The 144,179-nt window shown below is 40.8% G+C and overlaps 4 protein-coding genes across 5 annotated transcripts; all 4 read left to right on the forward strand.

The window, feature by feature from the left end:
• Nucleotides 1-501: 501 nt before the first annotated feature.
• On the forward strand, nucleotides 502-6,290 carry CFL2 (cofilin 2). The gene is made up of 4 exons (XM_085061908.1): nucleotides 502-659; nucleotides 2,124-2,431; nucleotides 2,531-2,607; nucleotides 2,699-6,290. The coding sequence occupies exons 1-4, from the start codon at nucleotides 657-659 to the stop codon at nucleotides 2,809-2,811; spliced, it is 501 nt and encodes a 166-aa protein (XP_084918034.1). The 5' UTR covers nucleotides 502-656; the 3' UTR covers nucleotides 2,812-6,290.
• Nucleotides 6,291-28,168: 21,878 nt separating this feature from the next.
• Nucleotides 28,169-58,082, forward strand: SNX6 (sorting nexin 6). Of its 2 annotated transcripts, none has more exons than XM_085061910.1 (14): nucleotides 28,169-28,242; nucleotides 28,403-28,450; nucleotides 33,982-34,086; nucleotides 35,868-35,978; nucleotides 37,530-37,651; nucleotides 39,585-39,708; nucleotides 40,955-41,050; nucleotides 42,332-42,437; nucleotides 44,856-44,931; nucleotides 46,217-46,256; nucleotides 47,417-47,503; nucleotides 48,390-48,549; nucleotides 49,595-49,680; nucleotides 56,251-58,082. In XM_085061910.1, the coding sequence occupies exons 1-14, from the start codon at nucleotides 28,237-28,239 to the stop codon at nucleotides 56,302-56,304; spliced, it is 1,221 nt and encodes a 406-aa protein (XP_084918036.1). In that variant the 5' UTR covers nucleotides 28,169-28,236; the 3' UTR covers nucleotides 56,305-58,082. The 2 variants fall into 2 exon arrangements, with proteins under 2 accessions (XP_084918036.1, XP_084918035.1); XM_085061909.1 differs by having other exon boundaries at nucleotides 28,202-28,242; nucleotides 28,400-28,450.
• Nucleotides 58,083-58,396: 314 nt separating this feature from the next.
• Nucleotides 58,397-63,763, forward strand: EAPP (E2F associated phosphoprotein). The gene is made up of 6 exons (XM_085061911.1): nucleotides 58,397-58,593; nucleotides 59,060-59,241; nucleotides 59,880-59,978; nucleotides 60,297-60,420; nucleotides 61,523-61,642; nucleotides 63,146-63,763. Exons 1-6 carry the CDS (start codon nucleotides 58,520-58,522, stop codon nucleotides 63,408-63,410), a joined length of 864 nt encoding a protein of 287 aa, XP_084918037.1. The 5' UTR covers nucleotides 58,397-58,519; the 3' UTR covers nucleotides 63,411-63,763.
• Nucleotides 63,764-68,508: 4,745 nt separating this feature from the next.
• SPTSSA (serine palmitoyltransferase small subunit A) lies at nucleotides 68,509-72,840 on the forward strand. The gene is made up of 2 exons (XM_085061912.1): nucleotides 68,509-68,761; nucleotides 71,579-72,840. Exons 1-2 carry the CDS (start codon nucleotides 68,659-68,661, stop codon nucleotides 71,680-71,682), a joined length of 207 nt encoding a protein of 68 aa, XP_084918038.1. The 5' UTR covers nucleotides 68,509-68,658; the 3' UTR covers nucleotides 71,683-72,840.
• The last annotated feature ends 71,339 nt before the right edge of the window (nucleotides 72,841-144,179 follow it).

The following is a 144,179-nucleotide window of genomic DNA, read 5'->3' on the forward strand; positions in this document are numbered from 1 at the left end:
ACGACAGAAAGGGCAGTCTTTGCGCCAGGCCCCCGGGCCTTTCCCTACAGAGCCCGGGGCAGCCGCGGCGGCAGCAGAGCTGCTCTCAGAGCGGGGACAGGGCGTCGTGGCACACGGCAGAGACACAATGCCGCCTGTGCCGGCTCGTGGGGCGGGAGCGGGCAGCCTGGCCCGGCCACGACCCGCGAACAGGGGGCAAGCCCTTCAGAGCAGCGGAAAGCTCCTTGGCCAGGCGGAGCGGGGCAGGGCGAGCGGCGGTGGCTGGCTCCGAGCCTCCATGGCGCTCCAAGCCCAGCGGAGGGGCCGCATCGCCCCCCTCAGCAGCCAGAGCGCCGAGGGCCCCGCCCGAGGCTGCGGGGCGCAGGCCAGACGATCCCCGGGCCGGCGGTAACGCTGCCCCCGCCGTGCGGAGCGCCGGGCCCCGCCGCCCGCGGCCCCTGCCCGGCCCTGCCCTGCCCCGCGGAGGCCGGCCCAGCGCGGCCCGGCGGCGGCACGTGGTGGCGGCGCGGCCCATGTGACCGGCCCTCCCCGGCCGCCGCGGCTCATCCCCCGCCCGGCCGAGTCCCCGCCCGCCTCGCCCCCAGCGCAGCGCAGCGCTCTCTGCGTGCAGCAGCCCCGCACCGCAGGCAGCCGCCGCCGCCCCGGGACCCGGCGCCATGGTAAGGGCGGCACGGCGCGGCGCGGTGCGGCGCGGCCGGGCGGGGAGGGCGGTGCGGGCGGCCGGCGAGGCCCGGCGGAGCCGAGCGGGGCTGAGCGGAGCAGGCCCGGCCCGGCGCGGCCCCGCGGCCTCCGGCGGCCATTTTAGTCTAATTTTAGCCGGGTGCGGGGGGAAGGGGCCGCGGGAGCGGCCGCGGGGCAGCTGCGGGCGGCGGGGCCGGGGCCGGGGGCCGGCGGGCGGGCGGGCGGGCGGCGCAGCGCTCCCTGCGGCACCGCCCGGGCGTGCGAGTGCCCGACGGTGCGGCGAGGGGCGGCGGCGCGGGGAGAGGGGTCCCGCACTCCTCCCGGGCAGCCGCCGCCGCGCCGCCCGGTGCCCGGGCCCGAGGGGCGGCCGGGAGCGGCCGGGTGGGAGCGCCAGGGCCGGGCGGGGTGTCGGAGCGCAGGGCCGGAGGGCGCGGGGCGGCGGGTTTCCCTCCGTGCCCGGGAACAAAGCGGGAGAGGGGCCGGCGGCGCAGCCGGGGACAAAGCCGGCGGCTGCCTGCGAGCCGCGCACCTGCCTTCCCTCCCCGGGCAGCCTGCGCTGGCAGCGCCCGCCTCGGCAGATGTAATTGCTGGACCGAGAGCAAGGGCGCTGCAGATGGGCTGAGCTCGCTCGCTCACTCGCGGTGGGGTTTGCTAAATTATTTTCCTTTTGCCTTGAGCTCCCCGTTTGCCCTGCCGGTGTTTTGTTTCCTTGCTGCTTTAGGCTCGTGTTCTGAACAGCTTGCGAGCCTTTTGTGGAGCTGTACAGTTGTAATTGGTATTTTTGTATGAACGAAGAACAGTCAAACAATACTCCTGCAGCAGTATGAAGTAAAATTCGGGAGTTCTTAAGGCGCGGTGTTGAAGCTGACACAATGCAGAAAACATTTCTGCTGCTCGTAGAGCCTTACCTCACCCAGCAAAATGAGCGTCATGACAGTGCTGGATGTGAGCTGCTGCTGTAGCGTTTGTTATACTAAAAAAAAGAAAAAAAAAAAACCAACAAAGCAAGTGCCAACAAAAAACAACCCACCAAAACCCCACCCCCTCCCATCCCAACTGAAAATTACAAACTCCTCTCCTATGCTCAGTTCCTACTCCCTCATCACTCCCTCTCCCCTCCCCCCAAATAAGCCAAGTGCATGATAAGGTAAAGGAAAACTATTTGAGTAGTACAGTTGTGTGACTAGTTGTACGAAACTGCTATCCAGAATTGCAGCTGAAGTTGCTGAGATATGCAACAAGAAACTACTGAATTTACGCTTCCTTTATGTCTTCTGCTCCAGTCCCACAAATATTACTAAATTCATAATGTGTTCAGGTTGAGTATAGTATTTTTATTCTTATGGGGGCAGACTTCTTTATGTAGCACTGTGGGCTATCATCTTTTTCTAGTGAGTGTTAATTTTTACTGTTTAAATTATTCCTTTGATCTCATTTTACAGGCTTCTGGAGTAACAGTGAATGATGAAGTCATAAAGGTTTTTAATGACATGAAAGTAAGGAAATCTTCAACCCCAGAAGAGATTAAAAAAAGAAAGAAAGCTGTTCTCTTCTGCTTAAGTGATGACAAAAAACAAATAATTGTAGAGGAGTCAAAGCAGATATTGGTTGGTGACATTGGTGATACTGTGGAGGACCCCTACACAGCCTTTGTGAAGTTGCTACCTTTGAATGATTGCCGATACGCTTTGTATGATGCCACATATGAGACAAAGGAATCTAAGAAAGAAGACCTGGTATTTATATTCTGGTGTGTGAAAGCAAAGCTTGCTGTTAAAATTGAATATTCTCAAGCTACCACTGGATCACTTAATAACTGTGTTGTTGTGGCTTTCTTCTTTCTTTAAAGGGCTCCTGAAAGTGCACCTTTAAAAAGCAAGATGATCTACGCAAGCTCTAAAGATGCCATTAAAAAGAAATTTACAGGTATGGACCTAGAAATGCTTTTCTCATTAACTGCAATGCCATTTAGATATTGAGGTTCTCACAAGTACATTGTTGTCCATCTGTCTTTCAGGTATTAAACATGAGTGGCAAGTAAATGGTTTGGATGATATTAAGGACCGTTCAACACTTGGAGAGAAATTGGGAGGCAACGTGGTAGTTTCACTTGAAGGAAAACCCTTATAAAAAGACAGACAAGTGCCATCTGGATCTAAGGAGCTTCCATTTCTGCAGCTCGTTCAATTGGAATAGTATTAGTCTCCCCATCCCCTTCCCTCCTCAAAAAATAAGTCCCTTCCCCACCGCCCTGAAGGAGATGTCATTGTTAAGCAGTCTACCAGTGATTGCCATTAGACTGTTTAATCCTGGTAGTTCTATGTAGGATTCAAGGAATGCTTTCACGTCATGCTCTTGGCCAAAACTGACGTTGCAGGCATTCCTTGCAACATGTACAATGAATGTGATAGTTAATGTAAATAGTCTAGCAGACAGCAAAGGGTAAGCTAATTGAATGCCTTGAAAGTATTGTCCACTGGTCGGATGGTAGACTCTCTACAGTATTACTTACAGTTGCACTTGATTGCAGTTCCATGAGGCTCTTGTGCATTCATACACCTCACCTGCCTTGACAAGCCTATTTTTGTGACATGGCAGCACACAACACTATGCATTTAAAGCACTTTTTTGTAATATGTTTGACCTGCCCCCCCCAAGGAATGCCAATTAAGTTGCTGTAACTGTGTCATCAAATTATTGTAGTACCTCAGTTTCATTCCTGTTACATGCATATCTTTATAAATGAAGTAGCTGTTACGATGCCTTTCGTTTTCCATTGAATGTACACTACTGAACAGGAGTAGAAGTTATCTGTTTACCATATGAGTCTTGAAACACTAAGGTTTTGTAAAACATCAGTCATGGTGGCAATTTCTGTATTAAAAAGAGCCTTAAATGGAACATTGTTTTTTGAGATCAAAAACTGGCCACGTTGCAATAAAACTTGTGGCTTATTACAGAATGTTGCCTTGTTTTCATTGGAAAATATAGTTTTTAAGTGTTTAAGCATATTTCAAATAACTTCTGTGGAAAGTATTGTAAAGGTAAACAATCATTAATCTCAAATAATGCAACTTTTTCATACTGATTTAGGCACTGCTTTACAATACTTTGTGGCCCTGTTCTGACCGTTCGATAAAGGACCTGCTCCTAGTTTACCGTAAAGTAAAGAAGCTACCACTACTGGAGACCATTAGTTCCATGAAACACTTGTGTCAGAAACTTAAAAATATGAAATAATTAACCATGCAGTATGTTTTATACCTGAATGTTCTTAAAGTTCTACACGCCAGAGTAAAACCTTGCACGAGTTTTTACAGCTCGGTGTCTTCCTTGGTAAGATGATGTGTAATTATAGTTACATGCAGAATACGAAGCTGGGAAATAATTTTTGTTTCTCAAGTGTTGCAGTTAGACCGACTCAGTACAAGAATTAGCCTAAATGAACTGTTCTACTTGTTAGCTTCTATGTAAATAGAACTGGAAAGTGTTTGCCACTACTGAGGCTTGCATAGGGGACGTGTTTTGGCTGGGAGCCAAATAATGCTCTCCTTATAGAGAATTTGATCTGCTCTGTGTGAGCAATCCTCCGTTAGCCAGAGCTATTTATGGCAAACACATGCTTTTGTATCTTGTCATCGTTATCCACAAATGGCAAAACTGGACATGATTCTCCTGGTATGCATAAAGGAGCGCTGTTAGGCAGCCACTGGCAGCTGAACTGTACATGCTGCTAGAAGGAATGCTCTTTTATCATTAACCTTATTTTAAAAAGTTGGTAGAGTGGAACTGTGGAGCTTTTAAGTATGGGTTCTTTATGTTCAGTCCATAGCCTGTTCTCAACAAAGAAGCAGATAATAATCCAAATACTTTTTCTTTCTCTCTCTTCCCCCTTGCCCCCCCCCCCCCCCAACATACTTTAAGTAAGCTAGTGGTACTTTGTTTAGGCTCTCTTGTCCTGTAGAACTTTAAGACTTTATTTCAGGCTTCTGGCTATCCCTATGACTTGCACACCTCATTGTGTTAGCTGTTCTATGTAGACTAAACTTTACTAGATTTTAACTAAAAAGGCATGATGACCACTGACTTACTAAGTGTATTAATGAGTCTTGGTTTTGTTCTACAAAACTCTCCTTTCAGGTACCTTTTAAGGTTGCAAAATAACTGATGGTATGCATGTTGTCTGGATAAAAAAAAAAACCCACAACTTTTTATTCCTCAAAATAGTCTATTTCAGATCATTCATGTTGTATGCAAAGCCCAGTTTAATGTAAAAATCTTTGTGCTTTATGTTTGACTTGAGTTCAGTACAGTAAAATGAAATTATCTTTTAACTGATTTTTCACAAGGAATGAATTGTTTCTTTAGAAAAAGCCAAAATGGAAAATGTTAAATTATAATAAACCATTTGAATTTTCATTTTAGACAGTAAACTTTTTTTAAGGAGTACTGTGTTTAAATTTATTGTTTGTCTCTGCTGCAGTCTGGAAAAATGTCTGTGGCTTCTTAGTTGCATATTATAGGTTTTTGGGTTTTTTTAACTAGCTTAGGTGTATATTCACTCAGTCCAACTAGCTATGAAATTGAAGCACAAACTGTATTTATGTAAGATTCCTACCAAATTAAAGTTTTGGATCCAAAAGGATCAGCCTGCCTTCAGTTTGTTCTTGAAATGACTGACTGACTGACTGACTGACTGATGCGAGGTCCAATTCAGATGGCTTGCTTTAAAAAAAACAAAAACAAAAAAACAAAAACCAATAAAGTGCTACAGAACTGTTACTGTTTGAATTATAAAACAAATGAGAGACAGCTGGCATCTGTTCCAAAATGGTTTGTCAGCTGTTGTTTTCTGTCATTATGCAAAGTGATGAGGGCCTCATTGTGATTGAGAAGTGGAGGAAAATCCTCTCAAGTTGAATATTTTCTGTGTATCTCCATGTAGACATGACTTTTGGATATCTTGGCTTCAGTTATTGATAAAAAAAATGTTAGATAAATTTTTCATGAGAGTAGCTTGTGCAGAAATGGCATTTTTCTTCTAAAAAAAATAATTCAAAGCCAGCAGTTGTTTTGTTTGATTTGGTAAATCCTGGAAGAGGTATAGATAGATGGGTTTGATTTCTCTGAAAAGGGAAATCAAGACTTGAATATGTAAGTGAGGTTTATGTTTGTGGCGATTTTAGAAATGCAAAGCTTAAATTTGTATGGACTTGAGTGTGTAAGAATCACTCCTAGTCAGATCATGAAATGGAGTTTGAGGATGCTCTGTTAAAACCCAAAGTGTTTCTCTAAGTGGAAGAATCTTTTCCTGCTCTACCATTCCCTCAGCACAAGTGATGGAATACAGTAATTGCCACAATTTGGTAATAAGCTTTACTCTGTTATGCCAATTCCAGTATAAACCAAATTTTCATGTCTGCCTATTTTTTATAAACTTCTGTAAGTTCCCTTTAGTTTGTGGTGGTGAGTTAATGATTGTAGAGTGAAAACACGGCACTAATGATGGATCAAAGATCATCAATGTAGCACCTGTCTATGAGTACTGAATTTCTTTGAAATATTTCTGATTTTGAAAACCTGGTATAAATAAAATTAATTTAAATGTCTTCAGTTGTTGAGTTTGTTTGTGTGCTAGACAGCACCTACACTAATCACTTTCTTCTTGTCTTTGGATTGGGAGCACCCCAGATACTGGGAAGGAGAAGTTGTGGAATACCTGGATCTTTGTAACAGGTTTCACCTGCTGCTCATTCAATTGTAGGAAAAGCCAGCACCAGTGGCTCTGGAGATGGCTATGGTTCTAGACTTTTTTCTTTTGTTAGACCCCAGCTCATGTATTCAGAAAATTAGTTGGCTTTTATGTAGCAAATGCAGCAAAAAAGTATGTTAACACTGGCAAGTCATTTCTAATACAGGGAAGAAAGTGAACTGATGCAGTGTGAAAAAGTTGACTCCATGAAGAAAGATCAAATTATTATAGTTTTGGTAGCAGTTGTATCTCTCTTGTTAATATAAAATTTCTTAAATTTAGGAATATGTGATCTGGAAGAGTTAATTTTGTGAACAATGCTGTCAAGAAACAGCTTCACTGGATTATCTGGAGAAGGCAGACTTAAAATGCACATTTTACTGCTAACCTAACAAATTGTGGCTGTGGGGAACATACATGCGCATATGCATTAAAAAAAAAGAATGAAAGGTCTTACTCTGAAGTTTTAAATAAAAATTACTGTTTAGTTTAAAAATGTTCTATTCTTACTAAATGCATATCCAGTGCTTGACACTATTGAATTTGGACATTTCCCTGCCTCACCTCCCATGCTGTTGAATCTGCAATAATCTCCATAGCATCTTACTCTTCCTTGCATTAGTTATCTATGCATTCTACTACTAACATCTGAAAAATAAATATAACACTAAAAATTAGATCCTTTAATAGGAAGTTCAAACAGGTGACATAATTTATGTTTGTTTGATGATTTAATAGAATTGTCTTGCAGAAAAAAAATGTGCTAATTGGAGGCACTGAAAGTAATTTTAACATTCCTAAGTTTCTGTGATTGTCTTTAATATCTCATTGTAGGTTAATGTTTCTGGTTAATGTTGTCAGCTTTACTTCATAGTTACTTAGAAAACTAATGATTGAAAAAGAAACTTGAAGGTGCTGCTGATAATTTTAGAAGTTTCTAAATGTCAATTCAGATTATAAAATCATATACAAATTTCAATTTCCCACTGCTAGCCTAATTTTTATTCTTGTGTGTACAGGCTTAGAAATGTATGTGTAACTGTAATCATGCCTCTCCTCTTCCACCTCTTTATTTTTAAAAACAGCTGTGTCACTGCAAATCCCTACCATCTGCCTACTATCTTCTGTAAAGGTTTACGGACAATCTCCACTTGTACCTTTTAGTATCTATTTTCCCTCTCTTTTGTTTGTGATTGTAGAAGTTTGATTTAGAAAAACTAACCACTGTAATATTGTGCTCCTCGAAAGCTTTTCTATTATGCAGAAGGTTAAAAGCATCAGTTAGTCTCTGGTGAGCACAGCTGCAGGGTATACATTGGCTTGAAAAAAGAGATGTGATTTCAAGAACCAGTTTAGAGAGCCTTATTTGTGTCTTCTTCCTCTTAATGGCTGCATTGCTTTCATCTGTGACTTTCTATTAAGGCTGATGTGAGAGCTAAGCTTTTCTTCCATTTTGGCTGTTTCAACAGAAAATGGAAAGTGCATGTAGCAAACAAGGTGCAGAGAAGCAGAGAAGGTTTAGTAGCAGCAGTTTTTCATGGAGACCTGTACATCTGGTGGCAGGGAAAGGGTTACAGCAGAGGATTTGTTTCTTTTAATTTCAGTAGGAGCTTGCAGCTGTAATGACTGGGCTTATGTTATCTTTTGCTCTGCCTGAACATACTGATTCCACAGTCTCAACTGTGTCAATGCTTTCATGCAATGAAATGTGAACACACAGCTCTATCAGTGAAATGGGGTTTACTCCTACAAAAGTGAAGCCCTGCTACAACAGTGCTCTTAGTTAGCCATGTCATATGGAGCGAGGTACCTAAGCTGCATTTGAACAATCGTTAAAAATGTGTGGGTTTTGATTACACCAAATACAGTAATTAAGCTATTACACGAGGAGTGAGGATGAATGGGTGTAGTTCTTAATTAGGTGACTGCAAGTGACAAATATAATTCATGGTCATATTTTTGAATCTCTGCCTTGTTATTTAAGCGTGACTTAAAGATGAAGCACTTTCCGGTCCACAGAATTCATTGCCTGCATAAATTCTTTTAAGAAGAAGTAGCATAATTTTAGCTCTTCACTAAATATACTGATGCAGAATCTGTCACCTGAGGGTTTTCAGTTGTCTGCATTGACAAATTCTTTTTGTAGTGCTGCGTTATTTCCCTGCATCCACACTTCAAAATCAGTTCCCAGAACTCTCCTTCCAAGTAACCAGAATTCCTAAACAATATTTATTCTGTGTGACTAAAGTAGAAAGGCATCTTGTAGAATACCCATAGGAAACAAATGCATGGTATTAGCCTGCGTGGCCACTGAACATGTTTGGCCCTGCATGCCATCTCTGACTGTTGGGTTATTCTGATGAAAGGTCAGCTCATTCAGGTTTCTGTGGAATAGCCCAACACAGAAAATCTGTGGACATGGGAAAGAATGTTTTCATTTTGTACATATAAAGACTTTACAAGCTGGGTGTGATAACCAGTTTTTTTTATTTTTACCTGTCCTGACAAAAACACCTGGCTTTGATTCTAGCCAGTTTTATCAATTTAGTTCAACAGGTGCAATGGTTGGAAGTATCTTCAGGACAAGCTATATTTAGATATATAACCTTTTGATAATTCTGGCAGTTGCTTTGATCTCATGATTTTAATTCAGTCACTTCAACTCCATTACAATTTTAGCAGCCTAGAATGCAGCATCGCCAATGTAATTTCACAAAACAGCTTGAACAACATTTAAAAGTAGACATCATCAAAATTAGTAGTAATAAAAACCAATTTTATTTCTATAGCTGGTCTCAGTTTTGCGAGGACGATGACAACTTTCTTAAGAGTTAGGTGGTCTTCCAGGGAGTTCCTAACTGAACACCTGCCATAGACCTTTGTGAGAAGATTGAAGAAGTGTTGGAGTATTCATATCAAAGCAGTTTTCTTTGCTTTCTTGCATAGCTGGATGGATTTCCTCTCCTGGAAGATGTTTAGGTCACTGTGGTATTGATGTTTAAAGTATTTCACCTTCTATTTCGTTCTGAATAGAATGGACAGACTGCAATTACAGCTTTTCCTTAGGGTAATACAGTCAACGATCTCAGCTATGAATTTCTTTTGTTTTCCTGATTACCAGAAGGGAGAAAAAATGTCTCTCATCCCACTGTGTAGCATGAGGCCAAAATACAGCACTGCAATTACATGCAGGCATCATAATTGTTTTCAGCTCTTGTACCTGCTTTCAGCTATTGTACATTCAGGTACAAAATGTGATCCTGTCAAATGAGTTGTGCACAGTTTGGAAAACTCCAGAAAAGAGCTGTGGTGAGAGAAAATACAATGTTTAGATACTTTCAGTAATTGCTTTGTGCACATCAGATTTAAGAAGCATGTGACTGGCTCTGTGTTTATCTGCAGTTATTTTGTGCACAATGTAATAATGATACGTAAATATATATTTAACACTATTAGTAATTCAGAATCTTACATTAGTTTAACAGCTGTTTTCTATGGAAAATAGTGAAGGTAAGATTTTACCTGGGTTTTCTCTTTGTTTGGTTGGTTTTTTTAGCAATGGTGTTAATAACCAGTTTTTCTGCTGTAATAGCAAACTGTGGAAAGATGAGAAGAGTTATTTCTCTTTGCATCAGCATCTTACATTGTGTGCAAATACAGATCTCTCAATTTCTTCTTAAAATAGTGTTTGGATCACCTTCAGTGGTTAACGGACAAGAATATAGGATTTTTGTTAGTCACATTTTACAGTATTAATGTGAACATGCACATGTTTTTTGAGGTATGAGATAAAAAATTTTAATTACAAAAGGGCATATTTGGAGGGAATAATTAGTACCTTTTTAAAGCTTATATTTTCCTCTGCTAACACTTTACTTTTTATTCCTTAAGTTTCCCATTAGGATCTGGTTTTTCTTTTTTGTTAGTTTCTTGGTTTTGGTGTTCTCATTTTCCCCACACTGCATCATATTTCAGGCTAATACAGACTGGATTAAATAGTTGTCAAAGGAAGAAGGTATTATGTATATAACATATACAGTCTCTGTAGGAAAGAGTAAACTGTTTGCTTGACCCAGTTTTATGGAGCTATTTATTTCTACAGAGATGGGATCACAGTTAAGGAAGAGGGACAAATGGGTTTGCTGAGAGTATTTAGGAGCACTCAGTGGGAATGAGATTATTATTGTAGTGCTTAATCCTGAAATAATCATAGACCATCTCATCAACCTTGCACCAGCATTTGAGAGAGATAAATATTCTAGCTACTTTGTAATATTAGTCTGAGATAATTTTCTATTATTATAAACTTGGAGCTCTCCAGAAAAATACAGAATATTTCTATCTGTTTTGATGTTTTCACACGTGTCTTTAAAAATATGATTTCCAGCTAGTGGGAATGTATTCCTAAAGAAATACATCTTTTACAGTCTGAAAATTAAAGTGAAGGTTATAGAAGCAACTACTTCACTTAATCTATTTTGGGGAATTCCTATAATGTTATCAGGCTTGCTTTTCCAAATATAGGGCACAGTATGAAAGAAAGGCTGTTGTGGTAACACAGTATCTGTCATCACTGACATTAAGTTCATTTAATGGTAGTGAAGTTACAAGTAACACTGCATGCAAAAGGAATAAAAATATTCTCAGATTCGAATTCATCATTTTCATAGACAGTAACATTTAGTTCCCTTTGAACAGGTGTAAGTGGCCTGCTGTGTCTCTTTCCTTAAAGATGAAAATTACAAACTCAAGCCTTTCCCCTGCCTTTGATTTGCTCTAAGTGTCCCATCTCCTCCAAAGCATTTCCCCCCTTCTGCCCTTCATGCAGAAATTGCTCACTTGCTTCCTCTAATCCTATTATTTACCTCAGTTACCTCAGTTTCACTTCCTTTCATCACCTTTTTTGCTCACTGCTAGTTCTGATTTTCCTCTGGTCCTATTCGTTCGTATTAGAAGTGTGCTTTAGTCCTTATCATAAACAGAGAGCAAACAAGAAAAAAAACCCACAAACCAAACCACTTTTGATCAATTTACTGTTTTCTCTTATTAAAAATATGAATCCTTATGAAGAAATTATTCAAGGAGTGAACCTGACTATAGTTTACCAAAGTGTCAAACAGTTTGAAATACTCTCTTGAGATGTTTGTACAGTTCCATTCTGTCCATAGGATTTAACTCAGAAATCCAGACTCCACCATTTAGATGAGAAATTGCCGTATTGGGTTATTTTATGCTCTCCTCAGTGCCAGAAGCACGAACTCTCCTTTTTTTGCAATCATTAAAGCATCTGATTTCAGCTGTTAGCTTCCACGAAAGTGGTTAAGAACTTACTGTGCGAGGAACTGCTATGGATGCATGAATTCATGATATATTGAAAACCAAAGCTGTAGAAATAGTGTGAGATAAACTGTGTATCAGCACAGAAGCTCAAAGTTAATTGCACAGCTCACTGGTTCATCGCCAAATGCGCTGCTTCCTAGTGAAATCAAGAAAATCTCAGTATTATAAAATGTATAGAAAACTGCCACAAGAATTAGAGGCCATATAACAATCTTACATGTTAAAAAAGTTAGATTCAATAAATCTTGAAGTAAGCTTTTGTATAATCAGAAATTATATTAATACAATACCATTTAAGAGTTTTCATCTGCTTCCTTTTCTGGAATCTTGTATTAGACTTATTAATCTCCCTGGGCTTTTCTCTGCAGTCAGAAAGAAGCACTAGAAATTGTCAGCATTGCAGTAAGGATCTATTTCCTTTTCTTGATCTTAAAAGGAAAAGAAAAAAAATGTCTGATGAAGAGATATATGAAGCAGAGCCATCTGAGGGTGCTATTTGACAACGTAATGAAGGCACTCTAATGACACGAGTGGGATAAGAGGGTGATTCCTGCAGACACTGGGATGAATGCCCCCCATCTTTTCTGCTGGTGCTTATATCTGCCTGATCAGGCAGTCAGTTTAGGAATTTACACTTCTCACTTATTTTGGAAAAGTTTTTTTTTGCTTGTTTAGGGAGGCACAATGCCTGAAATGTTTCAGATGTTTCTGAGAATTGGCTTGGTCAGCATCTGGTATGCAGGGTGTCCATCGAGGAGCTAAACTTAGTGTTCATTGAGGTGCTGGAGAAAGTCCAGAGAAGGGCAGTGGAGCTAGTGAAGGGTCCTGAGCACAAATCTGATGAGTAGCTGAGGGAGCTGCAAGTGTTCAGCCTGGAGAAAAGGAGGCTCAGGGGAGACCTTATAACTCTCTACAATTCCCTGAAAGAAGGGTGTAGCCAGGTGGAGTCTGTCTCTTCTCCCAAGTAACAGGACAAGAGGAAGTTACCTCAGGTTGCACCAGGGCAGGTTTACATGGGGTATTACGAAAGCTTTCCTCATCAAAAGCATTGTCAAGCATTTAAACACGCTGCCCAGGGAAGTGGTGGAGTCACCATCCCTGGAGGTATTTGAAAGATGTGTAGATTTGGTACTTGGGGATGTGGTTTAATGTTTTAGTTGTGGACTTGACATTGCTGTGTTAACGGCTGTAATAAATTATTTTAATCCCTTCCCACTCGGCATATTCTATGAGTCCATGATTTTAGAAATGCTTTTATGCTTCATGACAGCCACCATACTCCTGCATGTTGCTCAGTGTATTTCCAGGTAATGCTGGGTTCCTGACTTACCTCTTGTATAGTAAGTCCAGCTCTTCCAGGAAGAATTGCACATTCTCTGTCTACATATCACACAGCTGATGTGTACACTCACAATGTATTTAACAAAGATCAGAAGTGTCAGGTGCTTGGGTTTCTGGTAGGCAGTGAGTGATTCTGACATCATCACATTGTGTCTTTGCTGGCAAACCTAGGGGGAAAACCTGGGATGCCCAATGATCACCTGCACCTCAGCTTTTTGTTATGCACATACTTTAAACTGTATTCTTCAGCACTCTGACTGCTGTAGGGCTGTGGTGAAATCCATTCCATCAAATCTCAGCTGCTGGTCATGCAGCCCAAGACATGTACAGGCATTTCAGTGTTTAATTTAAGGTGAAATTCAGAGTTACACTACATCAGACATGCCCATGCCTGACTCCAGCTCTTGCTTCCTCCCCTCACTCCTTTTAACAGTGGTCTGACCACCCTTCCCCCATGAAGATGCTAGATATGAATTAACTGAATTCCTCAGATTCTGAAGTTCTGACTATAAGCTTCCAGAGGCTGGGAATCTTGCCATGCCATGGTATTCTGAAGGGTGTAGGCAAAGCATGCTCACTGTAGAGCACAGTCACTGAGCTTTGAACATCTAAGGGCCAGCACTTCTAGACAGTTTGGATTTTGCTTTGTTCATTTAATTAACGAAAAAACTTTGTTCAGCTTTCTGTTAGCATTCCAGGTGAATTGTATCTAGTGGTGTTTTAAGTGGAAAAGTAAGTTATGAATTTGCTATAGACTAGTTAGAAAACAAAAATAATAGGCAAAATAGCTCACCTGATATGTATTTGGAATTCAACCAGTACATATATATGCCAAATATATACAAAGTTGGAGGGTTTTTTGGTCAGGATTTATGTAATCCAGGCATAATTAGGTGTAGCTCCATTAAAACCAGCAGAAGTTAAAAATGCTTAATAGGAGTTCATTAGGAGTTCCTAACTTTAATGTCTGGAATTATTAGAACAGTATGGTGTGATGTTAATGGCAGCAGGGAAATCGCTGGGTGTGCAGTAGATGAAGCCAAATATTTTACCACCTTTATGAATATTTCAGAGCATGTATCACAGATTTGCAGTTTTAGATAACTAAGATTAAGAGTTTAACCTAATAGCACTCTATCTTTAAATGTATCCAATGCAATGATAAATGCTGTTGTTTTCTCATGTGGCCATTTATATCTGTTATGGCCTTTTTTGGATCAGCACCTATGTATTGTCTCTTTGTGTTCTTTGTATGCCCACAGAAGCACTCCTCATTTTTGTGACTTTAAGTTCAGAAAACAGTACTAACATCAGGGGCCATTTGTAAGGCAGAATCTGGACTCTCCTGCCCCAGTCTTCCCAGCAGCCCAGTGTAGTAAGGATAGTTTAAATGTGACTGGCACAAACTGACAGCACTAAATTCAGCAGAAACAATGCACAGGCCAGTCTTATTGCCATATATAGTTTTTATACAAAACTACAAGAAAAACATGAGAAAATCTACCCATTATGGAAGAAACCTGAATTCCTCTCACTTGTGACTAGTTATGATTCTAATCCACATGCTAGTGCCCTAACTAGGTCTGAGGACTCCAGTCACTGTTTGGACTGCAGGTTAGAGATTTCACTGCTGTTCCTGTGTGACAGCCTGGTCTGATGGCCAAGACTTACCCTTTGATACTGCCAAGGTACAAATCAGTGTTTTAACACACCCCCACATTGAATGCAGCATAACTTCATGTTTTGAAGGACACTGGCTACTGGTCAGAATCTTGTCTGCCTGGTTTCTGCCTCCAGAACTGTATGAATGTTGTACATTAGTTATTGATTAGGGAGCAGACATCCAGAAATCACACTGATGTCTGTATCATTGTGGTGATGATATATCATCATATCCAGCTCACTTTGCACTTTGTTAAGATGCAGCTCTTAGAGATCAAAATATGAACATCTCCACATCTAACACATGCCTTACTCGTGTTATTTGTCTCTTTAATAAGCCAGGTGGGTTTTTAAAAAGAATCATACTGAGTTGTCAGAACAATTCTGTATTTGTTTTCATGGCTTCACATCACTGTGAGTTTAATTTAATTACTTCAGGAATCATGTCCCAATCACTGTCTTTGATCAGAGGTAAACGTGTTTTTCTCAGTCTGAGCTCCAGTGATGAGGTGCCAAGAAATATTTCCGTGCACTCACAACCTGGGAAGTGAGACAGGTATCCCTGTAAGTTATTGCTATAAAAATTACTTACCACTGCAAATACAGCACTCCCCAAATACCAACTTCCCCATGTTGCCAGGACTTGCAGAGTGGACTCACTGAACAGGTCAAAGCTGCTTGTTTCAGTTCTTCTCGCATGGGAATTGCTTGGTCTTGTGCATTGCTGAAGGATATGAAGGATAGGGCTGCCACAGCCAAAGGTACACAGGTTCACAGAGGTACCCATGTTCCAGCCCTATGGTGTTTCCCACCTCCCAAAATGTCTGCAACTCTGACCACAGAGCTCCTTACCTGCAGGTGTGCTACAGGTCAGGACTCCATGCTGTGCATGTGAAAGTTTGCACATTGTTTTTCTATGCCTGGCAAGGAATAGAGAACCTGACCCCACACAATGGGGCTTTCATTCCAGTCACTGGTTATTGCCTGCAATCAAGCCATCTTGCCCCTCTTCACCACCCTCCCCTAAATTTTAAGTTGCATTTGTTATATTTTTCTTTCTACTACTACAAGGGAGATGATGTTCCAGAATCCTGCTTTGATGCCTTGAGGCCTTATTTTAATACCAGTCTAAATGTATTCTTGGGCATTTTATTTTGTACCTAAATTGTTCTTTATTCAGAATAGCCTTCCCTTCCCCCATTTTTTTTATCCTCTGATGTTATATTTCCTTCTTTTATATGTTCACACCAAGATATTTCCAGTAAGATAGCCTTCTTCATCCCCTTCATTGTTCTAGCAGCACCTCTTGGCACCTGGTCCAGTCTGAATCTATCTTTTCTGAACACACTTGTATTAGTTTGAAAACAAACCAGTGGGAGATCGCAAGTCAGGGTTATAATTTAATAGTAAAATTAAAAATAAGTGAAATAATACAAGAAAAAACACTGACAAAGTCAGATACAACTTGACACCCTGTTAGGGTGGTGGCAGCAGTCCAAGTGAAGTAGTTCAGTTGAAGCAGTGATCCTGTGGAAGATCTGGTCTCCTCCTGAAGGTCCAGTGGTAGCTCTTGTCCTCTAGGAACCCAGTAGACAGGGCTGACTTGAGCACGTCCAAAGCCAGGTTATATCCAGGTGGGAATGCTTGGCTCCTCCCTCCTGGGTGGAGCATCTCACAATAGGATGAGATAATCCCATGAGTCATGCGGTGGGTTCTTGATGGCCCATTGATTGTTATCAGGGGTGAGTCATTAGCAGGAGATAACAACCAGTGCCCCACAGCTTGTGGAGCTGGTAATATAATAATAAACACATCTATATTGCAACTTAGGACAACACTTGACCAGGCCTTAATGCTACAGTTATGTTATAAAGACATGAATGCATTGCTTTCTCTGCATCACAGAATCCTCTGCCTTCTTCCATAGAACTGTGATGATATCACATGACTGGTGATATATATCACCAGTTTTTCTGGTGAAATAATAATACTGAATTCTTTTTTTCTCCTCTGCTCTTACAGAAATTTCTTTTGGCCCATTAAGACCATCACTTTGCATTATTCACTAAAAAATCCATCCTATTTCTGTTACTGCTGTTCTGAAGGTCATGAAGGTCTTCCTATACAATACTCCAATCCTATTCTGTATCAAAGGTACCCTCCAGTTTTTTGTTTTGGCATTTGGAGGTTCATTTACCTCCTATTTTTTGTGCCAAGGTCATTAATGAGAAGATTAAATAAGATTGTTCCCAAAGTGAATCTAGGAAGCTCCATTAATAATCCCCCTTTCTCCTGACAGAAGACTCGTCTTCAGTCAGTTTCTTATATGTTTTACAGTTTATATGTTAGTCTTGAACTTCATCTTAATTAACATTATACATAATACCTTTAGGAGTATAGCAAGATTAGGTCTAGAGTCTGTCTCTGTAAAGAACACACAATCATTTTATCAAATAAATATATCAAACAAGTCTAGAAGAATTTATCCATAAGTGGGTACTTTTATCCTACTTCTGATCCCTCTTTATCTTTTATTATGTTTCCCTTCCAAATGTGTCATAAATTCCTGATCATTATTCAGCTCAGAGATACATGCTTTGGCAGCTGCCTTGTTAATTTATTCTCTTTCTTGGTTAAATCTAATAACTAATATTAAGAGATTGATATCTTGCTTTTATTGTTAATAAATTAAGTCCCAAATGTTTGGTACTTCATTAAAAATTAAAATGCTAAAATTAGAACAAATTAACTTATTTTCTAATATTTTGTTAATAATTGTTAAACAATGTCTCAGAAATGTACAAAAAGGGGAAATGTGAAAACAATGAAACAGCTATAAAAGTTATTGTGGATGGCATTCACAAATTCTATAAACATAATATAGCCAGATTTCAATTAAGGAGCATGCTGTTGTCTCACTGTGGACTCCCACATAACAGCCCTGTCGCCCAATATGAATCAACCAGACTCAGCTGTGACATTGCACATCCTTAAAACAAATTTCAGCATTGATGTGTTTTAGATTCAGAACCAGATGTCAGCTGCAGGTGACCAAAACGGGTTAGAAGAATTGGTAAAATGCTAGGATGGAACTTAAGCTGAAAATGTGTAGATTTAACAAAGAGCCTTACTGAAATTGATTGAACCTTACATGCCCTTGCAATTTGATTTAGCTCATCACAAAGTTTATGCATCACACACAATGACATCTCAAAAGCAGCCAAAACATTTTATGATTCATGGGGAAATCAGAGACCTGTGTACCTTAGGGCATTGGTTCAGAGGCATTGCAGAGGGAAGAGTGTCACCTAATGAATCACCAGTATGGCACCTTTGGCTATTCTCTCCTGTAAGCTGGTCCCACAGGTACTGACTTGGTGTAACTCAATTTTGGTTTGTTTGAAGGATTTGATACAACATTGTATCACTACAGAACACTGGTGTGTTTTATGGATCAGAAATTCATGTACACAGTAAGATGGAGTAGTCACGATTAAGCAAAATTCTTCGTTGTTGGTGGGTCAGAGCTGATTTTGTGACTATATGCCTGGGACACAGGATTACATGAAGTCCAGAGCTAAGAAAAATCAGCCCAGACTGGAGGGGGAATCCATTGCCAGGACGTACTGCCGAACTCCTCAATCTTCAGTGTTGAGACGTAAAATAAGAAATACAGCAAATAAAATGTTTCTGTGAGAAGTGAAAGGCAGAATTTAATCAAAAGTTTTATTTGGCGCATTTGCAATTGAATTTTACACTGGTTTGTAAAGGCCTACCTTTTGTCCTAAGAACTGATTCTCTAGGTGGGGAGATTTCAAAGTTTGAATTCCAAGAATAGCATTGCCTTAAATGCTGGGCAATAAGCTGCATTGCAGGTTTGGTAAATCTGAAGGTTTTGTTCAGCCACTTAGTCATAGCTTCCCCCTCAAGCAAGAGATAACAAAAGGATATTTTTTTGAGAAGGTGGGACTAGAACAAATACAATGACCTGAAACTGTATGGGTCCTTTGTGTTTTATAAAATAAGCAGAGGTAAAAGATTTCCTGTTGTAGAGTATTATAAAGTGACTGGAGCTAATAAACTGTATATAATGATTTTGACTTCATGTAATCAGCAAAGCTCCATTGACTTTAATGGAAAAACATTGATTTGCACTAGCAGAAGAGCTGAGTGGAAGGAGGTGCATTACTGATTGTCTTGTTAATGTGGGTAATATTCCTGAAATAATTCTCAAAAATAGAGATTATTAAGGGTTTGTGTTTCTTTTGTAGCTCCATTCTGCAGGTCCTTACAATTTCAGTGCCAAAGCTGTAACAGTACTACTGCACAAAGTGCCAGGAACACATTCCAGAGAGGAGGTCTGAATGTATTGCCTTTTTTCCCCTCACCAGTCCTGAGGCACAGCTCCCCTCTCCAGCTGCTGGTATGTATTCCTTTGTGCATTTGTACAGTGTCTACCACAGGGGCAGAGGGGTAGCAGGTGTACCTGAGAATTCAGCAGCAATGAACAGGACACTGAACTCCCTGCCTTTTGCATGGAGTCAAACATTGCCCTGATAGAAGATTTTTTTGGAATCCATGTTATTCCATGTATCAGCAGGATTTGGCCCTACATGTTGCTATGGTAATTGTGGACAGATCTGAACATAGTAGTTAGGATAACACAGATGACCTTCCCAAACCCAAAGCAATGTTCTGGATTTGGTTTTGTAGCTTGGGAAAGAGAGACCTTCATGCCAGTGGGAGAACTGGCAGCATTTCCTAGGCTGGTTCAGTTTCTATTTGCAGAGCCACCCATGTGGCTTTGGCCACATGTAAAATTCTCAGTGAGGCTGGTTCACCTGTTCACCATCAAATCCACCCACTCAGATGCAAAAATCCATAAATCAAAAGGCATGAATGTGGGAAAAGAACAAAAACTCAAAGCACCAGTGCTTTCCTTCCTTCCCTCCAACACACATTGTCCAGCTGGGAAAAAAGCATCTGTAACACTGCTCGATTCTTCTGAAGAGCTGATCCTGGACCTGCTCATGAACGTTACAAGTATCTCTCTGTCTGACCACACGCAGTACAGGTCAGACATCAAATACCAAACATTTCAATTCCCCACATTGCAACACAAGGCTTGTTTGTGCTCAAATACACAGAGTTCTGATTTCTACCTATGAATATATAACCTCTCATATTATCTTTCCCTTGACTGTGGGACTATTGCAACTCAATAAAGTGCTAATTGAAACCCAAGTGTTATTTCATTAACTTTCAGTCCAGATTATAGCCTGGTCTGGACAACATCATAAAGTTGTGCCGGCTAGAGGCTGATGGACAAGTGCTTGTGTTATCTTTAGCCATGCATGCTTTGTGCAGACCTTCCTTGTCATGCAAGCTATCCCAGCTGAATTTGTGCTGAGATGGGCTCAGTGTGTTTGCCTGATGGCATGCCCTGTCCATCAGTGAAAACCACTGCACTACTCTGAATCACCAGAGCAGGAGCCATGCGGATTTTTCCTGGTGTGCCCACTGGATTTTCACAGTAGGGTGCTTTATTGTAACATAGCTGAAGCATGGGTTAAAATAAAGTATTAGCAATGCCACAAGGGGTTTCCTGATTGGTTTGAACCAACCTAAAACTGCACTGCTGCTAAAAAGCATGGTGCTACCCTCAATACTCTCTCTACGTTCCTATTATGCTGGCTCAAGTGAAACTGATCCTGCAAGAAAAACAGGTAAATTGGGTCAGCTCCCTCATCTCTTTGTCTCTGGGGCTGCATTGAGGGAGCACTGGGACAGCAGAGGGGGTAGGGGCATGACAGGGAGAGACATGACTGCCCCTTCAGCAGCAGCATGGCCTTTGATGTGTATCCTGGTTTCAGCTGAGATAAATTTTCTTCCTAGTAGCTAGTACACTGCTGTGTTTCAGATTCACTATGAGAATAATGTTGATAACACACTGATATTTTAGATGTTGCTAAGTGGTGCTTGCCCTGAGTCAAGGACTTTCGATGTCTCATGCTCTGCCAGTGAGGAGGTACACAGAAAGGTGGCAGGGAGCATGGTGAGGACAGCTGACTGAACTGACCAAAGGGATGTTTCATGCCACAGAACACCCAGTATGTAAGGTGGAGGAGTTATTTGGAAGGGCACCGAGTGCTGCTTGGTGATGGGTTGGGCAGCGGGTGGAGAGTGCTTATATTGGGCATCACTGCTTTTTAAATTTGAGTTCTATTTCTCTTGTGCTTTTTGTTATCTACCTTTTCATTGCAATTACTACTATTATATTTTACTGTATTTCAAGTATAAAACTGCTCTTATCTCAACCTAGTGGTTTTACCTTTTCCTCCTCATCCCACTGGGGTGGGGAGGAGGAGCTGAGTGAGCAGCTGTATGGTACTTAGTTGCCAGCTGGAGTTAAGTGATGACAATGAGCTTATTCCAAACTGCACTCTGTGGTTGTTTTACACTCAGCATCTCCAGATCGAGAGAACTGGCCTGTCTGGATGCATGGGCTGCAGCTCAAGTGCTGGTGGCCACACTGTGGGAATCAGTCAGTGCAGCTATTATGATCGACCTGCACATCTTGGCTGTTTGCAGTGAGCACCATCAGTCAAGTCAAGCTGTCTCAGGAGATATTTACTCAAAAGCAGACAGCTGGGAGTAAAACTGCAGTGAAGCTAAACAGTGAGTGCTTTCTGTGGCTGGACTTTAACCCATGCCTCTTTTTGCAACTGGCTCTCCAACACAATTTAAAGTTAACAAGCACCTGCATCTCCATAGGTGTTAAGTCAGAAAAGAGAACTAAGAAGGTGATATGCTTGGCCAGGCAATGTCTATGTGTCCCAATGTTTTCTTTTCTGACTACCCCTCAAGTCAGTCCTAATGCCTCTGGCTCTGCACATACTACATGGAAAGGAACACATTTGGATGCTGCACAGAATTTTTTTTTGACTGGACCTCTGAGCAAGCAGGAGTTTGAGAAATAATGAAACATAGAATGTGTCTCAGGATGGCTGCTCCCATGCAGCTGTGCTGTAATATGAATGTCACAACAGATTTACCAGGAGATGAAAGCAGCTTTGGTTTTGAGTCAGCTATCATCATATTTGAAGAGCTGCTCCTGGCCATTAAATAAAGACTCAGCTGATTATTGGATTAATGCTGCTTGATGGCACCTATCAAACTCAGCTTTTTCTCTGGTAAACATGTCAGAAATAACATGTTTGGGGTTTTTTCTTGACTTATCTTTGATCATTTTGAATGAGACCACTTTGGTCAGAAAATCTTTAGAGTGCTGATAGGGTAAGGCTCACCTGATACGTGCAGGAAGACAAAGAACACACAGTGTTTGGTCAGCTTGTGAATGTTGCCTCAAGCAGAGCATGTTAGTGGTCATCACAGCCTCTCAGAATCCAAGTGATGCCCCACTACTATCGGCATTCACAGGAAGCACTGGGAGACAGCCAAGGTTTTCAGAGAACTCAGAAGACTGTCTCTTTCAAGAGTGCAACAGTAAAAACCAGTGACCAAGAAGCCAGTGAGGAGCAGAACAGGAGAACAGCAGACTGAATCTAAGACTGACAGTAAGAAGCAACAAAAATGGAATGAGCTGATTACAGGGAGGACCTAAAGGTTTGTGACTGAGGCAAAGTAGTAGTTTTTCAATAAGGTGGGGAGTACAGAGCGCTGCCCGCAGTCAAGACCAAAGGAAATTGGGGCATGGAATGGGGTGGTCCAACAAAGAGAAAGGAAGAAACAGAGGAGGACAAGATATTAGGAAAGAAAAAAATGCTAAATATTAAAAAAGAGGGGGAAATAAAAAGGAAATCAAAAAGTATTAGGATAAAAGGAAATAAGGTAATAGGGAGCAAAAGACAAAAAATAATGACTAATAGTCCCCAACAATACTGATATATACTGAATTAGGCAGAAAGTGTAATTCAGTCTATTCCGACAAAGTAAGCAGCACTGTGCAGTCCTTCCTGATACACACTATTGTACCAGTGACAAGACATGACAAGAGCTGCTTTGTCTTCCCTGCCTGGTGCTGCCCTGCTGCGGCAGAGCTGGCCTTTGAGGAATGACGTGCATGAGGTCAGTGTTAGCAAATCTGCTTTTTATCCTTCTTGGTCACACTTTCATCAACAAGGCCTTATTTATACCGAGGGGGGGTTTTTTTTCTATTTTACTATTCCCTAGTTGTGACAAGCACTACTGTAAATGGTCTTCTGGTATTTTTACCTCAGACTCATCTCAACATCTGACATGAAAAGAGTAATAAAACTGCTTTGGAGAAGTCTCCCATAATGCTCTCATCATTGCAGTTACTGATTTTCAGAATAAAGACTACTGTGAGGCTGATATCCCAAAACATTCTTACTGCCCTCCACAGTGCACGGATTAAACCAGGCAGCTCTAAAATGAAAAACATGAGGATCAACATGAGGGGACAAGAATCTCCCTCGTTTCAGCTCTGATGTCACCAAATAGTTTTTCTTTTTCTGTTCTAATAAGGAATTCTGATACAATAAAGAATTAAAGACTTTTGTGCTAATACTTAGTCTGGAGCAAAGGTGAGGCAGGAAATTCTGGCTTTCGCTTTAAAAAAAAGACATATTAAGAATTGGGAAGAATGATCAAAAAGGATTCTCTCAGCATATTCTCTGAAGTATTCCATGTTTCAACTGGTTTATAAAGAAGGGACTGGGGTTTAGGAAAATAAATTAGTTCAATTGCTTTAAATTCAGAGTTGGCAGCTGAAATGCTGATTGGTCTCTGACTTGTTAATAAACATTTCTATGCATCCCTGTGAACCAGGGAGAACTTTTTATAGGCTCTTTCCGAGACAGTCGTATAGGAGCTATGGGAGATGCAGTCTCCTTTTGCATCCATTTGTAATGAAGAATTTGTGGAGAGCAGTGATCACCTACAATCTGTTACAGAAATATGATCATTGGGTTAATAACAGTATGCAATCCAAAGAAGAAAAAAACTGTTAAAAGGTTCAGAGCTCATAATAAGTGGATTTTACCTGTGTGCACTGCATAATATATTCTTCCCCTTACAGCTTCTTGGTGTTAGTTCATGGCACTGGTGAAAAATGAGCGTTTAGATAGTTCAACTTTCTGCATCAGTGTAGCTGTATATGAACATTAAGTCATTCATGGCAGACAAAGACAGTGTCTATAATGCCATATAAATTAATTTTAAACAGAAAGAATTTGATTCTTTCCTAGGGAAGAAGTGAGATGAATTGCATTATAATATATATGCATACATATAGTCAGCATCTTGCACAAGGAGGCCAGGATTTTTAAAACTGCAGAGAGAGCCTTTTCTGGGTCCCTGCAGTCTGACTAGAAACCCACACATCCTTATTATTTGCATACGTCCCCATTATGCTTTGGAATTCACAGAAGACTATTGCACACTGAGAAACAGATATTTTTTTTCTTTTCTTATGGAAATTACTGTTTCTCAGAGTGTCTAGAAGTTACTGAGCTGTACTAAGCTATGTTTCTCCTTCTTCTCTATAATATTATACAATTCTCCCTGTCTGTTCTTTTAATCCTACCTATCACATCCTCTTTGTGTTTCTAAGGAAATATGAACAGTTTGATAGTAATTTTTTGCTGTAAAGTGATCTATCTCCATAACAGGTAAAAAGCCTCTATTGCTAACAGAGCTTTTCAGACAGGTTTTATAATAAGGTTTTGAAGCCTTTTCCTCATTTAGCCTTAATCTTGTGAAAACAATACTTAAAACTCTAGTTTTCCACAGAAATAAAAGGTAAATATTGATTAATCTTTTTTAAAAATGTAATTATCTGCTCTGTCACAAAAGAGGAAAAAGCACCACCATAACTTTTTTACAATATGGTTCCTTAATACAGTTTCAGTTAGCATCAGCAGAGAAAATTTAAATTAAGTATGGAAGGGAATAAAGTGTTTTCATCTCAAAGACAAAAAGAAAGGAGGAATCAATCTGTTACTGAGATACAGGAAAGCTGGTCCTTAATACCACAGTCTGGCTGCAAGATGCTGTATTTGAGCCTCACATGAACAATACCTGAAGTAGTTTGAAGTAAACCTTGATTAGGTTTAGCGAGGGAAGTCGAGAAACTTTTCAAACAGAAAAAAGTGCATGAAGTTACTCACACTTAAAAAAACCCAAAACGTATCAGCTAATGAAATACCAGAACTACATTTCCTGCCTACATCAAACGCTTGCATCCATTGAATCACTCCATGATGAGTCATCCAGTACAGACAGTACTATGTGACATGAGGCCATGGAGTGGGAAACCTTTGGATCTCCCCAGTGATTCTCTGATAAAAGCCAAATATTTCTTAAATTGCATGGCTTCTGATTTTTCAGGGATAACACGCTCAAACACAAAGGAAGTTTGTTGGCTGTACAAACCTCGGCGGAAAAGAATTCTGAAAAATATGTATATAGCACCATCTACTGACACTATGGGTCTTTGCAGGTGGATTTTTTTTTAAAAATCGGAAGACCTGCGGGTTACAGGAGCGCAGCAGCGTTCCCCTAACAGGAGCGGGATCGGTTCCTCTTTCTATTTACAGCTCTGTAAACTCAAAATAATGCTGATCCTTGCCTCAAGGGTTTAGCAGCTGAAAATAAGACTAAGAAAACACGGCATCTGAATAGAAAAAATGAGGAAAAAAAGGGAGGAAAAATTAGATAAAAAATGAGTAGCTGAGTGAGCCAAAGTGTGTCCTGGAGCAAAAGTAGGATGCTGCTAGTAAAGGGGATAGTTTCTCAAGATGTCGTTGGAAAACCCCAAGACTTTCTTTTGGTTTTGAACTCCTGCCTTCTCCTTTGGGCTATCCATACAGTTTATCAGAGTCAGTGCAACTCACTGTTAAAAGAGTTTCCCCCTCCTTTGTTCCATGTAATTTCTCTGCTGGTGAGACAGGCTGACAGGAGTAAGGGCTTGCTCGAATAGCAGAGCTGGTGTAGACAGCCAGGTGTGTGGAGGAGGGTAGGAATGCGGTCATACCAAAGGGCTGTCAGATTGCCTCAGTTACAACTTGTAATTTCATTCTTCCTGGGTTACATTTAGTTCACTGACTTGATTTATTACTCTTACGTAGACATAGAAAAGAGTGTGCAAACAGCCGAGATGGAAACTCCGCAGGTAGGGTGAGCTCAGCTCTCAAAGGAAACTGACCCTGGAGCTGCACAGCAGGTTTATTGAGTTGAGTCTTGACAGGAGAGCAGTGAGAAGAGGTAGAGCTCTTCTCCCACCTACTAGCCATGGTGTCCCCATGGCATATAAGATCTGTCTCAGCTGCTGAAGCAGAAACAGCACACACTATGCATTGCTCTGCTAGGGAGGAGCATGGGGAGAAAAGTAGGGCAAGACATGGAGCTGGGATAAGTTGATCACGGCAGGACAAAAGATTAATATCTTGGAGAATGTTGCTGCTTAGCAGTTTTCAGATCAACTTTTGGTATCAACTTTTAGAGCCATAGCACTGCTGCTGTTTTGGAATATCACAGAATCATAGGATAGCCTAGGTTGGAACTGACCTTAAAGATCACCTAGTTTGAATGTCCCTGCTGTGGGCAAGGACACTTTTCACTAGACTAGGTCCCTCATGAGCCTCTGTGCCATCCAAAACATGACAGACTGCTCCCAGAGCCACACTGGAAAGCTATATAACCTTATTTTTTTGTAGATGCAACTGAGATGGTCATCCTGCTAGATTCATACCAGCCAGCTGATGTACTTAGCTCTCCCCTGTAAGAAAAAATTGTGTAATTATTCCTTGTGAAGCCTTTCCTCAACTTTTTGACCTGGGTTTTTTGATCTCAATAAAATGTATCAGCAGTAAATAATAAATATTAAAAAAGCAAACTCAATCTGTCATCAATTTTTTTTCTTCCCCCGTAAAAATAGATGTTTGCTGGGTGGAATGGTATAAAATACTGAACCCAGACTGTGCACAGAACAGGATGCTAATGCAGGTGAACCCCCAGAAATCATCTTCCTATGTGACTTTGTCTTTACCCCTTCAGCATGACAAAGTTGGTGTTTAACCAACTTTGCTTTCTCAGATCACATATGCTTTCTCAGTACCTTGTAAAATATTTTTACTTCTCTCAACCCCAGTAGTAAGACAGTATTTTGGACAATGTTCTACATGTCTGTATCAAGACAGAAGCAGGCTGCATACATGAAAATTGTTTAAAGAGCAGCTTTAAAAATGCATACTCAAACACCATTTTCGTACTAAGAGCAATTTCCAAGAGACAATTTCCATTTCTGAATTCAAAGCACACTTCTAAGCAGTACAAAGTTCAGAAGGCTTTATCTTCACTTATCTTGAGGTTACAGAAACGTACTAATATCTCAGTGTGTAGTTTCCTGATGGGCTTAATTCCACCTAAATACACGGTGCTGGTGTGGTGAGCAATGCTCCTGCCCCACTAGTGCTTAGCTGTGGATTCAGCTAGGGAGCCAGCTAGGATGGACACCAGGAATTTGTTGCAGGATTAGTTCGCAGGTGGGCTGGTGCCCTCCTGTGCGTGAGTGCAGGGGCACGGGAGTGCTGATGGGCACAGCTGCCCGCATCTCGGCAACACCCGCATGGAGCCCCGCCCTGAGCCTGTTTCTTGGCCGTTCTAGCTCTGATTCACACAAAACCGCAGCCTCAGGCATGGATTCCCTCCACGCTGACATCCGGTTCAGTGCGCGGATGCTGACCCTTCCCACTGTCATTGGACAAAGGGGCGTTTAAAGGCTCCACTCCTTAGTGTGAAATAGGCAGATGCCAACCTTAAACCACGCAACTGCCCATAAATCAAAGCCCTATTGTAAGCCACCTAATGTCTCGCGCTGCCACTGCACAGTTTCACGCCCAGGCTCGTACAAACGCGCCAAGCCCGTGTCCCGCACGAACGCCGGGCAGCAGCGCAGTGCGGAGGCCCCGGGCTGCGGCCGGAGCGGCGGGGCAGCGGCACTAGCACCACCGGGCGCTCGGCGCGCTGCTCCCGCCGCGTTCCACCGAGCAAAGCCGCTCCCCCGCGCCGCTGCGCACGGGGCACGCCCAGCGCCCCCAACACCCTCGTCCCGCTGCTCGCCAGCCCCAGCAGCGCACGGGAGCTCCGTGCCGCTGCGACACACGCAATCCCGCCCTGCCCGCGGCCGGCCACGCTCCCCGCTCCCCTCCCTCGCCCGCAGCCGCCGCCGAAGCGCCGCCCGCGCCCTGCCCTCCCTCGCTCGCTCGCTCTCCCCCCCTCCCTCCCTCCCTCTCTCCCTCTCTCCCTCCCTCTCTCCCTCCCTCCCTCTCTCTCTCGCTCTCCCTCCCGTCAGCGGCCGCTCCCTCGCGAGAGGCGCCGCTCGCCGCCCGCCCCGCCCCGCCCCGCCCCGCCCCGCCCCGCGCGCCGCAGCCCCGCCCGGCCGCGGCTCCGGCGGGCGCAGAGCGCCGCGAGCAGCCATGATGGTGGGTCCGGGGCGGCCGCGGAGCCGGGCCGGGGCGGGGCGGGGCGGGCGGCGCGGCCGGGCACTGTCTAACCTGTGCGCTTTGTCTCCCCTCACCCTCCCTGCCGCCGGCCGTGCCCCTCCGCGCTCCCCGTCCGCGCCGCCGCCGCGCCTCCAAGCAGGAAGGCTCGGACGACGGCCCAGATTTCCTCTCGGAGGAGGACCGAGGTGTAAGTGCCGCGGGAGGCGTCGGGACCCTGGGGCTGGGCGCGGGGGGAAAGGATCGGCCCCTCTTCGGGGGCCTCCGGGCGCTGCTGGCCCGAGCCTGCCGCGTGGGTGCCGGAGGGAGGCGGGATGCCGGGCGGCGAGCGGCCGGGCTGTCTGTCTGTCTGTCTGTCTGCTTGCCCGTCCGTCCGCCCGCCGGGATCTGCTCCTGGCACATCCTCCCGCTGATAGCAGCGGCGTGTGCGCTGCCGTGCGCTCTTCATTGTTCTGTCACCCAAGTTTTGGAAGGACAGTTCTTCCGTGCTGTCGTTGGAATGGCTCGGGAGGGGGCTGTGCCCGGAGATGGATGGTCTCTCCCCGCGGCCCCTCCCGCCGCACTCACCCGGCCGGGCCGCTCCTGCCCAGGCTGACCAGCCCTGGGAGCACCAGGGTCCATCGCCAGAGCCATCCAGGGCCTGGGTGATGCAGTCCTGCCCTCCCTTCTCCCTTCAGGCCCGAGGGGCTCTCCCGTGGATAACAATGTGACATTTACATTGCAGACACATGCTGCATAATAAACTCTTTATTGAAAAGAAGTTCTGTTGTTGGGACAGGATGCCACAATTACGTTTGTTACAGAGAAAACATTTTTCCTTACCCTCCTCTTTCTGGCCTTAGTTTGTCTTCTTACTGCTGCATCCATCTTTCTTTAACTTGCCTCCCTCACTTAAGCAATAAATCAGCAAATCTAGTGTAATTTAGTCAGACTGATTGCCCCGTCACTTAGTATCTTGGGAAGGACCGACTGAGCAAGGTAGGAGAGCAGCTTCAGGGTCGCTTAGGTTCCCTTGGCTGGTGGTGGTTATTGATGTGACTGTATACAGTGTATTACTAAAAATACAAAAATCTGAGGAACACTGTGTTGGTATAATGTTTTATCATGCACGCCATAGTCAGGTGTCAAATTCAATGCATTTTATGTTCCAATTTATGACCAGAAATTTAAAAAGGCGTTCTTGTACTGTATCAGGCCAATTCTGGCCACTATAAAGCTTTTGTTTTTAGGTATACAGATACTTTGCTAAGAATATTAGATGAAAGAGAGAGAAAGTAGAAGTTGTTGTTGTTCTCTGAATGTCTTTGGAACAAGGACCAAAGAACTTACTAACTGTGGGATTTTATTTACATAGGTATTTTACATAGGTTGTCCGTGGTACTTAGGAACAGCCTTTGATGCTTGCAGTTAAGTTGCCTTTATCTGAAGGTGAAGGTAGAACATAACAATGCAGATCTGACCTAATGTGAAACTTGTTTGTTTGGCTGGTTATTAGTTTTCCCTCTAAGGCTACAGGTCGTTTAGAGTTCACAAGGTAATTTGAAAACCTTAAGAAATCTCTTAGCAGTCTTGTTTGTACTGTTATACAGCTTACCATCTCAGTTGGCCCACTGCAGTCTTTTTTTTCCCCTCTTCATCTTCATTCAGCACTGAGGAGTTAAACTAGAACCGTGTACTTCTCATTTCCCTAATTTTTTTTAGGGTTTTATTTTCAGTCGCTGGTCACTGTGGGAGTTTAGTTTTTTCTCTTCTGTGTAAAACCCTGGGGTTAAAACACAGGTTGTTATCTGCATAATTTTGTTTGTGATACAGGAAATTAATCAAAAGCAATATGGCAGTCTGTTCATGAACGGATTTGCTATGCTTTAATCTTCAAAATTATTACATATTTTTATTAGTACAAGTAGTAAAAATAAACGTCTTTTTGTAAAGTCGTTCCTTAGTTTTGATTTGTTGCCTTCCTCTCTTTGCAATTAAAAAACAAGTAAGTCAAGCCTTTATTTGAAAGTGTGGATGGCTAGTTCTGGCTAGAGTAATTGAGCTTTTAGTTTTGAAAATCGATACTCTTGCCTCTGTTGAATTCAGATATTGCTGTGACAACTTTACTTTTAATGCAGCAGGAGAGCATGTTTGTCAGCTACAGTTGTGTTATGTTTAACCTTGGGGTGATAGGATGAAAGAGGGCTGGAATTTATGCTGATGCCACATAGAAGAGTAACTCTCAAACAATTGTGTTACACCATATGGAGCCTTTTCTGGAGAACTGTAAAAAAGAGCACTGAGAATCATCTTTGAGGAAGTAGCAGTGGGTGGTCTGTAGAAGGAACTTATTATAAATGGTCTGCATAAAATGAACTTGTGGGAATTGCTTTTTTGAATTTCACTTAGGAAGATAGGATTGAGTTTTCTCAGTGTAACTTGGGTCCTGTGGGGATTTTTGTGCTCTCTCTAACATATACAATACGTGCTTTGAAAGGTGGTGTAGTATTGCTCCATTACTTACTGTCTTGTGTATTTTATAGCTATATAATCTTTAGCTGTCTTGGCTAACATTCAGGGGAAGTGAGCTATCCTTTAGAACAGGTCTGCTGGAAACATAATGCTATGAAAACACTTCGAAAGCTTTTGTTATAAAGGTATTCTTTGTCCCCTTGCTCTGTGTATTTATCTGCCTGTAAAGAACCAGCTGAAGAAAGGGTCCTTTTACTCTAACATTTTTGAAAGAGCTTAGAGCATGGAAGTTACTGTTAATGGATGACATTACCTAGGAATGTAACGCTTGGTGGTTTCTGTTGTCTCTACCAGATTCCTTCCATTACCATTTGAAGTATAATTGATCCTTAAGGAAGAGCTTAGATGTTAAATCCTCTCCTTGCATTGTGTTCTCTTGTAGTGTTGTAACATTGCTTGGCCTGGGTTTTGGCTTCTGGTGTTTTCTATACCCTTTGAATAGAACAGGGACTTTGTTGGTACAGCATAGGAAATGGTAAAGTAACTAAATTAAATCAGTTTTTGTTTTGCAAGTCGCTCAGCATGGATGTAGATGACATATCTAAGCTTAAAATTACTATGCAATATTGTATGTATTAGACTTGGAGGGGGCAAGATAAAAAGGGACTATCCTATTTATTTTTTCCATACTTTAAGGGACTATGTCAGTTTTCATCTGTTTCTCTCTTATTTTATTTTTTCATTTTCTACTCTTTGTGACTAGAAAACCATCCACTGGTGGTAGTTTTATTTTGGAAGTAGTGATGCAGAGTTTGTGTAAGTTTGTTGTGTGATGGTGTTTGTGAATTCAATTTCCAGTAATGCGATGTGAATCGTTGTGTCATATGAATACATTTAAAGTCCTTCAACTTTCTGATTGTCTTTGACACCTTTCATAAATGCTTCATTACCATTGCAGATGAAAACATTCCCCGTTGGCAGTCAGTCTACACAGCATAATTTAACATATGATTAAACTCTTCAAAACTGTTACAAACTTAACTCCGTATAAATCAGACAAATAGTCCTTTAGAGTTGTATGTCATGGGTGAAGCTGTCATGTTTAGTTCTTAATTTTCTCAGCACAGATAGTACTTTTGTATCTGAAGTTGTGAATAGTGCATATGATCAGGCTGTACTGCACTGGACATGCGCTAATGACAAACTTAATCAGCTGTTATACTGAATTTCAGAATTTTGTATAGTACCACTTCAGAATAAAAAAAAAGGAGGTGGAAAAGTATTTTGGTAGAAATATTTGTGATCTGTGAAAAGCTACAAAAATACCATTTAGATAATCCAGATTATTTACTGAGATTACTCAATCTGTTAATGTATTCTGGGGGACCAGAGAAAAACAAACAGCACCGCAGACAGTGTAACCACAAAAACCTTTTTACACGCTGAAAAATGTGGTGTCATGACATAAGGGAGACATTGGTATGTCATTATATTTTTCTTTCCTAAATTAGATAGTAAGCACATTGGAAACTCAGTAGGAGCTAGGAGATTGTGCCTCCAAGTAGTGATCTGCAAGGAGCCACTGCATGATAATATGCCTTTGTGTGAGGCAGTGACCCCCTAAACCTTGGGAAAAGAATACAGAAGGCAATGCCTGGATCACGTGTGGGAATATGTTACTGTGCAGTCATTTTAATGATTTCCAACTTTGCTGTAAGGAAAAGTAACTACTACTAGTGTAAGAGCTATTGAGCTGCTATATTTTGCTAACCTTAGCAGAATATGCTAGACTGCATGATTTTGGTTTACTTTAATGCTCTAATTCTAAGATACATGAGTCTGGTTGCAGCTACACAGGCAGGAGTTGTCCGTGCAGGTTAACAAGGTTAACAGCAAGGCTACAGTGGGATCTGACCACTGTGATTTCAAATAAAGGTAATTTAGGGAAAGCAAGATATGGCAGCTGATGCTTCTGTCTTACTGTTTTACCAGTGCCTCACAGCATTACCTTCCAAGTCTGCTCATATGTAACCTCTGTAGTATGTGTTGAGGATTCTTAAAGCATTTTTGTACTTAAGTATGGACTTAAAAACAAAATCCTGAAAAAAAATTGCGGGGAAAATGTCCCAATCTCTGTATGGTAAAGCATTTTTTATACTGTAGAATGGGATATTTCTAGAAAAAATGCAGCATCAGAGAAAACACAGTATCTCAGTAAAAAGTATGCCTCGTGAGCATGATGTTGAAATGTTTTTGACAATGTGATTGGAAAAGATTTCAGAGTTAGCCTTAGTACTTGTAAAATCATTCCAAATGTGTGTTGGTCATGATGATGAAATTGTCATGGGACAAATTCCTCTAGAACAACAAGGGTGCAAGGTGAGGGGACTTGAATTTCCAGTTGGGGTCTAGATTAGGTTAATTGCCCCAAGTACTGTTGAATGAAGCCTTTGGTCCAGTTGCTGTCAAATATTATGGTGCTCAGATAATATTTCAGTTTTGCTATATTTGATCATTACCTCTTTTTTTTAAACGTGACTTCGGAATTATTTTGTGAAGGAGTTCAGGTTTCATGTCTTGTAGAAAAAATATGTGTATTCCTTGCACTTTTGCCATTTCTCATGCTCATTTTGAAGACATCAAAGTCTTGGGTTTGAGTTTTTTGCTTTGGGGTTTTTCAGAAAAATACTTCCAAGAAGATTTAGCTCTGTGAAGTTCAGGGTATTCTTTTAAAGCTTTTTCATTATATGATGAGACATGTTGACCAGAAGAATAGTGCAAGACAATGTGAATAAATCAGGTCTGTAACAGCTCTTGCTTCTTTGAAATATCAAACCACTTTTCTCCTTAGAGGTACCTTTTCAATGCTTAATATCTTTACAATTACCTTTACAAGTACATTTCCTTAGAGCAGATTGTCAGTTTAGAGGAGTGGGGGGAATAAAGAGAAAAACCTACCAAACTTGTTGTTGTCTGTAAATGTACTTTGTCTTGAGCATCTTAATTACTAGCAAGTTAACAATCTACAGAAATGAAAATACTGCACTAACAAGGAGTACTGTAGAGGAGATTATTATTTGTATGGTCATTTATGCAATAAGGAGTGTTACTGGAATTTCTTTTTCTGCCGGAAATAATCTTTTAATGTTGGGGGTTTTTGTGAGCTGTCTTCAGCATTGCAGGATCAGGGTTCATTTCAAAAGAAGGATAATGGAAATATAGTTTACCATTTAAAAAAAATTTAAGCTAAATGTATTTTTCTTTCTTTAGCTTAGAGCAATAAATGTAGATCTCCAGACTGATGCTGCTCTGCAAGTGGATATCTCAGATGCACTCAGTGAGAGAGACAAAGTGAAATTCACTGTCCATACAAAGGTAAAAAAACTGGGTTTGTACTTGCAGCAGTTCTTCATTATATACAAAGGAGAGTTTATTTAAACTGTTTATTGAAACAAAGTGTAACACAATCCAGAAGAAATGAGAAAGTAGAATTATCTCATGTTTAAGAGACTTTGTAGCTACAGTGCATAAGAAAAAGATGACTAAGAGTTGAGGTTAAAAAGATATTTAGAAGAAAGTGATGTTTGTTTTTTTGTATTGATGCACTGTCATGCCATTCCCATGCTTATTAATCAGCCTATTTGCAGATAGAATCTTTAATATACCTGAATATACTTCAATATAGTTTTTAAAATTGGATTTGATTTTATTATAGTGTCAGATTCTAAAAACATACTTTGTAATTGTATTACATTCAGGTATCATTTTTAATTACTGTTGTTTATGGTTTTTTTTTTAGATTTGAATGTTTATTGATTGCAGTGTGGCAGAATAATTAAAGTTGAATAAAATATCTGGACATCATTAATCCTATCTCCTCCCTCATTCTCGCCATTAAATTAGAGTGCATGAGAGCACATTGCTCAGAATTTGTCCATTTGGGTTTTTATTACAGAATCATTGAGGTTGGAAAATACCTCTTAGATTGAGTCCAACCATTAATCCAGCACTGCTGAGTCCACCATTAAGCCATGTCCCTGAGTGCCACATCTACATATGTTTTAAATACCTCCAGGGATGGTCACTCAACCATTTCCCTGGGCAGCCCCTTCTAAAACTTGTCAACTGTTTTGGTGAAGAAATTTTTTTAATATCTAATCTAAACCTCCTGTGGCACAGCTTGAGGCCGTTTCTTCTTGTCCTGTCGCCTATTACTTAAGAGATGAAACCAACCTCCACCTGGCTACAGCCTCATATCAGATACTTGAAAGGGGTGATAAGGTCACCCCTGATTTTTCTCCGGACTAAACGTCACCAGCTCCCTCAGCTGCTCCTCATCAGATTTGTACTCCAGAGCCTTCACCAACTCCTTTGTCCCTCTCTGGATGTGCTCCAGCACCTCAATGTCTTTCCTGTCACAAGGGGCCCAGAACTGGACACAGGACTGGAGGTGTAGCCTGGACTCACCAGTGTCCTGTGCAGAGGAGCAGTCACTTCCTTGGTCCTGCTGGCCATACTATTGCTGATACAAGTCAGAATCCCATTGGCCTTCTCGACTACCTGGGCACATGCTGCATTATGTCCAGCCACTGTTGAACAGCACCCCCAGGTTCTTTTCCTCTGGGCAGCTTTCCAGCCACTCCGCCCCCAGTCTGTAGCACTGTCTGGGGTCGTTGTGACCCAAGTGCAGGACCCAGCTCTTCACCTTGTTGAACCTCCTACCACTGGCCTCAGCCCATGGATCCAGCTGGTCCAGATCCCTCTGCAGAACCTGCCTGCGCTCCAGCAGATCAACACCTTCACCCAAGCTGGTGTCATCTGCAAACTGACTAGGAGGCACTTGATTCCCTCATCCATCGATAAAGATACTAAACAAAACTCCGTGATTAAATTGATAAAGATATTAGACATGTCTATGGGAGCAGACACTCCACAGGCAACCTGTGCCAGTTGATTGCTGCACTAATTAAGCTGAGGGTAGTTACTGCAGTATGAACTTTTGGGGACATTTTTGTTGTTCCTTCAAGGGTTTTTTTTGTTGTTTTTTTTTAATAAATCTTATATAGTAATGAAAAATATTGTGGGGTTTTGGTTTTGGTTTTCTTCCTCCCTACCTCCTTCCCCTCCCATAATTTTACCTCCTTTTACCCTTCTAGAGTTCCTTACCAAATTTCAAACAAAACGAATTTTCTGTTGTCCGGCAACATGAAGAGTTTATTTGGCTTCATGATTCTTTTGTTGAGAATGAGGACTATGCTGGCTATATTGTAAGTACTGGTATTCTTTTGGTTTATATGCACTTTTTTCTGTGGGCTATGTCAAAACTACTTGTGACTGCTTTTAAATGCAGTAGAAACAGCAGGTGTTCATTCCTTATAAAATCAGATCAACCTCTCTAATACCTAATTTTATGCAATTACGCAAAATTAATGGTTGAAGCAAGCTTGGAAGAAAGCTACAGTAGCTGTCATACTTTCTGGCCTTTTACTCCTAAGGAATGAGTAGTTTAATCTGTTTCCAAGTGTATTTTTAGTGCCACCATGTTAAAAGTGTGGGAGAGAGTTAACTGTGTGACTTGGTTGTATTGTTTTTGCAAGCTAATGTTTAACTTAGTTACAAGTTTCATATTGCCTTTGTTTTAGCTGGAATGGCAGAGTAAAGTAATTAGACTTTTCCAGTTCTCATAAAGATCAGAATCATTTTTCCTTAAATAAGAGGAAGGAAAAAAGAATCTAAATACCATGTAGAACTACAGGGAACCTCAATATATAATAACTTATTGTTTGAAGTTTATTTCAGGGCTTCAGGGAACAGAGGTCTCAAAACAGGCACCCTATGATGCTGCATATTAAAAATGGGTGCTGCTCTTCATACATTAATTGAAAATGGGAATATTTGTCATCTTGGTATGAAAGTTAGGTATTTGTTTTGTGTTTGGGAGGGGTGTTTGCTGATTCAGAAAGTAAACAGATATTTCTAATTGATTAGTGGTTACATTATAGTGAATGTAATCTGTGATGTGTCATACGATTCTTGAGCTAGTCTTTTCTTAGAAAAGCTTTTTGAAGTGACTAGACCTTCAGTGTGGTAATATCTAGTTTCAGATGGTTGACTGTCTAGATGCTGGATTTTTCGTAATATGTTAATGTAATGGGCCAATATCAGTATACTAAAATTTAAACATAATTTAGCATTGTTCTACCTTCCTGTCCTGACAGCAATTCAGGATCAATTTGACTGTGGTGTTTTCTCTTTCAATGTTAATATATTGTATTATAAGGTTAACCTAGAAACTTGTTGACTGAGGGCTTTGTTATTTCAACACATATATCTTTAATGTCAACATTGCTGCACAAAAGAGCTAGTGCCTGCAAACAATAGGGAATGGTTTTCTAGGTTTAAAGTTTTGGGGAGTTACAAATGGATGGTATGAAAACAATTGTGGAAATCTGTTTCTTTTTCTTTAAACAAGAAATAGTCCTTACCAAATAAGCTAAGCCAAAACTAATTAAAAAATAATAGTTTCAAGTTTTAATTCGTTGCCATGGGAAATGAAGTATTATTTGGTTTCTGTTGTAATTAAACTGAAGCCATTAGTTAAATCTTTAGTATTCTTCAAGGACACTTGACCAAAATTGGTATAGTAATGCAGCACATATAACTCATGAATGAGAGACTTTATCCTGTAATGAATGCTGTAATGAATGACGAAAGAGAGAAACGTGTATTAAAAAGCTGCAGGCAGTCTACAATTCCTGTCCTGTGAATGGGTGTTGTTTGACTGAGAAAATGAGAAATTAAATTGGATTCAATTCCAGATTCCACCAGCACCACCCAGGCCTGACTTTGATGCCTCCAGGGAGAAACTGCAGAAACTTGGAGAAGGGGAAGGATCAATGACTAAAGAAGAATTCACCAAGATGAAACAAGAACTGGAAGCGTATGTGGACTTGATTACTTTATTTATTTGTTTATATTCCAAAACTTTTAGTGCTGTTTGCTGTCCCCTGTTTCCGATTTCACTGTAATGGTTCTCTGTGAAATACAGACTTGAGAATCCAATTACTATATAACCAGGGTTAATCTCAGTGATCATGATCAGTGCCATTAGGAAAATTGTAGAAATAATTTCTTGGAAGATCTTCTGAAACAGGAAATAAATCAGCTTGTTCTTGAGCATTCTTTTATAAGAAAGAAAGTACTTAGATCCTTTTCTTCACAGAACATCTGCAAAGAGAGGAAGTAACCTCTATCTTTTTTAGTTCTGGTGTTCCACATTTTATAAGCATGACGAGACTAAGGTTGTACATGTAGTGATTGGGAGTAGGCAGTTGTGCATGTGGTTGGTACTGTAAAACATAGATGCCAACCTTCCTTTTTTGATACTCCTTTTATTTTTATTTTTTTTTGCACAAGGAGAATATACTTCCTGAAAATATTATTTTCCCTTACTATGAATTTAATTTATATTGAAATATCTGCTCTGAAGCTTCTTGTTCCATATTGAGTTACACAGTGAAGTTTCTCCTTGCTTCGTCCATTTTCTTTATCATGCATTCACTTCTTTGATCTTTTTCCTGTCATTGGTTTCAGTTTTCAAGTGTATATTTATGCTGCTTCTAGACTGCTTCTATCAAGAGCTCTGAATTGGCAAGAAAAGTACATAGAACTCTTAGAACTGCTGCTTTCTCTCCGAACTTCAGCTGCTGTGAGCGATTGTCTTAAAAAGCTCTGTATTAGTGATATGTACAACATAATTTATAGCAGAGTAGATATACACTTCATATGCAGAAAACTGGAAATTAGCAAAACACTATAGATTTTAAAGAATCTGGTTTTCCAGCGGCCCTGATCATGATTCTCTTGTGGTCTGGTTAGGGGTTGGATAACACAGAAAACTTTGGGTTTCTTCTACTGCCACCTCCATCCTCTGCATCCTCCTTTTTTGTCTTCACTGAATGACTACTACTCTCACTGAGATCAAACATCTCCCAACACTGGCCCTGCTGGTTTGCTGGTATGTAAATCTTAACCTCCTTGCACATAGTGGAAGGAAAAGTGTTGATTATAATTTTACTGTTTGACCTCAGAACGGGAAAAAGAGCCCTTTCCTCATTTTTAGATGAGTTGAATCTTACTCATTGAATTTGCAAAGCAAAATGAATTCTAGCAAACTTGTATTGATAAGAATGCCTTCCTCTTAATTAAATTGCAAGTGAGTAATTGCTTTGAAGTTGAGTTGGCTGAACTGGACAACTACGTGATTGTTACGGTTAAATATGATTTTTTGGTTGTACCTACCAAATGCAGCTCTTCATTTCACTTTTAGAACCACTTGGAAGTGAGACATCAATGTAAGCTTTGGCTCAAAAAGTCTGGGTGCTTTAACATGAAATAAAATACTGTCTAAACAGCTAACAAAACTACATGAACATATAAATAAGTAAGGAGGGTGCAAATGGGCAAGGGGATGGAGATGGGGAGGAAGGAATTTGCACATCAATACACAGTGCCTAGGGACTGTAGTCTGTACCTCAGTTTCTTGACTTCTGGGGTGCTGGGGAAAGGACAATGAAATGAGGTTACACTTTCAGCAAACCAATGTCTCTTAGGTAACCATAAAATTAGAGTGTATTTGTTGACTCTTTGTTAAAAGTCTCTCTGTAATGTGTTTGGGCTTCAAATTTCTCCCTAGTATTAACATTGCACTATTTATGTATGTCTACCTCAAACACTGGAGTGAAAAACTCCATTATATCAGCTTGTAATTTTGTACCCTTACTGAGGATCTGTTAAAGCTGCCCACTAGATTTATCTCCAACTTAATTGCTTCACATGAAATTCTTAATGTCTGTCTTATTTTTTGTTTTTAGTGAGTATTTGGCAATATTCAAGAAGACAGTTGCAATGCATGAAGTGTTTTTGTGTCGTGTGGCAGCACATCCTATTTTGAGAAAGGACTTAAATTTCCATGTATTCTTGGAATATAATCAGGATGTGAGTATTGAAAACTGAATTGCTGGCAAGAGAAATCAAGATGTACTTCTGTGGTAGGATGGAAAATTGATTAAGAGGGCATTACCTCCTGGAGCAAATTACATAAATTCCTTCATGCCAGACATATTTGTATTGTAAAAGTTAGAAATTTCATTTAGTCTGTAGGAGGTCATTTTCTGCCACCCAGGGAACAAAATGCACTATATGCTCTAACCTCAGCATCAAAAATATTACTGGAAATCCAGTATATTTTGGATTAAAAAGATGAGCTTTTGGTGGTGATTTCACATGACAGTATACTTTTCTACTCTTTGAATTTTTTACTTCTTTTTACTGTAGGGAAGAATGATGCAACAAAACAGAACACTAGTTTTTAGGATTTGGAACTGTGGTATAAATTCTGTTGCTAACAAAACTAGAGAGAATTTCTAATGAAATGTTCTGATAAGTAAAACCTTTTTGTTAATGATGTAAGTGAAAATGTGGTTAATTTTTTCCCAACTATTGGACTAGTGTGGCTATTCTTATGTAACATACTGAATTGAGATAATGGAGAGTACTTTTGGATTCATAACTCCTTGGTGGTGGAGTTAGTGGTTGCTCATATTCTGCAAAGTTTCAGTTACTTTTTAAAATTGCAGGAATTAACATTGAATGGAAGAAATTATTACAAACACTGGCTCAACTGCATACATACTTAATTCAAAATACGTTACAGAGGTTCCTCTGTTGCTTGATGTAGAAATGCTTAACAGGTTCAGGCACTCAGTTTACCCAAACTGGGTGAAGTTAGATAGACAGGAAGAGTGAGAAGACTTGAATCAGTATTATCCTCTGGAAGTCAAAGATCTGTCATTCACTGAAGAGGGAAACATGGTTATATTAACTCAGCTATAGTTACATCAACTCAGCTATACTGTGCATGATAAGTACTGTGTTATAGATAACTGAAATGTACAATGTACACTCTGTACATTTGGTATTATCTGTAGGTGCTAGAATGTTGCTGATATTTTGTTTTTGTAGAATAGTATTTTAGGTGATGAACAATCTAGTAAATGAGTTAGTCTTCATTCTGGGTGCAAAGTGTCCTGTCCCCATTAGGGCAGAGTATAAGAGTAAACAGAGAACAGGAAAACAGGTTTAGATATAGCAAGTAGTAGTATGTAGTTCTACTTAATTTTTTTTAAAAGCTTGTATTGCCTCCAGCAAATGAATGAACTTGATAAATTAATTTGTTTTTCAGTTGAGTGTTCGTGGGAAAAATAAGAAAGAGAAACTTGAAGACTTCTTCAAAAATATGGTTAAATCAGCAGATGGTGTCATTGTTTCAGGAGTAAAGGTGATTGCTGCTTAACATAGCAAGATTTAAAATGTATTAACATTGTTGTTGCCTTTTTTTTAATGAAGCGGAATTTTATATGGGTACAAAAATGGGACTTTTATAGTGATATCTAACTTAAGAATTAGTGGCAGACCATGGGAGAGAACTTGTGGCCTGGATGCAAAATAATTGAGAGCTTTCTTGTGGGCTTTCAGTACTCTTTCCCCTGTTTTATGAAATTAAGCTTTTTTTTAAAATACATAGATAATTGATAATCTGGTTGAGTTTTTTTGTTCAGGCTTGCCATTTTAGATAGTGGAAAGGAGAACTAGGTCTGACAACTGCTTCAGTTCAGGAGTTACTAAGAGATTGAATTTTCCCAGTCTTGTAGAATCCTTCTACTGTTTCAAGGCTGAGAGCAGCAGTAGAGGTTATATGATTTTTCCCAGTAGATATAGGAATGTAACTGAGGGGAAAAAAAAAAGTAATGAAAATTCAATTTAATTTTGACTTTTCTGTAAGCTACAAGATCACTTTTATAACAAACATAAATTCTGTAGAGGATGATTTTTAATCTCCTTTCTTTCTAGTGGTAACCTTCCGTTTGCTAGCAATTTTTACAAGAGTTAAAAGTTTCTAGGTTCGAAATCTTGATTTTTGAAATTGCTGGAAAGTGGATATAACCAGGGATTAATTATGACTTGGAGAAAAATATCAAGTCCAAATAACTACCAGTTTTGGAAGAACATTGTTCAAAACCCATGTTGTGGGCAATTCCATGGTATTGAGCATCTGTTATTTTGGAGGGTTTTTAAAAATAAGTATAAACCAATTATCTCAAATTGTAATACAGAAAATATTAACATTTACCTGTGTTTACCAAATTGAAAGAAGTCTGTCATTAAGATCAATGCTCTGAGCTAGGAGTTCAAATCATCTCATCTGTGACCACAGCCTCTGTGTTACTGGGTAACTTTTATTTATTCTACGCAGATATCCTTTTATTAAGTACTTGACATGTATGCTGTTTTTATGTCACCCTTGCTGACTCTTTGGTATTCCTTCATGTTTAATTATATGGACCTTTAAGATGCTTGTTGCAAATTCTTAATTCTTACTAAATTCTTAGTGAGACTTAACATCATGGTATAAGTGGAGAAGAAATCAGTTTACATAAATGGTGTTTTAGACAATAGATGCATTTCCTGTCACAGCAACAGTCAAATGTGCAAATTTACCCTGCAATTGCTCTGTAAAGGGAGTGAAATCCTGTTTTTAATTGTTCTCTATTTTTTGTAGGACGTGGATGACTTCTTTGAACATGAGAGAACATTCCTTGTAGAATATCACAACCGAGTCAAAGATGCCTCTGCCAAATCTGATAAAATGACAAGATCACATAAAAGTGAGTTTTTTTTCCAGAGTGAAAATAGTACTGGTTAAAGTGTACAGAGGTTGTTAGTGAGGAGAAGTAATTTTTAGTTTTCTTTTTGCATGTGAAAAGTGAATTTATTTCTCCAAGTGTAACCTTCAGAGTCTAAAGAAGTTCAATCTGACTTTCTAAGTTTAGGCTTTGTTGCAGTAGACTAGATGGAGTAAGAATAGCCTGGTGCAACAGTGAGGATACCTCGATTTTTCACTCTGTCTGCTTGAAAAGAAATACACTTGATGTATTAATATATCTTTAAGTCTGACTTAGTCATTTTGGTGTAGAGGTGGGTAATAGGGCAGTACGTGTGATTTTATACCTAGTGAAATTGTTCTTGATTGGATGTGGTTGGTTCCACTGAGTGCAGTTTCTTGGCACATTAGGCACTGCATTACCTTGCTAACAAAGTTACCTTTGCTCATAGCAAACCCCTGTTTGGGCCATTTGTTCTAGACTAGGTTTCCATTTTTTAGCTGTTTAGAATGGAGACTGGAATGTGTACATTCAGTAGCCTGGTTTGCAGGACCCCTTTTCTTACTGAGACAAGATTTTCTACTTGACTATTGATTTGTCTTCCTGAGCTGAGTGCTAGCTAATGTGAAAGCTCTAGGTGGTCTTCGCAAGTGCCGTTCATTTATTTGAGAAAATGAAAAATCTTTGGGTTAGGACTACGGTGTTTGATCTAGGATTACTGTGTTTTGAGAAGCTTGGAAAAATTGACCTATGTTGCCCTTGATTTTAAGTTTTTGTTAAAACAAAATGGATCTACCAGATTCTGTCTGCCTCCTTGAAGTTTGGGTCTGATTTACAGATACTGTCTTTCCTGTCTACAGTAATACAGTTTGCATAAAACCATGTCACAAAATTTTTATGAATCTCTATTGGTAAGATCTCTAAAGTCGATATTGAATGAGACATTAAACCAAGAATTTTCTGAGTTTTTCAGATGCTTCTCTTGCTGTTGGATGAAGACTGAGTCTTTTGTAGTTTTAGTATCGATGCTAGGAGATGGAGAGAGTGAGTTATGGCTCAGTGAACTTATTAAGGGGCCCTGTGTCTGCATTCAGTTCCCACCTGAAGTGGTTTCTGGTGGTTTTCGGTGCTTTCTTTAAAATGAGATCTGAACTTCATAGTAACAGTGCCAAGATTTATTTGCAGAATGAGAAAGACTACTAAGTTGGTTGTAGAACCAGGACAACCCTTTGAAATGAGGTTGTAGAGGATCTGATGGGAAAGCATTGATCAAGCTCATGAGAAAGCTTCACTGGCTTCCAGGCTCAAATCACATTGAATATTTATTGACAACTTTCACCAACCTGTGAATTGGGACAAATGGCACCTTTTGAAGTTCTGGCTAGAGGAGTAGAGCAATGACCTGGGAAGCCTCTTTTGGAAATGGGCAAGCTGTAGTTTATAGATGATGTGATCAACAGAGAGCTGCAGGGCTTGCAGACACTGGCTTGCGATTTCCCTGAGAAAATCAATTTTTGTGTTGAAATGGGAGGAACAGAAGGGGAGATTAATAGGCTCCTAATACCATTCTTTGCTATAACCAGCTGCACTGATGATGTATGGAGTAGTGAATTGCGTGGAAGTTGACCAACTCAATCTCTTAAGGTTGTGTTCTTAAAAAAAAGTAATTCAGCTTAAAGGCATATAAACTTCAGAAATAACAAGGAAGTGTATTTTCCTGTTCATTGCTTGGATCTTTTAGTTTTCATCATTCATTAATACTTGAAGCTCTTTGAAAAAGCTATTTGTGCAAAGATTTTATTTTTATGATGATTATATAGCAGTACCTCAGTCAAATTATGCAGCTTTCTTACAAATACTGCTTATAATTTCATTGTTTAAAGTGATTTAACACTAATGCTACTTCAATTAGTGACTGCTTGTTGAAGAGGTAAGGGTTTCCTGAAAACTAGGCATGTGCTAGAAAATGTGTTGTGCAATTAGTGCTGTATTTTTGGTAGCTTGGGGTTTGTTGTCAATTAATTGACTGCTCTCAAGACTTTTTGTTATTGTTAAACTGTGATTTTATTTTTTCCAGATGGCTTTAAAATAAAATTTAAATTCAGACTTTAACCATTGACTTTGTACATCTTCCACCAAAGTGAAACCTAACAAAATTGCACAATAAATTTACCTAGCAGGTTTTACTTGCATAAAATACTCCTAGGTAAATTACAGGCTGCGCAATTTGGTGAAAGCACCATTTTTATTGTGTGAAGCTGTCCTTCCTAAAAAGTGATATGATAGCAGTTTTATTTCTGCTTTTGTGTTAAAGCATGTCCTTTTAGAAAAACACCTATTTTTGAAGAAAGAGAGGAACTTCCAAATTTTCAGAAAGAAGAGGAATGGAATAATAAAACAAGTGCTTGTTTGTTTTTCCAGATGTGGCGGATGACTACAATAGAATTGGTTCTTCATTATATGCATTAGGAACACAGGACTCTACAGATATATGCAAGTAAGATACTGTTAATAACCTATGGGGTAATTTGCTATGTGGCAGTCTTAATAGTGACCTGCTGAGATTGGTAGCTGTTGTTAGGAGAAAATCAGAATTTATTACACTTGTATCACATTAAGATAATTTCTTCTCTAGTATTTCCTTTCTTTAGCAGGCTGCATTTAATACTTTTGCTTTGATATTTGTCTGTGAAAACATGCTGTTTTCTACAGTCTGTAGAAAATGACGCTTGAGGTGGAAAAATCCTCATAAAAATAAGAAAAACCCCACTATTCTTTCACCTTTTTTTTTTAACATTATAAATGCTTCAACATGTGCAGCAAGCACAGGTCTCAGTCTGAGTGTATGGATTTTTTTGAGTGTACCAACATCTTGAAAAATAATTGTGCTGTTCTGGCAAGTTTACTGCCCTTAGGAAAAGAAAGGAATCTACAGAGATCCCCAGCCAGAGCTTTGAAAATAGAAGGGGGTCTCTGTGTACAAATGTTGGTTCTTTAATCTTTCAGAGAATTTCTTAAAGCTTGGTGTATCTGAAAATAAAACCTAGTTAACTAGCTTAAAGATGTCAGTGCCTGTCAGCATACACACGTAGTTTGTTAATGTGATGTTGGTGTCAGTGTTAAGACAGGTAGGACATAAATATGAAAGTTAACTTATTAATTTACCTGTATTACAGTGATACACTTCCAGATGTGGGGATAGCTTGTATATCAGATACTTTGATAATAGTATTGATTTTCATTGTAGTCCGTTAGGGTCTGTGAAAAAATCACGTGTCCTCTGTCAAAATAGTATAATTTGACTATATTTCAGTCTGCTCTAAGACTGAAGCCTTGTATTGTCTCCTTGCAATGGAGATGTTGCCACACTGTCACTCAGTATCTCTGAATTCCAAGTAGAATGTATGTCATGGTTGCTGTATGAAGAAAAGTACATTCAGATTTGCATAAAGGACACTTGATAATAGTGTAAGACCATTGACTGGGGTGCTGGTGTTTCAGGTTTAATTCACAGAAGCATAAAGAGTCCTTGAGGAGCTGAGCAATTATTCTTTACTTAAAAATATGTCTGTTATGCTTTGTTTGTCCTTTGCCTTTCTTCCATTACAAAGTTCCCAGATGTTTGAAGTTTGAAACTGGTATGTTCTCTGAATTTTGTGAATTATAATTCTAAGCAGTGCCTTTGCAGTCTTTATTGCCAGATGCAGATTATTGTGTGAGTTCTAGAAAGTAATTAGACTGTTCAAAACAATGTTGTAATATGAACTGTTTCCTTTGCACAGGTTTTTTCTGAAGGTGTCAGAGTTATTTGACAAAACAAGGGTATGTACTATGAAATGGACATAGTGTGTCAACAGGGCATTAATATGTGAATTAATATGGGTGCTTCTAGATGGAGCATTTAAGCAGTGTAGTATGGAATGAGAAAGCATAACATTTCAGTCATCTGTTTTGTAAAATGATGGAACCTTAGGACTCTTCAGTCTACTAAATGTTTCTAGGCAACCTCCTGCAATGCACTAGTAAAGGTGCTAAATGCATAGAGATCTTCCACATGTGTTACTGGGAATCACAGAACTTGTTATGGATAAAAGGAGGAAATGCAATCCTTAAAAAGAAAATGGTGGCCACGCTGCTTTTTTTTTCTGAACCCAGGATCTGTTTCTGCAGTTATTTGGCTCAGAAATACTATTGCTTATGCTTGTAACCAGTTTTTCAAGTATCTTCTCTTTTACGTTACTTGTTTGGCTCGATACAGAGAAGATGTATGTCATGTATCAGGAAAACTTCCAAATTAAAAATGTGTGCATTTCCTAAACAGACAATTGTATCTGCATAAACACAGACTTTAAAGGAAATTAACAGAATTACTTGCTTTGACTCAATATGTTGAATTTTAAATTTTTTTTTTTTAAATTGGGGTTTAAAAAATGCCCTTGCAGATTCTATTTCTAATCTGTTCCAAATACAAGCAAATTAGTTTACTGGTTTTTTAGTTTACTCACTGCATGCAGTTACACAATTAGTCTGCAAAGGTGACTTAAAAATTTGGATTTTTTTAAAATTTCAACTACATAAAACTTCTTGTGCAACTCTTAATGTAAGTTTGTTTCTCTGCATTTTTAATAGCATATGATAAATATAATTGTTATTGGGGGAAAAAAAAGTTTAATATAGAAAGCCAGTTGTCAATCACTGCTTGCTCAGTAGCTTATTGCTTTCATTTTAATACAAAATCCTAACACTGCTTCTCATTTTGCATCCTAAAGTACCCTGTCATTAATGCTTGATCTTTGAATCAAGTGTTTGAAAAGTGAGAAAAGTGAAGTGTTTGAAAAAGACCATCTGTCATGTACTATATATTTTACGTTGAATTTGTATCATGCAAATGAATACCAAAAGTCTGGATGTTTTTAAGTTGATCCTTTTACTTACTGGTTTTTTGTTTGGTGGTGGTTTTTTGTTCCATTTTGTTTTTCCAGAAAATAGAGGCTCGAGTGTCTGCTGATGAAGATCTTAAACTTTCTGATCTTCTGAAATACTACCTTAGGGAATCTCAAGCTGCTAAGGTGAATTTATGGGGTTTTGGTCAGTGAAATTGTGTCTAACATTAAAAACAAAGGGAGAGAAAGTGGTAAGGGATCATCAACGCACAGTATAGATAGTTTAAAATGCTGCCACCTCTAGCCTGCAGTTTCTCTTTTAGCTGTAAAACCTGTGCCTCTGTTTAATACAAGGAGTAACAAAGCAGTTGCTGATGTGGGACTGACTGTATGGATCTGAGTGAGCCACTTGTCGAGGCCAAATTATGCAGTAATGAAAAACAGTGGAAGGGCTGTTCGTGTGTTTGCAGTGTGTTTGGTGCTTGTAATTGCAAGCAATTCTGCTTTTTTTTTAATATTAAAATTGGGTATTCCATATAATCTTCTAGTGCTGATTAAAAAAACCACATGGGCTGAATTTGATATTCTGTGCTTAAAGAAAATTTCATTCTTTCTGTTGTTTGATGTGAGATGATTAAATAACACCACAGAACGAGCAAGAAAATGTCTGTAGTTAGAAGATCACAAACTTGTGCAAAAAAATGTTACTACTGTTTCTTGAGCTCTGTGTGTATTTGAAATACGTAATCTAAATGTAGTTTATTTCTAATCTAAGAAGCTGTGAAATTTCCTGTGATTTGCCTTCTTTGGCTTTTTGGAGTTTGGTCTAAGCCATCTGTTGCTAGCCTCTGTCAGACAAGATGGAGACCAAACAGTAGTATGTTGTGGATCTGATCTGGTGTGGGCATTCCTGTGACTTGCAGGATGAAGTAAAGTGAATGCAAATAATTTAGTAAGAACTGAAATACAGTAAGAAGGACTAAAATTAATTTGATTTTTTTAATTTCTTGGAATATTAAAAAATCCTTGGGTAGAGTCTTTTAAACTCTGTACAACCTTTGTTTTTTAATAGGATCTCCTATATAGAAGATCTAGGTCACTAGTGGATTATGAAAATGCTAATAAGGCATTGGATAAAGCAAGAGCAAAAAATAAAGATGTGCTGCAAGCTGAAACTACTCAGCAAATATGCTGTCAGAAATTTGAGAAAATTTCTGAATCGGCAAAACAAGGTATTTGGGTGGTCCTTGATCCTATGCTATTACTTGAAAATTAACATATTTTAATATGTTATTAATGAGAATTAAGGTAGTTAATGAGAATAGATTTTTGTACTGTTTCCTAAGCAGGAATATTATCTTTTAATTATTATTTACTTATTTTAGAAAGTTCAAATTCTATTTTTCTTTGTCTCCTTATAGCTCGGATAGGAAGAGCAAAGTCTAAATGCAAATTACTTGTTAAGCTTTTGGTTTTTCACATATGTAAAATAAGATACAAAATGATAACTGTTATCACTAATAGCAAACAAATATTTAAAGTTATTGTTAAAACTGCCCCTTTGGTTTTATGCTTTCTTCTCTGAAGGCACCAGTCTGTCACAGATATGATACTACATTAGAGAAGGGAGAAATTATCAAATAAGATTTCACTGTATTACATAGCTAATAGAGAAACGGAACCTTATTTATATGTTACTTTTCTTCTGGAAACTTTGTCTTTTTTAGGTTAGTACTTCAGAGAGTTAGTGTTATATGGCTCATAATTTGGGGCAGGTTTGTTCAAGGTTTAAACACCAATCTCTTCTGTTTTTATCATTTAAGAGTTGTTTGAGCTTGTAAGTCTGGTTAATGATTGCTATAAATTAGTGGAGAATGAGTGATCCTGTTAGCCATACAGGTATATGCAGAAAGCATGTTGTTGTTCATCCTAGTTTTAGCTTAGTGTATTCCCTAGAGATTTTTCATGTATCAGCCTTGAAAGAACAGGGCAGATGGAATAAGGGAAATAAATGTTAAAAGCATCCACTTGGCAGTCATTTTTCAAAGGGCTTTGTGTCCCCAAAAGGTTACCTTGAGGTGAGGATCTACAGTGATGGTTTGCCTTCTTCCAGCTGTGTACCAGTATTTTTGAACGCAAAATGTGCTGAGATTACACTTGAGGTTTTTCTTTTTTCCTTCTCTCACCTTTTACCTCTTCCATCCTGAAGGAATGTCTGTTAACAGCTGAGGTCACTAGCAGGGATACTGTTAATGAGTCCATTTTTATTTTCCATAGAACTGATAGACTTTAAGACAAGAAGAGTTGCAGCATTCAGAAAAAATCTGGTGGAACTAGCAGAACTGGAATTAAAGCACGCTAAGGTAATTGTGATCCTTTTTGGCCTATATTTCAAATGATTTTGAGTATTATATGCTTGATTAACCAAAATGGCTATATTTGTTGTGTGATACACAGTTCAGCTTTCAGGAAGGTGAATTTTAAGTTAAGCATTGCCCAGAAAGGTGAACTTATTTTAATGACAGAGAAAACAAAAAAAGTATAGGTAAAGTATTTCTGAGAGACTGGTAAGCTGGAGGTGCCTTTGGAAAACTCATCTCCTGGAAGACAATTTTGCCTTCAGTTTTATGTTTGTTTGGCTGTTTGACATTTACAGCTACAGAGTTTGAAAACTTGCCTATTTTTAGAACTTCATCTCACCATTTCACTATGAGATAGGAAGCAGTTCGTCCTGTTACCCGTATTTTGGGACTTGATGTGTAGTATATTGAGCATGAAATCACACTGGCCTGTCTGGTATGATGAATGTGCTTTTTGAACCTTTTTGCCTTTAAACTCTAAGCTGTTAAAAAAGAGGCATGTAGCAGATAGCCTTTTCAGGAAAATAAATTTTTGTAGGAAAAGAACTTTAAGGGGCCTGTACTGTCCTTAAATTTTACAATGTATTTGATTTCATGGACAAGTGCAACAGTCTCTTATTTGAACAGTCTTATACCAGGAGGCATCTCTCATTCTTGTCTCAAATCTGAAACTGTGTTGGTTAGGAAGCTGTGAATTAACAGTGAATATATCTGTTGAAAGGATTTGTTAAGAGGTGTATTGCTGCTTTACACTCTTTTTGGTAGTGTTGACAGCGTAATTCTTTATTCTGCAAAACCTATTACTTGTAACACTAATGCACTATAAAAAGGATTGTTTGGGGGACTTTTTAAAAAAATCTTTTTAGGTATAAATTCAGCTTAACAAGATTTATATTTTGCTGGTAAAGCAATCAATAATGTGTGGAACACGTGACTCCTTTTTCAGATGAACCTTGAAATAGTCTTAACAGTCTTATTTGCAAAGGTTTTTATTGATTTGCCACATTGTGCTTTAGTAAGGGAATGAATCCACACTGCTTCTGTCCTGCTTCAGTCATTGACTCTTCATCATCTCTGGTAACTGACCCTTGTTGAAGTCTCCACATACCTTGAAATGAAATGTTTACACAATGTCTCTGTCTGCTTAAGTATCCTTAAAGAATCACTTCTTTTAACTATGCAAGTCACAATCTCGGTGTAATATTCTCTTGAATTTTGACAGCTAATAACTGCAGAATGCAGGGGGAAGATGCTTAATTTTTGTAGCTTTCAACTTGATATGTTGTGTGTCCTTAGTTCCCTGTGTCCTCAGTTTACCTGGAAGTGTTTGAAGTTTTTTAGCTTAGTTTGTTGCCACAGCTTCTGTTTAATACGCAGTTCTTTGGATAGTCTGTCTGTGACTTACCTTGTCTTAGTAAATTTACCAACAAGGAGTACATAAAGCTGTAATAGAAGCTTTGAATTGTAGTTCTGTTTTAGGAAGTAATTTTTTTTTTGCTGACCCTTTTTGCCTACTTCATTATGGAGCACTACATTCACTAGACAGTTTTGAATATTTGAAGCTTTACAATAATGAAAGGTCATTTTGATTAAGAGTGACAAATCTTGAAATGTTAACAAATATTGTAACCTGTTGAATGAAAGGGTATTCTGTTTCTCACTAAGTTTGAAAGTTCTCTTTCTTTCAATGCCACTGTTGCATATTTAAAACAAGCTAAGCTACTGCAGATGGATCAGTTTGGTTGTGTTTTTCTTTCTGTGAATTCTGAGTTGGATTATAGCTGAATTTACAAGTGCAATAGATTGTATTTTTTAAGATTATATAATGGGGAATGTTCTTATTAATGCTATAAGCAAGGTATTTAAAGAGAGTCTTATGGGTAGGTTTCTATTAGTCTGTACAGAGTTTTGAAGGATGAAATGGTTTGGTGGACACTTTCTGAGCTAGTTCCATAAAAGGGAGAAAGAATATATTAAAAGACTTATTTGTTGGGGTTTTTTTTTTTGAGGTAATATTGTGCCCTGATGTGTGGAGAGCAGTGTTAAGGGAATATGAATGAAATGCAGATCATGAACAATGCTCCCATTTCAAGGATTAGGTAGCCCTGTTTTTGACTGGGCTAAGCTGGGCTGTTTCTAGACACCTAATTCTTCTTGAAGTACAGACAGAAGAGGACTAGTAGAAGCAGAAAAGAAAGCTTTTTATTTTTTGTGTGGGCAATCAATTAAGTCAGATCAAAAGTCCCCTGCTTTTAGGTTCTGGACAAAATGCTTGAAGCTGTGGCAGTCCCTCCTGTATCTGTGCTGTTGCACCTGCTGGAGGCAAGCAGGTGAAGTTTTAGTAGTACCAAAAGTGCAATTGCTTGGTCAATAGTGTGTGGAGCACAGCAGTGACAAAGTTTGCAACATGATCTGTTTTCTAAGTCTAAGGGTTTGCTTCCAGCAAAAATGCTAAGTGGGGAAGAGGTCTGGGGGACAAGAGATACCCACTGCTGCAGGCTTTTGGGGGAAGCCTTCTATTGTGGGCTTTCTTTTCCTGTAATGAGTGCCTCCAGACTAGATGCCATGCAGATGCGTCTGTCTCTAAATCAATCTAGCCATGTGTCTTCTGGACTTGGAGCTCCCTTGCACAAAAAACATGGAGGTGGAATACAATGTAGCAGTGGGTGCTGGAACTCACCTGAGAGGCTGGCTGTTGGAGGAATTCAGACACAATGAACAGCTTGACTTGCTGTTTCAGGTTACTTGCTCTGTGTGTAAAGAAAAACTCAAACACCAAAATACAGAGGTTGCTGCACAGAAGAAGTCAGAGTGACCAAAGAATCAAGAGAAGGTTCTAAGGCACAGCTCACATTTTGTGAGCTATACCTGCCTGTGTAACTCTAGAAGACTTGAGTGTGATAGGGAAATAAACTTTTAGTAAATCAGGGACACTGTATATACAAATTCTAAGTAGCCCTTCTCGGTCCAGTTATGTTTATACTACTTCCCTATAAAATACTTCTTGGAAGTATTGCTAATATCCTCTTATCCTTTTAGATTGCAACTCAAGACTTTTGAGAAAAGCTAAAAATCAGACTGTGGGCTGAGTTTGCTTTAAGTTGATGAAAGGGAAGACTGCTGCCAGGAAGGATGATGGTGCATGACTCTTCCTTTCCCTTATGTTGGCACAATTATGTGTGCAGCTGCATAGTAAGAAGGAGCTTAAAGTTGCTCTGGGTTTTCTTAAGCTTTACTTTGTCTTGCTTTCACAACATCCTTTGTACCAAAACACACAGTTTTGGCTGGGAGGGTCTGGCAATAAAAGAGAGCTGCCTTCTTAGCAGCAGCATGTACCCTAGACTTACTTAGAATAGCTGCCAAACTGAAGCTTTAGACTGTTGTTGGTTGCTGACCTATACTAAACATATTGATGTTTCTTTTTCTATGGCCATTCTGGCTGATTATTCCCCTAGGTATTGCTTAGCTTCTGTTTTGCTAGCTCTGTGTTTCTTCATTACTTCACGCAGCTGTAGCTTAGAATAAGTGTTTGGCCTGTTTGGCACAAAAGCTGCATTTGGTGTACCATTCAGTGGTTTAAATGGTTGGATTTTGAGGTATTCCTGCGTTAGACTTCACATTCAAGAAGGGAGGTTTGATAGCTGGTGAAACTGCTAAGGTTATAATCATATACTTGGAGCATTCATAGCCTTGGCTGTAATTTTAGAGTCTTTTAACATATGAATTATAACTGAGTAAGACAGTCTCTTCCTTCATGTAAATAAACAGAAACATATATTTTCCACAAATATTAATATATATACTCTTGCCTCTGTGGTTTTTTTGGAAAAGAATTTCTTGTGTTACAAGCAACAGATGTCTGTTTGGAGCTGACAGAAGAAGGAAGTAGGCAAAATGCAGTGCTAAGAGATTTGATGAAAAGTTTTGTCAGTAATTCTTTCTTTCCTGAAAAGGATGTTTCTGTCACTGTGGTTCTGCCAATAATTTCAATATCTACAACTTAGGAGTCTGAGCTGGCAAGAAACACTTTTCTGAATCTGAATGTATAGGACTTTCTCAACCTGTGCTGATGTAAGTCAAGTATGTCAGGTAGTGCAGCCACAAAGAATAATGACTCACAGCCTCTATTGTCCTTGATTTATTATAATTTAAATAAGGTGGTTCTTGTGAACTTTGTAAATTCGATTTAATGAAAATGAATGATGTGCCTATTTGGAAAATTGTAGCAGACTGTCTGGCTGAGTCTGGAAATGACTGAGGTGTAAAGGATGTTGTGATGGTTTAACCTCAGCTGGAAAGTAGAAATCAGGAAAGTGAGAAAAGTTGTGGATTGAGTTAAAGACAGTTTAGCAGGGAAAGCAAAAGCCGTGCACACAAGCAAAGCTAAACAAGGACTTTATTCAGTGCTTCCCTTGGGCAGGCAGGTGTTCAGCCATCTCTGAGACAGCAGGGCCCCATTATGTGTAATAGTGACTTGAGAGGGCAACGCTCTGAATGCCCCCCTCTTCCTTCTTATTTCCCCACCTCATATACTGAGCAGGATCACATATGGTCTGGAATATCCCTTTGGTCACTTGGGGTCAGCTGTCCTGGCTGTGTCTTCTCCCAGCTCCCATGCACCCCAGCCACCTTTCCAGTGTGCCAGTACAAGAAGCAGAAAAGGCGGAGTAAGAACTGCTTGCAATGATGTCATCTCTATATTATCAACACCATTTCCAGCCCAAATCCAAAACACATCCCCATAATAGCCACTGAGAAGAAAATTAACTCTACCCCAGCCAAAACCAGCACAGGTATCTTGGTAACTTTTTTTTTTAAGAGTGCTACATAATGGCCTGTAAATTACAAATATACTTCATGCTTCTGTAATAAGATTAGTGTCACACTTTAGTTACTGGTAACAGGTGCAGTCCTCAAGTATCTTCAGATGGAAGTATTCCATTTGAAGACTGAAGACTTCAGACTGAAGTATTTCTTTCAATTCATTAGTTCATTACAGTCAATAATCAGCTTTTCAGTAACAGAGACCTTAGATTTATGAACACTGTACACTACAAAGATGGCCCACCAAGTCCTCATGTATCTTGCTTATACAGAACTTCTTCATGTCACAGAACTACAAGCCTTCTAAAAATAGGTTGTCACTGTTCTCTGCCAGTATAGACATAAAAAGACAAAAAAGCTGTTGAAGCTGTAACTAAAATTGCTGCCTTCTGGATAAGACTGAGATGGATTTAGTAGGCGTAACTGGGAATCTGCTTTCAAGCCTTTAAATCAGTTAATTGCTTAATCTGGATTAGAAGAACCTGAATGGGCCATAGAATTATGATTTCTTACCTTTTTGGGGCTGGAGGATGAATATTCTGCTTATGTATATAGGTCACTTGGAATGCTTTTAACTGAAAAAATAATTACAAATTCTTTAGTACTTCTGTGTACTGTTTATGAAAGGCATGGAAATCACAGGTACTTACATGCTTTAGTGTGTCGGAAGTTTTCTTTCTATTTTTTTTCTGATCCTAATATTTTTTTAGAAGTAAGCAGTTTCTTCTATGTTCATAACTGGGCATTGACTGCTTTGTTCCTGCATTTTATCTAAATCTGATAAGAATTATTCTTAACACTGTCAACAGCCTAACATGTTTTTCTTACACAGAGATTTCAGATTTGGGAACAAATCTAATACAGTTATTTTGTAGCAGATAGCTAGCAGTTTAAAGTGATGTAATCATAAATGCACATATGAATATCAGGTTGTTTTGGTGGGTTTTTTTTACTGCAAAGTAAATTCTGACTTGTCAATCACATTTGCTTTATTCACAAGGATATCCATTCTGTAAATTCATTCAGATACCTGAAAATCAATCTGTGTATTTTTATGGCAGAGTCAGTATGCTTTAAATAAGATTAAAAACTGTGTTTGGAAAGAATTGCAGAGCTTGGCTTAGAGTTAAAATGCGTTAATGTTCTGATAATCACTTCTGTAGCTCCAGCTGTAATGGCTAAACTCGACTTTGATGGCTAAATCACCTGGCTAAGCATGTAAATCAGTCGGTTGTCTTTCTAACAAGGCCCATCCTTGAACAAAGCTGTAAGCTTGGATGGCTGCTATAAGCGAGGAGATCCCAAGTGCTATGAATTGTTTCATATTTGTTGATTAATACAGTATTCAGTGTAACACATGAATACTTATGCTTTGGGAATCTCATTCTAGAGACAGAGTAATGGTACTGCTATATAAAAAATTTAAAACTTTGCAACATGGAATTTCATTGCTGAGAGAATACTCTGCTGTGAATAGGTTTTGTGGCCACAGTAGACCTCAAGGAAGAAACATGAAAGGGTATTATGTGCTTATTTTTGAATCTCAGATTGGCTCTGTTTATTTCCATGGCACCATGTTTGTATATTCAAAAAACCTCTTTCAATATAAAAGTTTGCACATATTTTTCCCTAAGTTTAAAACGTGTCTATTCTTCTTTAGTGGCATCATTGCTATTTAAAAAACATTGTTCTGTCACAAGCATGAAAGAAATAAGAGAAATGTGGTGATATTTTTCTTTATTTTTACAGGGTAACTTACAGCTTCTGCAGAGCTGCCTGGCAGTGTTAAATGGTGACACATAAGCTACGTTCCGTCCTCCCACTAACAAGGGCTGCCCTTCTCTGGATTTTGTTTTCATGACTTTAAATAGGCATTTACAGTTCCCTGGAGAAAACATTCAACAAAGGGCACATAAGCAAGCTTCTTCTTTCAAAAGAATTAAACACCTGAAAATAGCTTCAGACTATATGAACAGCATACTTGTTATACATACATATTCATGTTTATTTAATCATTATATGCTTTCATTGTTCAGAAACCAAATGCTCGGGTTTTGTGAAAATAGCCAATATAATAATGTTCATGTTACGAATACTATGATACGGCTGCAATCTTATTTACCTTTGTAAGTAATTTCTGAAGTTCACCATTTGAAGTACATTGTTCAAATGGCCTAAATATTATCATTAGATATTTGAATATTGTTACTATAATGACATTGTATACACTGTCTTAGTTTTTTTTCCATGTACTTATATCAAAAAACTTATCTTTTTTTCAATTGTGAACATTTCTTAGAAATTTTGGAGAACTTTGTGTAACCTTTGTAACTATGATTTAAAAAGAAAAGCAGATGCATTAGTATGTTTGCCTTAACTTGTAGACTAATCCAACTATTGTAAAATAAACCATGAAATCAGTGATTTTTCTAAAATTATGCAGACACTGTATCATATATGAGCTTAATATTTTCTAGTAAATTAGATTAATTTGTTTTTTTCTTTATTCATCATGTAAAAACCATTGACTAAGCATTGGATTGGTTTGACACTACTCGCCCAGTACTTTCTCACTTGCATTCTCAGGTTTTATCTGTTTGTCTGTGACTTTCCTATCCAGTGTACTTAAATTGGTTTGAGCTTGGTGGCTGACTCTGCAATTTCTTTGGCAGAAATATATTTCAGAGAACTTCCTGGGTTCCTTCCCAGAAAGGGGAAATACAGTAGCAGAAGGGAGTTCAGAAGGTGCATAAAATATCAGTGAAAAGTCATACTGCCCCACCGTGATCCAGATAAAACATTTTGCTTCAGGAAAAAAGTGAAGGTATCCCCTGTAAATGAAAGTGTGAAATGTATCTCATTCTGCTAACTGGACGTAAGACTTTAGAGCTATGAATCCAGTATTTTTAGTTGTATTGATTGGTCTCTCTTACTTGAACCATGAACCTTTTCCAAGAGGTGCTGTTAGCTTGTGTAATTTCAAAATCTCATAAGATTAGGCTTTACTTGATGAATTGCTCTTCACAGTGGGATTGCTGCTTTATAAGGGTTTGTAGGCCTTCAGTGTAGCAGCAAATTGTGGGTGAATGGAATGCTTGGAAATGCAGATCAGTGTAAGTCAATGTCTCTGTGATTACAGATGCCCTGCACTGCCTCACAGAGGTGTGTGGTTTGTTTTGTTTCTCTCAAATAGGGTGACTCGCACAGTGTAGTGTACTTTTCCTGCAGCCTTGCACGTACAAACATTGCAGAGGCAGAGGAGTTTGCATTGTGCATTGACTCTGTAGTCATCACCTCAGCCTTCCATGCCCAGTGCCCAGTGGCTCTTGGCAGCTCACCTAGTACAGAGAGTATTCCCAGCAATGCCTACTACACTAGTACTGTGCTGTTCATCTTCTCAATGTAACAGGTGTAATTCCTAAGGAACTCGTCTATAAATAGACTACAAGGGACAAAGATGACAATGTATATACAGCGAACACTATTGTAAATATTTTAAGTAGGATGTGGGAACAGTTTTTAGATTAGTCCTCGCTGTTGAGTGTTACTAGCTCATTAAATTTTTTCCAAGCCTCTTGGTATTGGGTGTGTCTCTTAAAGCTCTGACCCTGGCTCGGGAACTCTGGAAAAAAGTGCTTAAAACGTGACCCGAGAACTTGCAATTCCAAGGAGGAGAGGGAGAAGCCCCGCCAGCCCGCTCCTCGCTGCGGGGCGGCCTGTCCCGGGCCTTGGCGGCCGTTTGTTTCCCGGCGGAGCGCCGTTTGTTTCCCGGCGGGGCGGTGTTTGTTTCCCGGCGGAGCGCCGTTTGTTTCCCGGCGGGGCGGTGTTTGTTTCCCGGCGGGGCGGTGTTTGTTTCCCGGCGGAGCGCCGTTTGTTTCCCGGGGGAGCGCCGTTTGTTTCCCGGCGGGGCGGTGTTTGTTTCCCGGCGGGGCGGGGCTCGGCCGCCGGAAGCCGCCGGGGCGCCCGGAAGGGGCCGGGCCGGGCCTGGCTGCTGCAGCGGGCGAGCGGCGGCGGCGCCATGAGCGGCCTGCGGGAGGAGGACGATCCCTACGTGGTGGAGGAGCCCAGCGACGAGGAGCGAGCGCTCAGCAGGTGCCTGGAGCTGCCGGCCGCGGGGTGGGCTCGGGCCGGCGGCGGCGGGCCCCGGTCCCCGCCTGGCGTCTCGTGGCCCGGGAGCGGAGCGATGCTGGCGGTGCCAAGCCGTGAGCGCCGGGGCTCTCGCCCGGCCCTTGGTGCTGGCCCCGGGCTGCTCGGGAGTGGAAGAGAACCGGCCTCGCATCAGCCGCGGCCATTTCCTTGAAACCGGCGTATTTGTATTTGTGAGAGCACAGCTCCCCGCGCGGAGCCAGAGCTGCGGGGCCGTCGTGGCTGAAGCTCCTTTGCGTTTTAACCAGTTTTAATATCACTAAGCTAATAAAGTGTTTTAATACGTACGTTGCCCAAAAAATAAGTGCTTCCCAGTGCACCCACACAATTCAGATGTTCGTTCTCCAAGTGACTATGTCCATGTTTTCAGCTGTTTGTAATAATTAAGTGTGTAACACTTCAATGTTTGTAGCTCAGAGGATGAGGTGGATGTGCTCCTCCATGGCACTCCTGACCAGAAGCGGAAGCTGATACGGGAGTGCCTGACTGGGGAGAGCGAGTCCTCCAGTGATGATGAGTTCCAAAAGGAAATGGAAGCAGAACTGAACACCACCATGAAGACTATGGAAGGCACATGGAAATCAGCGGAAATGGGTAAATCACGCTTATCATCTGCTTGCGTGTGAAGTGATGAATTATATGTTAGTGGCCAAATCATCTTTAGGTTTTAGCTGTGCAGTTAAGAATATGTAGCAGTATTTACACCACCACATCCATACAGCATAGAGTAAGAATTTTGATGCAGAGTGGCTGTGACTGCTTGGCAGCTCATCTAGGTCTTTTCTGAACTTTGGTGGCCCTGAAATTTTGGGGGGCTTTTTAAAGTGAATTTTGTTATAATCAAAATTTGTGAAACAATGTGCCACACATACATTTCTTTCACCTGACTAAAGATGTCTTAAATGTTGTATGTAGGGCAGAGAGAGGCATATTTGATGTGGTGTCCTCTGTGTCTAACGGGAGTGTTGGGAGAAACTTTCCTTCAAACTCTGCCTGAGCTTCATCTTCAAGAGACAGGGAGCAGCTTTACTCTGAGAATGCCTGTAAATGAAATAACACAAGTGATGTGAATGATAAGGGTTTGGGAGTAAGTTGGGAGAGCTGTTGCTTAACACACCCAGGTAGAACAGAGTACTCTGGACAGAGTAACTTAAACGTAAAGGTTTGTTCTGGGCTGTATATTTGCTGTCCTTTTAGTGGGGTGTTCTTACCATTTCTAATCTCACCTCTAGGTACTTCCTCAGGTACTGGGCTGACTGGACCTGCCAGCACTTCAAAATACTATGATGACATTTACTTTGATTCTGATTCAGAGGATGAAGATAAAATAGGTAAATGACAGAGATGAGAGGAGGGCATCTGTATAGTACCATTCACTCTCAGATCCTGTAAAATTTTCTTGGGGGGTCAAGAGGCTGTTCTTTAAGGCAGCCTTTTTGAGAGGAATTACCAGCCTGTATCATGTCAGTGTAGTTCCTGCAATATTATGATGTCTCCCAGTGTAGTGCTTTGGGGTCATGCATTTGGAGGAGAAATGAGCCAGATCTTTAAATTTGTTTAGATTTATTGCAAGGATGGAAAATGAAAATTGGAAATTGCATATTTTAATAATGGATGGACACAACACGTTCTTGCACAAATTTTTCCAGATACACAGGATGTCCGCAAAAACAGAAAACATCAGCAACGTCGAATTCTCTCCAATGATGAGCTGCTGTATGACCCAGAACAAGACAGTAGAGACCAAGAATGGGTAGACTCACAGAGGAGAGGGTAAGTATCCGTAAATATTTGAATTATAAGATGCTTAACATCAACTGAAAATTTCAAATGGTAAATGTAGAGAAAAAGCCAATGTTGTCAAGTCCGTGCGATGAAACAATTTTTTATATATAACTGTGGCTAGCACAGGTCTTTCCCATGAGAATTTTCTCCTGTGTTTTATAAACAAAGATAAAGTTGGGATGTTATTAAAACAGATGTTATTAAAATCCTCGAGATTTGGACAGTTCAGGCTTGGCCAATCAGACCTAGGGGGAGGTTTCTGACTGACCAATCTGGGTGACCTCTGAAAAGTCTATATAAGTTGGAATCAAAATAATAAATCTCTCTTTTCTATGCCACGCTGAGAATCCGGGTCTTTTTCTCTGCTAGCGGCTCAACAGCGACATATAACTTACAGCATAGGAAACTAATAGCCTGTAAAATCTTTTATGTGTATGTAATGGAGGTTGAGTTTTTAAAACTACACAAAACTTCAAAATTTTTAAAATCAAGACTTCCAAATTCTATAAGCCAGATTCTTCTGAAGATTTCATCTAAACAGCCATGCTGTGAATTAAAATGTTGCAAGATAATTTGATTGCTGATTAATGTCTGTTCCTGATAATTATTGTATTTCTAGTTTTGGAAAACTTTGAATTTAGCAAGCCACAAAATGTTCAGAGAACACAGGAACAATACAAAGCTACTTTAATCTGAGTTTTTGAAGGTTGAATTAAAAAAGGTTGTTGAAGCAGAAGTAAAATTCTCCACATAAATCTGTTGATTAAGATAATGTATGCTGTCTGCAGAGATCGCACTTGAGATACCTGTCTCATCAGAGGAAAGGGTTCTTAGGCACAAATTCTCATGCCAGATGTACTTGTCTCACCAAGTGAAAATACTCTGTAAATAAAAAGGTACTGGTATGTGTTTTCCCCCCACCTTATTTATTTATGTTCCTTGGGTTAATGAAAAATACGTCGAGAAGGACTCAAGTATTAATGGATGTATTTTAATGCAAAAAAGGCTTGACAGCTGAATTGATGTGACCAACAGCAAGGGCATGTAATTCCACTTTTTGTCTCCCTTTCCTCCTCTCTCAAATTGGTAGGTACCGTAACCAGAGAAGAGCACCGCAGCAGCGGCAGGCAAAACCTGCAGCCGTTCCAAATAGTGATGCTGTTCTGAACTGCCCTGCCTGCATGACAACATTATGCCTGGACTGCCAGAGGTAACAATAGCGAACAATAAGTCTTTTTTGTAATATCTTTTCCTCAGTCAGTAGTAGTATAAGTGTATTCAATTCGATCTATGGATTTTTATCAGTGATGTGTTGCTAGGTGGTCTTACAACACATCACTGATAAAAGAGATGGCAGGTAGATGTCAGTCAGATTTAGGGTTGGATGCTGGTTTGTAAGAATGATGATGTCTTTAACCTGCAGTGTGGAGATGTGGAAGAACAGGGTAGAACTTTAGCATAGTGGAGAAGGTAAAGTTTTCAAAAAAGTAATAATCATGGAGACTCAACAGCCATTTCAGGCAGACTGGGGTTTTTTAGAGATACCTATTTTAGCTTGATGTTTGGAGGCATAAATCTATTCCAGGTTATTTTCATCTAAAAGTGCCTTGTTAAATGAGGATTAAGCAAAATCAAGATACTGTATTCTTACTTGGTTTGAGTCTTAGCAGTTACAGTTTTAAATATAGTTACATTTAAAAGTGCCAGGAAGGTATTTAGGTGAGAATCCACTGTTTTGCCTCTCTTCAGTACATGACTGCATTGCAGGCCTAGTTAGTTCTGCTAACCTGGGCTAAGGAAAGGACTCTAGAACGGGGAGTAAAAGAGAAAGAAATAATCTGAAATGAGGAATAAACTACCTGTCATTTATTGAGTATTTTTGATGATTAAAGACAAAATTCCACAGCAGCCTAAATCATCTAAGTATGGGTCCTGTTTTTCTCTGTCTTTGCTTTGCTGGCTCTGGTACTCCTTGACCCTGTTCTATACCTAAGTATTTCAGTTTGCTAAGCTGACAGAAAACTCTTCTATTTTTATTGTCAGACTGGCCTTTCCTGAGTTTAATCAACTGAAATAGCTCAGCACATGTCATACAAGCAGTAAGCCAGCAGAATTTGAGATTGGACTTCTGCAGCCACTGTTATGGTTTAGGCTGCTGTAAAATTGCAGCCCGAGGGACATTGTATTAAATTGAACTGCAGCACTAAATTTTGCTACATACTCCAGATATAGTTGTTAAGACTGGTGACAACTGAAAATTTGTTTTATGTTCTATTATAGACATGCTTCTTCTAGTGTGATATGCCAAAGATGTTATTTATAAATAAGGAATTTCAGACTTGAAAGACATTTTAGGGTGTCAATGCCAGTAGTTGAGTCATTTGCACTCACAGCTTCCTGATCTTTTGCCTGTTACCAGCTATATGTAGCAATGCATAATTCTACAGTACCAATACCGTTACAGTCCAGGGTATTTCTTTCAGCAACAGCCAATGTTTTTTAAAATGTCTTAAAAACACAACAGATGGCTGCAATTCTGTGTTTGTGTTATTTTTGTAGTTGTGACTTCTGTTTATAAAACTCGTATTTATTTGGCTTTCAGCCTTTTGCATGGTACTTTCTATCTTTAATCCCATTTTCAGTGATGATAACAGGTTTCTGGAAGCAGAGTTATATGAATGGTATGACTTGAATTTTCTCCCCTTCTCTATAGACATGAATCTTACAAAACACAGTATAGAGCAATGTTTGTGATGAACTGCACTGTTAACAAAGAGGAAATACTGAAATACAGAAAGAAGGTAAAGAGAAGAAGTAAGAAAATGAAGCACAGCAAAGAAATTGGCTCCACAGAATCAAATCAAGAAGAAGAGGAAGTATATCATCCAGTGTTATGTACTGAATGCTCAACTGAAGTAGCAGTAATGGATAAAGATGAAGTTTTTCACTTCTTCAATGTTCTGGCCAGCCACTCTTAATGTGCAAATGCAGGGGGAAAAAATCCTGCGCTGTTTTAAGAGAGTGGGAAGTGTTAGAAATGCAGGCACACTAGCCTTGTCAAAATGCTGTCTTGTAAATGTACATTTTCTTCTGACACCTTTATAATGGTTGGACTTTTTGCAAAGTTTATAAAAGGCATACAGTTAACTGTGTGTATTTGAGAGCAATATTCTTTCCCACCGTCAGGCGGTTGCATCATATGGGATTGAAAATTTTGTAAATACCATGTAAGATCTGTATATTTTGATCATTCCCTGTGTATATACTATCCATTCATTATTTCAGTGTGTATTAGAACTGCTCCTTGGAATAAATACTTTATAGTAACTGATTTTCCATAGCTGCATTGGTTATATTTATAGCACGGGATAAACTGCTCTAAGTCTGGGATGTTTGGTGTCCTTAGGCTGTTCTTGGTAGATTTGCACATATGTAGGTCTGTGTTGTTGTTTCATCCCAGCTGGCAACTAAGTCACACAACTGCTTGCTCACTCCCACTGCCCCCTCCCCCAGTGGGGAGGAAAATTTGGACCTGCAGACCCATGGAGAGAGGAGCCCACACTACTAGAGCAGGTGTCCTAGTAGAACTTGTGACCCTCTGGCAGACTTACCTTTGGAGCAGGCTGTGCCTGAAGGACTGCACTCTGTGGAAAAATGACCCACACAGGAGCAGTTTGGGAAGAACTGTTGCCTGTGGGATAGACTCATGTTAGAGAAGTTTGTGGAGTACTGTCTCTTGTGGGAGATACTCCACACTGGAGCAGAGGAAGGACTTCTCCTTGAGCAGTGGCAGGAACAACATGTGATGAATGAACAACGTGAACTGACTCTAAGCCCCATTCCTTGTCTTCCTGTACTGCTGGTGGGGGAGGAAGTAGAACCCAAGCAGGGGGGAGGTGTGGAAGTGTTTCTAAGATTTACTGTATGTCTCATTGTCCTGCTTTGATTTTGCTAGTGATAAATCAATTAATATCCCCAAGTTCAATGTGTTTTGCCCATGATTGTATTCAGTGAGTGAGCTCTCCCAGTCCTTTACTCAGGAACCTTTCACTGTGTTTTCTCTCCCCTCTTTATTTGCAGAGGGGAGTGATAGAGCAGCTTTGGTGGGTGCCTGGTGTCCACCCACCACAACAACACATCTGCTCACCACCTGCTGACTGATAGCCAGTTTGTCCCTGAGCCACGATCATCCGCCTTCCAGGGACCTCCCCAAATTACATACTGGACATTATATTCTAGGGTATGGAATATCCCTTCAGCCAATTCAGTCACTTGTTCTGGCCACGCTCCCTCCCAATTTTTTGTAGAGCTCCTCACTGGCAGAGCATGAGGCAATGAAAAGTCCTTGACTTATCGGAAGTGCCACTTCAGTGTTTTGCCAGTGGGTAGGGTGAGAGACACAGACACCTATTTAAGGAATAGTTAGTACAATGCAAAACTGCAGAGAATCACAAAAGGATAATCAATGCACATAATCATTACTACAAAAGAATGCCTATAGTGGTAAGAAAGATACATCAACAGTTAACCTAATACTTGACCATCATCCATGTCCTCAAAACAGACTGTGGGGGGAAGCTGCCACAGCAAAAGACTGGAGAACCATGTCCAGTAACTGGGGACTCCAGCAGTGTGTCCACCTTGCAGGCCACGGGGCTCCCCTGACTTTGCTGTGACAATAGCCTGGATTTTATACTGTTAAACAAGCAAGCTGACATAATTTCTAATTGCAGTCTTCTGTTGGCTTTCCCCTAAAGCCTTACCAGGGCTCAAGGAGGAATCAAGGGAGTAGTCTTTGATCCTACAGCTCCCTAATAAGGCCTTTCCTGTTTTCTGGATATGGAATGGTAAATACACGTTTTGCCAATAAATAAACACATATAAAAATACTTTGTTAATGAGTGAATATATAGATAACATTTGGTTGGAATGTTCATCTAGAGGTCAACTTTGGCTTAGGGCCTGTTGTTCAGGCCTGAGCACTTCGCAACAAGCAAAACATTAGGGTGTTTATGAGAACATTATTCTCATACTAACTCCAAGCTACTGGCATGAATATGATCTCTGTCCCAGCCAAACCACTGATAAAGAAGGAATTGTCATGATATTTGGATTTTTGGTTCATTAAGATCTCAAAAAATGGAAACTTTCCTTTAATCAGTGGAAGATGAGCTTATGTTGATTTTGTGGGCATGGACTGTTCTGCCACTGATTATGTAAATCAACATATTAATGCTGAGTAGGACAGCTAAATGTTGTACGTGTAAATATGTATATGAAGAAAGCACTGGACTTTATTGCCCCTTTTCCTTATGATTATACATTTTAAAAAGAAATTTATAGTCAGATCTATTACCATAGTTTAGATGTATGCTTTTTCTGTTTCTTTAGTACATTAACAGATTCTTTATTGAAGCACAAAGAACTTCTGCTACTTGGTATTTATGTCTATGAAGCCATGGCATTGTTAATACTGGATCCTTCCCTGTCTTCCTCCAGGCACGCACCCAAGAGGCTAACTCCTGCTTTTTATTAGTAATTAAAATCTCTTTATAGCCTTGTATTTTTTACTCCACTTTGAACAAGGGTCTGTCTGAAAAAAAAATCTCATCTTTGTTTTTTTTCTTGTAATAGTACTAGGAATAACTTGTTATATGTGCTTTGAGGAATTGTCAGAAATATTTAAACTTAGGTGGTAGGAACCTGAATAACATCTTTTGAGCCTTATAATAAAATCTTGTGACTCTTTGGTTACCTTTTGTAGTCTCTGGTGTGGTGTTTTACTAATCTACACACACACATTTTACACTGTTACATGAGATTAGGAAGAAATAAACATGCTGGTTCTTGTGTCAGGATTGCATAAGAAACACATTGAATTGCTATTTCCAAATCACCAGAAAATTAACCTCTTGGTGAAGTGGAGAACTGATGATGCCACTGCTGAACTCTTGTTTGGCCAGCATGCTGTGCCTTCCTCTGCATGTGCAACCTATGAAGAAAATGGAGCTGTGCTGGTTCTGAGGCTTGGGGTATGCTCGAGACAAGATTTCAATCTCATCTTTGCTACCTACTGTCAGACTCATTAGTGAAATATCTGACTTGCAGTATCATATAGCTTTGGGATCATCTAAAGTGGAATAAATTATTCCTGTGTGCCATGAGCCCAGAGGTATATACAGAAAATTTTTGAATGTATGAAGGACTTTCTTGGTGGAAGTGTGGAGTGACACTTGTAACAGGGGATATGGTCTGTGCTCTAGGGCATGCTGGCCTCAATTTAGCTCTCTTCGCATTCCAGGTGAAACACAAAGGCTCTCTGGAGTGCCAGGTTAAGGATGTTTGCACTGACCTGCTGGAAACATGAGCACGTGAGAATGTAGTTCAAGGGCTCAAGTGTCGATGCAGGTAACATCAGGAGGAACAATTACATGATGACAGCCCCTAAGCAGGTGTAGAACTGAGCTGGTGAAGGAGGAGAAACTATACAGAGGAATATTGTCCATTTCCATAAGGGGCTAACTAGCAAAAAACCTCACAACTATGCGCCATACCAAAAAGTGAAAGGGGCCACCTTCTTGGTGGGTTAAGGCAGATGTAGGAGATTTTAAAGCTGGCATGCCTCTAGGCATTACATTTCCTCTCACCCCAGGTCCCTTCTTGCTGCTGCATTTATTTTTGCCTTACCACTTGAATTGCAGAACTTCTTGTTAGGAAGCTCTGCAGACAGGAGAAGAGAAGACTAGGACCTGTTTGCTCCAAGTTGACAATGTTCTTGCAGCTTTGAATGGGAGTAGTGCTTTAGTTGTACTAAATGTCCCACACCTCCTTGAACTTTGGACATGTTTATAAAGAAAGGAGCTTTTCATGATTACCACCGTGTACTCAAGCAGCAACACCAGCAGCAATTGCAACAAGCAACAGCAGACTTGGATAGGGGCAACAGTTCCCATAGGCAGTTGTGCTGGGATATTAACTGTGTGAATGCTCTCATTTCTCCTTGTGTTGAAATAAATTTGCATAGATGAGGTGTGTGTAAATGCCTTCAGGTGAATTATGTCCCATTTCAGATTCCTGCCACACAAAATAGTACAGTCTTAAGTTTTCTTTGCCAGCTGCTTTTGTTTTTCCCAGTTATCTCCTGGTCCTGCAGCTGTATTTTGCAGCTGTATAAATAACTTATATGTGCATTCTCCCATGGTTGTATTTCCTTATTTTTCATTGTATGAATAGCACAGGTGAAGGCAGGGGTGGGGTGGCTCCAAGGACAGAATCACATTGTTCAGTTACGTAATTGCAAATTGATTTACTAAACAGAGTGAGTATAGTGGGTCAATTCCAGTTTTTGATCTATGCCGTGCAGACTTGGAATGTGTGATCCAGACTGGTGGCCTGGCCTCAGTGCCTGGAGGTTTCAACACATGCTCTGCTCATTTAAGGTGCCTGATGATCGTGTGCACCCCCTTACAGCAGCCTTTCAAACACGTGCCTTCTGGAGTGCCAGAATAAACTGCCAAGGACCTTCCTAAGCACACATTGCCAAGCCAGTCTCTGGGAACTTCTCTAGGGCCAATTAGCAGTCAGGGCAGGGGTGTCCCACACCCTCTGGTTTCGGGCTCCAGGCGCCGCAGGGAAGCACAAAGCTGGGAACAGTAACAGTATCAGTTGATTAATCACCTCGTTGTTTTTCCTGTTCATATGGATTAATCTAGCCAGAGCTGGCCGGTCTTAAAGTCGCATTTATCTGCGCCAGGTTTTTGGGTGGGCTTTACTCTCTGACAATCGAGCAAAGTGGAAGACTCATGCAGATCAATTTTAACATGCCTCCCTTAGGCCCTGCCAAGCACAGGCTTCGCGTCTTCCGTGATTCCCAGAACGTCAATTTAGATTAAACGGGATGACAAAAAGTAGGTTGCAGCACCATCTCCTCGGCGTGACTGAGGCCGGGAGGTTACCAGGTTCAGTGTCAGCCTGTAATTTAATGAGATCGGGCCCGATGCCGGCGTTCAGCGGGGCGGGCCGAGAAGGCGGTGAGTGCCCCCTCTCTGCCCGGCTCCGGGAGCACAGGACACTCCCGTGCCGCCCCACAGGCCGCGGCACCTCCCTGCCGGTGGCCAAGGCCGGCCGGGCCCGGGGCGGGGCCGGGGGAAGGCGCTCCCGGCTGCACCGCCCCCGTCTCCGCTCGGCCTGGGCCCGGCGCGGGGCCGCTGGCGGGCGGGGAGCGCCATGGCGCTGGGCTCGGCGTGGAAGCAGATGTCGTGGCTGTACTACCAGTACCTGCTGGTCACCGCGCTCTACATGCTGGAGCCCTGGGAGCGCACCGTCTTCAGTATCCTTCTGCCGGCCGGGCCTGGCGGGGCGGGGTGTGTGTGGGGGCCGGGGGCTGCACCCTCCCGTCGCGCTGTGTCCGGCGGTGGCTCCGGGGCTGCCCGAGGCCGCCGGGCGGGTGTGGCGGCTCCGCCGGCCCTGCGCGGTGCTCGGGGAGCGCCGGGCCGTGCTCGTGCTGGGGGCACTGCCGCCGGCAGGGCTGGCTGGGGCTGGAGGAGAGGCGAGCCGGGCCGAGCCGGGCCGGGCCGGGCCGGGGGCAGCCGGCCTGAGGCGCCGAGAGCCGCCAGAGCCCGCGGCGGGCAGGGGAGCGGCAGCCTCCGCTCGGGGCCGAGCTTTGACCCCTCCTCGCTGGCGGGGACTCGGCTCCTCACTCTCCCAAGCTAACGTGCTTCCCGAGCTGGGAGTAACATGCTTTGTCCTCACTCGGCTGTTTCGAATGCTGTGTCCGGGCGTCTGGCAACATAGTCCGTTTCTCCTCCGGCATCAGTTTATATCTGTAGCGTTACGGTACTTCTGTCTTTTGCACGGAAATCCCGAGCTTTTTGTTAAGGCAAGGTGTCTTTAATGATTTCTTTTGTATTTTTGCCTAGAGGAAGGTAAATGTGCACGCTGCAAAACCTTGCAAGCCTAGGCTTTCATGCCGCTTTGTCACATGGTTTTTGTTACATGGGTATTTAATCCTCGAGCTGGTAAATTTGCTGGGCTGTTTTGGAGTAGAAGAACTTGATAGACGCTCACGTAGAGGCATCTGTATAAAGACTATTTATAGGTTTGCTTCTTTACCTGGCCCTTTTGTACAGGCAGTGCATTTTCTTAAGTATTGCTATGGCATCACAAGTATTCTTCTCTGAAGTGTGACTCTTTTGATCTTGACTTAAAATGATGTCTCAGTATGAATTACCCCGAGGCATCTCCAGTTAATGCTGAGGGGCAGAGAGAAATTAATTAAAACATTAAGAAAGAAAAGGGTATAAGCAGTAGCAAGAAGCTGCTTTTACTGAGATTCTGCTCAGTTTTGTAAAGAAATTTGCATTTGTTATGTAAAAATGGTTGCCCAAGTTGCAGCAGTGAGCAGTGTGATCAGTCAATTTTTTTTTCTTGTGTCAAGTTAGTAGAAATGAAGATCACTGGAAAAGAGAAGTAGTAGGTTTTTATAGACTTAATGTGCACATTTATTCAGGTAGGGGTTCTTTTGTTGCATTCCTTGCTAACATACCTTCTTCCTTTTATGCCATGCCTGTATGACTGAGGAAACCTAATTTTTGTTTTCCCTGCAATTATGTTACTCATTAGGGTTTTTTTTCACCTTTTCAATTTCTGCAAAATATTTCAGTAAATGAAAGTGTGTGCATGTTTACTTTCATAAAATGCTCATAGTGTAATTGCCACATAACATACAAATGTGATGAATGGCACAAGTATCACTTGTGATCTCAGATCAGCAAAAATGTTTTTTGTCCTCAAACTGGATGCTTTGGCTGTAGGTGGACCATGTCTGCCAGGTGCAGTGCAGACACAGCGGCCTTGGGAACTAATGGTGTGTGGCTGTGTTGTGTGTCACGCTGCTGCCTGTGCTCCAGCATCACAAGTGAGCACTGGTATGGAAATGGGGATTTATGAGTTGACCTTCATTTTAGTATCTCTGACTGTATAATCTTCTGGGACTATAAATACACCAAGCAGCTCTAATAGGCACACCTCATACCTCTGCTCTGCCGTGGGCGAGTTGGTTTTACAGCGCTTGTTACGCTTGTGCTGGGGTGACTTGAGCTCAGGGAAGTGCAGAGCACGCACAGCTCCTCTTGTTTCACCTGTGGAAACTGAGTACTGCTGTCTGGTGTTATCGTGCTTGTTAATCTCCAGTGCATTTTACAGGGTTTCTGGCTAAGTTTACTGAATCTCTGCAGGTAGTTGGATAAAATCAACAGTTTTTTATTCATTTTGAGTACTTCTGAATTTCTGGAACCTTAAGCTTTCTGAAACCGTAATCTTTCAGAATTCTGATGCCAGAATTTGTTTAAATAAAGCTTCAAGAGCCCTAGACCTTGATAAAAGTACAGTTGTACATATACTTTATAAGCTATTGTCTCAGTTATCTATATAAGTTTTAAAGAAGTTCCCTGTTAGGAGTTCAGCTAATAAAGTGGTAATGTGAAGATTTTTTTGGCTGATAGCTTCATGTGAAGTTTGTTTTGCAGTGCCATATGCAAAATCAATTCAGTACTAGTAAGTGTGTTTATTTAAGTACACACCTTGACTCAAAGCTATGCTGATGCTCTGAGACTTTGTGAATGAAATAGTTAGAAAGCATCTAATGCTGTCTGCATAAAAAGGAGGTCATTCACAAATAAGAATGATATTATTCTTATTCAATAAAGCTACTCATATTAGCGTAGTTTTGTTTTGTTTTGGATGTTTGTGGTGGTTGACTTTTTTCTGCTTGGCTGAGTGGGGCTGGCTTCTGCAAGACTTGCTGAACATATAAGAAAATGACTGAGGAAACATGTGTTTTCTCAGTGCCCATTTTCTGTTCTCCATTATGCTTCCCATGCTCTGGCCTGTCCTCTTGTGTCAGTGACAAAGCAGTGGATAGCATGCAAGGCATCCTTTGCAATTCAGCTGGTTGCTCCTACTGGCATTCTGGTTTTCAGTGTTAAGTAGGTTTTTCCTCTGGCTATAATTGGTGTAATAGAGTTGATCTTGTCTGTTTCAGAAATGTAACATTATAAGATAGTAACCATTGAAGTTTTACTGCTATAGTTTGTGACATCTTGCGCAGTTTATTTTTCAAATGCTTTTTTCCTCAACTGTAATTCAGATTCCATGTTAGTTTCCATTGTTGGAATGGCATTGTACACAGGCTATGTGTTCATGCCTCAGCACATCATGGCAATATTGCACTACTTTGAAATTGTGCAGTGATGAAGAACGTATTTTCAAGATGCAACTGGGCTTTGAAATCTGGTCTACAAAGAAGAAGGAACCTCTTAGTTTTAACAAGATTTCTACTGATGTCCAAAAGACACAATTATGACTCTGAAGACTAGGAAATGAGCTGTGTAGAGCAGGGACGTGAGATGTCCCCTATGTTGTGTTCATTCCTTTTAATTTTACAAGATATGCCCTTGTATAGTAGTTTTGTCTACTTTAACATTGTGATTGTACTTTGATATCAGTATTTTCTTAACTTTGTGACAGTTTCAATATTGCACTGTGAAAGCTTTTCTTAATTGTAATTTTGAGTAAATCTTAATTGCCTTCTATTTTTAATCAGAAAGTCATCTTATTAAATGGGGCTTAAAGCTTTTGCTATTGTATGGTATGTATTCGCCTGGATATTTCTATTAATGCATTTTGTAAGAAAATACATCTAGATTCATATTAGAGACATGGATATATTAGTCTAATGCTATTTACAAAAGTTAGTTTGTATGACTGAACTCAGGTGTACTGTTTGCTGTCCAAACTTTGTTCAACAGTATATTTGTGCATACCACCTAAATTTGGAATTAGCAATTATTTCAAGTTTCTGTATTCTACCTGTTGGAGGAGGGTGGGGGAGATGAGGCATTGAAGCAGAATGAAGACTGCATTTGTTGTGTTTGAAGCAGTGCTGTGGTTCTGGGCTCTATCTGGTGGGGGGAAATGGACTTTTCTTTACTGGCATTGGCCCACATAAGACGTTGGAATAGCACTTTAAATCAACCCTGTTTTTCTAGCTACCAATTCAATTGTACTTTTACAGGATGCTTTCTTATGTTCCAATGGCTATGCTGATTTTCACTCTACAGTGTAACTATGTCTAGGTTTTCAAGGGGTTTTCTATCGCTGCTAGCGTTCCAAACATGTTTTCGCTACAAATGACCAAAACATAGGGGTTTCAAGGACTTGAGTTACAACTACAGCAATAAGTAGCTGAATACTTGGCTGAAGTCCTGTCTTTTTTTTAATAGGGATTTTTTTCAGTTTTGTATTCTGAAATGTAAGATGGTGACAACTTTCCTAAGTGGACATTTCCTAATTTTTTTTCTTGTTGTTGTTTAAAAAATAAAAGCTTAAAAGCAGAGCTTTGATGCAGAACTTTCTTGGAGAAGTTAATGTTTTTCTGAGTGCTGTTTGCTTTTCTCAGAACTTTCCAAAAGTGATACTTGACCAAAGAACTGTGATTTTAATGGCCCAGTAATAATTGGTACTAATAAGTCTTTCATGCAACGTCTGTTGACATCAGAAATTGTAGATGTACAGTATCTATAGAGACATTGTCTTTTAGATTTATTTAATTTTCTCAAAGGTGTACTCATGAGAAGAGAGTGTTTTCCCTGTATTTAGCAACTTCATGTGTATTTGATTAAAAACCCTGTTGTTGTTTTGGGAACTATAAATGGTGAACCTTAAACTTCTTAGTTTAAGCTTTAGTTTAAGCTTTGAACCTGAGCTTTGCTGAAGTTGGTAGGAGTCTCCCTCTAATTCAGTGCTTTGTCTTATTAATAACTGGCTGACGAAACGTGGGTAGGTTTGTGTGATCATGGTTTTTTTGTTATTTTTTGTGGTTTTAGTTAAATGTGTCCAGAATTGTGTGTGAGCATTTTAAGTGTGTATATGGAGATAATGATAAGTTAACGTACTTTTTGAAGTAACATAGCATAAATCCAGTCTCTCTGTGGATTAAATAGATACTTGTGTTGTTTTTTTGCAAACTACTGCCATCATTGATGGCCTCTTTCTCATCAGTAGATATGTTATTTGTATGAGGTTGAGAAAGTCCCTTCTGTGTGGTGGCACTAGGAATGATAAGCATGAATTTTAATTGTGAAAGGTATTATAAAAGGGCTTTGATATTCTGACTTTTATTAGCTTTTTGTTGAGAAAAAAAAGAATAACCATTAATTTCCAATTATTTGTGTTAATGTTGGCTTGATTGATACCATACTTGAATTCAGTTTGCTAATTTAAGTACAGTCTTTCGGTATTTCTTTCAGTATAAATCAAGAATCTTATAGTCTTGGACAGTTCCTTTTAGATTCTGAATACTTTGTTAAAGATGGAGTAATTTCCTTAATAAAATATGATGTGTTACTAAAGTTCAAATTTCTAGAGCAAAGTTTTTGCAGTGTGTCCTTTTGCTAAGGTTGAGCTAGTGAAGAGATGGTTCCAGTGATGATAATTATAAAGCACAACTATCTTTTTTTAAAGTAAGGGTATTGGTTGGGATTTAATTAATCATTACATTTGAATAATAATAAGTGAATCATAAGGCTACTAAATTTTCCCACTGGAATCTGCCTTATTGTCATATTAGTTGGGGGATCATATCCTCTATGATAGAACCATCAGCTTTTTCTGTGCAAGCTGGAGGTCAAAGGCAGTTTAAATATAATTTGGAGGCAGCTGGTCAATTATGCTTTTGTTCAAACATGTTGATAACAATTGAATTGAGGCATTAGTAATATAGGTAAAATTGGGGTAAAAAATGGTGAGAAATGAGGAAAAAAATGACCTGAGAGACCTGCAAGTGGCTGTATGTTAATCTTTTAATAGTAATAACTCTTGGTGTTTAGATTGTATCATTAGAAATAAGCATTTAAAAATGCATTAGGTGTGTCATACAGCAGAAGTGATAATTCCAGTTCCTGAGGCAGGCAGACTGAGCCAGGGTGACTTGCTGCGCTGGTGTCCCTGGGGCTCCCAGAACTGGCTCTGCAGAGGCTCCTTGGCTGCCTGCAGGGCTGGGTCCTTTAGAATTACTTATTAAAAACCTTTGCAGAAGGAGCTGCTGTAACCAAAACAAGCATTGTATTGCAGGACGTCAGGCTGGATCCAGAAACAGATCCAGGACCTGTGTGGTGTGTGTATGGCTTGAATCAGTTATATCTGTTTATATACATATATACACACACATCCTCTTCTTTTAATATGTATGTGTATATGTATATACACATACATATATAAATGTATATATAAATACTGTTTATTTCTTTTCAAAATTATTACATGGCAATTGGTTTGGAGACAGAGGCTGTGGGGTTTCTTTTCTGGTTTCTTAACAACCCTCTGAAGGAAAACACCAGAGAATCCTAAAGTGAGACTTTTTGGACGAAATTTTGCAAGAAATACATTTGTATATCCATCAATATTAAGAAATAGGTGTGAAAGGAGGAGTACACTGTAAAGGGGAATCTTGTGTGACAGATGGGCATTGTGTTACTGAAGATGGGTGCAGCTGGTGTAGTGTGAAGCAATGCCCTGTTCCATTCAGGTGCAGAAACGAAGTGTGCATTATAAATGCTGAAGAATGGGTATTTGCTGTTGACTTACAACAAATAAAGGTGATATTACACAACTTGAAGAGATTGGGTAACAATCTTGGGGCTGTGCACAAAGCTGTGGAGAGAGCAGCCATCCACTAAAATACCAGAGCAGTGGACTCTGGAATTGGCATCCAAATAAAGGTTTTCAGTGCCAGAAGTTCCTTTCACCTGCTTATTTACTCATGTTTTCTACAACTGCTGTGGTAGGAAGACAGTTTTTCCCCTCTTGCTGACATGTTATCCTAATAGCAGTGATGTTTTTGTCCTTTTTTTTTTTTTTTTCTTCCCAGACAAAAGGAACCCAAAACCTTCATGCATTGTTTCTCTGATCTGCTAGGTCAGCCTTAAACAGCAGCCATCGCTGAGCACAATAGCTGCTCTCTTTTCTGCCCTTTGTTTGTGTAGCGATGGTTTAAGAAGAAAATCTGGCATTATAGTCCAGTGGTGGATCTGCCCTCTCCTTGTAATGGAGAGATATAACTCTGGGTCTGATCTAGATTCCAGTGTGGGATTTGGACAGAAACCCCTCTACTTTTCATAACCTTCAGTGCATCACCACAAGTTCCTCAATCTGTCTTAGCTATCATTGCATGATTTAATACTAAGAAGTTACAAAGAACTCTCCCTGAGAGTTTAGCTGGGTAAGAGTTGAACAGGCCGTGATGTAAACCTGAGTCAAGCACTGATCCAATTTCTAAAGTAAAAGATGTATCAAATAGTTGAACTAATAGGTGATCAACACTTTGCTAATCTTGTCTGATGTATCTGTTTTTTATTTATGTCTGTATCTGCAGGTGGAATAGTCTTGGCAGGTCGTGTATTTTGTGTCTCTGCAATTTGAGATGGACGGCATATCTCAGACCCAGATTTCACAATGACAAGAAGACACACTACATAACCCCCAAAAGAACTCTTTTTGGAAAAAAAATTTTCATAGCAATGATTGATATTCATCTTTTCTGTGAATTTTTTTTGTGTCTACTGAGGCAGAAAAGCTAAGTTGTTACGATCACATTGGAATTTAAACCAAAAATCTTCTGGCCAAGGTTTATGCTCCTTTCCTGCTCCTGTAATGATTGACTGTTGTCCTCTCTTCCGTCAAAATGTTCTTGCTGTACATATTTCAAAAAGGAGGAAATGAATGCCTCAGAACACATTGCTCTGTGTTGCTATTTAATACACACTGGTAAGGTTATGAAATTCTGGAAGATGTCTTTGAATAATATTCTTGCTGGAATAATAGGATTATCCTATCAGATAATCTGAGGAGTGATCCAAAGGCATGCATGGTCTGAATTTGAATATCTAGTTAGTATAGAGGTGCCAGACTACTGACAGCTCATTATTTTGCTCATGTTATATTACCAGCTCAAAGTAAGCATTTTTGAGAGAAAACCTCCTGTGTCACATCCGAGGATCCGAGAAGTTTATATGCTTAGGTAATACTTTCTGAATTTTAATCAGAATTAGCAAATAGTTCCCAAACACAGGATAGAATTAGTGGGTGATTATATGAAGTTGGGTAGGTTTTGTTGTTAGACTTGTTTTAAAAAAAATATCTTCAAAACCTCTTCTGTGTTGTAGAGTATTTCAGAAGGCTGGACAAAAAAGTAGTACTCAGCTCAGAGTGGCTGAGGATAAAATGTACAGTCTTAGACCACAAAGAGGGACCACTGAACTCTTGGTTTTGTAATCAAATGGAAAGGTGGACTTCACTGGTAAGGGATCAAGGGGCTAAGTGTACCCAGGGAGTAAGAGAACAACTGTGGATGTGAAGCTTTCTGGGTCAGGACACAGCTGCAGGGTCTGCCTGCACAGTGTGATGGTGCCTAATGCTGAGATCAGAAGTACCCTGGAGAAGGAGTTGTGCTACTTCTCCGCATTTCCTTAGTAAGAGAGTTATATTAAGTCATGCTTACATTGAAAAAAATTCAAGTGTTTGTGAAGAATTATGAACAAGTTGAAGTAAAGCATACCAGCTCTGGTCTTGGCTTTGGGCTGTGTTGTGTGAGGTGGACAGCCTTTAGATATCTGCATGACATGTTGGGTTTCCATACTGCCTCTGCTCAATGTCATGTGCACATGTGAGTACAAATGTTCTGTCTTGTGCCTTTTGAAAAATCATAAGGCATGTTCAAAAGAGTGACAAGTGTAGTTCAAGTCTTTTGTTCCTCCTTTGCCTGGTGACTTCAGTGTGGGGAGCAGGTGCTACACTGATTGGTAATCTCTGATTTGATAGATGATGGAGATATTAATTCTTTTCGAAGCAAGCGTGTCTGCATCCCATGATATACCAGTGATATGGATGTCTTTACCTGCTGAAAAAGCAGTCTTGCTGGAAAACCCAATTTTGTGTGACATTTCAGCAACACTGGAACTCTCCATAAAACTGCTGATAAACCCTTTGCATTGTGCATTTGTCTGGTTTCAACCACGACATGCTTTCTCAAACAGTTTCAGACCTAGACAGGACAGTAGACATAAGAGCAAACAGGGATAAGAGAAACAGAAATCCATCAATGTCCATTTTATTTCACCTGCTGAGTTAGCAGGTGTGTTTTGACAGCTGGAGACTGGAGTTATGAAGGCTAAAGCACTGAATTACATTAACAAAGGAAAACAAGACCTGGAAGGTAACACACATGATGCTGTGGTGAGGGTCTGCTGAGACATCTGGTCTGTGAGGGTGAATTTTTTTTTTTGGGAAGGCTTACTTATATAAACATGGTGAAAAAAGAAATGGAAATAAGAAAGGACAGGCTATAAAGGAGATGTGTAAAAGCATTGCTTAGACAACCAGATGGCCTTTTAAGATTAAATGACTTGTTATGTCAATGAGGGCAGTGGTGGATATTCTCATACACTGACTTTAGAATGGCTTCTGACAACTCTCCCACGGTGTTTGCATCTTGTCCAGAAGAGCTGTGGGTAAAGTGAATGGACTGTTTGGTGGTTTGAACTGGATGGATCACTGTACTCACATCAGTTGCTCAATGTTAATTTGTAAGGTGGCTAAAAGTGGAGCACCCTATAAGGTGACACTGGGGCTGTTCAGTGTCTTCATAGCTGACCCTTATTATTAGATGATGTTCCTCTGTGGGGAAGAGAATTGATATGATGCAAGATAGAGCCTGGGTTCAGAATTTGGCTGACAGAAACCTCAAACTCTTTGACAAGGAGAAGGGCAAAATTTTCAGCCTTGCTGAGAGAGATCCTAGCAATCAGTGGTATGTGCTGAACATGAGCCAGCAGTGAAGTCACAACATAAAAACAGCACCCTGCATGCTAGCTTGTGGTAGGAGAATGTGGCCACCAAACTGAGGGAAATTGTCTTCATCATGCTGCTGAAGTATCTCTTGCAATACTGGCTCTGTTTTTGTGCTCTTTGATTCCAGAAGGACGGTAAGAAACTATCCAGAAGAGACTATAAAAATAGGAGTTAGAAACAGGTTTCCTAGAGCAGTTTTGAAATGTTTCTCCTTGAAGGTTTTCAAGACTTCTCTGGACAAAGCTATGACTAGCCTAATTTGAACTAGTGTTGACATTAGTCCTGCTTTCAGTGGGAGCCTGGACTAGGTGATCTCAGGAAGCACCTTTGAAACAGCTTTTCTATTTTTCTTGAAAGAGCAAGGAAGAAGTCAGGTGAAGGAGTGATACAAAAAACTTTACGTGGATCATAATAGTCCTTGAAGGAGTAGGCATTAGTGTTAGAATCCAAAGTGTTAGAAACTCATAGGATGACAGAGTGAAAGTGTAGGGAAGGTGCTGAGATGACAGTGCTAAAAGGATTTCAAGATGATCTTTACAGCAACACTGCATTTCTCTCAATGCTATTTTTAGTCTATGAAACATTATAGTCAATAAGACTGAAATCAACAGAACAAGCCCCACTGTTTTCTGAGCTTGAAATGAGAAAAAAATCAAGAGAGGCATCTGCTGCAATAATTTGCAAGTATGTTTCCTATAAAACTGAACAGCTTGCAAGCTGTGAAGAGTTATTTGCCTTTTCATAAGCTCTGTTTTCAGAACAGGTGTCTCATGGACTTGCCCTGTACTTTGTTGTTATTTTTGCCATGAAATATGTGTCCTGAGTTGTCTTAAACTTTGATTCATCCTTACTCACATTTGAGGACTTTTGTACTTGAGACTTAACATGTCATAGTCTTGAATGACTCTGCTGTTAAGAAATCAAAGTATGTCCTCTCATTTTCTGTAAAGTATTGTTTCTGGAAGAGAGCAAAAAGAAGAATCTAAATCCCACTAATTCAGTTTGAGGCTGTTCCCTGTGGAACTTGAAAACGGCTTATTTTTGGGAGCTTGTTCCTCTTATGAAAGGCCCAAAACTGTAAACCAGGGAAAACAAGCTTATTTTTGCAATAAGCATTTATGCAGTAACTTTTTCTTTCCTTTTGGTTATTATTAGAAGAATTAACAGAATTGCAGTTAATGTTCTTCTGTGAATTCCTGAATGATACGTGGTTAAGAATTGTTTAAAAGGAATGCTTTGTTGTCTTCCAGCCCTGGATCTTCCTTAGTAAGAAAAAAAAGTACCTTGTAAAGCACTTCTTTATTGTAGGGGTCAGAACACTTTAAAAATTATTTAGATGCCTTCTGTCAGAGAGTAGACCTTTATTTTTTGTCCTTTTGCAGTAGCTGGAAAGAGAGGGAGCTTTTCTTCTTGCTAGAGCCAATTTTTAGCTTTGTTCTATAAGGTCTCTGAGATCTTGGCAAAACTGAAGACCCCTGTAACTTGAATTCCTCTTGTCGGTATGTCCAGTCTAATGGATATGGGATGTGGTTACCCTTTCTAGCTGAAGTTAATACCAGTTTTACTTAGGTAGCTAAAATGCAGTATATGATCACTTGCCTGGGGGGAGCTCAACTTCCAGTCATTGCTTTTACATCCAAATAAATTTAGGAGAGTATCAGGGAGACTCTAGCATCCTTCTTAGCATGTGTCCAGGCTAGGTATCCCTCGACCACACTGTGTGTTTGGCCTCAAGTACATTAGCTTCCAGTTTTTCTTTACACCTGATTGAAAATTTCCCTCTGGGAATGAGATAGACTTTCCATTGACAACTCAGTTGATATACCTCAGGGCATCATTACGTGATCCCTGCAATTCCCCTGGCAACAACTCTAAATTCAGTGACTTGTTTTGAATGACAGCTCTCAAGGAATTAGAGCTCACTTCTACAGTGTGGGGTGAAGCTTGTGAAAATAGTCCCTGCTCTCCATTTAATTAGCCTGTTTGTCATATCATCTTGATGTACTAGTATAACAAGTCAGGATGTCAAGTGGATTACAAACATCAAACAACTGCTGTGCTTCCAAATGAGCTGTAAGTTTAAGGTTTCTAGTCAAAACAACCTTCTCCCAAAGCCATCAGCAAATGACAACACTGCAAGAATTACTCTTTTACAGGGATGCTGTCAGTGAGCCCTGGAGGTTACACTAGTGAAAAGGAAATGGCACCTGTCTGTCTGCAAGTGGCTGATTCCCCAGCTGTTGCCAGCTGTGTGCTTTTGCAGAGCTCTAATCCAATTAGAGATTCCTTTTGGGGACTGCTAGCACAGCAAAATGCAGCGCATGTATTTGAAGAGAAGAGAGTCTATTTTCGTTATCAGTGGGGTCTTCAATAGTTTTGGAAGCTAAAAAGTGGTCTGATTTATCTTGTCCTTACATGTCTTTTCAGGATGCTTTTTGTATGTGTCATATCATAGGCTTCTACAAATAAAGAAATGAACCAGGTAATCTCTTGTGAGGTGGGGCTACTCTCTTCCAGTTACAATGATTTTTCTTATTTCTAACCATAAGCTTGCTTTTCTTTAAGCCTATTGCTACCTGTCCTGTTTACCATTTGCAAAGGTGAGTGATTCTTCTTGTGCAACAGGTTTTTATATACTTCAGTGCTGGAGGGAGGAGGCAGGGAATTAATAATCTTCCATAAGCTAAATTGCCTCAAGTCTTTCCTGAAACTACAGATTACCTCATCCAAGGCCTTATTCAGTGCCAGCTGAAGTAGACAAATTGTATCCTGAAACCACGTGAAATAATCCTGTTCATACATCCCTGTCCAATGTTTCCCATTTCACAATGGCATTATATTGACTTGCCTTTTGTTTGGTGTCTGCTGCCTTCTCCTGCTCTTAAGAGCTGTTACCTTGCCAGCCATTTCCTGTCCCAAAGTCATTAATTTGGGTGTTACTATGAAAATACAATGCTTGATATAAGTTCCTGCTTGGTTTGTGTCCTTTTTCCTTTTCCTGACTGCTTTCCAGTTTGTTTATGTTGAGTTCTGTTGGCCACCCAGTACACTTGCAGTTTTTCCTACTTTCTCGTGTGCAGATTTAATATGGTTGGTTGTTCCACTGTCCAAATTATTAGTGAATGAATGAAGCTAAAGTGGTGCAGATATCCGTGAAATATCCACTTCAATGCATCTTTCTTTTTTTTGAAAGGGAGCCACAGATAATTACCCCTTAGGAATAGTGTCTGATGACTTTTGCAGCCAGCCTATGGTGGTTTGATCTAATCTTTGCTTCTGCAGCTTACTTACAAGTTTGTCATATTGGGTAATGTCAAAGGCCTTTACTGAAACTGAGCTTTGACACTGATTTCTTCTTCCCTGCCCACAAGGCCTGTTGGTCTGTTGTGGAAGGAAATTAGATTGGTCTGGTATGATTTGCTCCCTACCATTCATCTGCTTTAGTACCTTTGGTGGGTTTACAAATGGCATGATTTATTTTAGTAATTTTCTGGTATGGCTGGTTCTCCATTCTCTGAAATAGAAAGCAGACCTTTGCCTACTGAGGCTGGGAAAATGGTCAGATTGTCATCAAAACTTGAAAAGCCAACAAATTCTGCAGAAGTGCTGGGTGGTTTTGTGATGCTCACATTTTTGGTGACTTAAAGGAAATTTGAGTAGAGACAGAAAACAGTACTGTAGGATATACAGATTATAGCAGCAGATAATAACTTAGTGACTCTTCTTGTTCTTAATTTTTTTAATAGTCTTGCTGGGGAAAACATGTCGTAGCTTGTTTTAAAACTCTGCTGAAGCCAGTAGGGGTGTAGCCTACCACTTGGGGTGCTTCTGTGGAAGGGTGGAGCCGCTGCCTCCCTCGGCACCTGTGCTCGGTGCTTTGGCTGCAGCAGGTTTGCTGCTTTGGCCGCAGGCTCAGCTGTGCTCTGCTCTGCACCTCTGCCAGCCCCAAGCCTTAATGGGAATGACACAGCAACAAGCTGCAAGTGGAAGACAGGCCTCTTTTCTTTTGTTTTGCTTGGTTTCCTAGTTTTCTTCAGATAGAGCAGGTCTTAGGTAACTCTTTTGTTAGAGTAGCAATTAGCTTGGCCGAAATGGTGGGGAATTGCAGCCCTGTTCAGGTCAGTGGGATTGGTGTCACTGATGTGCCACGTGCCAGGGTTTCACCTCGGTGAGTCTGGACTGTTTGGAGATGTCCTACTACCTTGCTGTATTGCATGCTGAGTGCAGTGCATTTAGCACTTACTTATTCTCCCTTTGTAAGTGGTTACTTAAAATTCAAACTTGAAACCAACTAAAGCCATTGTAGTGAAACTGAATATTTGTGAGAAATAAGTGAAAGTATTCTCAAAGCATCAACACTTTTATTTTCCTTGCCTTCAGTGTAAATGCTTCTGTAGAGTGAAGGTAGTGCTGGTGAAGGCTGCCCGTTTGAAGGCTTTAAAGCTGGAATTCTCTATCCTCAGAGCAAATCAGCTGGGAGCTTCTGGTGCAAAATCCGTGGCTGATCAGTTCAGCACTGCACAGGGCTAAGAACTTCAGATAGCCTGAGCTGACTGTAGTACAGCAAATAGTTCAGTCTGTGGGAGCACAGAGCAGTTTAATGAGATTTTTCTACCTTATTTCTTATTTATGGCAGTTAGGTACATTGAACTGCAGTGAAGAATAAAATTAAAATATGTTTTCTGATGAGAGTCCATTTCTGTACTTCATAAAGAGTATATCTGTCAAACTGCCTAAAAAGCTTCTCACAATTTAGGCTGCACTTTAGGCTGTGCTTAAGAAGGAAGTGGAGTAAGGAGTAAGGAAGGCTACTTGCCTTCCCTCAAAAGGCATTCAAGCAGGGCTTAACTTCCATAAGCTTTATGATACTGTTTCAGACCTCTCAAACCATATTAAACTCCACCTGATCTTTACTTAATGCCTCGCCCTTACTTACCTTGGGCATTTGTTGCACTTCTATGCTGCACCACTGATGATGCTGTTACCCCATCAGCTCTGTGCAGTGCAACCCGAATGTGAGCGGTGGGAGGAGGGTGTGCCATAGAAAACTGGGGACAAAGATTCCTACTGCTCACCTTCTGCAGACTGATTTCCACTAGTTTTAACACAGAGCTTGGCAACAGCTGAGGAACTGGAAGGAAATCAGGGACAACTGAGAAGAAAAAAGATCAGATTTTTAATTCCTGCAGACCTATAGTGGTGCTAAGCACAGTCTCTTCTGACATAATGAAGGACCAAAAAGTGGGCAATCCAATCAAATGAATTCCATACCTTTTCCCCTGCTTTTGGTAGGGTGATAGGATGATTCAACCCTCATTTGAAGCACAGGCCTTTTTATATGGTTCAGTATTGAAAAACTGGTGATAATGTGAAAGTTGGGATTGCCTGGTATTGAATATTTTTGTCTTCCTAAGTGGACAGTAACGCTGGAAATCTGTGTTTCAAAATTTTGATCATTAAACCCTGTTTTCATTATGATCCACTAGATTGATAATTGCAATGATTATCTGGGTCTGAAGTCAACAGCTCCTGTTCACAAAGTGTTTCTGAAGAGAGATGGAGCCTTCCAGAAGGCACTACTGGGTCCTTTTCCTGGAAGCCCTTTCTGAAGGCTATGACTGACAGGGAGCTGCCGAAGTTGGTTAACAGGGTGTGCTGAGTTAGAGCCATCCTGTGCTGGCCAGTTCATGCAAGAGGGTTTGTGGATGTCTACAGTGGTATGATTTGCTTTAGGAACAGAGGGGACTGACTTTCTGTTTTATATTGACTTATCCCAGAATCTGTGTCTATTTTTTTGTTGTTTTTTTGCTGTGGTAATTAATTTTTGCATTCTGTGAACATAAAATTTCTGTGCCTTATCCTACCATACACACATTTACTGCCACATGCTGGCTGTCTTAGGTCTCTTCTTATTCACAAGAAACTGAAATAACCTTTTCTCTACAGGATCTTCCTAGTTAGCCGCCACCACCACCTTGCTGTCCCTGTTGCGATGTTTTCCTGACACTTGTGAAGGGTAGGAGGTGTGCTGCATAACAGGATGGTGACTTAGGTGTCTTTTTATTATGGATTTAAGAATTTGTGGTGAAGCCTGGGCAGGTAGGCAGTAATGAGAACCTAGGTAATGAAACAAAAATGTGGAAGTGTCTAACATTGCTTGGTGAGGAGGAGTACTGAGGTGAAGAGTAAATTTCCTGGCTTCTGGTCTGTGAGTTTGGGCAGATGGTATTTGTACACTGTTTTTAATTGTGCTTTCATCACAGCCAGTGAAACCTCAGCAGGAGAATATGGAGCCAAGCAAAGGTCTGTTCTGAGGACAGTGGAGCTGAGTGGGGATGGCCTGTGCTCACAAACGCACTCAGCTTTTGAGCAGTGGCAGAAGCATGCTCCCTGTGTGCTTTCTTCCTGTGATGCACAGACACCAGAAGGGTTATGATTATTTTATGGTCTGTGGGTTTATTGAAAGCTTTGATAAACCTAGTCTTTTTTATCCCCACTTAAAGCTGTCTTTCAGTCATTATTGGTTTGAAAAAAGTATCTGCATTGAAATATCTGTTACAGGGGCACAAACATGTACTTTTAGGTGGTTTGTTTCAAGTCAAATCTGGACGTTGCTGCAGAGTTTAAAGAGCAGGTTTAAAGCTAAGTTAAACATGGCATTCTGTCACATCTCTCTCCTCCTCTTGACCTGCCATGCAGTAAAAGGGAGACATAAGAATGACTATGCCTGGGCCCAGCATAGAAGAAAAATACTCTGATCTCATCACCACCTCCATTTTGCAAATATATCCAGAGCACATCAGTGAAAAATTCTTGTTTATCCAGCTCTTAATTCCCCTTTGAAATGTGTTATGTGCCAAAGTTTATCTGGAGTCTCCAATGCCTCATTTTAGGTCCAAACAGACATTAATTAGAGACATTAAGCTCTCTGCTGCTCCTAAGCTTTTCATGCATCACAGCTGGAGCTTGTTTGTATTGCAGCTCAGTGCCAAACAAGGCACACCCAAGAGCAGGCTTTGCACACAGTCAAAATCTTTAATAAACAAAGTGAGGTTAAGCCCATTCTTTATCAAAAAAAAGAAAAAGGAGGGGGGGAAGTCTTTTCAGTCTTGAAATCCTGCAGGGTTTCTTTTATGTTTGTTTTCGTTGTCATTTATTTTAATTTAATGATGTTTTGGAGCCAAAATTCTTATTTTTATGAAGATGAAAGTTGACGAGATTGCTCTTTTCTATTGTCCTGCTTTTGTTCTGCTGTTGGCCATCTCTCCTCTCTTTGCTCACTCTTTTCACTTTCAGTTTCCATACTATTTTAAATTTAAGCTCTTCTGATTGTACTGAAAGTCTTTTTCCTGATTCATCTAATTTTTTAAATCTTTGGTTGATAATAATTTTCCTTGTTTTAAGGCCACTGAGGCAAGGATAGTAATACTTTAGGTTATGGATAATACCCTCTCCATATTATTATCCTACTGTTCTGGTTTTATTTGGTCTGATTTTCAGCATACCCTATAACAAATAAAGTCCAAGACTTTTAGCTTTCTCAACATTTAGATTTAAATTTGTGTTGTATTTGTTTGCTGAAGTTTTTTTCATGCAGTAGCTGTAGATATTTTTGTTAGGAAAGAACTGTGGAGTGATAGTTACAGATTATCTAGGAGCTCCCCTGGTGAGCCAAAGTCCATATGTTCTTTTGGCTTGGTCTGCCATAAAATTACTCCTGATTATTACATAGTGTCTTCTCCCAGCCAAAGCTTCTGGATATTAATAGAGATATAATTATTAATAATTGATATTATTAATTATAATTAATAATCCAGAGGGGAATTGGATTGAATAATTGGGAATTGTCAGGGAAGGCGTGTACAACCAGGTTGCTATTTTTATCAGAAGTGTTTGGTGTAGGGAAGGAACAAATTCCTGTTTTTGTAGTTTTCAAAAATCCATATAAATCTTAGCTCCCTGATGAAATGTGGCAGAAGTAGATGGTTTTACTGTGTCAGCTGCATTTGCTGGCCACGAACAGTGTGGCTCTGGCCCGGGTATGCTCCTACCATACCTCTTCTTGCACTGTGGTTTAATCTAGGAAGTATTTTACCTGACTGCTTGATCCAGAATGTTTCAGCTATTCTTGGACAATCCACCCACGTTATTCATTGCAGACAGGACTGGTGTGTGATGCTGTTCCACCCTGTTCTTTATGCTTCCCGTGCTGAGGTGACCTTGAGCAGACTGGCCGGTGCAGTCCCCTTTACTTACCTTTCTTCAGGCAGTGTAATGATTGGCTTGCTAAGGGGCAGAGTTAGTCTGATGTAAGGGGGAAGCAGCTCTCTCTTCTCTGCACAGTTGTGGGTTTTTAAGTCAGTAAGTTGGTTGTTTTGATGAACAGACAAAAGAAAATGAGCAAGGCAATGTTAGGATAGCAAAATCTGAGTTCCACAAAAAAAATCATGCTGGACATGGCCTTACTTGTGTCCCATCCCAGTGCAGGGCCACTTGTGCAGATCAGCAGCATCTGCTTTGTTGAACTAGACTGATGCCTGTCTAGCCTGAGACATCACCAGTGCTGGTGATTTTGTAACATCCCTGCTCTGTCAGTTCCCTGCATAGGGGAATGTGCATTTGTTAAATTAATGAATTTATTGATTATTGATTACTAACCTTAGGGACTCCACAGTCACCTCCTCTTGGACTTTGTGATGGACATGGAGAAGGTAACAGATATGGGTGCTGCCCTGCCTGGGCAGTGCATACCTCTTGTAGGTGCACCCTGCAATCCCCAGGGATGGATGCTGATGCTGCATGCAGGTGGCTTGACTGTGGTGCTCACAGCTCTTAGCACTGCAAAGAGAGCTTGAATCTGCACTCCCCACGATTTCAAATGTTTACTGCTTTCTGACCTTAATATTGAGGTACAATCAGCTGTGTAATGATGAGCCTTGCAGCCTGTCATGGAGCTGATGTTCTGGAGGCAGATAGACAACATGTGCAAACACTTGTTCCTTGTCAGCGTAATAGCAATAATGAGATTACAATGTCAGCAATGCTAATTGAAATTAAAACAAAGCCAGGTGTATAAAATACAATGCAATAATCTACAGCCAATTAAGCTTCATTGTAAACTAACAATGAATTTAGCTGCAAATTATTCAAAATCTCAAATTACCTGACAGTGCAATTAGTTTGTTTGCATTAGTATATCACTGTGTGTATCAGGCTGGCATGAATAGACTAGTTTTGTCTGAAAAAACAAGCAGTACTTTCCTAAATTTGTCTGTGGTTGTTGATTTGTACCTCTTGAATGAGACCCACCATTTTTTCAAGATGGGTGAAAAGCATGTATAACATCCTTGGCAATTTCTCACATTGCCTAATTTTTACTTTGATTAGATTGTTTATATTCAGACTAATCTGCATTCCTAGGTTGTATTGGATGTACAGGAAGATAAAAAGGGAGACAGTAATCCACAACCTCTAAATGAAATTTATCTCATATAACACTTGAGATTTGAAATATACTGCTGCTGTGGGATGCTGAATTTCTGACAGTTCTTGCTCTTTCCTATTTATATAAATTGTCACCTTTCTGGTCAAGGGGCTAACTGTTTCAATTACCTGAAACAGTGCTATAGGACAGACCCATCTAAATGATGGTGGAAATGTTTAATTCCAGTATTTCAAGGTTAGCAGCATCATGCTCCTGTCTCAGCCTCACTGACAGTTCATAAGGATTCAAAGCTTTTAAAATGGAGGATGACAGCTGTGACTCGTGGCCAGTGTATCTTGACATTTGCCCTGGTGAGGAGATTTTTGTGACTCATTTGAGAACAGGCTGAGTTGCCTGATGTGCAATCACTGTACCACTGAGAGTGAACCTTATCCTTCTCAAAATAGGTTTCTATACAAATTGTTCCTGTGGGAAGTGCCTCAGTGTTTGGGTGACTCAACAATGAAAATAGCAGTGGGGTACAGAGCCCTCTCAACAGTAAGTGCCAGAAAGACTGAACGTCTCTCTGCTGAAGTTCTGCCTCTTGTAGATGCCAGGAAAGAGTGCCCTTGATAAAACTCCAGGAGACACCAAAACTATTACTTCTCAAAAATACATGAGAGGCAGCTGCTCATCAATAGATTTGTCTAGACTGTAATATTTGTCATTTCTTCAAAGTATTGACATGTCACAGTGAGCAAAATAAGAACAACTCATCTTTTCAAAGATATGCCAGGAACAGAAGAGCTCACCCTTAAATGAGCACCTCTTACACCGGAGGTGAGCCTTATGTGTGTAAGTCATACAAGAGGTGAAAGAGAGCTCTTCCTCATGTTTACATGGACCACTTTTTGTGATTACAGCAAAACTGAATCTGTTATGGTGAAGCAGTGTTGGTGGTAGGCAGTTGTTTGGGCTGAGTGGTCAAATGCTGTTTTTGTCTTGCTCAAATCCTGCAGTTCTTTATTGCCCCCCCTCCTCCCCTAAAAGTATTTGATCTGACCTCAGGCTTCTGCCCATTACAGCCTTCTAGACTTCTGTCTCTTTGCTTATGAATCAAGCTCCATCACAAATATCTGCAGTTTTGATGCTGTGATGGTAGCAGTCCTGACATGTTGTTATAGCAACAGTGCATAGTGTATATTTCAGAATATCCTACCTTATATCACTGAAATGAAATATTTTGTGTCCTATCAGGTACATAGTACCTATAGTGTTTTAAAGGATATGTTGTAGCACCCATCTCCTTTCTTAGATAACAGCTCCATTTCCTTGCACTTGCTCTATACTTCCTGGGTTTCTAATTATCCATAATACTTGTCCCGTAAACACTCTCAGCACTGATACATCCCTTTTGTAATGGAGTGAGCAGAAATGTGTATCTATGGCAAAGAGTGGACAATTGATTCATACAGTGGCAGCAAAGGAGCCACTCTCTTGTGGAATAAATGTGCATAACAAAATAAATTAGTGTTTGGAATTGAAAGTGAGTGAGACGACAGGAAAAGTAAGCTTATTGCAGAGGAGGACGAGTTGCATGGCCCAGAGTTCACAGTGTATTGTGAATTACTGGGATGAAGCAGAAGTGATGGCAGGACCTCCAGTGCTCTGAGGAGGGGAGAGAAGATCATACTGTTTTTTCCTGATTCTTCCCTGTTCTACCATGAGTGACCTGAGGATTTGTTTCTGCTTAAGACCTTTTTTTTTCTGCAGCTGTGTAAGTCTCCTGGCTGTCAGTCCCAGCTCTGCTCAGCCCAACACAGCCCTCTGCTGTGAGCGAGTGGGAAACCTCACAGCCTGGCTTCAGCTCATCTGCAAGAGCCCGATTTTCACACCGTTTTTAAGGATGTTGCCCACCTACTTTTCTTTTTTTACTGCAGGGTGATACATCGTGTTTGCATATTAATTCAATGCTACAAATGTTTTTCTTGGTTTGAATGTATAAAAGTCCATCGATTCTCTCAAATATTTCACAGATAAACATTGTCCCTGCTTCACCCCACCAAGAACCTCCATAAGGAGAGTGTCAACCCACGCTTGTGTGAGCACATGTAAAGGACATCTCTTATGTGGAGGCTGTTTTTACAGGTTCTGTGAACGTACTCCCAGGAAAAGGAGTTGGAGCTGCAAATGGTGTATTTCCATTTACAGATAAAGTGACTTGCATTGCTGCAGTTTCTGGCAGATGACACCTAGTGGAAGTACAACCTTCTCAATAGTTTTACCATTGACAATAGACTATGCTAATAGGTACTTGAATTTGCAAAGCCTTCATTTGTACCTGCATCTGCATGTTCACTGTTGAGGGGTGATCCCTTGACTGTGTTTATGGAAATTTGCTGCAGCCTGTTTTTCATGGTGCCAAATGAAGACAACTTCTTTCCTTCTGATTGAAAAAATATAAAAGGATGATGTCTGGATAAATTAATAGACTAGAAGACTTTTGAGTTCTTTGAAAAGTATGTGGATGAATACCTCCTGCACATGTTCTGCTTTTGCATGCTTGTAGCACAGAGATTAGAAATCTGCAGCAAAGCAGGGGATGGACTAGGTGACCTGCATAGGGTTCTTACCAGCCTCAGCACCTCTTTGTGTAGGAGGCATATTGCTAAAATCAATATATAGTGATACAGGGAGGAAAAAAATAATCTCATTCACATGCAGGAGTGAAATTTCTCTCTCCTTTTTTTTGGTTGGTTGGTTTTTTGTTTGTTTGTTGCTTACATTGGTGTTATTAAACCAACCAATGTGTGCTCCTTGCAGAAATGAGCACAGAATCGGAGACCCTGTTGTGAGAGACAAATGAAGGGCTGGTTTCTGGCAAGGCACATACATAATAGTGTTTTCCTCTTTCCTGAACAACACATACAACTGTGCTTTCTTCCCAGTGCCTGTTTGAGGCATACTGAACTCTTCTGTAATTCACTTCGACTCAACATCTTTGAAAGGTCACATCAACAGCAGGCAGTTGTGTGAAACTGGCAGGTTTTGCATAGGATCAGCAGGGATATTTCAGGCTGGGCTGAAGAAGTGTTTGTAGGAGTCTGCTTGCAAGTTTATGTGGAATTTGTTTATGTCATTCCAGTGCTAGTATTTTTATCTTCACAAGCATTGCAATTAAAAAAAAAAGACTGTCACAAAAGCTTCTTCAAAATAGGAGATATCAAAACCTTGAATTATTTACTACCTGGGTAGTAAGTATGTACTTTTCTCATCATGGGCTTTGTTAGACAGAAGGCTATAATAGCATGCAGTTTCTTCTCTCTGAATGATGCATGACAGTGTGGTCTGAGCAGCAGTGTGCAGGCTGCATGGGGCCCATGCACACTTCTGCCTGTTCTGTTGCCCAGACACTGCCCACAAAGCCAGACTCCTCCTCTGGCACACACCCAGGCTAGAGCGTCATCTGCCACCTCTCCCAGTATAGGTGGACAGGAGGTAGATGCTTTCATGTAATCTGCAAACTGCTGTTGCTGCATTTCCTAGTGGTGGGGTAAATCCTGGAGCATCTTGACAGGCTCTGTAAGGCTGTGTATGAGGGAGGAGAAGGTGCAGTGCTTAGATTGTGCCTGTAGCTGTAGGTGTGTGTGAGTCATGAAGACCTTTTTGTGTCTGAGAGAGGAGTTGTGGTTACAAGGCCATTGCAGGGACAGCCTGGAGCCACCTCTGCAGAGAGAAGAACCTGGCAGAGGTAATACCCTGGGTATTCCAGCAGTGTAGCAGAGCTCTTGGACTAGAAGGAACTGAGTAACCACAGAGCTGCAAAGATAGTGAAAGGGAAGCTGTCAAAGGTAAGGTTCCCTAGGATCAGTTAATTACTACTAACACATGACTGGTGGCACCTTTGAATTTACATTGCAGATGGATGCTGGGTTTAAGTCCTGCTATGTGGTTAAATTACTTCTGCTTTTCAGCCTGACCTCTACTTGTGCCTTGTGTTGCCTGCGAGGGTTGAAGGGGTCTGTAAGGTCTTGAGGCCTCCTCAGTGTCTCAGTAGCACTGTACTCTTGTAATATGGATGCCATTAGCATGATTCATAAACAGAATTTGCAGATCCTTGCGCTTATGAATTAGTCTTAGCTCCAGCCAAAGCTGGACCTAAATTAGAAATTGGACTTTTAGTCCCTCTAAATTCGGGGGAAGTTTGAATTTTGGCCTGAACTCTGGTGTTGTGGTCTCATTTCCAATCCCATGATTTAGTGGGCTGGAACAGACAGGCTAATTCTGTATCTCTCAAAACTTGGATTTCCTTTGTGTGCCTGGCACATGGCAGCTGGGCTGGATCTGTTTGTTTCACAGTCATTCAGGGTGGACACTAATAGGTGCTTTGGGCAAGATGTAAGAAGCTCTGCAATGGAATGGCTGGCTAAGGAACTTTTTGACCTTTGATTTAAAAGTTTGGATGTGGAGACTACCTAGCTACATAGCCCTTGCTGCTCAGTGTTTTCTTCATTGGAATCAGTGGGACCTTGATGGGTCTGTGGCTCTGCTCGCTCAGCAGTCCATCCCCAGAACGTGCTTTGTTGTTCTGTGCCTAAATTATTTCTGCAGCCTGCTGTTAAACATCTAGCATCAGTTTGCTTCAGCAACAATAGAGAAAAAATGTCTGAAAGGTAGTTTAGAGGAAAAGACTCTCAGGCATTGTTGCTTTTATTGTGCATCTCTGTTCTGCATATGACTTTCCCCATCTTTATTGGTTTGTTATGTGGAGTAAGTTTCTATGTGCACAATCCCTGGGTCTCTTGTCCCAATAATTGGACAGAGTTGTCTTGTGCATAACAAGAAAACTAAAGAGAGTAATGATTTATTAGTTGCCCTACCACAATTTCATTTTGTTATAATGGTGATAGGAAATGTCCTGATTCTCTAAAACTAAGCAAGAACTGACAGCAGTCTTAGAATATATCAGACTGCAGTCAATAGATGCAATTGCTTCTGCTTTCCAATCCAGAAAAGTGCAGTTCAGCCTCATGCACATTGGAACAGGACAACTGCTTATATAAATAGAGCAGGCTAACAGCTGAACAATTTCTGGAAAGATTTAGCAAGTAAGATAAACATAAACCACTGATATTAACTCTCTGAATAACCTTATCGTAAGATCTGAATGACTTATGTTTCTGCTGTATTATTTTATTTAGGTGAGATCCACTTTTAATGCTTTGTTTAGAGAGTATATTGTCAGAAATTCTACTTCTTGTTAATAAATACATAAAAAAAAAGTTTCAACAAAAAACAGATTAAGCCTAGTTTCTTGGGAAATGCTATTAACTCCTGTCAACAACTGCTGTCTGTTCATGCAAGATAATAGGTACTCTCCCTGGATTGTTTTTAACTTGCTTTGGATGAAGTAAGATGGAATTTCAGCTTGTGGCTGTAGGACATTATCTTGGTCTTTTTCAGCTCCTGTTTGCATCAGTTATCATATTCTTTTGTTGCTTTTATTAGGAGAAGGATCAGACCCCTGGTTAAAACCAGACACGTGTTCCTGAATACCCGCTTGCAGCTTGAGGGGAATCTGGCAGTGGTTTTGACAAGAAAAACCATTATTCATCATGCCTCATTTAGCAGGCATCAAATTTTACATTTTCCCTCTGCCAGCTATTCACTCTCCCGCCCCTTCTCATCAGTCAAATACAATTAATATCACCTTAACTGACTGTTAACTTTGATTATCCAGTCTAGTACTATTACTAGTTTCGTTTCTTGACATTAGCAAACCATGAGTAATGATTTATAAGCCAGTTAAAATGGCGTTGCTGGCATGTCCATATACCTGAGTTTCTATTTCCTTTTTTTTACCCCAAATGCCTTCTGGACTAATTTCATATTACTGTGCTGTTTACTTATGCTTTGGCTCCCTACCAGCCTTAGTATTTCTGACCATCTTTCACTGTGAATTCCTTTCTGCCATCAACGCTTCTGCACAACCTATTGCTGACTGCTCTTCAAGACAAATTAAAAAAAATGAAAAAATATTTTCTTTTCTTTTTTTTTTTTTTTCAATTTCATTATCCTTGTTGCGGGTATATCTTCCTTGGGAGTTTCTGAAGTGGGCTGTGACCTCTAAAATAACATCTTCTTTGCCATTTAGTCAGTATCTTGTACTATCTCACTTTAACAGAGTCCTTCAACCAGAGTCCTTCACTGCTCAGAAGCACCAAGGAAGGATAGTTGTCAGTCTGGAATAGATGGTTGCTGAGATTATTTTATTTGCTGGACCAGCTGCTGGTAGCTGTTGCTCTGCTTCTTCAAACACTGATTTTTGCTGTGTTTACCCTGAATGCTGCAAATGGTCCTGAGGTATTTGAGTAGCTGTTTGGTGCAAATTGGCTCGGAGAGATCATTGCTGGAAGCAAAAAAATCAGATGTGGGAAAGGCCTGAAGGAGTGTTTACGTTCCCCATGTTGCAGCTGAAGTAGGGCTGGTCACAGTGATCTGCTGCCTTGCTCTCTGTCCCATAGTGACACCCTCTTTTCTGTGGGTTACCTGGATTTTAGAAGCCATGATTCTTGCTATAGCATACAAATAGTCAAAATATCCAAACCTTTTGTTGCAAATCTAGGAAGAGCATTGAACTCTTTAAATAATATTCTGAAAGACTTCTGATCTTATAGTTGGCTGTAAACACAGCAATTAATATTAATGAATCCCTACAATCGAACATAAAAATATTAATTAGAAGAAGAATTTGTTCCTTTCTCTTGAGTTTAAGCTTGAAGGATGTAGCTGGAGTTTCTTTTGTTCTTGTGGCCCAAGGTATGTAAATACTTAAATATTTCAAGGAATATTTAAGTATTCGTTGAAAAAATAGAACATTTTCAGTCTGGTGGTATTGACACCATCTTAGCCCTCGATTCTGCACACCTGTGACGTGAGACATGCATTTGAATTCACAAGGTACATGCACCAAAATCTCTCTTTGGTAGGTGTGAATTGTGGCCATGGGGGTCCATCATAAAGGGCTTGGTTAGCTCCTTAACACTCCTCATAACACCTGGTTGCATGTCTGTGCCCTGAACAAAGCAGAAGTTGTGGGACTGTGGAACAGCACTGCTCTACTTGAGCAGCACCTCAGCTCAGTACCTCCTTTTTAGACACAATTTGACATTTAGAGACAAAACTGTTTGACCCAATATTAATCACAGGGCAAATCAGTGACTGTGCACGCTCTGGGGTAATGTGCATGCCCATGGCTCTGTCAGGTCTGTCCTCAGACACCTAAAATAGCTGCAGCTTTGCCAGGGAGGGGTGGAGACCTGCAGGGTCCCATTAAGTCTTCACAGAATCATCAAGGTTGGAAGAGATCTTCAAGATCATCCAGTTCCTGACTAACATATTCCTGGTTATGTGTTGGCATTGGTCTGTCATCCATGCTGCAATTGCTTCTGTCCAGGCCAGCAGAGCCTGGGCACCTGATTTAGGACTCTCAGTTCTGCAAGCTGGCAAAGTACCTAGGAGTTCTGAGAAACTAAGTAGTGTTTTTCCCAAATTCTTTGGTGAGTCAAGCTTGGAGGCTGTTATCACTTAGAGATTCTAATTTCATTAATTTCTGGAGGCCAGAGGGAGGATCAGGATCTCACTGTGTTAGATCTACACAGACATGTAGAAAGAGTCTTGCCCTGAAGGTCTTTCAATCTACATACAAGAAGATTAAAGATTAGTGAAATGGAAATATAATCAGGGACAATAATCAGATAATAAGTGGTAAATGTTGCATTAGTTCCACATTAGATTTCCCCCTTGTTTTTGTGTTATATTCCTTTACTCTTACCACCAAAGAGGTAAAGAAAGAAGAACTGATGCTTTCCACTCCTTTTAATATATCTCACCTATGGCAAAAGAGCAACTGGCATTTTTGTTGGTCTCTGGTTATTATGTTTAAGTTTGTTGGTTTTTTAAATTCACATTTATTATTATTAAAAATATTACCATCAATAATGTTCCTTTTTTGCTATTATGGTGCCCAAAGTGTGCAGAGATAGGGGCCATGTTGGAAAGATGCAGGGGAGTAAATCTATCTCTACTTGGTCTAGCAGCCAGTATTCTGCTACTTACAAGAAAATGAAGATATTTTTAGGGGAAAAAATGTCAATAATTAAATTATTATCTCCTTGAACCCCAGCCCTCTTAAGGGACAGCAGAATTTTGCTGTCAGGAGAAGTCTGTGTTTTCCAGGTTTATAGCTATGGAATTATTTTTTTGCATAGACTAGTCAATATGCTTCTCTGAAGACTTTGCTTCACTTAAGTGAAGTACAGCAATCAGCTGTCAATACTGAAGCTCTGTATGAAAGGCAGTCAATTTTCTTCCTATGATCAGCTTTATCCTGCAGCCTGTAGCTCCAGTAGATTGCATTATTTGGCACACCTGTGAATCTAGTGAAGTGCAGTACATATGACAGGAGGCTTCAGTTCAGTTATATCAGCATCTGGCACTTGCCATGATGAGATGTAGGAGGATTGAAAGAAATCACAGTCCCATTGAAGTCAGCAGTAACACTCACTGTACTCCAGTGAGGACAGGGTTTCAGGATGTCTGTTGGTAAGGATATGTTCCTGGTTTCTCTTAAACGGTCCACTTGCAGAAATTGTCTTTTATGTGCTATATGAAGAGAATCTTAATCACAATTTTGGTTTATTATTGTGCAGTGTTCTGCTGGGATGTAAATCTAACAACCAATTTATATAATGACAAGGTCTCAAACACCAAAGATGATCAGAGCACTATCTTCAAAAAATTAAAGGAAAGAAAAGTTTTCCTTCAAAAAAACCGATTGTCTAGGAGGCTCAGCGTTACAAATCCTTTAACTGAGACAAGCTGAATACAGCATCATCTCTGTCAGAACCAAAACTCCGGCCATTCACTTCTGTAAAGAGCTGTAAAGAGCCCCACATTTTCTTCTGTTTCTCTTGCCGCAGCCCCGTGCTCCACATCCTGAGCCAGAATTTTCCTTGGCCCACCTGGCTGTCGGGCAGTCGCATGTTTACAATGATCTGCAGGCTCATTCTTCAGCAGGGTCTGGCTTCAGGGAGCTCAGCTCTGTCGGGGCAGTTTGGAAAATGGTTGTCTCCTCCCTGCTTTTCGTAGCTGGCACTAGATGGTGCTGCGGCACTGGGCTTCACTTCGGAAAACCCAGCAGCGTCAGCCTGCTGCTCTCTCCAGCGCATCCATCTCACACTGAAACACGGGCACAGTAAAAACACCCTTTTCTAATTCTAAGCATGAGCTTTTGTCAGTGCAGGGTCTGTTCCAAACCTGGACATCGCTCACCCCAATCTACTTGTTCCCTTTTCTTTTAGAAGTGGCTCTCTCTTCCTGTGTTTCCGTGGTCCATGAGGAATATGTGACAGGCATCAGACACCCATCAGAGGTGACTGGTAACCGCAGTATCCCATCTATCTCTTTAATCTGTTCCTATAATTCCCCATCTCTCTCCCTCCCCCTTATATGCTTCTATTTCTAAACTTACATTTCCAAATATTTTTAAAGTGTATAATGGAAAACCCCTTTAAACCTGCTTTAAACAGATCTGCTTAAAGCAAATTGCTGTATTTTTCAATTAAAAAAATGGATTGGATAGGTTAAAAAAAAAATCAATAATTTCCAGCACAGAAGACAATACAGGCAGGCTTTTCAGTACAACCCAGACAGTGCTCTACAAGGGCCATGTAGAGAGACTCTTCAAGCATCTCCCATTTTGCTGCCAAAGTGCTTGAGATTTGTCTTGAAATGCTTCTGCAGCTCTCTTCCTGAGTCTGCCTGGAGCCAATTCTGGTGACCACATGAATGAGGGTAGAGGCCTTTATTTGGATCCCTCCTATTCCCTGCCTCCCACCATATGATTTCTCCTGGTGTGGAATACCAGGCTTTGGTGTTGTAGTGAGATGCTCTTGTAGGAGAGATGTTGACTTGTGTTTGGTTCAGGCCAACACAAGCATGGAGGTTTTCCTCATGCAAGTGGATGTGGCCCTGAATTGAGTTGATGAAGGAGGAGGGACAGATGAAGGGCTCACGTGGTGCTGTTGTGAGCCTTCTGCAGGGAGCATGGCTAAAGCTCTCCCTGTTAGCCGGCTCCTGGTCTGGCCATGGGCATGGGCATAGGCCAGCCTGTTCTCCCCCAGAAGATGCCTGGAAGTAGGCAGTGGGCAGCTGTGGGGGAGGAAAGGGCTGTTTGAGGTCTGGCAAGGTCTCTCCAGTCTGCATCTCAACAGACTTACTGCAGTTATGGATAAATTAAAGGATGATGCTGCATAATAGAATCCGAGAAGACCATTTTCTGATCCTGTTCAATCTGAGGATGAGGTTGAGCCCTGGAGAAGGAGCTGTAATATCCAGTGTATGTAAGAATCTAAACCTGTGGATGACAAGCCTGATCTTCAGCTGTCTATTTGGGTTTCTTCAAGGCTTAGCTTTTGTGTGTGTAATTCAAATCTGTCTGTATCTCCCAGCAAAAAAGCATGCAGAATGAGAAATGTAGAGGTTAGAGGATTTGAGTCCGTCTCTACTCCCGATCCAGAGGAAGTATGAAAGCTCAGCTGGAGATGGGAGTGATCTCTGAGCCAGATTCATTCCTCCAAATTTGTTTCCTCAGTCCTTGAAGTTTTACATCCATTTAGGGTGAAACTTTGAAAAACATAGTGTAGGTGACCATTTAGCTCTAAAATATCAATCAACATGAGAGTATTTTCTCATTACTGCTGCCTGAGGTTTCACATGATGTTAGTTAAAATGGATAGAAAAGAGCCATTGAAATGGTCTCAGCACAGAAGTTTGGTAAAATGTATTGCAATATGACCATTATATTAAAGAGGAGGAAAAAATAGGAAATTTTCTATGACAGAGGTTGTGCGTGAGCTTGAGGTGCCCCCAGAATTACCCAGGCAAAATTCAGCTGAACTGTATATTTCAAAATCTGAGACAGGAGAAAGAGCAGCACAGATTAGTCTCTCATTTGTAGGAAAATAGTTAAAATGACAACAAAGACAAGAAAACCTACATTTCAATTTCAATACATCTGTTTGAATTATGGTTATTTGGTACTTTTGAGAATAAATTGCATTTGAAATGGAATCTTTCTAATGACTTATCTTTCAGGCAGGTATTGTGCACACCTTTTTAATGCATTTTACATGTTTGGAGGGGGGAAGAAAAAAGATGAATTATGAAGAAGTTAAGAGGAAAATAATTTCAGGAGGTAATGGATGAGCTCTGTCTGGAAGATTAATCAAGGCAGTTGCAAGAGAGTGCCAAAAGCATAACTGAAGTAGAACTAAATATCTGATTGTAATTAAAACTTTAGCCTTCTAATGGCTCCATGAAAGATATTTTAATAAACGTGAAATGCACTTTCTAAATGGCACGCTAACTTTTAATGACTTGGGTGTTTTGTTTGATTAGTAACCTGGACTGTTAAATTAAAGCCAACTGCAAATGCATGATAAAATATTGATGGTTTCAGGCAAATGAATTGGGGGAGTTATGCTTGACAGATTTTTGGTATCATTAAGGATTTTAACTGGTGGAAAATATATATTGCTGGTGCTTAAAGATAGTTAAAGAGGATCTCGTCATTTATATGCCCTAGTTTTAATTTTGCAGTAATAATGGGAAAAAATTCTGAATTATTCACAGATGGTTGGTCAAGAGAGGTCACTTAATTTAAAAAGTGTTATTTTAATTACACCTGTTTCTCATTTCCGGCATAGAAAATTAAATATTTGGTGGTATTTGGTTATTTCTTTTCCTAGAGTGCCTGGAGCTTTCTTGAGGCTTCTGTGTGTTTTGTATGTGTGTTAAAGAAGGAAGAGTGACATGGTAGAAAGAGTTTTATTGTTTCCAGTATAAGCAGCTTTATTGGAAGTTAATTAAATTAAAAAAAACATAATGGTGACTGCAGGTTCAGAAATAACACATGGGATTTCCAAAGGAAATGGGGATGATCCCAGAGTCAGCCTCTTTTAAAAACAGATTTATTTTATTATCAAATTTCAGCAGCCTTTCTGATATCTTCACATAACTGAAAAGGAGGACCCGAAGATTGTGGGGAAACTGCTGGAAGTTTACCTGGCTCCTGTTAGTTTGCATCCACTGAGAACAGTTTCTTGCACCTGAGATGTGCTCTGCTTTTATTGTAATGCCTTAGACTTTACACAGACTTTATCTCTGCTGTACTTTATTCTTCATGCAAAGAACAGAGATCAAAATAAGGCACAGCATCCAGAGCAGGGTTAATAGAGCAGTGCTTCAGAGTAGTTTTAATAGGTGAGATTTCACTGGAGAGGAAGGGACCACAGTATATTTTGCACGCGTGTGCCAGAATGGCAATTGGAGTGAAATCATACTTCCACTGAACTCAAAGGATGCCTGGTCAGGGATGTTCTTAGGACTAGATATTTCCTAAAACTCTGCATCACCTTTACATCTTCCGGTCTCCTTCCCTCATTCTGGTTTTTCTCCCTGTGCTGGTGGTGCTTTGGCTATTCCCATGGCACTGTTCTTCAGGCCTTAGGAACATCTCAGGCTCTATGGCAGAACCTCCACCTCATTTTCTGCTTCTGAGTTTCCTCTTATAGGCAGTGGCCTATAGCCTACAGCAAAGTAGCAGGAGGCAAAAGACAAGCCTTTGGTTGGCTGAAAATGGACCTATGGACCTAGGATCAAGAAATTATTAAGGGAGGAGTTTGGTGAGAGTTTAGCTCATGTCACATGTGAGTAACTGTCCTTCTGGCTTCCCAGGGATCCCAGACCTGGGTTAGGACCAAGTTCAGTCCCTGAGGAGAAGGAAGGTAGGAACACAGCAGGTACTGGCCCCTTCTGAGGAGTGTTGGGGAAGACATTCAAAAAGAAATGGTGTAAGCCTAGGCAAAAGTAGGCAGCTGCAGTCTAAACCAGAATCTGCAGTCATGGGAGTATTTGAGATGACTTATAATGCCATATGGAAGTAGTGGGAAAATACCACACCTGAGGTACTACTTGGAGGGAAGCACCAGGACTTAAGTCCAGTTTGAACCTGCATGTGGGAAGCAAAAACTTGCCACAACCTTTAGGTAATGTCCAGTGGCCACATAGTTTTAGGCAGAGGACCATGATCTGGTTTGCAGTCTTTTGGCCAATATAGTTTATCCTGGGGAGGAAGAATTTGTTAGTTACTGTGGGGAAAAAGTGATCATATACACTGAAAGAAAGCCTTGGAGACACTGTCTGCTGTTGTGTATCTGAGGACAACTAGTTACCTGCTGCAGGTATTGGTTGCTAGTAGAGAAACCTTCAGACTGCAAAACTGTGATGGTAGTTAATCTGAATTTCATGCTATGTTCCACTTGCTTTGTTTCTCCATGGGCATTAGACATTACCTAATCCACCAGACACCTCATATTAATTTTATGCCTGTGAATATTTCAACCAGAGCATTTCCAAAATTCAGTACCTTGGATTGCTAACTCATCAGGCCCATCTTCTCATTGAGTCATGTGTGATACTGAGCACACTATTGGTGCACAACTGAATAATTCTATGTCTCTGGAGACTCCCATTTGTCAGAGAAAAATGTATCTATGTTCAATAAAAGATTCTGTCACTCTTGCTGTTTTCAGCTCTCTCAGTTTTATATATTCAGCTGATGATGAGCCATTCAGTGTGATGGGTGTGATGTGTCTTTCCAGTTGGACAGGATGACCACAAATGTTATTAAATTCCACCAGTCTGCTGATGGAAGACAAAATCTGTTCCCACACAGTATCAGTAGTTCCAGCGTAGGAGATAATGCAATATTTATTTATGTACAGGAGACCGTAGATAAATTTCCCATATTGTGAGCCTTGTGGAATGCTGAACGCTCATAAATGATGTACCAACTTTATCCTGGCAGAATTGGCAGATATAAACATGATGATGTTTCTGACTGGCTCAGTTTTACTGTCATCCAAATGGCTTAGTATATAATGTAAAAGCACGTCTGAGTCAGTGCATGCCCATTTTTGAGTGTAGCCAGATGGATTTCTACTGTGCAGGCCCTTGTTTGATGTCTAAATTTGTCTCCCACACACTCTCTGGATCAGCAGGCTTGGAAGAAAACCTTGATTTAAGCTGGTTATGGAGGCTCCATGCTTGTGTTTACAAATTTTCTGACGTTCAGCCAAAAGGCTGGCTTTATTCCTCACCAGGTGGAGAGAAACACACTTTAAAAATTATTTCTCTAAAAAACACAGACTAAGTGGGGAGTGGAGTTTCTATTCTTTGGTTTCAGCTGGGGTGGTGTAGGGAGTGTGGCCTTCTCTTATTTCTTCCATCAGGGAGGTGGGTTTCTCCAGCTCTTCTCTTTGAGTAGCTTATGTGGAATTTTTTAAAACTCCCCGTGCAACGTTTTGTCACTATGTATGTTCCCACCTCCCTCTCAAGGATGGTGGAGACCCTTAGATCCAATTGGGAGGAGACTGAGATGTTTCAGGGTCAAGCAAGGATCTCATCAGAGCAGCCTTTGACTGAGGAAAATTTGAACTTCTCAAGCTATGGGAAATGAAATTCATGGTGGAATTATTAAACTCAGTGTTTTTTTTCCAAAGTGCGTTACTGAAATGTCGATAGGATTTTAAATCCATAATGTTTATCCTGAGTAGTTCTTGCCCTGTTCTTTTAGCCATATTTTTCTTTTTCTAGACCCCCTTGCCTTTCCTTTAACCCAATTATATTTTCTTTCTTTTTTCTCTTTCTCTGCTAAATCCATTTGTTACAGATGAGGAAAAGAAATGGTAAGTCACCAGTCCTGACTTATCCTCCTAGCCATGGGGTTTTCTTTTCAGCCTGGTTAGGAGTATCTGTCTGCACCATCATGTATTGTTCTCAATTTCTGGAAAAGGAAAAGGAAATAGGCCCTCATTTGGTCACATCATAATACACCCAAAATGGTTATAGCATATGGTGCCAGTATTGTTAATATTTTGCTTTGCTGAGCATTTCATTCAGTTTCCCACTTTGCTATAGAATTTGTATGAATTTCTGATTGTGATCTTTTATCCATTTTTTCTATTTCTCTCACCTGTTCCTAGTATATGTTTCTTTCCAGTTGGATTCCTCTTAATTTTCAAATGGCTGAATAACTTCCCTTTTAGTTCTAATATTTTTTTCTCTTCTCCTTCTTGGGCTTTTCTCTTACTCTTCCTTTTAATTCCTGTGTCCTGACTACTCTTTGCCAATGTATTTCATCAGCTTGACCTTGCTTGTTATCATATGGATGCTGCAGTTCACTCTTCCTGTTCTCCAAAGTCCTTCCACACTTACTTTGCTGCTCAATACATTTTCATCCCCTCTGCATCCGTGACATAAGAGGATTTGGTCAGGCCCTGCAGCCTTTACCTCAAACATAAAAAAAATCTGGAGCAGGGGTGGGTGGTGCAAGGTGAGGGCGGATCAAAAATCTCATTTGAGCCTGGGGGGAGATTTTGAGGAGTGCCAGCCTCTGTGAGCAGGGACTTGCAAGGAGAGATGCCAGGATTTACTGTGCTGGGTATGACCTGGGGGATCTGAATGTCCTGCCTTTCTTTAGCCCTTGCTGCCTAGGGACACCCAAGTGTGCCAAACCAGGGCCAGAGTGCTGTATTTTAATATCATGTGAGTGATGGTGATGTGACAAGCATCACATCTGCTCATTTTGTTTTGCCCAGACTAGAAGTTCTGCCAAGACTCAAAGCCAGGAACCCAAGTCTAAGTAGTGATGGGGTCTTCACTGTTAGTGCTTTTTAAACAACGTAGTTAGGGTGTAGCAGCACAAATTGTCACTGTCCTTCCTGTGTTGCACTGATGCACTGATAGGCTCCATATTACTTTCCAGGCTAATCAGTGCCCAAGGTAATATAGATATTGTAGGGGCTGGAAAGGTGACTTAGTATATTTTATGAATCCTGTTTAGCAGTCTGAAGCTACTTTTTTGCTATCATTTGGTGGGACGATGAAGCCACAAATAGCTCATCTCGAGTCTCTGCCAGAATCTTTTTGCATTACACTAGCTGAAGGCAAATTCGTGAAACACATGCACAAAAGATGTTATATGGTGGCTATTCTCATGGTGAGACTGTTCCTAAGAGACAATGTCATTCAAATAGATACATTTCCAAAATGGCCACCAAATTTCACTGGGTTGTGAAGACTGAAATTAGAGAGGGCTCACTGGGGAGACCTCAGTTACCTACCTTGCACAGTGGCAGCTGCTTATCTACAGAAATTGAAGATTGCTTCTGCCAGTGAAAACATCTGGAGACAGTGAGAGGGCAACATCTGAGGCCAGGAAAGAGCCTATAATGACAGCTAATGAAGCCAGAAAGAGACTTCTGCAATGAGCTCTAACCTCCTGTCACCCTGGTCCATGCTGCGTGACTAGAACTAGAAAATATACTCCGGTATCTTGTCAAAACTGCTCTGTAATGTTTGGACTGAAGCCGCTTTGAAGGTGTGATCCTTCATGGGATTTTTTTTGTTAAAGTAGAATGAAAAATGTTCTGTCACGTTCCAGGTTACAAACTGTAGCTGGAGTAATAAAAGGTCACTTTGCCATTCAGCATCCATTTCCTATTCCTTTGAAGTCCAGCATTTACTGCCAAGTAAACCACGATACTTCAAAAGTTTCACAGCAGTGTGGTGAGGCAGACACAGAAGTACATGAGTAAAATAACTGATTATCTGGTACTGCTTTTGCTGCTAAACAGAATAGGGCTTACCCTGGTTTTCTCCACATCTGTGCTCTGTGCACTCTTCAGAGTTGTCTCTGGCTGTCTGTACTGTATCTTTTATACAAGGATAAATATCTTTGAAGTGTGTGGAGTGAGAAAAAAGCACCTTCTTTTGGCATCTCTTTTGCTTTGCTGCTTTAATTTGCTCAGGAAAATTAGAAAATATTTTATCACCTATTCCCTGTCCCCTTCGTCTTTTTCCCTCTCTTTCCACAACTTTTAATATTGTGAAAAGGGAGGAAATACCCAGGAAAATATGTTTGCTGTCCACAGGCAGAAAAAAAGAATATGTGAGGCTGCATTGCTTCTTAAAAGGTAATTTCTTTTGCCAAGCTTCTCTTGCAATCAGGTAGAACCATTTAGAAACAAACAAACAAACCGGCTTTCTCTGGTTACAGCAAGGAAGGGAAATGTTATTAAAATGATTGCAGAGCCTTTTCTCGGGGATTGGTTTGATGCACTGTGCCGTGATGTGAGGCCAGCCCCGTGCTGGGGACGATGCGACCCGCGGGCTGCAGGGGGCAATCCAGCACAACTCAAGCTGGTCCGTCAGCTCTTTCAACAACTGCTGCTGACAACAAAGGCCAAAATTGTGCTCACGGTTTGGGGACTGTCAGGCTATGTTCTAGCGCAAGGATCAGTCTCCTTTGTGCTCTGATTATGTATTGTGCAAAAACCCCTTCGTCAGCTGCTCCTGTGTGTCCATTGGGTGCACTGCAGTTGCCTGTTTCCTCACCAGCAGTTGGTTATTTGGGTGGAGAACTTGTGCTGGTGCTGAAGTGCTGCTTTAGAGACTCTGTCCTGTCAGGCTCCTGGCTGGTGCTCCCATGCTGTATCATCGGGAGGCTTCGTCATCTGGTGGTTTGTTTCCTTCAGTCACAGCCAAAATGCAAGGTATTTGGTGGATGAATTTAGTGAGCACAATTGCTAGGAACAGTTTTGTTGGGTCCCAAAGAGTGGTCAAAGCCTATTGGCACGGTGGGACACTGGTGCAAGGGCAAAGGTGTAAGAAAGAGCTGGTGAGGAGAAGCAGGGGAGCAGCTCTGACAGCATTTGGTTTTTCTGTTTTAGCCCCTGACATGTTTGATGGAAGACAGTGGAGAAGTATCTTCTCCTGCTCCAGGTTTGCAATGGGATGATTTAGTGGTGCTCAGGAATAAAGTGGCTGTGTCTGAGGCAGGACAGCCACCTGTGCTAGTTTCAGCTGGGGTAGAGTTAACTTTCTTCACAATGGCTGGTATGGGGCTCTGTTTTGGATTTGTGCTGAGTAAAGGGTTGATAGTAGAGAGATGTTTTTGTTACTGCTGAGCAGAGATTACACAGAGCCAAGGCCTTTTCTGCCATTCTGGTGAGGAGGCTGGGGGTACATGGCAGCTTGGGAGGGGACACAGCTGGGACAGGTGACCCAAACTGACCAAAGGGATATTCCAAAGCATAAAAGATCATGCTCAGTAGAAGGAGGAAGGGAGGGACATTTGGAGTGATCCAATTTGGCTTCCCAAGTCACTGTTTTGCGTGATGGGGTCCTGCTCTCCTGGAGATGGCTGAACACCTGCTGTGGGAAGCCATGAATCAATTCCTTGTTTTCTTTTCTTTATCTGCATGGCTTTGCTTTTCCTGTCAAACTGTCTTTATCTCAATCCACAAGTTTCCTAGCTTTTACCCTCTCAATTCTCTCCCTCATCTTGCTGGTGAGGGAGTGAGCAAGTGGCTGCATAGGGCTTGGTTGCTGGCTGGGGTTAAACCGTGACACCATCCCAGTGCTCTCCGGAGACTGAAAGGGAATTAGGGCAGGAGACTTGTTGAGATCCTCCTCCTCTAATTCCCTTGTGCAGGCTTGTTGAGAGCCTTCTCACTTGTTCAGTTTCTGCACCTGCATGAGGATTGCAGGCAACTTTCTCCTGAGCTGTTTCCCACCTGCTGCCTCTGGGCCACCCTGCCTCTGATATCCACTGATCCCAACAGCAGCCCTTGTGCTGTGAGATCAGTGAGCAGTGGAATTTATTGCACGTCATTTGTATCTCATGGTGAGGCTCTCTCTTGTCCAATAGAGTGCAGGGATTGATCAAAACTTGTCCTATGGTTACAGCGTATATAAAGTGTTTCCAGTGTAGATTCTCTGGAATCCAATGATGGTGTTTTTTCCCCCACTAGAAATTCATGTTAGCAGAAGCAATACACTCTTGTCAGATTTGGTTAAAACTGGACAACAGGTTTGATGTTACTAGGAGGAAGTCAAACTTGGAAATTCAGGCAGCACAGTTATATCAACTGCATCACTTCAGGATACTGGATTAAATATGAATAAGTGATGTTTTTATTAAGACCCTAATAAGTGATGTTTTTATTAAGACCTTTAACATACAGTGTAATCCAAAATACTGGCAAAGATGAAACCTAATATTCAAGGCAATAGGAGGCCAGTAGGTTTTTCGCTGGTTGTGTGCAATAAACAATCAATAATCTGTTGAATAACAAAGAAACGCTCTTCTATTTTTAAATAGGAGGAAATAGTTCTATCTGTTTCTTGTGTGTGGAAAGATAAAAACAAAAAGAGAGACCATTAGAACTAGAATAAACTAGAGTTTATTATCCATAGGCAAGCCAGGCTGCACTGACAAAATGTGTGAGGAGCCCACTCTTCTCATCTAAACTTTTCTCAAGTCTATGGAAGTGCTTGTAAAGGAGAAAGGATTACATTTCCAAAGTTAGATCCAGTAATGAGACATTGATGTTACTGTAAACCTTCCAACTTAAAAAGCAAAAAAAAAGAAAAAGAAGAAAAAGACTTTTAGAAAGGTTGTGTAATTTCAAACCCCTTGTATTGGGAAGCATGTGGGACATGTTGTCCAACTAAGTCCTCTCCTCAGCCACCATGAGTGGCTACACACCCCTGCCAAGATCAAGTGATGTTCCTGTCTCCTCTTGCCACCCCTACTCCATGCTGGGAGAAGCAGCTTGCCCCTCCAGCATGACTCTGCCAGGCTCCTCCTGGGGAGCACTCACTTCACCTCTGCTAGTGTTTCCCCTTTAGGTTTTATAAATTCCTACTGTCCCTGCACAGGGCTGGCAAAGTGAAGCTTCTTGTTTTGTTTGCCCTAGATACAATTTTATTATTAATCACATCAAGGGAAGCTCAGGGGTTTTTAGGGCTAGAAGAGACCATTACTGTAATCTAGTTTGGAAAACATCTTCCACTGTGGTTTTGGGTTTTGTCAAAAAGAAAAATGTTATTTGTTTTCCTTTGCCCTTAGGCCTTAAAGTGTAATTTAAGTTATTCATAAACCAAACAGAATGAAAGAATAATCATTATGATAGTATTTTTAAAAAGTTTTTTTTTATTTATCGAATAAATTTTTCAGAATTCTTTTTAAGTATTGTAATAAAAATCTAACCTGGTTTTAAATGGAGGAACACCCCCCTACCCTTTCTGGTTAAAACATAGACAAACTCTTATGCCACAGGGAAGTCCAAGGATGGACACAGCGTGGACACAACACAGCAGGATCTGTCTAGGGACATTGAGGAGAGTTTTATCTGTATCTGAATAACAAGCTGAAGTGGGCCATTGAGGAATTCTGCTCACATTTCTGACAGAAGCAAAACTTTCAGCTATTCTTGATGTTCAACTCTCAGGACTTGTTTAATATTCAACACTGGTTTCATCATCAAAGAAATTGAGGCAAAATTAAAAATTCTTTTCCTGGGTCTGTTATTTTCACAGCTTCTACTTCCTTTCAGTTTTGATACTGCCATCCATTTTGATAAAAGAAAATGATATGTGAGGAACAAGGGAGGCAGGAAGAAGACAGAACGAGAAGTGCTTTTCAACACTGACTTCACCTCTGCAGAAGTTTATAATAAGGTGTCTGCAGATCACTCCTGCTGAAAGCTCTCACAAATAACACCCTGTTACGGAAAGTGAATTAAACCAGTCCAGCTACGCATGACTGCTGGGGAGCACCATGGCACACTCTGATCTCTGAACAGTTGGTTTCTCTTGTCTGGTGCTGTGCAATTTCTTTCTGCTCTTTTCTGTTGAGCACATATGACTTCTGTGTGGGTTTTTTTTATGTGTCTTGTCTCCTCCCTTCCCAAAAGCTTTTTGTTGGAAAAAAAGGCTTCCAAAAGCTTGTTAGGCTTATTGATCTGAATTGACTCCTGGGGCTAGCTCTTAGGATCCAGAGGAAAGCTGTTTTCAAGGAGCCTGGTTTGGAAAACATCATCTCTGCCATTTGTTCCCCAAATGAATGGGTGAAGGAGGAGCTCGGCCTGTGGGCACCTTGAAGGGCAGAATGAAGGTGGTCTAGGCTGTGGGGTGACCGAAGCTCTGCATTAGGGTCAGTCCAGGCTGTGACACTGCTTCCTAGCGTGACCTTGAGCAAGTAATTTGGTCTGTTCTGTGTGCTGTGGTCAGAAGCTGCACAAAGGATGTAACACAGCTCTAAATTATGCTCTCAGGCAGCATTTGTGCTGCCATCACCGGGGAAACACCTCCATTGCACCAGCCTGGACAATGGTAGCAGCACAGCTGAAGCTGATGTGCATGAATTTCTCTTCTGGAACAAGCAGAGTGCTGGTGATGGCCATGTGGGCAAAGCCAGTAGAAGTGGGTGAAACTGGGAGGTTTTCTGTGACAACAGGAAAATTAAATGAATTTTTGCCAGTGCTCTAGGGTGCAGTAGGCTGTTAGGTACAAAAATCAATGTTAATGTAACATTACAGCTGAGCTATTAAACCTGTTAGTTAACCTGTGGAGCTCAGCCTGTAATCTCACAGCCCCTTTTTGAACTGCACATAGGCCAGTATCTAAAACACTACTTGCATAGAAAAGTGGTAAGGTACTTTGCTTTTCTGTAACTCCAAAAGAGTTTTGCAAAATATGAAGTAAAATTTGCCTCAGAACAAATTAAATATGTGGTAAGTTTCATTTTAGGGACTAAAGTTTTCAAAAGGTTCCCACACGTTTTCAAGAATGCAAAAGAAAGCCAGCTCTTGTCTGCTAGGTGTTTGTTAATGCTAGTATTTCTCCAAGCCCTCCTCTGAATGTATCTTTGGATGAGAGGCTGTTTAGAGTAAGAATGTCCTTCTGTGGTCCTACATGAATGGATATGATGGGATGCTGGTCCCAGCCAGGCCTCAAGGCATCACTGCATTTGCTGGTGTTGCTGTTACAGTCACTCTTCTTGCTGGTAGTTTAAAGTTGATTCTGTAATTGTAATGTGTATTCATGCTCCATATGACTATCAGCAGTTTTGCAAATTCTATTCTTTACTTGGTGCCACTCTTTGCATAAGAAAAAAATGCTTCAATTTACACAGTCTCTGGGGGAGTGGCGAACAAAACCTGTAGCCTGATTCTTTTTCCTGTCATTACCTATTTTTCTGAGAACTTCTTGTGTGTCACTTTGCTCGTATAACCTGATACTTTACTGCAATTGATATACATGAATTTACTAGCAGCAGAACATAGTGGGCATTCGTTGTTCTAGTGACCCTTGTCTTCTCTTCCCCTAATAGCTCATGCAACTCATTCAGTCTCAGCGGAAGCTTTGGATTCTCTGAGACTGCAGACAAGATAAAAGGCTGTGTAGCAGCTCAGAAGGGTGTGCTACATCCCTTTTGATGCGATCCATTGTGGGAATGGGCCCAGATGCACTTGCCTGTGGTTAAAAAAAGGGAAGTATTTTTAACGCTGTGCAGACATTATCATAGCTCATATATACTGAAAGGTCAAGCTAAAGTTGTCATGGGGATTGCATCTGAAATCCTGGTGGCACTGAAGTCTGCCAGAGCTTTGACAGCACCATTAATTGAGTTTCTGTTGTTGGTAAGCCTTCTTTGCTAAGCCTGTTTTTAATTCCACACAGAGCAATCAGAATGGAGTGGAGCTTCCAGAAGGGGAGACTGAAATGTCAGTGCCCCCATGCCATTCAAACAGCTGTGATGGGGTGGGCAGGGAGCATGAGGGCAGATCCTCCATCCTGGCTCTTTATTGTCGTGGGCTGGGAGGCTGCTGGCATTGCTCCAGCCTGCCCAGTGCAATCGGGGAAGCTGCTGTGTGGGAGCTGGACGTGCAGGCTAGAGGTCATGGTCCCATTCTCCCCCTCACTGGGATGTGTGGGCTGTAGAGCCCTGGGGGGTAGAACCTGTCCTTCCTGCTGCAGGGGCTCTTTTTGGGGTGCTCTGATTTGAACTTTGATGTGTGGTCAGGCTGTGCAGCCCTCTGGGTTGAGGACTGTGTAGCCCTCTGGGTTAAGGACTGCATTGGCTGCCTGATGGGTATCTGAGGGGAGGCTCCAACTCTGAAGGGGATGTTGTACAGTGGCTTTCTGTTTCTTTCTTCCTCAAATTTAAACTCCTTAAAAACAAATCCCTTCACTTCTCAAATAAGCTCTTTACTTCTGCCTTTCAACCCTAAATAGCTTAGCATATAAGTAGCTTCTTTTGGGGAAAAAAAAAGTTGACACTGTCTGTGTTTCTGTGATCAGATGCTCAGAATGAATTTCCGTGTAATCCTAGTTTTGAAATTGATTCAGCACAATGACCTTGGGCAAGTTACTTAACCTCTCAGTAACCCAGTTTTTCCATTTGTAAAAGAGAGAGCAGAATACCCTTGTGAGCTGGGTAAACACCTCCTGAAGCTTAATTTAGATATGTCTGTTTTAGAGGCCTTTGTGGCTGGAAGCATGATGGAAGAGCCAAACGTGCTTCTAGGTAGGGAGTTTAATCTCCCAGTGCACTCTGTGGGTCTGGGAGACCAGCCCAACAAGAGCCTTTCTGTAGCCAGGAAACATAATGCCAACAGGAGGTTCATGCCTGCTAGGAATGGTGTTAGAGCATCTTAATCCCACCTCTGCTTGGAGGGGCAGAGGCTGCTTGGAGCAGCCTTGCACTGCCCCAACTGGGCGCTAGGTTAAGGAGGAACGGCTGAAGAGGAATGTCAGGTGTACTTGGCCCTCCTGGTTTCCAGCCCTGTTTGGTTTGAAACATGACATGTGCAGACTGGATGAATTCTGGAAGCAAAGTGGAAGTGTTGGCATGCCCGTTTGCATACTAATACAAGCCGAATACCATTATTTTTCCAGCTTCCACAGCTGTGTTATGACTGTACTAGAGCTGAATTCTAACAACCAGCCAAAAGGTTTGTTTGCGTGGATATGTGCACCGAGATTTTTGCAAGCAAAACTGGAAAGCTTTCTAGTTGTTGCAGTTGTTGTGTTGTGGGTTTTTTTTTTCAACCCAGCACACTTTTGTGCTTACATTAAAAATTATGGATCAACTGTATTTTAACAACTCTCTTCCCTGAATTTATGCAGTTGATGGCCTCAGAGCTCAGTTTGAAAGGTTTCCCCCTCTGTATTGCAACTGGGACTTCTTCCATAGATTTTTTTTTTAACAGAAACAGTGTTTTATCTTTGTATCTTTGTCTTGTATAAAAGATAAAAATCTATAGTAATCCTTTCCTATGTAGACTGCTCTATTTTTCCCGTAAAACACTCTTGCAAATAAGTCTGCAGATCTTTCAACACAATGCCTGAAGCATCACACATGATAAATCCTTCCCTAGTCTCAGTTTTCTGTAACCTTCCTCATTCCTCACAATGACACACACTTTCTCTCATTCATCTTTTATTACAATTCAATATTGTGCTTGAATATAATTAGGTTTTATGCAGTATACCCTTCCCCCCATCCTGGTAGGTTTTTTTTTTTGTTTTTTGACAAAGGGAAAACTACTTGTTCCCATGCACATTTCATCTGGAAATTGACTTCAGTGTTATAGGTTCCAATATATTTACACAACAGGTAGAGAAAGGTATTGGGGGAAAAAAAGAAATATTTTTAATGTCATAAACCTCTAGCAAAAATATGTATGTAATAGAATCTGGTACTGTGGTATTACACACATTACAACTGTCACTGTGACTTACAGCCTTAGTTTAGCTGAAAGAAAATCTATAACCCTAGAAATGCAACAATGTCCGAGTCACAGTTCAGAGTAATAAATGTTTTTCACAGAAGAGTGTAATCCATATTTCCAAAGCTGATACAACAAAGGCGCTTCTACTAGAAATCTTTCAATTTCATGGGCGGAGGCTCAGAGAGGGAGAGAGAATTGTTAGGAGAAATGATAAGCAATAAAATGCTTGTGTTCAGCAATATTGGCCCTTTGGCTACTGCCTTTGGTTGATCGTTCTTGCCCCCAAATTACATCTTAATACAGTATCACCTGTCTTTTGATACCATAAAAAAATCAACTTTTAAAGTCCCCGCTGTCGTTTCAGGGTGGTGAGGACATTGGGTTGCAGGCAGCTGTGCATGAGCACCTTGGTGTGTCCTGCATCATGGGCATCCTGTATGGTAAGCACTGCTCCCTCGCTCCTTCTGGGGCAGATGATGCAAAGTGTGCTTTAGTGATGGTATGGGCTATTTTCTTTGGCCAGGGCTCTTGGGCATGCTCCTGCATACCTTGGAGCTGGGTGTTGCCAGCTGTTGTGCCTCTTTGGGGTCCCAAATAAGCAATCTCTCCATGTACCCACTGCTGAGACCTTCACCTCTGTGCTGGGATGAACTCATGGCTTGATGGGTGCATTCGAATTCTTTGCTTGCAAACTTGAACTGTGAAGTCTTGTCCCAAATGTTAATTTTTGATTCATCTCAGCTATCTTTTCTCTAGGAAAAGTGTTCTCAGCCAAAGGTAGCAAGAGCCCTAGGATGTTCTTGTGTCTCTGGCTTTGGTTTGACTTTGTGTGTGGGGAGAGAACTTGACCATGTGCCAGAACAGTGAGGCCATCCTGGCAGGCCTTCCTGCTGGTGACAGCAAACAAATATATCACACTACACATTTCCTCTCTCAGAAGGGTATAGTTTTCAGTAGCTAAGTAGCTTGTGTTTTGGGCTCCCAAGACCTTAATTTGTTTCTGCCTTCAGACTTCCTGGCAAGCTTGCTTATGTCTATTAATTTTCTAAAGTCCATGAAAGCAAAAAAAAAGAGCAAATTGCATTAAAGTAATCTGTAATCATTTGAGTTACAGGATGAGTGAAATACTCTTATAGCTGAGCAGTTAAAATGGAAATGCAGTGTTGGGAAGCTATATATGCCATAGTTTATTGCCCACTATATGTGTTGCAAAGCATCAGGTTCATTCCAGTCAAGGTTAGTCAGATGCTTCTGTTTGGTTTCATGTTTAAAAAAAAAAAAAAAAGCAGAAAAGTAAATGGAGACACTGGTAATATGAAAACATCTGCCTTATCAGGCCATTTGTTTCTTCTCTTTCCCAGTGGGGTTGAGAAGATATGCTGGCACCCAGGACTTCTGAACGGGGTGTATTTCACAGCAAGCATGTGGGTGGCATGGAAAGGCCAGTAGGTTGGTCTGTGCTGAAGAACCAAGCTCTTAATCAGAAATGCAGAAGCTCAGCATATCTAGCTGTATTAACATCTTGAAGCATTGTGAGTGCTTGGTATATATAGCACTAATATTGTCCCTACTATGCTGAGACATCATGCTTATTTTAATGCACAGTACTAAAAATTTCAACTACACATAAATTAGCTTTATTAGCTACTTTACTTAGTCATCTTTCCTATTACTGCTTCATTAGATAACTGATTCATAATCATTGACTTATGAAGAACAGATTGCAGAGTTTTCCCCTTTCTGTCTGCTCCTCACCTTCCCAGGCTTCAGTGTGCATTCAGACTAACACCATGGTACAATGCATAACACCAATCCCTTTTGAATCTTGATGTGGGACAGTCTAAAATGCTCTGTCCTTGTAAAGCTGTGTTTCTCTCTCCGACCTACTGTAGGAGACTCTATAATCTTGATTGGAGTGTCTGACTCACAAGGATGAGCTAATTTTGTTGGCAAGTTCCTGCTTTCTTGAGCCAGAATAATCATATTTGTTCTGGTGTTCGGCAGGCCGTGATGGTAGCCTGAAATATTGCATGTGTGTAAAATAGTCAAGGCATAAAAATATTCTCACAAAGTGGTAATGCTGTGTACAGCTTAGGTGCCCTTGGTGCACAGGATACTCTTAAGGCTTTTTTTCCATCTCACCAAGGTGAAGAAGCAGTTATCATCTGGCATTTGTGTCAGGAGACTACATGGCTCTGAGACCAATTGTTATATCCACTGATGCATGACCTTAAAGTTAGGTGCAGGATGTGGTCTTTCTGCTGAAACACAGCTACCAAGCAACTGGGTTCTCAAGAAACATTTATCCTGCCTGTTCATTTGGGTGTTACAGTTCTTGTAGGCTTTGGGAGCACCTTAAAGCATGAAGTTGGATGTTTTGAAAGGAGAAGATGGGAATGTCTTTGTGAAAGAAAACTGACCTTTATATTGCTTTTATTTGCTGCTATCCTTTGTTATTTGATTGTTCTGTTAGCCCTGTCTTCAAGTGCTGTGGAGTTTCTCTAGTGATGCTTAACTCCATGACAGCATTTGTGTCACACCAGCAGTCCATGTGTTTCTTGCTTGGAAAGAGGTGGCTCTTACCAGTTCTTGCAAGGAAAGCTATGCTTTTCCTTCAGAGTTCTTAGAAGGAATTTTCTCCATCATCATGCTGTTCTTCCACAGTGAAATGGGAAAATATTGCTAAAAGATTGCTGTATGTATTGGAGAAGGATTCTGCTGCAGGGACATGAGCATTGCACAGCATTGCAACATGTCTCAGATGAGAGGCTCTGGCCTCAGGAAAAGGTTTGTGCTTGTTTCCCTTGCTGCAATGAAGAGAAAATTTGAAAATCCCAAATGTCTTGTAGAATTCCTATGACCTTTTGGTAACTTTTTAGACACATGCATTTGCTAAGCTCTAATATGCATGTGGTCACTGAACTGGCACTCCTCAAAATTAAATAGACCTAATTCAAATTACTAATAATCTGAGGAAGCTTTGTGCTAAAGAGGCTGTAGTAAAATTTCACAGGAGAATCCTCTTCTGCAGGCTACATTAAATGGCCTTGTTAGACATTTGAGTATTGAGTGTCATTATGTAGTGATTTGAGAAGGGCAGAAAAAAAATCGTAAAACTGCTAGTAAGATTCTCACAGCAGATCTATTATGGCTAGTCTCACTCATAATAATTTAGAGTTTTAATTTTCTCAAGCGTCCCACAGGTTTGCTATATCCAGCCAAATGCTTCATGGACAAGTTGGCAGACTGGAAGCTTTTATGACCTATCCCCACTGGTGGCTTTAAAAGCTTCACCCCTCTTCCTCCATATTTGTGTGCCACACTAATGCACACACACATGCACATCCACACAGACACACACACACAAAGTCTCAGGGACACACAGGAGTTTGTAAAGTCCTGCATGATTTTCAGCTCAATTCACACTGTCCAGAAACCATCAGCATCTTGATGGGGGGGCTCTTTTTCCCTTGGTTTTAAAACCAATGGAAATATGAAAAACTGAAACCAAAGGCAGATTAATTGATGGAGAAGCTCAAAGAGAGACAGTGGGGTCCTGATTTGAATAGTCTTCCTGAAAAAGAGCACCTCTGTGTCTGAGTTTTATTTATCAGTCAATATCCATCTTTTTGAAAAGTGATAAACGTGCTGAAAAGCTGGTAAGACCACTGGCGCAGAGTATAAATACCCTGAACCTTGGAACTTACATCAGCAGGCAAGGGGGAAAAATACATTTTTCTATCTAATCAGCACAATGCAGACTAAGTTATCTATGCTGGGTGCTCATTGCTGACAAATGGGGACAGGAGAGTGCATGCCTTGGTGTCTCAGCTGTAGGGATGCAGTCAGTTGGTGCTCCTTGGGCTGTGCAAGGATGCTGAGGATTCCCCAAGCCCCGCTGACCCCTCCCATGAGCAGAGCTGGCCGCAGGTGTGGAGAGTTGGGAATCCTGAGCCCGAGCTTTTAAACAGAAGTGTTGAAATTAGTTTCAATATCTGCAAAAACTCTTTGACAGAGCCTCTTGCAGCAAAGTCCCCTGAACATGAATTTTGACAAGGAAAGAGCCCATTATTATCAGTGATGTTTCAACCATTATTTTATGAATATATTCAATGACAAGAACTAGCTTGTTTCCAAGACAACAAAATTCAAACCCAATCCATGATTGCTCTAAAGGAGGCCTCCTGTCATTTCATTCCTTTGAAGAAACTCACAATTTGATGGGCAAAATGCCAGAAATAATTAGACAGAATAGCACCATAAACCCCAATGGAAGCAAAATATCTGCTGTAAGAATTTCCCACCAGAAATCCTGAAAATCAAATCAAAGCCTGGATAAAATCTTTTCTGTTGAGTGTAAGAATGAAGGGGGAAAAAAAGTGGGTGGGAGAAGACAATCCAGTTTTTTACTCCATCAAAGGGAATACTAAAAACTGTCTTTGTGACTTGCCTGTGTCTTCTTGTGAAATAATAAGTGGGCAGGGCAATCAAATTTAAAGCAGTATTCCCCAAAGCAAGGTCAAAACTGCTAGAAATGTTCATTTCATTTTTATTTGCTTTTCCTGCAAGGTACACACTGTGGCTATAATTTCCCATTCTTTATGGGGAGATCAAAAGATTTGTGCTGTGCTGTGTAGGAATCAATTCAGTCGTCCTGGCAGCACGCCAATCTTTATTACATTATTTGTTAACCTGCGTTCTTGCAGAATGGAATAACTGTTCCGTGGGATAAACTAGGGAGTTCTTCTTGCTTCCTTGACCTTGATTTCCACGCTCGCGCCTTGTCCTCTCAGCTCCCACATGCAGATAATGATTGTCTGTGATAGAGTGAATGAAATATCACTGCAGATCCTGTGCCGAAGCAAATCGCTGAATTGGTGGTGTGTAAGTGAACCGGTAGCCTGCATTGTTTGCCTCTGCTTCTGCAGCAAACAGTCTCAGGTGTTTCTTACAGTGGGAGTCAGTCTCCTCACCTTACTGGCAGTAAAACCAGCACATATGACAAGAGCTGTATTTGCTCTTTTCTTCCTACTAGGCCATTTCTAAAAAAGCTAAATGCATCAGCCAAGCCATCCTTCTTGGAATATTTATGATTTTTTTTAAGAATCTGGTTCATGAAGTTGGTGAGCAGTGATACATTTTGGTAGTTTTGGGAACATATACTGGGGGAATGCTAAAACCAACTTTTTGAGCTCTGCCTAAGAAAGCATTGCATGTACCTGTTCTGCATTGGGAATATTTCACTTATATTTTCTTAACAGAAGAAAAGTAGGCTTTGCACAGTCATATTTTTCATAGGGAAAATGGAGGGTTGATTCTGTTTTGCATTGAACTGATGTAATTCAGCATGTACTTGATGCCAGTCAAATTTTGGATTCAATCAACATTCATCTGTGTCTTAAAAAGTGCTGCAATGACCACTGCTAGTGGAAGTTTATGGACATTGTGCCCCACTGCTGCTTGGACCCTAGACTTCCTGGCCAGGTGCATCTTCCCTGCTACACAGAACCTTCCCACAGACAGAGACATGCTGAAAGTCACAGTTTTTGTGGTCATGCCAGGGGACAGAGCATGGTAGGGGACAAGGAGCCTGGAATGAGATGCTTAGGAGTCTAAGACAGACCCAAGGTTTAATTCCAGTGAAGGGCAGGGAACACTATGTTGATATGCAGCCTGCACTGCAAAATGTCAGACTGGGCTGAACTCCTCCCTGGCTGATGTAATTCAGTATAAAAAAAAAAATCAGATTTCAGTAAGGAAATATTAGTAAGAGAGAGAGAAGAGGAACAAAACTTGTAGGTTTTTTTCCAAACTGCTCTCCATTGCTAAAAAGCAGATTTTTATTCCTATTTTGAAATATAAACTTTTGTTGAAATCTTAGGATTTTTTAAGGGCAAAGTATCCTTCATGACAACAAATCCCAATCACTAAGTTGCAGACCAGAGCTGACGGCATTAGTTGATGCCAAAAAAAGTGCAGAGCACAAAAAAAATGGAGAGTGTGGAGTGGACCAGGCTCTGAGACCAGGGAGATGGTACATGCTCCCTGGTCCCTGTACAAAGAAGAAATAGCTGTCTTTTGTTGTCCCTCTCCCAAGAGCCAGATGGTGGCTGGGCAAGTCTGCAAGTGGCAGTGACAGCAAGGGCCAGGGTGCTGCTGCCCAGTGCTACAAGTCTGGACAGATGCAATGGCACTGTGTGGGACAACAGCAGGGACAGGGCTCCAGAGACCTTTCTGGTTTTCTCCATGTGAGGCTTCTCTCCAAGGCTCTGTGCTTGCTCAGGTACAGCAGCTGAAGGACAGTCACCTGCCTCCCTGTCAGGTCACCAGGGAGGTGCTCAGCTATGCTGCCAGGTCATCCTCCTGACAGGATCCTGCAAACCTGAGACACAAGTCAGGCCAGAACTCTGGTGCTGTTTTCCATTTGACAATCCCAGTCCCTTCCTGATGAGTTTGGGCTGTGCTGCTTGCACCGAGTGGAGCAGGGGCTCCAGAAAACATATTCAGACAGACTTTGTGATGGGCAGGGCAGGACTGGGGAAAAAAGAATTTCTACCTTTGCTGTATGCTGCTTTGCAGAGGGATTTTTTTCCATTATGCTCTTCCATATTCTGATGCTTTAATCTGAAAATACTTCTGCCTCACAGTAGGTTGAGACAAAGGTGTTTACAAAAGCACTAAGCCTGAGAATCCAGCCACCCAGCATCAAAATAGGAAACTTAAATTCATAAGCTCCCTCCTTTAAACTGATGGAAACAGATCCAAACAAAACAAATGAAAACAAAAGCAGTAGGTAAACATGTTGGAATGTACAATGGATAATGGATATTGAGGGATGATCTAGTCATGCATGCTAAACAGATACATTTATGAGTTTAAATTTAATTAGCATCTGGAAATTAACAAGGCTAGAAAGAAGGGCAATGTGTTTTTAAGTGAAGGCGATGAATAGGTACTGTTAGGTGCATATAGATAAATGAGGATTTAATTTGTAAGACATAATGAGCCAGGTGCCTATAAAATAATTTGTGGGGTTTTTTTTTCTGCTGGATATCACAAAAGATAATGGTGTAACACTTCAAGGTCAGTCTGTATCCACCTGTTAAATTCTTTTTGGGGAAAATATTTTTAAGAATAACTAACTGAAATTAACTTCCTTTGTAGAAAACTGCTGGGTGTTTTGGTTTTTTTTTATTATTAATTATGCATCATTACTAATTTTACATTCAAGACCCAGCCAGTCTTTGTTGAAGAAGGCTTTATTGCTGCTCTGATTTTAATTTTTCAATCTGTATATTGACTGAGACAGGTTTCTGTGGAAAAACGCTGGTCCAAGACTGTGTCCCTTATGTGTGCCGTATGGGGATGCATTTCTGGAAGAAATGATATTTCATAGTGCTTGAATCTGAAAACACTGTTTTAAAACCAGAGCATCGCTTTAAAAAGCAAACCATTGGTTTTAAACCAGGACTTCTTTAAAGGAAAACAGTTAAACTGAGTACTGTATGATGCTATGAATTGCCTTTTCCCTGTCACCTATATGATTTTCATCTATGTCCTTAAGCCTTTCAGCAGAGAGTACCACCACTTGAATGGAAACCTGATGATAGCAGAGATCCTGTTTTTCCAGTGATGGATAGGACTGTAAAAGTTACCTGTTGGGTCTTGGTGATATTCAGCAGAGTGAAGAAAGATCATGGCTGCCTTTTTTTCTGTTTTTTTATATTTCTGGGAGTGCTTCTGCTGTCTCTGGGTGTTGGTGGGGTATAAGCTGCATAGACCTTGTAGCTGGGTAGCAGTCAGACTCTTTGTCCCGATTCTGCTTTTCCAAGTGCTGCAGCAATTTCTTGGATTTCCAGCAAAAAATTGCGGTGCTTCCTGGTTGCTCATGCATTTTCTTGTGGAGCTGCTATTCCTCAGAAAATGGAAGCCAGAGAAGAGAGGTTTCTCTTCTCAGCTGCTAGCCATTCAAAGCACAAGTGAAATTTTATGAAAGAATGTAAAGGCATTTTTCTTCAAACCAAATGTCATAGGTCTACTGTGAGTAATAGTTGCATGCAAATTTATTCAGGAAGAATGATTCCTCTCTCTCTTTCTGTCCCTGTCTTTTATAAGGAAAGGTGTTAAGTACCCTATATAGGCATTGCTCCCAGAATGTCATGCAATCAGTAACTAACTTTACCTTGAACAAGAATGAAAGGGATTCTACCAGGAACGCAAAGGATTTGAGGAGGATCAGTATTTTGATCAATTTTTGAACATATAGGTTTGGATTAACACACCAGTGATGAAGTTATCTGCTTTAAATAGCCTTGTGGTGGATGGGGAAGACGGAACACCCTCTTACTGACAGTTCTTTGCATTGTGATAAATTTAATGTGGCAGTAAAGAAGGTTTTATGTTTGTATAAATGCCTTTTACAAACAACAGTTTCCATCCATTTAATAATGACCCCGCTTTTCTCACGAGAACAGCGCCATTACCAAGCTGTTGGAATGGCTTCTGCAGCTCTTCCCGCGGCACTTAATTGCCCAGCCCATCTGCGGAGCGCGAGGCTCGCCCGAAGACACCTGCCTTCTCAAATGTTGTTTTTAAGGATCAGACCCATTGCGGCTGATTGCAGGAGGCCTGTTACTTTGGTTGAGTTTTAGGAGAAAGATGGGTAAGAGCCAGGCTTCCTACTAGGCATGCAACTTAGCAAAAACAACCTCTAATTAAATACCCAAAAGCTGCATGCACCAAAAGCCCAAGTGCAAACATCTCTCTTTGCATAAACTATTTAAGTTCAGTAAAGCATTTGTCATAAATTGAAACTAATAGTTAATTTAATGTTGCTTTATGCTCTTTTGGATACAAGGAGTATCACCTTGATTTGCTGGGGTTAATACAAGCGTGGAGGAGTTGGACACAGTCTGTGGCTTAGCCCATGAGAGATTTGCTTTATTTCACCTTTTTTTTTTCCTTTGTTTGAGAAGCCCACAGAGTTTCAGGACAAACTTAGGACTGACAGGCCAGTTCTTGTGTTTGGAAATGATACATGGCTTAATCTCTGTCAAACCATTGTTGTTTGGCCAGATCCTGCAGTCAAGGAAGCCCACATCAGCCTTCTCCCAAGCCCAAGCCAGAATCCCCAGGCACTGCTGGCCTATGCAAAGGAGCATGGAGCTGCTGGCAGTGCTGGAGCCTCTGCCTTCACATCTCCTGACAAGAGGCATTTGCAAGGCCAGCTGAATTTTCCTCACAGCTCATGAGCTGCTTGCTCTTTTGTCACAAGGTTGTCTCCAAAGAAATGCTCTGGGGAGAGGTTTGCCAGAAGACCTTCCCAGGCTTGTCTGCCTGGGGAAAAATCTGATTACAGGAAAAGGGAAAAATTTCTCAGGGTGGTGCTACAGCCTCTGGAATACTTTGTGTTTTCTCATCGAGGCAGTTACAGCCAATTTATTCAAGGGCCTGACCCAGGAAAAGAATTTGTGGCCAAGAATTGTGAAATGGGAGTGGCTGTGGACTCCTCTTCCCAATGTGCAGCCTCTGCCACACCAGTGGCATCATCAGCAGTACAGCATCACAGGTGGCTGCTGACCCTGTTGGGAGAGGCTGAGAGCCAAGCTGAGGGATCAAGGCACCGGGGACAAGTGTTTTGTTAAGGGCCACATCAGCCACCTTGCTTTCCTGCAAGTGTGATTCATTTCCTTACGCCTTATAGAGTGGGAGAGGGCAGGGTAGGTGCTGAGGTCTGCTTTGCACTTCCCTTGCCCTTTTGAAAAGGGTATTGTAAAGTCAGAACTTTGCAAATTATCTCTTGGTTTTCCCCCTGTTTTAGTGGCCTTACCTCTAAACATGCGGCTGGCCAGAGGGGCTCCTGCACTCTTCCTCTGCCATGGGGACCAGAAACACCTCAGTCTGCCTTTTGCAAATAAATGTTGTAGAAAAGGTTTCCTCTTTCTCAGTGGCTATTCTATCCTCACTGCTGTTCAAAGAATGCCTATGCCTGTTACCTCATGTCCCCTCCCTTCTAAATAAACACTTTTATCTACAAGGTGTAGCTTATATGATTATGTGTGGGAGTTGTTATATGTAGTCCTGAATATTTTTGTGCAGAACTTCAGGTCTTGTAGAAATAGGACCACAGGAATCCAGTAAGTCTTGCCATATAAAATATTTTAAACCTAGTTATACCAACCTGGAAGATTTGTATAAATGTTGGGTAGAAACGCCAAGATATATTTCTCTATTCTTGAGTGTTGGAATTGTATGTCACTGATTTAGACAGAACTGTCACACAAGTGAGGGTTTAGTGATGCTGGGCTAGTGCTATGTAAGGGCGACTGCGATTCTACACCCATTTGTGTAGAAGGTAAAAGCTTACACTGGCTAGAGCAAGGAAGAGTTGGGAAGAGTCACTAGAAATTACCAATAGCATCATGGTATTAGCATTCACAACTGCTGAAATTTCCTTTCATGGAAAAAGTAGCTTTTTGCTGCTAGGAATGAAGATTTTACTGAACTCTGGAAACCTAGAGCAGAAAGTTAAAAGGAAAACCAAGAAAAAAGATTTGGATGTTGAGCTGATGGATTTTTAATTCACTTTCTGCTGGCTCAGATTGCCAGCAAAGCCTCAGAAGCGGTGATGAATAGTCTGTGTAACATAACGTCCGAAAGCAATGCTGTGGCACAGACCAGTGCTCACACTGCAGAAGGTAGGGGAGGACCAGGCTGGTGGCACTGTCCCTCTACCAGACCCCACGTGACTGTCTCCTACAGAGGTCTACCACTCAAAAATGAATAAACGGGTTTATCAATGGACCACAGATGCAATCATCTGGTTGGCTGCATTGAAAGAAAGTTTAGGGTTGACTTGTTCATAGTTTACAAGACAAAATTGAAGTTAGCCAAATTCAAATCAAATTCATATAGGTTGCAGTGGGTTCCCCAGCAGTGGTAATTTTTAAAACCTGGAGTGTATGTTTCTAAAAAGCTATTATTTAACTCAAATGCAACCCTGAGAAAACCTGTGTGATTTTGGGAAATGACAAAAAAGAGGCCACATCTATAAATTTTAGCACCTGTGGTCTCAGATAAGTTGCTTGCTGGCTGGTCTTTGGCAAGAGGTAGGGATAGGAGTGTGCTGAGTTTTGTCACTTTAGGAGAATACTGAATGAATTATTAATGAATATTTAATAGTTCTATAGGGAGTCAGAGGGATGTAAATGGACACAAAGGAAACTAGCATTATCTCAGTCTATGAAAGAAGCACTATGGTAATAGGAAATGGGCTACTAAATTGAACTTCAGTTGCAGACAAGTTCCTAGAGATTTCGAGAGCTGAGATCACAAAATATATGGGGAAATGTGCTTTGATAAAAGTTACCAATGTACCTTCAGAGGGAATAAGCCTTAATGTGGCAAGGCTAGAAAAGTTATTTTGTGAAGCTCACTGAGAGGCAAAAAAGGTGAAGGAAAGGAAAAGAAAACGTAAATAATTTTATTTTGTATTAGGTCAAATAACAGTGTCTAGAGTTGAGAAAAAGGACTGATTTCTGAAGGAATGAGACCCATGTGATAGCCACAGATAAGCAGCAGAATAAGAGTGAGTAAAGAAGTTATCAAAGAAAATAGAAGGATGATCGTTAAAGAAGTAATTTTCTATTTAGTGTGCTGAGGATAGGTTCAAAAGTGCTTTGTCCTAGTTTATCCTCTCTAAACTGCTGGCAAGTGGAAGGCCATTTTTAAAGGATCAACACTGAGCACCTTTGGAAATTCTGTAAATCATATCTGGATCCTGTGAACTGAAAGTACATCTCATTTTGCAAGAAACATGACTGTAACCTAGGAAAATTACAAGTGAGGAGGATTTAAATTAGCCTTCCTGTGCAGGCATACTGAATATGCGTCAGATGCTACCTTAAAAAAAAACCAAACAAAAAAAACCATTGTCTGCCCTTCTCAAAAAAACCCTCAAAACCAATCAAAAAAACGACCCTCAAACAGAGCTGCAGGGCAAAACAGAATGGGTAGGACAAAATGGAGGAAAGCTATAGATTTATAAGACATTTGTCAGATGTCTGTTGAAATAAATTCGAGACTTCTGTTTTCTGCTCAAAATTTGCAAATAAACTGGATAACATTATACTAAAGACAGATCAAGTCTTTTACCTGACATTAGAGCTGCCCTACACTAGAGCTGATCCATGGAAACTGACAGAACTTATATGAATTACCTTCCAAAATGTTGTGTCCTAGTACTAAATTCATCAGGTTGGTTCCAATTATTATGATTTTTCAATTTTTCATATCAGAAACTGCTTAAAACCAGACATATTACTACATCCATTAATGTTCACAGTTACAACCTAAATCCAATTGCTGATGGACTTCAAGTCTTATTCCTACCCATTTTGTTTCTTTATTTGTATCTCCATCCACACGTCATGCTCATAACAAAGACCTGTTAGAGACCCTTGCAGAGGGAACTAGAGGGAGTCTGGATGGGACAGATTGATCTGTAAATTAATTGCAGTTCTGGACAGTGCATGTTTAGAGGCAGACAGATTAAATGTGTGTTGCCTGCAAACAACCCGCTTACCACTCTTCACATTCTCTTTCATACCAAGGCATTGCTGTGGAGAGGGAAACCTGCTGACCCACTGGTGGCCAGGAGCTACCAATCCCTCCCTGGCTTCTTGAGGCTGTTTTTGGACACTTTATCTGGGGTCTGGCAGCATGGTCAATGCAGGAGTGGTGACAGGGAGACATTAATTCAAACGAAATCACCGTGCCGATTTACTACACTGAAATGGCTGTATACTGCACACACTCCCTGAGGCAATTATTCAGAATCCTCGTCATCTGCAGTGAGTATGTTAAGCCTTTCTGAGTTTCAATTGGTCCACGTTTTACTGGTGGAAGCTCTCCATCACCTCTTTGATTGGCCATGAATTTGTGCGTCCATCATCTGCGCTCTCTGAAGCTGTGAGGGCATTTCTAAAGCATGCCTGTACTTTGCCTTGCATCTGTGTGAACAAGAGACCTACATGAAGTATTATCTACCTTACCAAGTCACGAAAAAGAAATAAGTACAGTCTCAGCCATAATATATAAAATCTGACCAGGAAAGAGAGGATTAGTGGTGACATAGCAACTATTACAGGTCTGCAGCCAAACGAATGGTGTAGGAACACGCTTATGTATATGACTCCCACTGTTAACGGTTCTGTACCTTTTATCTGCGGATCAACATCCACACAAATATAGCTGAAACCCTGCAGAATATGATGCTTGGGAAAGCTACCCAGCTGTGGAAAAGCAACGAGTAATACAGGCTCTGTATTGGCATAAACACCACTGCCTCTCTTTCAAATTTGAACAGTATTTTGACATTCTCATCACAGAACTTTCACTGATTTCCTTTTCATTTTTTTTCTCTGATTTTTGTTACTTGAGTTACATCTGTGGCAAGAAGATCAGAGCAGCACTCATGATAATGATTTGAACTGGAAATTAGGATGTTTTGATGGATAGACATCTAAGTTGAATATGTAAATTGCTTTTGCAAGCTGGGGCATTCGTATCCCTACTAATTCTTTAGACAATCAGAAAACCAGTGTAATTCCATAGTTATATTTATGGCTGTGCAATGGGTTATACACTTTCCCAATATGTCTAAAACATCATTAGGAAAGTCAACATTTCTGTAGAGTAGAGAAACACGAATGAGAAAGGAAATGTTCATGTAATTTAGATTATGTGTTTATATTGGACTTGCTTTTTGGTAGTTTCTAAGAGCTCATGGAACTGTTTGAAGCCAATGGGAGATGAAAGAGCTCAGCAGTGCTGTAGCTTCATTTGAGTAACCTGTGAACTTTTCAGGCAGGAAATAAAAGAAACTTCTTGTTCTGTACAGCTCCTATTTGAATTGTGCACTTATATTTTTAACCTGACTGGAGAGCAAGGTTTTAAACAGGCTCAAAACAAAGATTAGACACTCTTTTAGAGGGGTAGGCCAATTGCTGGTTGTCAAGCACAGTGAGACTAATGCCACTTCTGGATGCAGGAGTTCCTCACTACCCATCCCCAGGAGCAGAGGTGGTGGCTGGGGATCCAGCAGCTGCCTAACCCTAACCCAAACCTTGCCCTTTATCATTATCAGGCTTCTAAATTCTTTATGATGGCTTTACTGAAGGATATTTCTTTATAGAGAAGGGATTGCCCCTCAAATTCTGTCAACCACAAAGGAAAAAACCTTTTTGTAAATCACAATTTTTATGTTGTTGCTATAAAATTCTATACAGCTGTCATATTTTAATTTTTATTGACTTTTGACTTGATGAGACATAAAACCTCAAAATGGAGGGTACTTTCTGGAGCTCGAGGTAAGCTTATTGTGCAAAATGGATAAGCATCTACAGCATCTGTGTTGTGCCAGAGTACCTTTGATAATATGTACATGCCCACTCTTCAGTCTTCAAATCTTTTGGAATGTTGTCCCCTAAAGTGCACACCCAGTCCGCCAGACACTTGCTCCTCAGTACAGAAAAGTGGGATTTCAGTGGCACCAAGATGGTTTTTGGTCTGCTGGTTAGCTTACAGGGACACAGGGCTATAGTGACCCAGCCACCTGATGTTTAAACCTGTGAAGCTGTGGCAGAGTGCAGGACTGGGGCAGCCCTATGCCTAAGGACTCAGGTTTACTGTGGCACATTTGTGTCGCAGTCATCACATGCTGGCAGTGGGCAGCCAGCTAGTGCACATTGCCATCCTCTGAAAGACACAGCCTCCTCATGAGTGTGCAGCTTCTGCTCTGCAGTTTTCTCCAAGTTTCTGTCTCAAGCTTTATCTCTGTTTATATGTCCATGGGCTTCAGAAACCAACTGGCCCTTTTCTTGTAGCAGCGAGCTCTGCTCCTCCTCCTGGGAACAGTTTTGGCTGCAAACTCAACCAATTTGAGTCTGCCTTACAACAGGGATATTTTCTAACTCTATGGGGGCTTGTTTGTCTTTAGCTATTTGCCTTCTCCAGCATTCAGAAATAATTAACAAGTAATGAACAGAAAATAAAAGGTCCTTGAACAGCACAGCAGATGGGGTATGCTACAGCACTTCTTTTCCTGGTTCTTCCTTTATTTGATGATCAGGGGGGAGTTGTGCTGTCTCTTTCCCTCCCAGCCTTTATCCGCCTTATTTGCTCAGACACTGAATATCCCATGTTAGGACCTGTCTCTAATGTATCAACACAGTGTCTAGATCAAATGAGCTCCAATTTGTAATAGAGTTTTCATTCTCTGCTGATGAATATACTGGATTCACAGGCTGCACCTGTGCTATCCTGAAAGAGTGATCTCGATGGAAGATGATCTTGGCAGAGCTGGCCAAGCAGACAGGTGTGTTTCTGGCGTGCTTGTTCATGCAGAGGAGACATCTGGCTTCCTGACTTTCTTAGTACCTGATCTATTAACCCCTACACCACCTCCCAAATTCAGTTGTTATCAAGGAGCCAAACACCAGGGTCTTCTTATGGACCTTCTGGCTGGGGACAAAGTAACTAATCTGGGATACTGTAAAAGGTAGATGGTTAAGCGCTCCATTATTACATGGGTACATCTGTCTGAAAGCTGCTGATATTGCTGAGAACATTTGGGATGGATGTTTCAAATATAAAGTTTTACTATTTTTGTAGCAGAATGAGGTTTGCTGAGTTCCTGCTGAAAGACCTGTCAGGATGGGCATTAGATCTGCAAGAGGTGAAACTGGTTTTAGTTACACTTAGCTTTAACTCAGAGGACAAGCCAAAAGCAAATGTCTTGGCTGTGTTTCTTGACATAATGGGAAGCACCTGTGAATGCAAGTCACTCTTCTCCCCTCTGCTTGAATTCTTACCTTGAGGGCCTAATCCTGCAACACTTTGTAACATGGATAACCTTTCTGTGTTGAGGTATCATCACATGCAGAGGATATGCAGATGCACAGCCTTTGCTCACACTTAGAGCACTGTGAGGATTCCAGTTTTTTCATACCACTGGTGACAAGAAGATTGCTTTGATTCACCTGTCACCAATTATGAGGTCGGCTGAAACACCTTGTCCCACAGAGCAGCACTTCGTAACGCACGGGCTTTCTCCTTACCATGCTTAATTTTTTTCATATGCTCCCTCTTCCTTATGTAGCTGCTCCACTATTTTACCATCCACTGGAAAGATTTCTCCCTTGTGGTTTATTGCTATCTACAGGGATAAGACTTTCTCTTGAGCTGCATGCAGTTCGTTTTTAGTAAGGAGTAACATATACTGAAAGCACTTATAAATGTTCCAAGCCTGTGATTCTTAATTGTGTTGTGTGTATTTTGTGAAATATTGCTATCCCTCACACCCTTTTTTGCTTGCAGAGTTATAGTGTCTTATGTGGTAACAATAAATGTTAAATAACCTGCCTGCCACCCTACTGCACTTTGTGGCACTTGTATAATTACAGAGGCTTTCAGAAATCACATTGTAAGGCTCTGATTTGCTGGCAACTTGTGAACATTTCACTGTAAACACTCTTTCATTACATAAGATTTCATTACCAGAGGTTTCTGCTCTAATATCCTCTTTCCTTTGAGAATCAGGGCCAACACTACAGTAACCACATTGTTAGCAAGAGCAATGTGAGATTAAGACTGTGGACTCCACTGATCTGAGAGCTTCAGAGTAAGGGTGCTAAATATACTTTAATAAGTGGGAGCTCTTGTTGACTCTGTGCATAATGACTGCACAGAAGCATTTCAGTTATGTTGCCTCGAGCACAGTAAAAGAAAAAAAACCACATTGTAAGTGAGACTGATATCAGAATATTTGCCATTTATTTATCCCTGTTATATGTGGGTAAGTTACTAATCTCCTGTGGATGTCTTCCCTGCAGAGGCAGCGTATGCCAGCTGCCACTCTGCCTGTGCATGGGGCATCAACAGCCCAGCACCTTAATGGGCTGAGTTTTGTGCTTAGAGCCAGTACTCAGGCTGAAAAACATTTTTATGGCTTGAAAGATGCAAATATATATCAAAGAGCAGGCATGCAACCACCTAGTGTGTGAAAAGCCATAGACCCCCATGGCTCCCTGTGCACCATGCAGACAGTTTTACCAGGGAGCTGGGACAGTGCTGAGTGCCAAAGGCAGATCTGCATGGGCTTTAGTGAAATGCTGTTTGCACCAGCCCAGTGTTGGACCCACTGGGTGCTGGCTCTTTACAAAGCTACCCAAACCAGATCTCTTGTCTACTAATAAAACTCTATTAGCCTCCTTGTTACTCTAACATGTGCACCTTTGTAATTAACAGCTCACAGATGCTGTATTTTTTTGTTGATGTTTCACTCCCTTCTATTTTTGCTTTGTTTCCTTTTGTGAGTTGGTGAGGCAGTGCTGAGCTTGGTACTAGCTTCCCTTGACAGTAAGCATTAAACTGTTGCAAATGTCTCCCTCAGACTGTTAATTATCTTGGAATAATTCATTAGTGAATGCACTTCCTTTATTCCAGCTACATTTTGTTGGTGAAACCCAGTCTGAGCTTGTGTGCTCCCTTCCAGCCTCCTGTAGCACCAACCATGTGTCCCATTTGGTGGAAGAAATAGTTGTGCAGTTCATGTGTTGGAAAGGCTCTGGTGCTGGTGTAGGGCAGGGTGGGCTGCTGGCACCCCGAGTGGCAGGTGCTGGCTGCTGTGATGTTTGGAAGGCAGGCTGGGAAGCACTAATTGCACTTCTCTGTGGCCACATGTCCCAGGCACTCTGGGCGTTGTGAGTCACACAGCTGCCATGGCTTAGCTTCTGTGCTTCAACTGCTTCAGTAAGTTTGTGTATTTGGCCTGACAATGCTTAAAGCAGCACAGATTTTTGAACAGCGTTGAATGAAAGCTATTGCTAACTCTGGATCAAGACAGGCTGGAGTGCAGATTCTCATGGGACCACGTTTCACATTTAAGGGCTGAACTCCTGGACTTTCTGGATTTTGATCAACAGCATCATCTGTAGCTTTTATACCTATTTCATAGTTTTCTACCTTTTTTGCTTGAGGTCCTAATTCCACATCTCTAGAATGCCTGGAGTCAATTTCAGAGCTGTCATATGGGAATCACTTTGAGGACTTGCTGGAGTCACTTAGAGAAGTAAGAGCTGTGGCAGGTGGCCTTGTAGGGAGAGACTGGGACAAAAAGTCCAGAGAGGTTTGAGACTGTGACTCAGTCTCCACAGATAACTGTGCACAGAGCTTTGCAGTCACTGTCCCTTTGGAAACATATTTTGATTGTGCAAGGCTGTGAGTTGCAGACTTCCTGCATCCTTCTCCTCTTTCTCTTCCTCCTCCCCTTCTTTCTCTTTGTCCTCCCAAGACACTGCCAATGACTCAACCTGGATCCTGCAGCAGGGCTGCTTTCTTACAAATCAGAGGTGGGCATGCAATCTGTTTCACATACTGGTTTTTAAGGAAGTCTCTCTTTTCATCTGACTCCTCACAGTCAGATGTGGTAGGTTCAAAAATTCTTTGTGACGGCTTGGGACCTCTCCCCTTCCTTCACCTCAGAGCCATCCAATCTTTCTGCAGCCTGGTATCAAACTGCAGTGCTACAAAGAGGGAGAAAATGGTGGGAGATATTGTATATACAACAATTGCTGCTCAGCTTTCATCCTATATTTTTGTATATATTGTTTTCAAGTCCATGTGAATACGGAAGTTCTAACGAAATCTAAAAATACAAGGAGTGTTGACCTTCAAGAAATGTTTCCTATTCCAGCCGTTCAGCTCAGTCTGTGGTTGCTGCTGCTTTTCCTGACTGCAGACAGAGAGAGAGGCTGAAATGAGCAATCAGCTTGTTTATGGCAGGTTTTAGTGCTTCACTGGTGTAATAAAAGAGGCTTTCGCAGAAGGGATTTGGTTCTCGTGCACTTCAGTGTTTTCTGCTCCATTTTGCTCCATAAAACCCAGGCTCTTGTTTACAAGAATTAGCAGCTTCCCAAGGTTTCTGCTGATTTTGAGGAATCAACCCCTTGCAGCTATGTGACACCACCACGCAGCTCCCACTCCACCCGGTGCTTGCAGAACGACTGTTCCCTACGTGCGGCTGAGCACTTGGATTAAACACCTGCACAAAACAATTGGCACAACCCAAAGGGCTGTTAGAGGCTCCATATCCTGTTTGGGAATCACTTCAAGTGAAATTAATGATTCTTCTCTGCATGCAGACTTTTAAAAAAGAAATCTGTTTTTATATGTGCAATTAATCCGAAGCAGTTGGTGTGCACTCTGTGCTCTTACTCATCAATAAGACAGCAGCTTTATGACTTTTAATTCCATAAAATGTGAGTATTTAAGACAACAAAATCCTTGCACAGGTGGTAACTGACACAGGCATATCCCCCTGTCCACTTAACTTTTCTCCATTTTGGAATGAGAGGGATAATGTAATTTAAAAGGCATTTATGCATGTGGTCCCTACATGAAATAGGTATTAGAGCTAAATTATTTTCATGGCAGAGATTCAAAACCTGAAAATTTCCGGTAGACTTTGTGTGCTGATTCACAAAGTGCTGCCAGCACTTGTGATGTTATCACAAGCCTTTTAATAGTTAATATTCTGTCCTAAATATTCAGGTTTTCTCTACATGTGACTGTTTGAATCTCAAGTTTCCTGTAAAAAAAGGAAAGGGCCCATTTCTCTCCTAGCTGCAGAGAACAGCTTGAAATACCATTTCCCTTCCTAAAAGCCAAAAAACATCAGGAGGAAGGTAAAGTTTTCCCAGCCTTTTTTTTTTCCCCTCAGACTTTCGAGTTTTTGATTCCCATTAAGCTCTTACTTGTTTGGATCTTGCTTCTGGATTTCGAGTGACTGCATTTGGTGTCAGGAATGACCAATTTATGTTGTGTTTGTGGTTTGATGCTTCAGATGAAGGCAGAATCACTTTCTTATGGCAGATAAATTTTGCATGAAAAGATGCTATTTTACTACAAATGCTGTTCTGTAGGTTTGCTTCATCACACCCCTCTTCACATAGAACCAGTGCTTATCCCAGGATCTTATAAATTCATAGTAGTGATTAAGTCTCTTTTGTTCTATCATGAAATTTGGCAAATAATAGTCTCCAGAAAGAGATGACCCAGGTTATGTCTTGTAGAGAGTTCTACCTGTGTCAAACAGCTAAGATGAGAATAATATATCCTGGTGGGTCAACTTTTCTTTCTACTTTCACATATGTGGTCCTACATGGGCAGTGGTATTTTAATCCTGTATTACAGCAGTAAAAACGTATTGTTCCATTTTTAGCTGAAATCTAATTTCTGCATTTTTAACATTTTCTCTTGCAGTTCTGGTTCAGCTGTTCTAAACAAAGCTGTATAACTAAAATGCAATTTTAGTTGAATATTTAAAATAAAAAGGAATTGATGGACCCCTACACTGTACTTTAGAGTCAAGCTGTTGAAATCCAAGACCATTCGCTAACTAGCTGCTTCCTGTGAAGAAGCAGACCTGTCTATCATCTGTTACCCAAGTATTTTCTCAGCCCAGTCTAATGGCATTTTGCCCCATTTACACTAAGCTGGACTGTTCAGTCTGTCACTGCACTAGACATGCTGCTGAAGCCACAAAATATTTATACACAGATAGTGAAACAACCTGTCTGAGGCAAGGTTTCCATCAGGAAAGGCCTGTAGATGGTGCTGTAATATAACTGGAAAAAACAGATTTACCGTGAGGAGGCTGGATGGACTTGCCTTAGTCCTCAGAAGCTGAACCCAGATCTATTTTGCTTAATTTCATACCTGCAGGATTTTGAGCTCTAAGTAACCACAGCAAACTCAGTTCACTGGAGATGAGGAGGTACAGGAACCTGCAGATGGGCTCAGGTGCCCTGGCACACCACCTTCACCATCTTCCTCATACTTTTTACAGCCTGAGCCCCATCTCAGCACGCTGGCACCATGAAGATTTTGGAGAAAACTGTGCCATTGAATGATCTGCATACTTATGTCTTGGAAAGGGCTGAATGTCCTAAAAATCCAGGGCTCTTGCATAAAGATAGATTTACTCCAGGAGAAGGATACAGACAAAAGAATGGAGATAAAAGTATTTGGGTTTTCCACCAGCCTCAATTTTCACCAAGTTGGCCCTCCTAAAGAAGCCTCCCAGCTCTAACCTACAGCTTACATGGTGGTGGGTCAGCTGTGGGTGTCCTGACTGCAGGGAGTGTCAACTTTAGCAGTTAAGCAGATTTTAGGAGAAATAATTTTGCTGAAGAGTTGACTCTGTGTAGTTATGAGCTTCCCTCAGTAACTGCAGGCTTGGTGTCTCCCTCCCCAACTGTGAGTTATTATTGGATTCTTTACTCTCTTTCATAAACTGCTGATTGGTGGCAGATTGTTTAGCAGCTGCCACCTGCTATAGTGCTTGTTGAATAAATTTCCCTTTTTAGATCTAGAATAGCCTTGGTCTGCTAACAGTTCTGGAGGCATTTCAGGAAGAGAGGGACAGAGATAATGTTGGGGTTTCTTTTTGGCAGGTTACAATACTGGTCCAGTGCAATTCTTCTGGGAATCTTGAGCCCTGCAAAAGTAAAGCATTTTTAAGTATGAATAACCTCCTCTCTATCCAGGGGAGATTTAGACATGCACTTAAATTCTACCATTTTTCCAGGATGTAAGTGCTTTCCTGACCTGCAGTTTTTGATCATCTGGAGCCAGGCTTGAGTGCTCCACTGAAACAGGGCTTTTCTGAATCCCAAATGGCCATTAGAGGTTTTTCTGTGATTGAGATGATACTTGAATCCCAGAGAATCTATGTAATGCCTAGTAATTAAAGGAGAAACTGTCGGGAGAACACTTGTCTTTGGAGAATATTTATTTTGGGATAGTAAAGCTGTGGAATAGATGCCAGAGGAGATCACTGCCCTGCAGTCCCATCTTGGTGCAAGGAGCATTCTTGTGACCTCTGGTCTTCATGCTCACCTCACCGGGCACAAAGCTAAGTACAATCTGAATCTGCAAAGTTTATTCCTCAGGAAAGATCCCGGTGACTTAGAGTGCAAAGAGAAATAGTGAAGATGTAGCAGCACGTGTGTTAAAAATGCTAGGCATGCAGGAAAGCGGCAGGGGTTCAGGATGGCTGAGGAGACACCCTTTTTTTTTCCCCTCTGCATCTCTCAGTAAGTCTTGGCCAACAGGGTAATATCCTCCCAGCAGGTTCACCCTACTCAAAGCAGCTCTGGACCCTCATCTTCCAGGAAAAACGAAAGCAGTTCAAATTCAAGTAAGAAATTTGAATTTTTTCCTCATAAAGTCCAAGAGGAAGGAGAATATCAGCATGCAACTTTCCACGTGTAGATGATTGGCCAGTGTCTTCCTCTTCACTGTTTGTCTGTGGTAAAAATTGAGGCTGTTTAAATCAAGTAGGTGGGTGGTGTGAGCAACTGATGGATTCCTCTTTTGTAACAGCTGTTGTCACTTTTGTCAGGGAGCTTTTTAAAAAACAAGAATAGGAGGGGGTAGTGCCCATTGTTCTGGCCAGAATCCAATTTGGATAATTGCATTCTGCCTACCTAAAATTGTAATGGCATGTTTATGCTTCCCATCTCCATAATGCCTGAGGAGCCTTTGCTTGAAACTTGTTGTTTAAATACAAAGTTATTAGTTGAGTCATCAACATTAATTTTATTCTGTATTTCAATCAACAAATTACAGTTCTTATTCAGGTAACACAGATATTTCATAATAATACTATTTTAGTGGATCCACACTAATATTATATTTTAATATTATTAATATAATTTCAAGGATGAATATCTGTAGTGGCCTGGTTTTCAAAGATGGGAACACCCACTGATGTAACCTCAAGTTATTACTGCATGGCAATCTGGAAATCAGACCATTCACATCTAGTTGTTCAAAACCACCATGAACTGTCTTGGATTAATGTGGTACAACTGTCCCACATTTGCACTTAAGCTGCTTTTTAAACCACACATATTAAAATTTACTGAAGGAAGTAGTGCTTAAACAAACACCTAAGTGGAATTTAATCAGTTGTTCAATGTCTTGATCAAGATCACTGATTTTAAATCTCTCTGGACTTCCATGAAGGTGTATGGAGCCATGTTCAGACTCGCAGATTGGTTAGTTTATATCTGATTTTAAACATAAATGAGGTTGCACTGAGCATATCTTCATTTTGATGTGGGTATATGGAGGGAAATGCAAATGCAGATTCAGAGTTTGCAGGCAGATTTGATACTGATTTAAAACTTAGATCCAGAGCAATATATGGATCTTAGTTTTAACATGTCTCTCTAATGCATCCTGTTGGGGCACTTGTTGGAGGAACCATGCCTAGACTCCTCCTCCCGGAGTAGGCTCAGACTGGAAACTACAATGAAATGCTCTTTAGAACAGCTTCTGTAGAAGATCATTCTTACATCCACTGAGGTCCCCACCAATCTGGGAACTCCTGCTGTGCAGCAGATCTGTCTCAAAGAACCTGACAAGTTTTTTGCTATGTCCTGTCCATATCCTGCTCCTGCAGGTAAAGCTTGGTTTGTGCACATCTTGCAGTGTGGCTCGGGGCTGTCCCTCTTGGCATCTGGAGAGATTGTCCTCTTGCATCTCTTGCCCTGTAGGGTCAGTGCTAAACACACATTCACATCCTTCCCCAAGGGTGGGTGGATTACAGAGTGTGGAATTGCTCTTCCCAATCCATTACCAGACTTTCAGCCTCCTCATGCTGGCTGAGATTCAGGCAGTTGGAAAAGCAATCTGCATAAAAGAGCGAGGAAGCCTTTTTAAACCTGTCATCCTCGTTCATCGATCAAAGATTATGATCCTACTTTCTCATTGTTTTATGGAGAGCATTTGTTTGTTTACTACTTTGGCAGCTATCGGTACATAAGCAATGCACATACTATAAATATCCCCATTATCCAAAGGCCCAGCTCGGTGAGCACTGCCAGGCACTGTGCTCACTGCCATCAACTTGATAGAAGCACTCCAAGCAATAAGCACTGAACTCGACAGGGTATTCATATTTACATCTTTTTTGAGCACGAAAGGCAAAAAGATGAGATCTGTCCTATGCAGACACCTAAGAGAGAGGCCATTCACCCACTGCTGAAATGTGGGAGGCAGTGCCAAGCAAGGGTGTGGAGATGCTGCTCAGGTGTGGCCATCCGTGCACATGGCAGTGGCAGCAGTGGGTGGTGTAGGAAGGGGCCATTACAGAAGTCAGTGCTCTGAGTCAGAAAACAGGCTGTGAGGAACATAAAAACAGCCAAAACAAAGCTCAGAAAGAAGGCAAGGAAGAAGGAAAGGACACTGGCAGAGAGATGCCTGCAGAGTTGGGTGAGAAAGGGAGTTAGAACTGGCTGACAGTGGGGGAGGATATTGTGGTGAGTGAGAGAGGAGGTGATGGGAGGAGGAAATGAACATCTAATTCTTTCTTCTTTGCAGGGCTGTGCCCTGTTCTGGGGAGTGTGAAGTCTGGGCTGCTTGCTAAGGTGATGCCCCTTTCATGGGGCTGCCAAGGCCAGTGCCGGATTCTTTGAAACCATTCAAACTCAGAAAAAACTCAGTTCTTTTTCGCACTTTGTATTCCTTGTCAGAAGGATTTTTCAGATGGACATTTTGTTGTTGCATGAAGGAATAAAACCATGCATCGTGGCCACAAAGATTAGTAGTCAGACCTGTTTATGCACACAGCCATCCAACTGCTGTTATTTGCATCCATATAAACAGAAGCTATGCTAAATTCTGGCCAAAAATCAAACCCATTGTGAGCTGCCTAGAAGGCTTTAGCAGATGGGAGCCATATAAATAAAATGTGATGTCGTTATTAACTGGCCTAGCAGTTCAGTGCGTTTCTAACAATGATTATTTGGAATGTCATGAAGACTGTTCTGTCTTAAAGGATGAGTTTATCTTATCTACCAGACTGAGGCATTTAAAAACAAAATGTACAGTCCTTCCTCTTCAGGGGCAATGATGCTTTGAACCCCATTTTTTCCCACAGTATGGAAAAGGGAATTGCTGCACATTTTGAATTAACTTCAGTGCCAGTTACATCAGAAAATTCTTGTTACAACTCTGTACAGCTGCTTTAATTTACTTCCATTCTAATTCAGCACTTACTCTCTCAGTCCTTGCCCCAGTAATGACAGATTGTACTTTGAGATAAAGATAGAGCTAATTTCAAATGAAGGAAACTTTAGTTGACAGTGATCTGCCTGACTCTTACAGCAACACTATGTCCTATATCAGACCAAACTAACTACTTGAACGCACAATGCACCAGCATCTGGTTGTGGAAAGCCAAGGCTATATCCATGTGAACCCAGTGATCAGAAAGAAATAATTCCATTTCCTCAGTGTGATCCATGTTTCCTGCCCAGTTCTAAAATCCCCAGTTAGGAAATACCTCATGGGCTCTTCCTGGAGTGGTGACCAGCCCTTTAAACTGGGCTGAGACAGTGACTGATACCTCCCAAACAGCTGTTTTCAGTTCTCTCATGTATCACCACTCCCTCTCTTTCAGTTCAGCCCTTACATATTTTCGCCAGGCTTTCTCTTTCTTATTCATGAGGTGGTTTTTGCTCTCCACATTCTCCTCTCCATCTCACTGGCAGAAAAGAGAGCAGTTTTCTAGGGTTTCACTCATTTTATTGGCTGGGCATGATTGTTCGTTGTGCTTCATTCGTGTTTTTTACTAAAGGCAATGCTTCCCAGTGCTGATGAGACCCTGTTTGTGCCAGGTGGCTGCTGCCCAATTCTACCATTTCAAGCTGCTGAATTGCCTTGCTGGAAGATTTCAAAGTTCACTTTTGTTGAGAGAATCGTCTTGTCAAAATAGAGATTGAGAAAATCTATCAGGAATGGCAGGCTGAGGAAGTAGTAGAGGAAGACCAGTATGGGGGCTGAGCTACTTTTACCCTGGTGCTGCTGGTTCTCGGGGTGGTTGTTGCTGTGCCTGGCAGTGTGGCACTTCCAGATTTAAAAAAGACCTCATTGTGATGGATAAAGTTAGACAACAACTGAGTAACACAGGTGTGCTCCTATGTGACAACTGTAGACTAAATGATAGCAAGGTGTGAGCTCAGAGAGAAAACACTGCTGGAGGTGGGTGAGAAAAGCATCACCTTCAGGAGAACCACCTTGGGTTCTGCTGTTCTTATGTCTTTTTATAGAGTGATTGTCAGCTGGATGGAAAAACTCCTACCAGCTCTTGCATCACTCCCTTGTCAGTCCAATAATGAACTTCATCCAGTCATCTCTGTATATTCTCCACGTATTTACACATGCCTTTCTTGCAGAGCTTAATGTATGTGAAGGTCAAATAGTGGGGGATTGGGTGTGCAGGGACAGCAGAGCAGGACGCAGCCTTGGGGCCAATTTATTGCGTAAATTGCCATGTCCTTTAGCCTGCAACTTGAATGGGTTTTATCTTTTTTCCAAAGGCGCCTCAGAAATAGAACCAAAAAGACTATTGCTTCACTGCTAATAAGAAAGTGGAGCTAACTCTCTACTACTAAAGGTGAGTTATGTAGAGTAATTAGATTTTAGGGGATCTGTTTATGAGTTACTTTCCCAGACACAGAGATATTAAAGCTCATCCTCACAGGCCTGCCTGCTATCTCCTCCAAGGCTGTGGAAGGCATCCTGCCACGCTGTTAGCACAGCCACTGGCCTTGGTGCTGGCAGTGTCCTGAGTGTGGGCACACACAAGCACACACACAGACACAGACTAGAAAGGTGAAGAATATTTTTATGGCATTATTTTTATGGTAATCTATTTCAATGGTTAATTTAGTTTAGGGCACTGATTTATAACAAGTTTATAGATCTTCTTTACTATTCTTTGTTGAATTATGGAGGTGGCATGTGTGAAATGGAAGCACTTGGCCTATTGTTCTGCTTCTCACGCAACCAGTATAGTTGAGACAATAAAAAGATCTATAAAATTAATATATACAGAGAGAAAGGGACAGAGACAGAGAGAATATGTAATGCTCTAGAGTCTGATATCACATTTATCTCTCCCAGAGAGGTTAAGACTCAGAATTTACATGTAGAAATACCAAAAAGATCTTACCCTCTTGTGTGGAGACATATGACTTCCAAGCATCCAGGATATCATCTCCTTTATTTATAAAGCAAATTTTCATGGTGTAAATTTTTTGTGGTTTTTTTCAGTCTGAAACCATATTGTTTTCCTTACAGCTTGTAGCCAGGCCATCTATTGCTGAGGGCTCACTGACCTGGAGGTATTAGGCAAGCTTTTATGGAGATGTAATCACACTAAGATTTCAACTCTCCATTTGCTTTATACCAATACATTATACCATATTTAAATATACCTGCATGTGAGCACACACACATTGTAATGGGAAAATATTTATATATCTCTCAACTAACCCTATATACTCACACTTATTAAATGGGATGATAGCATTTTTATCTTACCTATGCTAAACAGTGTTTGGTGTATATTACTAACTACACAGAGGCACTTGACTCCCTATTCTACCTCCTCTGAGGCTCTTTCTGCTATTTCAGGCCATTGAGAAGTGATACATTTAAGGCCTGGTATCTCAGGTATTTTAAGACTTACTGGTTCTCCCTTCATATTAATAATAGTGTTTCCCAGGTAGTCCTTCTTTTATCTATAATTGTGTGATTAGGGAATAGGGAATAAATAATTGCTTTAGCATTTTCTTTAGTTATTATCTTGTATGAGATGGTAAGGAGATGAAAGCAGGTATAAAATACACAAAACAGTACAATCACATGTTTTGTATCATTAACAGAGTTCCTTTGAATGGCTGACTGTTGGTTTGCTCTTGTACCAACAACAGTAGCAGTGTTCCTTTTTCTCTCTTGGTCAGAGGTATGCTAAGATAATTCTTAATCAAAGCTTTAACAGAGCCTTGCAATGAAATATGAACAAGGTGATTAATCTATATTAAAATGGTGAAGTCTCTTCAGAGCCATGGTATCTTGTCCAAGATATACAAATCTCTCAGCTCTCCAGTGATGTATTTGCTAACTGCTGCTATTTTAAACTCTCTTCTTTCCCCAGTCTCTCCTCTTTGATTAGTGCTCAGTATGTTAAATTGGATAAACAAATAGGTAGTGGGATGATAATTGTGACGCTGGTTGATGCATTACTCTTTTATGTGCCTTAAGGACAGCAACCTACTTTAATAAACCTATTAATGTACCATCATTCCTTCTACAAAATATAAATATATGGTAATATGAGGTCTGTCTTCTTGTCACCACACATCACCACTTCTATTTGAAGAAAACAGAAGAAATGCACCAAATATAATACTGCATTCAAATGGAAAGAAAGTTCCCGGTTTATACTGTCAAAAAGAAAAAGCAGAACAATAACTTGAATAGAATTGCATTTTATCCTGTCAGGTGTTAAAGAATACCAATTTATTTTATAAACTGCAAATAATTTAAAGATTTCAGCAGTCGTAATGAAGTTTAACAATTGTGTGTAAGATGGATATTTTTGCTCCATTTGCTGTATCCATTATTCCATGCAATAGTAACCAGTGTTGTCCACAAAGTCTGGGTTAAAGGCTACCAGCACTGACAAATTATCAAAGTGCTTATTTTCTTTTTAATAAACAATCTCCTAGAGTTTTTACTCTCCAGAAACATAAGCAATTAACCTGCAATATCTGACAAAGCAAAAAAAGTTGGAGAGAAGGAGCAAATAACACAACCTGGCTTAATTCCCAGCAAATTATTGGGGAAGAATATTTGGTAATAAAAAGGAAAATACACTTGGGCTCTACATCATTCAAATATACAGATTGGAACAGCCAAAATTGCTCTTTTCTGGGAGGGGGAGAGTTGTTAACTAACAGTTCTGTAAGGATATTTACCATAATGAGTACTGATGTAACAACTAGAGCTAATAGTGGCACAACAGAATTGCCTCATACTGTTTTTTAACTCAAGTCAGCTTATTATTTCCATCAGACACTGAATTTCAAATATTTGCAGTATTAAAATCACAGACTACAGGCACAAGTGAGGCAATATTCAGCTAATCCAGATTTATTGGACAGTAAGTACCTGCAGGTGGCATCATACTGGGACAAAAACCTTAGATTTGCTTTGCCTTGACTATTTTCTTTTATTTGCAAACACCTGTCAACAGAATAGTTGTGGCTAACTTTTTGAACATGTTGTGTTCCACACATTCAAGAAAACATTTTATTTTATTTTTGAAGCTTCTAGTTGTTGAATGCAAAAAAGAAGAGCTGCACTCACATAATGTAAGGATACAGTTTCTCCTACGTTCTATATATATCATGTTACAACCTCTGGTAAGGCTTGTAATGCCTGCCAGCTCATGGTAAGAAATTTAAGGATACAGAACCAATTAGTTAAATGCCCCATCCAATGATTAGGTTTTTTGACCTTGCAACATGGCAATATGTTGGTGCAAGTGCCTGGAAGCTGAGCAGGGTCACTCAATTATCAGGAGGCTGGAGATTCTTGCTGTTTCAGAGCCTGTGGTAAGTAAAATAAGGGCCTTCTGTTCAGAGAATGGACAGAGTCTGAGCCTTCTGCATCCTGGCTGAAGTGGAGATGGGCTGCTACAAGTTTGTGAAGCATTAATACAAACCAAACTTTGAAGAGTGCTCAAGCCTTCATGGATGTGCCTCCAGTTGCAGTGAGGGTCTACAGACCGTAGGGGATGTGTACCTTGGCAGCTGAATTGTTTGTGTGTCTACTGAACCCACTTACCACAGGAATGGAGCTCTAAACTGTGACTTTTGAATCAGCTGCTGGAAGGAGTCATCAGCAAAGATGAATAGGCTCACTGTCAGCTGAGATCTTTGCACTAAGGTGTGTCTTTCAAAATGATATATGCTCGTCTGTCCTCTCTTGCTTCTGTTCCTTTTTGCTTCTGAAAGTGGTAAAAGCAGTTATTTTAACCTCTGTAACAGTTTTTGCACGTGCAATGGGAAGAAGATGGCAAAAAGTAAATTGGTTTCACTCTGTCAAGGAAAATGGATTAAAAATACCTATCAGGACTGAAGAGCACTTATCTGGGCCTCTTTTTAGCCATTTCATCTTGCAAAGAGCTTGATCCAGAAGGGCAACTGACAAGTCTTAATCAACGTTTGTCTTCTGCAAACCCTTTTCAGAGGAGCATGCAAATGTTATAGTAATTTTTGCTTTAGTTCTGGCATCTGTCCTTAACTGCCTTTGGTGTGGTGTCCCAGGTAGCTGTCTTATCCCTACCTGGCCATGACAAGAGCTGTCAAAAGCCTTCCCTCTGGAAAGGTCAGGAGCTTATTTAATTTAGAGTATGTGTTATGCTCACTGTGAACTATGACAATGAATGCTGTGAGCTAATCACTGTCCACTTAAGCAGAAAACCACATATTCTTCATACCTATCTGAATGATACCAGAGTGTTCCTGCTCTTACCTGTTACAACTTCCTTTTGTGGTAACAGAGAGGAATGTCTTTGAGGTTGGATGAATGGTGGCCACAACATGTTTCTTTCACCAGACAGTCTTTGCAGCTGAAATTCATGCCCATTGTTTCAAATTTCTCCAGTCTTCTCTGTAGAATTCTTTGCAGAAGCCTTTAGACAACAACTTTGGGCCTGCAAGGGGCAAATAATGTGAAACACGTTTCTAATGAGCAATAATTACAGGTTTAAATAGCTGGCACAATCAGTGTTCAGTGATTTCATTATTAGATGGCACCGTAATTTATGCTAATCCTGATAACGGTTCCGGATGAGAGAGGTCCAGACATAGGCGATTGCACTGCAATTATTTACACCCTGTATTTCTGAAACAATAGATATGGTAATTTGGAAATCAGATGACTATGATTTCATTTATTCTGGTAGGAAACACATGTAGCAAGTTGTGTCAACAACTATAAAATTAAATAGTATTACTTGATTTCCAATTCTAGGTTTATTCCTTGTTAGCTTTCACTGCCCTAAACGACCCATGAATCAAAGGAAGGCACAAGAGGGGGAAAGGAAGCTTTATTTGTGGAGACATGGAATTTTAAAATGTTTACCTTTTTGTAAGTCTTTCATTTGGATACATGTTCTCAGTGGAAGTGGGGGGTTGAACTTCATGAGTCTGCTTTCAAGTAATTACTGCAAACAAAGCCAAAACTTTCAATCTCCTCCAACCACTCCTCAGTGACTGGGGTAGTCGCTTGTGCCTTTTAACTCCACTGGGCTCTTGGGTGAGTAAACCATCAGTAAAGTGAATTATCAAACCATGGCAGTGTGGTGGGTGGCAAGACATCAGACAAATATATCACATAAATGTTTTAGAGGGGAAAAGAAATGGAGGCTCAAGTGATTTCAGCATGCAGAACACTAAGAAAGCCTTTAGCAGGAGAACCCGTGCTTCAGTCTCAGGTTCATTCCTCAGCACCTCAGTTGTGCCAAACAAGCCAATTAGACTGTTGATGTGTTTAAAGCCCGTGCTACGTGCTTCATGTGACTGGAAGATCAGGTCTCTGGTGTAAATAAGTGAGGTAATAGTCTGTTGATTTTTGGAAGTTCCTGGAACAATCAGGACTCTGGTCTTCCTGCCAAAGTATTATTCAACTGTAATTAGGACAATGAACATCACTAAAATTCTATTCGCTGCACCTCTCATCTGTTCCTCTGGTGAACTTGTACAGTCTTTCTTAACTCAGCACTTCAA

This window comes from Lichenostomus cassidix, chromosome 5, assembly GCF_008360975.1.
Source record: "Lichenostomus cassidix isolate B80296 chromosome 5, HeHo_3.0, whole genome shotgun sequence".
Taxonomy (NCBI): Eukaryota; Metazoa; Chordata; class Aves; order Passeriformes; family Meliphagidae; genus Lichenostomus; species Lichenostomus cassidix.

Excerpts from the sequence above, each read along its gene's own strand:
- CFL2 (XM_085061908.1), top strand. Across the intron at positions 2,432-2,530 it reads GACCTGGTATTTATATTCTG|GGCTCCTGAAAGTGCACCTT; the intron begins GTGTGTGAAAGC and ends CTTTCTTTAAAG. Across the intron at positions 2,608-2,698 it reads CATTAAAAAGAAATTTACAG|GTATTAAACATGAGTGGCAA; the intron begins GTATGGACCTAG and ends TCTGTCTTTCAG.
- SNX6 (XM_085061909.1), top strand. Across the intron at positions 46,257-47,416 it reads AGTTATTTGACAAAACAAGG|AAAATAGAGGCTCGAGTGTC; the intron begins GTATGTACTATG and ends TTGTTTTTCCAG. Across the intron at positions 49,681-56,250 it reads TGGAATTAAAGCACGCTAAG|GGTAACTTACAGCTTCTGCA; the intron begins GTAATTGTGATC and ends TTATTTTTACAG.
- EAPP (XM_085061911.1), top strand. The coding sequence starts at position 58,520 with ATGAGCGGCCTGCGGGAGGAGGACGATCCCTACGTGGTGGAGGAGCCC. Across the intron at positions 59,979-60,296 it reads AGAGGATGAAGATAAAATAG|ATACACAGGATGTCCGCAAA; the intron begins GTAAATGACAGA and ends AAATTTTTCCAG. Across the intron at positions 60,421-61,522 it reads GTAGACTCACAGAGGAGAGG|GTACCGTAACCAGAGAAGAG; the intron begins GTAAGTATCCGT and ends TCAAATTGGTAG.
- SPTSSA (XM_085061912.1), top strand. The coding sequence starts at position 68,659 with ATGGCGCTGGGCTCGGCGTGGAAGCAGATGTCGTGGCTGTACTACCAG. Across the intron at positions 68,762-71,578 it reads CTGGGAGCGCACCGTCTTCA|ATTCCATGTTAGTTTCCATT; the intron begins GTATCCTTCTGC and ends ACTGTAATTCAG.